A 142,285-nucleotide genomic window follows, 5' to 3' on the forward strand; every position below is an offset into this window, starting at 1 on the left:
AACTTTGCTTTGGTAACAAGACCTAGAACATGCTCGCTCTGAGGATGACTGTCGTGGAGTCGATCAATACCCAAGTGAGACTGGAGGGACCCTATAGAGGAATACACTTACAGGACTCTGTGGATATAGAGAGGAATGAGTCTGACTAGATTCATCTACAGAGTCAGCATTGAGCCCAGTATTCTCCTGTCCTGTAACGGGTATGACTGGAAATACATGACATGTTGTGGTTCTGTTCGCCGAACTGGGAGTTTGTATTGCAGACGCTTCGTCCCCTGTCTAGGTGACATCCTCAGTGCTTGGGAGCCTCCTGTGAAGCGCTTCTGTGATCTTTCCTCCGGCATTTATAGTGGTTTGTCTCTGCCCGCTTCCGGTTGTCAGTTCCAGCTGTCCGCTGCAGTGGTCGGTATATTGGGTCCAGGCCGATGTGCTTAGTGATTGAATCTGTGGATGAGTGCCATGCCTCTAGGAATTCCCTGGCTGTTCTCGGTTTGGCTTGTCCTATAATAGTAGTGTTGTCCCAGTCATATACATGTTGCTTGTCATCTGCATGTATGGCTACCAAGGATAGCTGGTCGTGTCGTTTCGTGGCTAGTTGGTGTTCATGGATGTGGATCGTTAGCTGTCTTCCTGTTTGTCCTATGTAGTGTTTTGTGCAGGCCTTGCATGGGATTTTGTACACAATAAGGACTGCACAAAACACTACATAGGACAAACAGGAAGACAGCTAATGATCCGCATCCATAACACTACTGAGGAGCAGGAGGTTTGACGTTTTGGGCATAACCCCTTGATTAGGAATGTGGGGTGGTCCCAAAGGGACTGAGAGATAAATGGGAGGGAGGTGGGACTGGGGGAAGGGAGCTGAGAATGCTATGGGTAGATGAAAGCGGGGGAAGAAGGTGACAGGTCAGAGAGGAGGGTGGAGCAGATAGATGGGAAGGCAGATGGACAGGTGGGACACTTCAAGTTCGAGGGTTGTATCTGGGAGTGGGGGGGGGGGGGGGTGTCGGAATGAGGAAACTGGTGAAATGAATATTGATCCCGTATGGTTGGAGGCTCCCAATGCAGAGGCATTCTTCCTCCAGGTATCAGGTGGCCTAGGACCCTGCAACCACATGGCATCAACATCGATTTCACCAGTTTTCTCACATTCCCTCCCCCCTCCCACCCCAGCTCCAACCCTCCAACTCAGCACCATCCTCTTGAACTGTCCCACCTGTCCATCTTCCTTCCCACCGATCTGCTCCACCCTGTCGCCATCACCTCCCACCCAACCTGCATCTACCTTACCCCCAGCCCCACTCCCACCTTCCTATTTATCTCTCAGCACCCTTTCCACCCCCCCAACCCCTCCGCAATTCCTGATGAAGGACACGAGAGAGACACACAAACACAGAGGGACAGAGACAGCGATCTAGACCAATGCATCCAGCATATGCACCTTTCCTGAGTTCACCTCCTTTCACTTCACTTCCTTCAAACCAACAGTTTAATCCCAAAATGAGAAAAGAAATGGAAGAGAGGGTGCTGTACTCACAGAGGTTGGTGCAGTCTGGGGTAACACTCAATCTTCATTCAGAGAGAGAGAGAGAGCAGCAGGAGCTCATGATCCAACTTCCGCATTCAGACAATGACGGGATGCTCTGATTGGTAGGACGACCAGCCTTCCTTCCGGTCCTCCAAGGCTCCCCATTGGTCATGCCTCCCCGTGTCGAGGTGAAGGAATGGGCGGGCGGGGGGGAGGAGAGAGGTCACGTGGGCGTCACAAAGACAAGCGGTAGACCAATGGGAAAGGCTGGAACGCCGCACGGGCGGGCGCTACGTCCAATCAACACGCGGCCTTTGTGACGACGGTGGTCACTCCATTCACGTGACCGGATGCTCCTGCACATGCGCCGTTGCGGGGGGGCGGTTAAGGGGAGCTGATGTTGTGTTGGTCTGGAGGGTCCCTGTGTCCAGGAAGAGGTGAGTGTGGCTCAGTCAATGAGCATCAGTCTGACCCTGCTGGAGCATGGGGGGGGTTGGTGGGATATTAGGTACAGCAAGAGTTAAAGAGTGTGTGGGATGGAGATTTACAGCTTTTTTAGGTAATAAGTCACTTTCTGGACAATACTGGGGGATGGGTAATATCAGAAACAGCAGAGTGAGAATTGAAGAAATGTGTGTGTGTGTGTGTGTGTGTGTGTGTGTGTGTGTGTGTGTGTGTGGGGTGTGTGTGTGGTGGGTGGTGGGGGGGGGGGGGGTGGAGATTTGCAACACTTTTTAAAGTTAAAAATCACACAACTCTAGGTTATAGGAGAAAATGAGGTCTGTAGATGCTGGAGATCAGAGCTGAAAATGTGTTGCTGGAAAAGCTCAGCAGGTCAGGCAGCATCCAAGGAACAGGAGATTCGACGTTTCGGGCCAGAGCCCTTCTTCAGGGCTTATGCCTGAAACGTCGAATCTTCTGTTCCTTGGATGCTGCCTGACCTGCTGAGCTTTTCCAGCAGCACCTTTTCAACTCTAGGTTATAGTCCAACAGGTTTAATTGGAAGCACTGGCTTTCAGAGAGACACTACTTCATCAGGCAACTTGTTAATATTTCAGATAATGGAAATGTATTGCTGGAAAAGCGCAGCAGGTCAGGCAGCATCCGAGGAGCAGGAGAACCGAGGTTTCGGGCATGAGCCCTTCTTCAGGAATGAGGAAAGTGTCCTCATTCTTTCCTCATTCCTGATGAAGGGCTTTTGCCCGAAACGTCGATTTTTTTTTTTCCCTGCTCCTCGGATGCTGCCTGACCTGCTGTGCTTTTCCAGCATCACTCTGATCTCCAGCATCTGCTGTCTTTTTCGCCTGGAGGTTTTACTAGTGTTAGGTAGGATAGAGATGTAGTTACTTCTTAGGACATTGGGGGGCACTGTGAACCTATAGTTTAAAATGATGATCAAAGTAATTTTAATTCTGGGCTTGTTGCCATGACAACTAACAAAGCTGATGTTCAAATGAAAGAACATCAGCAAGGTCAATTTTGCCTGCTAAACTATGTGATAATAAGACTAGGAAAAATGTCTCGATCATAGTAATTCTTTGTGTCTATGATACAGAATGTCTCAAATATATGTAAAGCCTTTGTAAAAATGTTTCCAGAATACATAGAACCTTTGTTTGCAAATTATACCATTTTGAAGAAGGCTTTTGTTTGTGAAAGATCACGTTGCATGAATTGAGATTAGAAAATAGTATAACTAACGGAGCTTATCGATAGATTTTCAGAACTTGTACATTTTCTCCAGCGAACCATTCGATCTTTCGTGCTTCGCTGTAACAGCTAGGTTTCTGCAGCTAAATAAATGTACCTCCAATTATATCAAATAATTGGGTAAGTGTGGTCTCTCCTTAAAAGAACACGCTTGGACGTTATTTCGTCCCAACACTAGCTACCTGATGAAGGTGCAGAGCTCTGAAAGCTCGAACTTCTAAACAAATCTAATGGACTACAACCTGGTGATGTGATTTTTTTTTACCTTTGTACACCCCAGCCCAACACTGGCATCTGCATATTGTAACTTGATTCTTTTAGGGAAGTTCTACAGAAACTAGAATGATCTGTTCTGAATTCCTGTCATGTGCAGGCAGCAATGACTTTTGTAATCCCCTTTTCACAGGATATGAGAAGAGCAGCTTTGCTGGTAGAGCTCCCCAACTGAGTACCATGTGAAGGTCTGACAGAGCCCCTTGATTCGTGGGACAGGAGAGACGTCCCTCTTTCAGTCCAGAAGGGGCAAATTCTTTGAACGTTTTTGTCTACTTCAGTAGGCTCTTAAAGTATCATCTTTACCTGAACCACAGGGGCACGTGCCTGAGCCAGTTTGCCCACTGTGGGGAAAGGAAGTCTCAGGAGGCATTCCGCGCGCCATGGAGAAACCGTGGAAGTGTGGGGATTGCGGGAAAGGATTCCGCTACCCGTCCGATCTGGAGATCCACCGCCGTTTCCACACTGGGGAGCGGCCCTTCACCTGTTCCGGGTGCGGGAAGGACTTCAGCGACTCGGCCAACCTGCTGGCCCACCAGCGGGTCCACACCGGGGAGCGGCCCTTCACCTGCTCCGTCTGCGCCAAGGGCTTCTCTCACTCGTCCAACCTGCTCAAGCACCGGCGGGTCCACACCGGGGAGCGGCCCTTCACCTGCTCCGTCTGCGGCAAGGGCTTCACCCAGTCGTCCCACCTGATCTCACACCAGCGGGTCCACACCGGGGAGAGGCCATTCAGCTGCTCGGTCTGTGACAAGGGCTTCACCCGCTCGTCCCACCTGCTGTCCCACCAGCGGCTCCACAACGGCAAGAGGCCGTACGTCTGCTCCGAGTGCGGGAAGGCCTTCACTAAGTCGTTGAAGCTGAAGTCCCACCAGCGGGTCCACGCCGGGGAGCGGCCCTTCACCTGCTCCGTCTGCGGCAGGGCTTTACCCAGTCGTCGCACCTGCTGGCCCACCAGTGGGTCCACACTGGGGAGCGGCCCTTCACCTGCTCGGTGTGCGGCAAGGGCTTCCCTCACTCGTCCACCCTGCTGCGGCACCAGCGGGTCCACACCGGGGAGAGGCCCTTCACCTGTCCCGTCTGCGGCAAGGGCTTCCCTCACTTGTCCACCCTGCGGTCCCACCAGCTGGTCCACACTGGGGAGCGGCCCTTCACCTGCTCGGTGTGCGGCAAGGGCTTCTCTCACTCATCCACCCTGCTGCGGCACCAGCGGGTCCACACCGGGGAGAGGCCCTTCGCCTGCACCGTCTGCGGCAAGGGCTTTACCCAGTCGTCCACCCTGCAGTCCCACCAGCTGCTCCACACCGGGGAGCGGCCCTTCACCTGCTCCGTCTGCGGCAAGGGCTTCCCTCGCTCGTCCACCCTGCTGCGGCACCAGCGGGTCCACACGGGGGAGAGGCCATTCACCTGCTCCGTCTGCGGGAGGGGCTTCGCTCGGTCCCAGCACCTGCTGCGGCACCAGCGGGTCCACACAGGGGAGAGGCCATTCACCTGCTCTGTCTGCGGGAGGGGCTTCGCTCAGTCCCAGCACCTGCTGCAGCACCAGCGGGGGCACAAGTGACGGGGCCAGCCGCTGTGAGTCACCGCCCAGGGCTGAACCCTGGGTGGGAGGGGGAGGGTCACTGCAGTTGCTGTGCTCTCATCTCCTTGGCATCCAGTGGCTCTGCGAGCCTGCGACTGCGCATTTCCTCCTGAAGTAGAGATGTACAACACAGAAACAACTCCAACTCCAACTCCTCCATATCCTCAACTAATCAAGTCCTATTTGCCAGCAATTGGCCCTATCCCTCCAAACCCCTCCTTACACAAATACCCAAGTGGATGCCTTTTAAATGTTGCAATTGTACCAGCCTCCACCACTTCATCTGGCAGCTCATTCCACACGCACACACCACCCTCTGTGTGAAAAATGTTGCCCCTTAGGACCCTTTTTAAATCTTTCCCCTCTCACCCTAAACCTATGCCCTCTAGTTCTGGCAAAAGACTTTGTCTATCCCTATCCATGCCCCTCATGATTTTCTAAACCTCTCTTAAAGTCAAACCTCAGCCTCCGACGTTCCAGGGAAGACAACCCCAGCCTGTTCAGCCTCTCCCTGTAGCTCAAACCCTCCAACCCTGGCAACATCCTTGTCAATCTTTCTGAACCCTTTCAAGTTTTGCAACATCCTTCCGATAGACCAGAAGTGCACATAATACAGAGGAGCTTCGATTATCCAGAATTAGATGAACCAGCACGGTGGCTCAGTGGTTAGCGCTGCTACCTCACAGTACCAGGGACCCGGGTTTCATTCCTGCCTCAGGCGACAGACTGTGTGGAGTTTGCACATTCTCCCCGCGTCTGCGTGGGTTTCCTCCTAGTGCTCCGGTTCCGTCCCACAGTCCAAAGATGTGCAGGTCAGGGTGAATTGGCCATGCTAAATTGCCCGTAGTGTTAGGTACATTAGTCAGAGGGAAACGGGTCTGGGTGGGTTACTCTTCGGAGGGTCAGTGTGGACTGGTTGGTCCTGTTTCCACACTGTAGGGGATCTATTCGTCAGGCGACTGAAATACACCCTGCATGTGTCCTTTGGATAATCGAGGTTCCTGTGTATTCCAAAAGTGGCCTAAGCAACGTCCTGTCCAGACCCCAACCCCTATACTCAGTGCTCCGGCCAATAAAGTGATCCACAGAATCTGCGGGACTTGCTTAATCCTGGGAGGTGTTGTGATGAATATAGGTCTAGGGAGGGTAGAACTGTAGTTGTTGCTTGGGGAATCGGGGGCGCTGCGAAGCTGTTGTTTGGACCGCTGACTGAAACTGTCTCGTAAACAGCTGCCAGGGCCGAGTGAGCTCAATAACAGGCTCTGCTCGGCGCAGCTGCCAAGGCCAAACGAGCTCAAAAACAGGCGGCTGGACTGTTGTTTACGAGACTGAAACCGTCTCGTGGGCAGCTGCCAAGGCCAAACGAGCTCTGTGACAGGAAACGCTTTGTGTGCGAGAGATCACGTAGCTTTGCTTAGCAAAAGTATATCAAGAGCGATTTTGTAGGGGGAAGGCAGAACGCGCGCCTTCTCCAGTGAATACATGTATCAGCTACGATTCTGCAATAAAGCCTGCTTGAGCCAAACGATTGAGCGTCTATGGTCTCTCCTCCTAAACGAACACGCGAGGACGGGACTCCCGTCTTAACATTCTGGTGACCCCGACTCAGGGAGGGAAGAGACAACAAGTTGGCAGATCGGTTGGCAGACAACTTTCGGCCGAAACTTTCTAAGGTAAGGAAGCGCCTGTTACATCTAAAGCTTCCAGTAGTTAACGTTTGAGTTAGTTCTTGTCTGCTTTCCGATCCTCGCAGGCCAGGCAGCATCTCAGGAATAGAGAATTCGACGTTTCGAGCGTAAGCCCTTCATCAGGAATAAGAGAGACAGAGCCAAGCAGGCTAAGATAAAAGGTAGGGAGGAGGGACTCGGGGAGGGGCGATGGAGGTGGGATAGGTGGAAGGAGGTCAAGGTGAGGGTGATAGGCCGGAGTGGGGTGGGGGCGGAGAGGTCAGGAAGAGGATTGCAGGTTAGGAGGGCGGTGCTGAGTTGAGGGAACTGACTGAGACAAGGTGGGGGGAGGGGAAATGAGGAAACTGGAGAAATCTGAATTCATACCTTGTGGTTGGAGGGTTCCCAGGCGGAAGATGAGGCGCTCCTCCTCCAGCCGTCGTGTAGTTGTGTTCTGCCGGTGGAGGAGTCCAAGGACCTGCATGTCCTCGGTGGAGTGGGAGGGAGAGTTAAAGTGTTGAGCCACGGGGTGATTGGGTTGGTTGGTTCGGGCGGCCCGGAGGTGTTCTCTGAAGCGTTCCGCAAGTAAGCGGCCTGTCTCACCAATATAGAGGAGGCCACATCGGGTGCAGCGGATGCAATAGATGATGTGTGTGGAGGTACAGGTGAACTTGTGGCGGATATGGAAGGATCCCTTGGGGCCTTGGAGGGAAGTGAGTGTGGAGGTGTGGGCGCAAGTTTTACATTTCCTGCGGTTGCAGGGGAAGGTGCCGGGAGTGGAGGTTGGGTTGGTGGGGGTGTGGATCTGACGAGGGAGTCACGAAGGGAGTGGTCCTTGCGGAACGCTGATAGGGGAGGGGAGGGAATTCTCTATTCCTGAGATGCTGCCTGGCCTGCTGTGCTTTGACCAGCAACACATTTGCAGCTGTGATCTCCAGCATCTGCAGACCTCATTTTTTACTGCTTTCCGATTCTCTCCAACCCAAATGAATTTGATTTGGCCACAGAAGGTGGTTGAGTCTAAAACATTGAATGTTTTTCAAGAAGGACTTAGGGCTAAAGGATCAAAATGTATTAGAAGAAAGTGAGTCCAGCTATTGGAATGTTATTCCTTATTGTGAGGGGAGTTAAATCCCATAAGTTAAGAGACTATGCTTCAGTAAAAGAGGGCATTTATGGAGACCATATCTGGAACACGGCACAATGTTAGGCACCTCTATTTAAGAACGGGTGTATGTGTTCAGAGAGCATTTGGAAGGGATGGGTTGTCTTTTGAGAACAGGCTTTGTTTGTATCTGCAGGAGCTTTGCAGAGTGAGTGGTTATTAATCGAAACTTAAGATGTTGAGTGGTTTGAAGTTTCATCTGGTGGGATAATCTTAAATTAGGAGTCTCTGTTTCAGAGGCCACAGATTAGAACAATTTTTTCTTCCTTATGGAGAATTGGGAATCTTTGGAACTGTTCTGCAAAAATGTGGTGTTAAATATAGATTCTTGATCAGCAAGGAGGGAAATCTTCTGTGCTGTACTCTTCTATCTGTGTCCTAAAATACATGGGATTACAGAGTAAATGGATCATCCATAGCTGGAATAGCTGAGCATTTGGAAACCATTAGCAGAATTGGAGACAGTCAGCATAGATTTATGAAAGGGAAGTCAAGCTTGACAAATTTACTGGAATGTTTTGAGGATGTAAATAATAGAGTTACTGAAAGGGAGCCAGTGGAGGTGGTTTATTTGGAATTTCAGAAGACTTTGTTAAAAGTCTCAATAAGGGATTAATGCGTAAAGTTCAAGAATGTAGGAATAGATCTAGTTTGAGGTGGATATAAAACTGGTTGGCAAGTGGGAAAAGAGTAAGAAGAAACAGGTCTTTTTCTGAATGGGAGGCTGGAAATGAGGGGCAGTAGCTGGATCCTGATGTGGATAGGTTTTTGCCCTGTTGTAAGATTCTCCATACAGGTATCAAAGGACCCATGCGGAGCGACGGTGGTATTGGACTCCGACCCCACACAAGATCGCTTACCTGAGGATATCAAGTTGGTACAATTGACAAAGCCAGCTGCAACAGAACCCGTTTCCTCACGAAGAGTGAAGCAGCCGAATTAACGGTGAGCCGAGCGGACCTGTGGTGGTACTGCGGAGGTAGGATCCTGTACAATTGGTTGCCTCTAAATTGGCAAGGGAGTTGTGTCCTAGTAACTCTGAATCCCCGCTCTTTATGTCCCCACGAGCCCCTGGTGATTACACCTTCCAGAAGCCGCCCCGGGGACTCGATCCCCATGCCCGACATAGGCAAAACATCAACCCAATAGTGGATTTAAAGAACCCTCATGGGGTCTGGATCGATGTAATCGGTCAGGCCAGAAACATCCCTGATGAGTATAAACTAATAGACGAGGTGGCCTTCGGCTTTGACAGCTTTCCCCTTTTTGTGGCCATCTTCCCCGTCACGATAAATAAGCACACAAATAGAATCGATCTCATCCATTATAATGTCCAAAGGCTTGCCAACTTAACCCGAGATGCGGTTGACGCGATCCACGAGCAACTTGCTCAGACTTCCCTTATGACCCTGCAGAATAGGATGGCCCTGGACATGTTACTGGCCGAGAAAAGGGGGGTCTGTGCTCTGTTTGGAGAAACGTGCTGTACCGCGATAACAAACAACACAGGCCCGGATGGCAAGCTCACCAAGACCTTGATAAAACTCCGAGCCCTAGCCACTGAACTGAAGCAACAGTCGGGGTTAAAAACCCAGTCATAGATGGGCTGAATAGCACATTCGGTAGATGGGGAACTGTGCTGGGACAGCTGGCCCTTGGTTTATGCATCTCTGTTGCTATCTTTATTACCTGTGGTTGTTGTTGTATACCATGTATCAGGACGCTTGTGACACGAAAGATTGACCGTGCCCTGACGGGAAAGGATGACCCCCCCGCCCGCATACCAGGCAGCGGTGCTGGAGGAGCCTGTGATGGGGGCACCCCAAGGAAAGATTACGGGATCGAAACCAGAGGGAATGGAGGAGCTATGCCTGAGAGAGAAACGTGGGACAATATATGATTTTGCTTTATAACTGTGTTTCTCATTTCTAATCCTTCTCCTTCAGGGCCTCAGAATGTGAGGGCTGTGGTCCAAGGACCCCCTAGTTGTATATTTTTTCCCGTTCAAATTGGCAACAGGTAAATTTGTGCTTTTTATGCTGCAGTTAGAGATTGTGAAGTGCTATATGCCTCAAGACTCAAGAAACTATTGTTTACCCAAAAGATTCCGAGCCAACATCTTGTATTCCTAAAATGTTTTGATTGGTCTCAAAAGCCACTGATCACAGTAATAAGCCAGTAGCTGTGAAGTGGATGTGGGTTTTTGTTGGTCAGTAAAGATAACTGGTTAGCCAGTGACGGGTAAGATTCCTCGAGCGAGGAACAACCTAAGATAGGCACAGTCATGCATTGGCCCTCAGAACAGTGGCCTGTGGCTTTAGCAGATCCCTGGCTTTTGCATCCGTACCGAGAATCTGGTCAAGTTTCTGGCTGGCAAAGCAGCTTGATAGAAGGAAAATCGTGCACTCAGTACATTGTATTCACAGTATTTTTGACAAAGGAAAATGCCAGTTTTGTGGCATCTTCCAGAACCGACTTAACAACAAACCTTTGGGAAGGAGGGAAAGCTCATTGAATCCTATTACAAAAGATTTGACACGATGTCAGTAGTTTGAAAATTTATTTCAAGATGTCATGGTATAATACGACCGATTTTAATGAGTAGTTGTATAATTAGGTGTTCTTTGGACAACAGACCTTCATTCTACACTCATCCTAACTTTTGTTAATCTTGAGATCTACTTATGAGACCTTTCTTGTAGTTTTTTTTAAAAAAAAATCTAGAATTGCCTACCAATTGTTAATTTTTGTTTGTTACTTGTTTTGTAACAGTATGCTGCTTAGTGACCACTTCACCCTGACCCAATGTTTCCCTAGAACCGGTCAGTCGGGTCAACATAATGTGTTCGGAGAAGCCAAAGGGATATTTGGTGGGGCATCCGCCGACACACCTGGCGCCGGTTGCCGCGCGACATTGCGTTTGTAGCGGTATGGGTTGATGTGGCCTCAGTAGAGGCCAAGGGAGGGAATGTTGGGATGGATATAGGCCTAGGGAGGGTAGAACTGTAGTTGCTGCTTGGGGAATCGGGGGGCGCTGCGGAGCTGTTGTTTGGACTGCTGACCGAAACTGCCTGTGCAGCTGGACTGCTGTTTACGAGACTGAAACTACCAAGGCCAGGCGAGCGCAATGGCAGGCTCTGCTCAGCGCAGCTGCCAAGGCCATACGAACTCAATAACAGGCGGCTGGACTGTTGTTTACGAGACTGAGACCGTCTCGTGGATAGCTGCCAAGGCCAAACGGGCCCTGTCACAAGAAACGCTTTGTGTGCGAGAGATCACGTAGCTTTGCTTAGAAAAGTATATCAAGGGCGATTTTGTAAGGGGATGGCAGAACGCGCGCCTTCTCCAGTGAATGCATGGTGATTCACTATCAGCTACGATTCTGCATTAAAGCCTGTTTGAGCCAAACAATTGAGCGTCTGTGGTCTCTCCTCCTAAACGAACACGCAAGGACAGGACCCCCGTCCTAACAGTATCCACACCGGGGAGAGACCATACACCTGCTCTCAGTGCGGGAAGGCCTTCAGCACATCCTCCCACCTGCGGAGCCACCAGCGGATCCACACCGGGGAGAGGCCGTTCATCTGCTCTCAGTGCGGGAAGGGCTTCACCTACTCCACCAACCTGCGGAGCCACCAGCGAGTTCACGTGCCGTTGCAAGGGGATTGAAGGAGTGACGGCCGAGTACCATTATCGATTGGACTATCAACCCGGTTCCGGGGACTCCCGGGTTTGAATCCCCCCATGACAGATGCAGAATTGGTATTCGGTCAGAAATGTGGAGTTCGGAATCTAACGATGAGACTGTTTCAGGGAGGGGGTGGTGCGGGGGGAGAAAACCCCCATCTGATTCCCTCTCTCTTGTGTTAGGGAAGGGAATCGCCATTGTGGGAAAGGATACACTCAGTCGTTCCAGCTGCATCCTTTACCTGGTCTGGCCTACACGTGACTCCAGACCCACAGCAGTCTGGTTGACTCTACACTGCCCTCCCCCCACTGGCAAAGGAGCGGGGAGAAACTTACTTGGAGACAGGGTATGGGTTGAAATTGCTGAGTGAGGCAATACTTCCTCCGGGTTACGGCTGTACTAAGGATCCAGTTACAAAGGGACAACTTGGTGCTGACCAATAGTAAAGACAGTGAGGTGGGGGGGTGGGTGAGGAAACAGGGGAGATGTGGTGTGTGCACTTTCACCTTGAGCTGTTCAAGAAACAACTACTTTTTCTCTGCCTTTTTGCTGGGGAGATCGGAAACTGTAAGAAAGTTGGGTTGCAATAAAGGTTATCTGAACTTACCACTGGGCTCAGACTCTCATTGAAAGCTTTGAGCTCCAAGAGGTTTTTGTTTTAAAGCTGCTCATTTCTTTCAGCCTCCTGCACTAGGTTTAGAACACAGAACAATCCAGCTCAGAACAGGCCTTTCGGCCCTTGATGTTGCGCCAACCTGTGAACTATTCTCAGCTCGTTCCTCTACACTATCCCAAAATCATCCATGCGCTTATCTAAGGATTGTTTAAATCTCTCTAATGTGGCTGAGTTGACTACCTTAGCAGGTAGGGCATTCCACTCCCTTACCACGCTCTGTGTGAAGAACTTGCATCTGACATCTGTCTTAAAGCTATCACCCCTCAATTTGTAGTTATGCCCTCTCTTGAATCAGGGCACAACATTTGCAATCCTCCAGTCCTCAGGTACTAAACCCGTCGACAATGACGACTCAAATATCAAAGCCAAAGGCTCTGCTATCTCCTCCCTAGCTTCCCAGAGAATCCTCGGATAAATCCCATCCAGCCCAGGGAACTTGTCTACTTTCACTCCTTCTCGAATTGATAACACCTGTGTGTAACTAACCTCGATCCTTTCGAGTCTAATATCTCGTACCTCATTCTTTTCCTGAGTGAACACCGATGAGAAATGTTCATTTAGCACCTCTCCGATCTCTACAGGGTCTACACTCCACTTCCCACTTCTGTCTTTGACTGGCCCTATTCCTACCCTAATCATCCTTTTATTCCTCACATGCCAATGGGAAGCTTTAGGGTTCTCCTTTATTCGATTTGCTAAAGACTGCTTGTGTCCTCTCTTTGCTCTTCTTAACTCTCTCTTTCAATCCTTCCTCGGTGATCTGAAATTCTCTATCATCTCATCTGTACCATCTTGCCTCATCAACACATACGCCTCATGGAACAGCATCATAAGACACAGAACTTATATCAAAAGATCAGTGTCATGCAATTAATAGAATATATTGAACAAACTGAGATAGTCTTCATCTCTTAGAATGGGTGCGGGTTTTGGTTCATTAATATGTAACAATGTTCTTGAGTTGACTTAAGGTTTTATAAAAAAAAAGACATCTCCGCTCAGACAATGCATTAAAGGTGTGAGATTTGAACCTGTCAGTATTCCAATCTTGAATCAGACTGGTTCTGTTTCCAAAGTCGGAATTTGTAAAATATTAGATGCATTGACTGCCTGAAGATTGTGTGCTTTTTGAACAAAATTGAATGTATCTGCAAATATAATTCTGCCAGTAGTGTGTGTGTGTGTGTGCATGAGAGAGTGAGAGTGTGTGCATGTGAGTTTGTGTGTGTGTGCGCAGAAGTGTGCGTGTGCATGCTTGGGAAAGGGAAGTGTGATGGAGTATGAGGCTGCGAGTGTGAGAGTGTGTTGAGGGTGTGTGTGTGTGTGTGTGTCTGTCTGAGAGATAGAGTATGTGTGTGAGAGAGAGCCTTAATCAAAGCAAGGGGTTGCATTTTTGCTAAAACAAGGACTTGTACAGATAATGATCGGGCCATGAATCGTGTTAGAGAACAGACAGACATGGGGGAGGTGGAGGGTCGTGATGTTCAGAAATAAGGCTCTATTTGTATTTGCAGATACTGTGTATTTTTTGAGCAAAATACAATATCAGTAAGCAGTCAATCCATGTAATATTTTGTAAATTACACTTTGGAAATAGAACCAGTCTGACTCAAGACTGGGACACAGACAGACTCTGACCTCACACCTTTTAATGCATTATGTGAACTGAGATGTCACATTTTGCTATAAAACCTCGAGTTATCTTGATAAGGTGCCTTGCAAGAAGGTCTGGGATTTACATGTGAATGATAGCTGCAATCCAGTCTAAAAGATAAAAGACTTGACAGTCCAGGTTTGTTCAATATATCATTTCGGTGGCAGAACGCGATAATGTTTTTCTATAAGTTATGTCTTAAGATCTTATTCTCCACAACCACCTGAAGGATCAGCGCTCTGAAAGCGAGTCATTCCAAATAAACCTGTTGAACACTCACCTGGTGGTGTGATTTTTAACTTTGTCCAGGTTAGGATGGATTGACAGTGCCCAGAGGTGTGCAGGTTAGGTGCATTAATCAGGGAGTAAAAGTTGAGCAATAGGTGTGGGTCTGTTACCCTTTAGAGGGTCGGTATGGATTTGTGGGGCTGAGTGGCCTGCTTTCACACTCTGGGGATTCTGTGAAGGGAAGGGATTGGCACAAACTCATTATTTTTTTTTGCTTCCCAAAATCAGACCTCCTCACCTCTCAGCAGTATCCCAATGTTGTGAAAGATATTAACTTTCAGGTGGAGTTATCCAAAATTCAGAGAGATGTCAGTCTTGACGTTTTTGCTTTTCTGCCCCTGGAAGATCCTGAATCAGCATCTTCAGGGGAATTAGTTAGATCAGAGTGAGAACAGAGGGGGAGAGAGAGTGGGATGGTGCTTTCAATTTTGTGAAATAACAAAAGAAAAGAACTTTCCGCAGAAAGTAGAATTGCTTGTTCAGAATTTCTACCCTGCACTGACAGTGATGACTTTTGTAATCTCTTTTTACATTTCAGGATCTAAAGATGGAAGTTTCAAAATCAACAGATGAAGGCCTAATGCCCAAAACGTTGACTCTCCTGCTCCTCGGATGCTGCCTGACCTGCTGTGCTTTTCCAGCGCCGCACTTTCTGACTCTGACTCTCCAGCGTCTGCAGTCCTTACTTTGACCTCCATGTCTGACAGTCATTCAATCCAATCCATCGGGACCGCAACAGTTTGCAACTATGATTTTGGGAGGAGCAAAGCTGTTTGGGTACGTTTTCAGCATCAGTGGGACTGGATGAGAGACCCGACCATTGCAGTGCACTGAGTGAGGAGCGTGTAACAGCTCTACGGTTTGGAAAGAGGAATTCACGGTGGAGAGAAGCTCCACATGCGTTTGTGCGGCTGAAGCTTCGGCCATGGAGAAACCCGAGGAATCCCGCCCCGTGGAGAAACCATGGAAGTATGGCAACTGTGGGAAAGGCTTGTTTCCCGTCTGCCCTGGAGACTCATTGGTGCAGTCACACTGGGGAGAGGCCATTCCCCTGCCCTGACTGCAGGAAGGACTTCAGCGATTCCTCCAACCTCCAGACCCACCAGTGGATCCACATGGGGGAGAGGCCCTTAAGCTGCCCCGAGTGCGGGAAGGCCTTTACCCAGGCCGCCTCCTTGCTGACCTCCCAGCGGGATCACGTGGCATTGCAGGAGGATTGAAAGAAAGACGGCCGAGTGCCTTTACCAACTGGACTATCAACCCAGTTCCAGTGGCTCCCGAGTTCGATTCCCACAACAGATGGCGGAATTGGAATTTGGTCAGAAATCTGGAGTTCAGAATCTAACGGTGAAACTATTGTCGGTGGGGTGGGGGTGGGAAAAAAAACCCCTTCTGATTCACTCAGTTCTTTTTTAGGGAAGACTTGAGCAGTTATTAGAGCAGTCATCCCAGCTGCATCCTTTACCCGCTCTGGCCTACACGTGACTCCAGACCCACAATAGTCTGGTTGACTCTATGCTGCTCATCCAACTTACTTGGATACAGGTTGAAAATGCTGAGTGAGGCAATACTTCCTCCAGATTAAGGCTACACCAAGGATCCAATTACAAAGGGACAACTCAGTGGTGACCAATAATGAAGAAAGTGAGGAGTTGCACTTTGACCTTGAGCTGTTTTTAAAAAATTGCTACTTTTTCTACACCTTTCTGCTGGGAGATTCTGAAGCTGTAACAAAGTTGGGTCACAATAAAGATTACCTGAACTTCACACTGAGCTCATACTCTCAATGAGAGCTTTAAACTGCAACAGGTTTTTGGTTTAAAACTGCTGATTTCTTACAGGAGAAAGTTAGAACTGCAGATGCTGGAGATCAGGGTCAAGATTATAGTGCTGGCAAAGTACTGCAGGTCAGGCAGCGTCCGAGGAGCAGGAAAATCGACATTTCGGGTTTGCTCCAGACTCCACCCTCCTTACTGTGTCAACCATCTGTGAGTAGGGTACTCTCTTCACAACTCCTTTTCCATTTATTTCATTCTGAGCTTCAATTTATGACTTGCAGCAACTGAAAGGAAAGAGAATGAATCCATGGAATGGACAGAATTGGGAAAAGTTTGTTTATAACAGAGTGTTTCATGTATTGAGTGAATGTAAAGAGGAAGTGGTGGATACATGTTCAGAGGCAACGTTTAAAAGACATGTGGATAAGTACATGAATAGGGAAGGTGTGGAGGTATATGGGCCAAACACTGGCAAGTGGCACTAGTTTAGTTCGAGAACATAGTCAGCAAGGAATAGTTGGACTGAAGGGTCTGTTTCTGTGCTGTCTGACCATAACTGTTCTGACGTGGTCTTAAAACCATTTTCTTGCCTTCCACTTTAAAAATATCTACTCTTCCTGTATCCAAAACATAAACCACAAAAAAACACACCTCATCCACACAATATAAAAATCCACACTTTGTTCAAAAATCAGATGAACTCAGCCTTGAATAAATTCAATGACTCCCTAACTGCAGGAAGACATCCCCACTTCTAATCTCAGTTCAGCCTGCTAATATACCACTTGCCTTGCTGCACCTGTCTGACAACTGGAATTGACTGATGTAGAAGGATGCCTCTAATCAAAGCACTGATCACAGGGTGGTCTGGTTTCAGGACCTGATTTCTCTATCCTCTGTTGATCTCCCTGTTCCCACAGACTAAGATGTCGGTCTGTTCTCAGCTCTGCTGGATTTCTGCTAAAGCTTTGACCCCGCCTTTTATAACTTCTGGAACGATAAAATATTCAATCAAGACCCAAGCCACAATCTCCCAGCCGGTCAACTATCCTAATACAAGGTGTAGTCATAGCAGGGAATCAAACAAGAAAAATAAAACAAAATCGTAAATAAATAGGTACACGTGCTTAATGTTTGTTCATGAGGAAGTAAACCAGAAATAGGGGTCTCCCAGGAATCTTCCAGTGCCCTACTTGAGGAATTCTGTCACCCTTACACCTATGAGGATCCAGCTATGAATTACAACAACATTTACACCAACAGAAATAAAGCAACGGTTATCAAATAGAGATAAACAGCATGGAAATAGACTGTTTCTCTATCTCATGCACACACGAGATAGATCATCCATGGGGGTGGGTTTGTATTTGCAGCATGATGTTTGCAAATACATTCTACTTTGCAAGGTTTGTAGCTCAGGTTGAGGATTAGGGTGTAGGTTTGCTCGCTGAGCTGTAGGTTTGATATCCAGACGTTTCATTACCTGGCTCGGGAACGTCATCAGTGGCGACCTCCAAATGAAGCGAAGCTGTTGTCTCCTGCTTTCGATTTATATGTTTGGCCTGGATAGGGTTCCTGGGGTTTGTGGTGATGTCATTTCCTGTTCATTTTCTGAGGGGTTGATAGATGGTATCTAGATCTATGTGTTTGTTTATGGTGTTGTGACTGGAGTGCCAGGCCTCTAAGAATTCTCTGGCATGTCTTTGCTTAGCCTGTCCCAGGATAGATGTTGTTCCAGTCGAAGTGGTGGTTTTTTTTTCATCCGTATGTTGGGATACGAGGGATAGAAGGTCGTGTCTTTTTGTGGCTAGCTGGTGTTCGTGTATCCTGGTGGCTAACTTTCTTCCTGTTTGTCCTACGTAGTGTTTGTGGCAGTCCTTGCAAACCCCGGAGTATGGGTCTGGGTGATATACGCGTCGGCAGGTCGGTGTGGACTTGTTGGGCCGAAGGGCCTGTTTCCACACTAAGTAATCTAATCTAAAAAGATTTACAAGGATGTCGCCAAGACTGGAGGATTTGAGCTATAGGGAGAGACAAAACAGGCTGGGGCTATTTTCCCTGGAGCGTCAGAGGCTGTGGGGTGACCTTATAGAGGTTTATAAAATCATGAGGGGCATGGATAGGATAGATAGACAAAGTCTTTTCTATGGGATGGGAGAGTCCAGAACTACAGGGCATAGGTTTAGGGTGAGAGGGGAAAGATATGAAAGAGACCTAAGGGGCAACCTTCTCATTTAGAGGGTGGTACGTGTATGGAATGAGCTGCCAGAGGAAGTGGTGGAGGCTGACACAATTGCAACATTTAAAAGGCAACTGGGGGGATATGGGCCCCGTGCTGGCAGGTGGGACTAGATTGGGTTGGGATATCTGGTTGGCATATACGAGTTGTCCAGGTTCAGGTGGATTGACAGTACTGAAATACCCATAGTGCCCAGGGATGTGCAGGTTAGGTGCATTAGTTGGGGTAAATGTTGAGCAATAGGGGTAGGGGAATTGCATGGTGGGTTACCCTTTGGAGGATCGGTGTGTAGTCTTTCGGTCGAGTGGCCAGCTTCCACACTGTGGGGAGTCTCTGAAGGGGGAAGGGATTTTTGTAAACTGTGCAGGCAACGCAGGCGTAGTGCGGGGGCCTGCTGTTGGCCTTGCCCTGCCCCTTGCACCTCCCCCTGTTGTTGAGCTGTCTAAAACACAGCTACTCTTTCTCTGCCCTTTTGCTGGGGGCATCTGCAGCTGTAACAATGTTGGGCCACAATAAAGGTAACCAGAACGTACTGCTGGGCTCAGGCTCTCATTGAAAGCTCCAAGTGGTTTTTGTTTTAAAGCTGCTCATTTCTTGCAGCCTCCTGCACTAAGTTTCCAAAGTCGTGTATCAGATGGAGCAGTGAATGAGTAGCTGGTTTCGTTAGAAATTATAAACTTTTCAGGAGTGCAGGCACTGCGTCATTTCATCAGCAGTTTACTGGCAGCACCGGGAGGTATGGGCTGTGTTCATTAGAAAGGAGGTGGAGGTGCTGCTGTTGGACTAGGTGGGACAAGGTTGAAAAATCACAACAGTGGGTTATAGTCCAACAGATTTATTTGGAAGCACTAGCTTTCGGTGCGCTGCTCCTTCATCGGGTAGCTGTAGAGCAGGATCATAAGACGCAGAGTTAAGAGCAAAAGGTCACAGTGTCATGCAACTGATATGATATATTGACAAATGTAGATTGATGTTAAACATTCAGCACACTTACCTTAATTGTTCACACCATTGAATAAAGGAGTTGGGACATCATGTTGAAGGTGTACAGGATGTTGGTGAAGTCACTTGTAGAGTACTGAGAAGGCTTCTGGTGGCCCTGTAATAGGAAGAATACTATTACAGAGAGTTCAGTAAAGATTTACCAGGATGTTGCCAGGACTGGAGGGTTTGAGTTATAAGGAGAAGCTGAGACTGTCTTCACTGGAGCACAGGAGGTTGAGGGGTGACCTCATTGAGATTGATATGATCATGAGGGTTCTAAGTAACATGAACATCAAATAGCGAGGAGCCTGCACGGTTATGTCAAGTGAGTGGGGGAGAAATTGTGGCATTTGGACACTTTAAATCCATCAAAAACAGCATCTCCATAGAGCATACTGTGCATGTCAGGTGAGGTGCCAGAAGACTGGAGGTTGGCTAACGTGGTGCCACTGTTTAAGAAGGGTGGTAAGGACAAGCCAGGGAACTATAGATCAGTGTGCCTGACATCAGTGGTGGGCACATTGTTGGAGGGAATCCTGAGGGACAGGATGCTACCTTCATCTAGGTGGATGGGCTGGGACTTTATCACTGGAGCATTGGAAGTGGAGATGTGACCTTATCAACGTTTATAAAATCATGAGGGGAGAGATGAGGTGAACAAAGGGTGTCCTTCCCCTAGGGTTGGGGTTTCAAGATTAGGGAGCAAATTTTTACGGTGACAGGAGAAGGATTTTAAAAAGACTTCAAGGGCACAATTTTTTTTTTTACACACAGAGTAGTTCACGTGAGGACTAAATGTCTAGAGGATGTGGTGGATGCAGGTACAGTAACGTCATGAATAGGAAAGGTTTGGAGGGATATGGGCCAAAACACTGTCAGGTGGGACTGGTTTAGTTTGAGAACACAGTCAGCATTGACTAGTTGTACTAAAGGGTCTGTTTCTGTGTTGTCTAACTCTGGAACTGTCTTAAAACTGGATACTGGTCTTACAACCATTTTTTTGCCTTCCCCCCCCCCCCCAAGCATCCACATAAAAATCACATGAACTCAGCCTTGAATATATTCTATGACCTCCTAACTGCTGGAAGACATTCCCACTTCTGAACTTAATTCCTCTTGCTAATATGCCACTTGCCATGCTCATTGCCTGCTGCACCTGTCTGACAACTGGCACAGAAGGACGCTGATGCCCCTCTGAACATCCACGCATCATTCCTGATGAAGAGCTTGTGCCTCAAACGACGACTGTCCTACTGCTCGATCCACTGTGCTTTGCGAGTTGTGGTCTTCTCTACGTCAGGAAGACCGAGCGTAAACTTGGGGAATGGTTTGCCGAGCATCACAGCCGGGTCCGCAGAGGCTTTGCGGACTTCCCAGTCTCCACCCATTTTAATGCCCCTTCCCACTCCCCTTCTGACAAATTGGAGGAACAAAACCTCATCTTGTCTGAGCAGTCCACAGCCCGGAGGACTCGACACGGAGTTCTCCAATTTCAAATAATCTCCCATCCCATCCCCCAACTCACTTCCCAGCCCTTTCCACTCTTCCCTGCCAACTGGATTCCTTCCTCCCATTCACCAACCAGGTTATGGGGATAAGGCAGGAACAGGATACTGATTGAGGATGATCAGCCACGATCATAATGAATGGTGGTGCTGGCTCAAAGGGCAGAAGAGCTGACTCCTGCACCTATTGTCTATTGTACCTTCTACCTGTCTCCACCTATCCTCACTTCATCCCCCTGCCCCCAGCACACCCTTGTTCCACAGCTCTCCCTATACCCACCCCCAATCCTGAACAAGGGTTCCACCAGATACCTCAACTCTTCCACCTCCTGATACTGCCTGGCTTGCTGCATTCTTCCAGTCTCCTGCCTGTCTATTTTGTCAATTGAGACAAAGGCTTGGACTAATTTTTCCAGAGTCTGTCTGTCCCCTCACTGGATTCACTCCCATTCCTTTCAGTTGCTCCAAGTCAACAATTGAACCCCAGAATGAAACGTAAATGGAAAAGGGGGTGAGAAAAGAGAATGCGGTACACACAGATGTTGGACAGAGGAAGGAAGCTGCAGTCTGAGTGAAGCTCAATCTTCATTGAGAGAGGGGAGGGGCAGGAACTTCAGAACCTCATGGCCCAACTTCCGCGTTCACCAATAGGGGAGCTCCGAATGGCAGGAGGACAAGTCTCCTTCTGGTCCTCCAGTGAGCCTTTTTGTCCATCAAAAGTAGGTTTCGCCCCTTTTCTGCTGACAGCGAGGAACACGCCCAATGTTTTGGTGACACTGGCAAACATGTGCCCTGCTTGTTGACACCAAGGAGTGTACACAATATGCTCTGTAGCAATGCTGGTGTTATTGACAGATTTTCAGTTTCCAAATGCCTATCGGAGATCAAAAAGGGCAGAGCGATATTTTTTCCCCCATGTGGCTCAATATTTGATTGCTTTTGCATTTGTTTGGCTGCTCAATGTTTTTAAGTTTTTCCTCCGTGTTGGGGTGACCTTCACAACTAGAGGACATAGGTTTAGGGTGAGGCCACAAAGATATAAAAGATACCTGAAGGGCAATGTTTCCCTGCAGAGGGTGGTGTGTGTATGGAATGAGCTGCCAGAGGAAGTGGTGGAGGCCGGTATAATTACAGCCTTTAAAAAGTATCTGGATGGGGATATGAATAGGAATGGTGTAGAGGGATATAGTGCTGGCAATGGGGACTAGATTAATGTAGGATATCTGGTTGACGTGCACAGGTTGGACTGAGGGGATCTGTTTCCGTGCTGAAAATCTCTACGACTCTAAATAATAAAAAGTCAACTTTTCCAATGAACATATCCATGTTAACAAGGCTTAGTGCACAACCTGCTTTACTAACCATTCTCAACAGGTCCTGCCCCTTCAATGACTGAGGAACATATACATGCTGGTGCATAGTATCCTTCATTAGTATTTACACACTACCCTCAGCAATTGCACAAGTAACAGTGAGGGGTAAACAGCACAAGGATTAAAAAACAGTGAGGGGTAAACAGCACAAGCGCCAGTAAAAGCAGATGGAAAGTGAGTGTAAAATGTGACTATGACAGGACAGGCCCCACATTCCTTCCCCTCCGTCCCCCCCACAACCTGCCTCACCTTTCACCTCCCGGGCCCAGTACCTTCCAGGTGGCCCCATAGTTGACACAGGGGCCGCCCCACGACCAGTAGAACTCCACCACCCAGGCGGCCGACCAGTTCCCAAACAGGCCCTTAACCCCATCCGCCTCCAGAATGGTCACCGGCTCCTGCCTGCTGTACAGCCGGCCGGTGTGGCCGTGACACAGCAGCTGCACCAGGAAGGCGGCGGTGACCAGTGACGGGGGTCTGCCCCGGGCCGCACGGCGCCATTTTCCTAACGGCCGCCGCTTCCCCGCTCGAGCGACTTCTCCTCCCAACCGCCTTCGCCCCCGCGTGACGTCTGCACGGGGGGATGGGCGGGGCCGGGGGAGCCTCACCGTCACCAAGCAACAGCCACCTCGCGCTACAACTGCTCATTCACAAAAACAAACTCTCCTGTCTCGCTCTGCAGCTGCAGGGGGGACACTGCCACGTTTCGAGGAGCCCTGTCTACATTGGGAAAGCTCACGGCTCCATTTAAACAGATATTCCGACATCTAATACAACGATGTTAACTTTCAACTACTTTCAGGGAACATGTATTTTGCTCTGAGTAAGTCTATTGAGTTTAACTGCAGCATGGCTGTAGTTTTAAACTTGTTTGCTTTCCTGAACAGCTAGGTTTAAATGTTTTATTCGTTAGAAGAACCAAAATTAGTGATAGTTCACATATCCACCCTGAAATGGGGTGGGTAACTGGATTGAGTGGGTAGGCGCCATACTAAGTTTAACTTTGGGGACAGCCTTTGAGCTGCATATGAACAAACTGCTGACATGTTGCACTTATCGACTGCTAAATATCGGCTCTTGTTATGTTAACACTTCGCCTTCTGATTGGATATTGCAAAGGTTCACCTCCCGCCCACACCCCGCCAGCACCCTTCCCAAGGGTCAGACCCTCCCTCTCTCCAGGCACAGTCTGAATAATTGACGAAGCAAAATTCACTGTCAAATCCCATCAACATGGAAGATCCCAGCCCACCCTACCTCCCACTCTGTACCCAACCCATCCAAAAACCACAAAACATCATCTCATCTTTAAAAAACAAAAGAAAAACTGGACCGCATCAAAACGTTCAACAACGGTCAACGCTATGACTGTTACACAACACTTTACGGAGCTACATTTCAACTTGAGTTCGTTTGCACTCCCTCATGAGAGTTCACATTAAAAGCTCATTGTACCAAATCAACGGCATGCCACAGCTCTCTGGAATTCAGCGGAATTCTTCCTGGTATCCCTCATGTTTTCTGGTTTTTTTGAGAAAGGAGACCCTCCCGTTAGCTTCGCCTTCAGATCTCCTTGGCTACGCCCAAAGTTTCAGCTGATCAGTTCAAGCACAGGGTCGCAGCCTTTTCTTGCTAAGCTCAGCTGGCTTAAACGTTAGCAACGCCTCTGGTTCCCGTTGGGATTTACGCTCCCGAGCGCAGACCTGGCCCGCAGCCTCTAGTCCCACAGTTCCTGCTGACTGCAAACTGCCCTTCTGTCAGCAAAAATACAAACACGACAGGGACAGTGTTCATTTCGCTATTCTCAATGTCAACTCTGACCCCACGAAAGGTTCTCTTTTCAGGGGCGGGCATGTCAATTGCCGACTTGGGGTTTGGTGAAATGTCTCAACAAGTGTTTTGGTTTGTCTATATTTACAAGAATTCTAACCCCAACTAGACATTTACATGTAAAATCTAAGAATTATGCAACATGACACATGAAAGCATGATGAGGAGCATCTCCTGTGTCCTCTCTCAGCTCAGAAAAGACTTAAACCCCGCTCCCCCCTGTAACATTCCTCCAGGTGACAAAACGAACTTAACGCAGGCTGATTATAAGGGGTTGCTCAGTGGTCACAGCGCCAAGGGACCCGGGATCAATTCCAGCCTCAGGGGTGACTGTCCGTGTGGAGTTTGCACATTTCCAGCCTGCGCCTGCGAGGGTTTTCTCCGGGTGCTCCGGCTTCCTCCCACAATCCAAAGATGCGTAGGTGAGGGTGAATTGGCTATGCTAAATTACCCATAGTACTGTTAGGATGGAATTTTCCTTGCATGTTCGTTTTAGGAGGAGAGACAACAGACGCTCAATTGTTTGGCACAAACAGGCTTTATTGCAGAATCGTAGCTGATACAGTGAATCACCATGCATTCACTGGAGAAGGCGCGTTCTGCCTTCCCCTCCCAAATCTGCTCCTGATATACTCTTTGCTAAGCAGAGCTTCGCGGAGCTACTAAGCATTGCCTTATTAGGACATTTCGCGTTTGCTAGGCGTTTCCTGTTATTGAGCTCATTTGGGCGTTGGCAGCTGAGCTGGCCACGTAAGCAACAGTTTCAATTTCCCAAGCAGCAGCTACAGCTACAGTTTCGATTCCCCAAACAGCAGCTATAGCTCCACCCTCCCTTGACCTATTTTATCCTAACAGTACCCAGGGATATGTAGGATTGGGTAATTTAGCATGGCCAATCCACCCATGGTGTAGGATTGGCCAGGCTAAATTGTCCTATAGTATCCAGGGATGTGCAGGTTTGGGTGGATTGGTCAGGCTAAATTACCCATAGTGCCCAGGGATGTGTAGGCTAGGTGGGTTAGCCAATGGGAATTGCAGGGTTACAGGCAGAGGTCTGGGTGAGGTGTGCGTTGGATGGGCTGAAGGGCCTACTCCTACACTGCAGGGGTTCTAAGCGTGAGATGAGGTGCTTGACGGAAATGATGGGGAAGAGGCAGTGAAAACACAACGAGACCGTTTGAAAGTGGGAGCATGACAGGAGGGGGTGGGTAAATGGGATGTGGTGAGGGAGGGGGCTTAGGAGAGAAAGAGACACAGAAAGAGAGGGTCACACACAGATACAACTGGTGAAAGTGGGGAAGATTGTGACAGGTTCAGATAAGGTGGAGGAAGAAAAGCTGTTCCCCATTCACTGATAATGACAAGGTCAGGGGCGGCCTGAAGTTCAGGGGTTTGAGCAGGAGAGAGAGAGGGGGAAAACACAGGAAAAACAGGTTTACCCAGCAAGCAGCAATACGCTGGAATCCGCTGTCACCTCAGAGAGACAGACAGACGCAGAGGCAGATGCAGAGAGAGAGACACAGAGAGACAGAGAGCCAGAGACAGAGCCAGAGAGACAGAGACAGAGATGGGGAGGTAATCAGATGAAAGGCCTCCCTGTGCTGTGAGATCCAAAAGGAGCATGCGAGCAGCTGCCCCAGTGTTTCTGGTGGTCTGAGGCATCTCCCCCTCGCCCCATTACCGGTACCGCTCTCCCGTCCCATTGGCACCTTCCCGGTGAACGGCCCACTCTCCCAATACACTCAAGCTGCCCCCCCCCCCCGGGGGCTGGAAGAGGACGGAACAGCCCGTTCCGGAGCGGGGCTCGGGAACGCTGCCCATGTCCGCGACGTCCTTTCCGAGAAAGGAAACAAAAAGGACAACAGACAGGGGACCACCCACATCAACGGGAATGACAACATTTCACCCTCAGACAAGGCTTTGTCAAGAGATGTACAGCACGGAAACAGACCCTTCGGTCTAACCCGTCCGTACCAACCAAATATCCCAACCCAAACTAGTCCCACCTGCCAGCACCCGGCCCATATCCCTCCAAACCCTTCCTATTCATATACCCATCCAAATGCCTCTTGAATGTTGCAATTGTACCAGCCTCCACCACATCCTCTGGCAGCTCATTCCGTACACACACCACCTTCTGTATGAAAACGTTGCCCTGTAGGTCTCTTTTATATCGTCCCCTCTCACCCTAAACCTATGCCCTCTAGTTCTGGATTCCCCAACCCCAGGGAAAAGACTTTGCCTATTTATCCTATCCATGCCGGTCATAATTTTGTAAACCTCTATAAGGTCATCCCTCAGCCTCCGACGCTCCCGGGAAAACAGCCCCAGCCTGTTCAGCCTCTCCCTGTAGCTCAGATCCTCCAACCCTGGCAACATCCTTGTAAATCTTTTCTGAACCATTCCAAGTTTCGCAACAGCGGGGAGACCCAGAAATGGAAAAGACTGAAGGGGGAAGTCAGCGGTAAATCTTTTGAAGAGGTTACAAAGGAGAGACCTCTGTCTGCAGCGGGAATGACCCCCACAGTAGCAGGTCGAGGTGGACGGCATTTAAGGAGAAGCTGGATACAGACGTCAGGGAGAAAGGAACTGAAGGGAATGTTGCTGTAAGGGAAATCAAATGTGAGCGAGTGAAGGGGAGGTGCGTAGAGGCTCACATGGGTCAGAAATACTGAGAGAGACCAGTTGAGCTGAAGGACCTGACTGGAGACTCAATGGGACAGAGAGTGAAATCTTGGATCCACCTGCAAGAGAAGGAGAAACACGTGATTTACCTTCCAGGATTAAGCAAGTCCCGCAGATTCTGCAGATCACTTTATTGGTCAGAGCACTGAGTATAGGGGTTGGGGTCTGGACAGGACGTTGGTTAGGCCACTTTTGGAATACACAGGAACCTCGATTATCCAAAGGACACATGCAGGGTGTATTTCAGTCGCTTGACGATTAGATCCCTTACAGTGTGGAAACAGGCCCAACCAGTCCACACTGACCCTCCAAAGAGTAACCCACCCAGACCCATTTCCCTCTGACTAATGTACCTAACACGACGGGCAATTTAGCATGGCCAATTCACCCTGACCTGCACATCTTTGGACTGTGGGACGGAACCGGAGCACTAGGAGGAAACCCACGCAGACGCGGGGAGAATGTGCAAACTCCACACAGTCTGTCGCTTGAGGCAGGAATGAAACCCGGGTCCCTGGTACTGTGAGGTAGCAGCGCTAACCACTGAGCCACCGTGCTGGTTCATCTAATTCTGGATAATCGAAGTTCCTCTGTATTATGTGCACTTCTGGTCTATCGGAAGGATGTTCCCCCGTGTGGACCCGCTGGTGGATCTGGAGGCCGGACGAGTGGGGGAAGCCCTTGCCGCAGACCAGGCAGGTGAAGGCCCCCTCGCCGGTGTGGACCTGCTGGTGCCGCAGCAGGTTGGACGAGCGAGTGAAGCCCTTGCCGCACAACGAGCAGGTGAAGGGCCGCTCCCCGGTGTGGACCTGCTGGTGGACCAGCAGGGTGGACGACTGGGTGAAGCCCTTGCCGCAGACGAAGCAGGTGAAGACCCCCTCGCCGGTGTGGACCTGCTGGTGCCGCAGCAGGTGGGACGACTGGGTGAAGCCCTTGCCGCAGACGGAGCAGGTGAAGGGCCGCTCCCCGGTGTGGACTAGCCAGTGCTTGAGCAGGTGGGACGAGTGAGAGAAGCCCTTGCCGCAGTCGGAGCAGGTGAAGGGCCGCTCCCCGGTGTGGACCCGCCAGTGCTTGAGCAGGTGGGACGAGTGAGAGAAGCCCTTGCCGCACACCGAGCAGGTGAACGGCCTCTCCCCGGTGTGGAGCCGCTGGTGGGTCAGCAGGTGGGACGAGTGAGAGAAGCCCTTGCCGCAGACGGAGCAGCTGAACGGCCTCTCCTCGGTGTGGACCCATTGGTGCGAGAACAGGTTGGACGACTTGGTGAAGCCCTTGCCACAGACGGAACAGGTGAAGGGCCGCTCTCCGGTGTGGACACGCTGGTGGGACAGCAGGTGGGACGAGTCAGAGAAGACCTTGCCGCAGACGGAGCAGGTGAAGGGCCTCTCCCCGGTGTGGACCCGCTGGTGGGTCAGTAGGTGGGACGACTGGGTGAAGCCCTTGCCGCAAACGGAGCAGGTGAAGGGCCGCTCCCCAGTGTGGACACGGCGGTGGATCTCCAGCACGGAGGGGGAGCGGAATCCTTTCCCGCAATCCCCACACTTCCACGGTTTCTCCATGGCGCGCGGAATGCCTCCTGAGACTTCCTTTCCCCACAGTGGGCAAACTGGCTCAGGCACGTGCCCCTGTGGTTCAGGTAAAGATGATACTTTAAGAGCCTACTGAAGCAGACAAAAACGTTCAAAGAATTTTCCCCTTCTGGACTGAAAGAGGGACGTCTCTCCTGTCCCACGAATCAAGGGGCTCTGTCAGACCTTCACATGGTACTCAGTTGGGAAGCTCTACCTGCAAAGCTGCTCTTCTCATATCCTGTGAAAAGGGGATTACCAAAGTCATTGCTGCCTGCACATGACAGGAATTCAGAACAGATCATTCTAGTTTCTGTAGAACTTCCCTAAAACAATCAAGTTACAATATGCAGATGCCAGTGTTGGGCTGGGGTGTACAAAGTTAAAAAAAAAATCACACATCACCAGATTGTAGTCCATTAGATTTGTTTAGAAGTTCGAGCTTTCAGAGCTCTGCACCTTCATCAGGTAGCTAGTAAAACCTCCAGGCGAAAAAGACAGCAGATGCTGGAGATCAGAGTGGTGCTGGAAAAGCTCAGCAGGTCAGGCAGCATCCGAGGAGCAGGAACAAAAAAAAATCAACGTTTCGGGCAAAAGCCCTTCATCAGGAATGAGGAAAGAATGAGGACACTTTCCTCATTCCTGAAGAAGGGCTCATGCCCGAAACGTCGAATCTCCTGTTCCTTGGATGCTGCCTGACCTGCTGAGCTTTTCTAGCAACACATTTTCAGTTCTGATCTCCAGCATCTGCAGACCTCATTTTCTCCTATAACCTAGAGTTGTGTGATTTTTAACTTTAAAAAGTGTTGCAAATCTCCACCCCCTCTCTCACACACACACACACACTTTTCTTCAATTCTCACTCTGCTGTCTCTGATATTACCCATCCCCCAGTAGTGTCCAGAAAGGGACTTATTACCTAAAAAAGCTGTAAATCTCCATCCCACACACTCTTTAACTCTTGCTGTACCTAATATCCCACCTCCCCCCATGCTCCAGCAGGGTCTGACTGATGCTCATTGACTGAGCCACACTCACCTCTTCCTGGATACAGGGACCCTCCAGACCAACACAACATCAGCTCCCCTTAACCGCCCCCCAGTAACGGCGCATGTGCAGGAGCATCCGGTCACGTGAATGGAGTGACCACCGTCGTCACAAAGGCCGCGCGTTGATTGGAATAAGTGCCCGCCCGTGCGGCGTTCCAGCCTTTCCCATTGGTCCACCGCGCCGTGCGTCACGCGTCGGCGCTGGTCTTTGTGACGCCCACGTGACCTCTCTCCTCCACTACCACCCCCAACGCGCCCCTCCCTTCACCTTGACACGGGGAGGCATGACCAATGGGGAGCCTTGGAGGACCGGAAGGAAGGTTGGTCCTCCTACCAATCAGAGCATCCCCTCATTGTCTGAATGCGGAAGTTGGAGCATGAGCTCCTGCTGCTCACTCTCTCTCTCTGAATGAAGATTGAGTGTTACCCCAGACTGCACCAACCTCTGTGAGTACAGCACCCTCTCTTCTCACCCCTCCTATTCCATTTCATTTCTCATTTTGGGATTAAACTGTTGGTTTGTAGGAAGTGAAGTGAAAGGAGGTGAACTCAGGGAAGGTGCATATGCTGGATGCATTGGTCTAGATCGCTCTCTCTGTCTCTCTCGTGTCCTTCATCAGGAATTGCGGAGGGGTTGGGGGGGTGGAAAGGGTGCTGAGAGATAAATAGGAAGGTGGGAGTGGGGCTGGGGGTAAGGTAGATGCAGGTTGGGTGGGGGGTGATGGCGACAGGGTGGAGCAGATTGGTGGGAAGGAAGATGGACAGGTGGGACAGTTCAAGAGGATGGTGCTGAGTTGGAGGGTTGGAGCTGGGGTGGGAGGGGGGAGGGAATGTGAGAAAACTGGTGAAATCGATGTTGATGCCATGTGGTTGCAGGGTCCTAGGCCACCTGATACCTGGAGGAAGAATGCCTCTGCATTGGGACCCTCCAACCATACAGGATCAATATTGATTTCACCAGTTTCCTCATTCCCCCCCTCCCCCCAGCCCAATCCCAGATACAACCCTCGAACTTGGGACTGTTCTTTTGAACTGTTCCACCTGTCCATCTGCCTTCCCATCTATCTGCTCCACCCTCCTGTCTGACCTGTCACCACCTTCCCCCGCTTTCATCTCCCCATAGCATTCTCAGCTCCCTTCCCCCAGTCCCACCTCCCTCCCATTTATCTCTCAGTCCCTTTGGGCCCACCCCACATTCCTAATCAAGGGGTTATGCCCAAAACATCAAACCTCCTGCTCCTCAGATGCTGGCTGACCTGCTGTACTCTTGCAGCACCAGACATTTTGGTGCTAATTTGTCTGGATGTTCTGATGTGACCCCTTCCAGATGTGAAGTCACATTCGAGAAAAACTCCTTCATGGAATGTGGGCTTTTTTTTTGGCAAGGCCAACAATGTTTTCGTCCCTAACTGCCCTTCAGACAAGCAGATTGCCAGACTTTATGGGGCATTTTAAAAGTCAAGCATGTGAGCCATCATATGCAGGCAGCACCAAGTTAATGCTAGCGGGTTTCCTTCCCTGAAGAGCGTTATTGAATCAAATGGGTTTTCAGAAAAGTTTCATTCTCTCAATGACTGAGACGAGTTTTCAATTCAGATTTAAAAAAAATAAATTTAATTTCCCCAAGGTTTGTTTTTACTGGTATTTGAACCCATGTGCCCAGATTATTTGCCTGGGGCCTCTGGATTGCTGGTCCAGTGTTGTTGTTATAACATCACTGACTCGCCTGGACAGCATTGAGAGTCATACAGATGTATAGCACACAAAGAGACCCTATGTGCAACTGGTGCATACCGAGCACATAGCCAAAATTGATCTAGTCCGATGTGCCAGCACGTCCCTCCAAACCCTTCCCATTCATATTCCCATCCAGATGCCTTTTAAATGTTGCAATTGTCCCAGCCTCCACCACTTCCTCTGGCAGCTCATTCCATACACGCACCACCCTCTGACTGACAAAGTTGCCCCATAGGTCCTTTTTATGTCTTTTCCCCTCTCACCTCTAGTTCTGGACTCTCCCAACCCAGGGAAAAGACCTTGTCTATTCACCCTATCCATGCCCCTCATCATTTTATAAACCTCAATAAGGTCACTCCTCAGCCTCCAATGCTCCAGGGAAAACAGCCCCAGCTTATTTAGCCACTCCCTATAGCTCAAACCCTGGCAACATCTTTGTAAACATTTTCTGAACCCTTTCAAGTTTCATTTAACTGAACAGTAAAAGTCATACTGGACAGGGATATATCATAGTGTTACTATGCAATATGTATTTATTTACGACTGTATAAATTTGATTTATAATTATTTCTAGTTATATCATAGTGTTGTAGACATGTTATGTATTCAAAGTTTGGGAGAATATTTGTAGCTCGGCTGATCATTGTTGTGGTTCTGTTTGCCGAGCTGGGAATTTGTGTTGCAGACATTTCGTCCCCTGTCTAGGTGACATCCTCCGTGCTTGGGAGTCTCCTGTGACACACTTCTGTGTTGTTTCCTCCGGCATTTATAGTGGTTTGTCTCTGCCGCTTCCGATTGTCAGTTCCAGCTGTCCGCTGCAGTGGCCGGTATATTGGGTCCAAGTCGATGTGTTTATTGATTGAATCTGTGGGTGAGTGCCATGCCTCTAGGAATTCCCTGGCTGTTCTCCGTTTGGCTTGTCCTGTAACAGTAGTGTTATGGATGCAGATCATTAGCTGTCTTCCTGTTTGTCCTATGTAGTGTTTTGTGCAGTCCTTATTGTGTACAAAATCCCATGCAAGGCCTGCACAAAACACTACATAGGACAAACAGGAAGACAGCTAACGACCTGCATCCATGAACACCAACTAGCCACGAAACGACACGACCAGCTATCCTTGGTAGCCATACACGCAAATGACAAGCAACATGAATTCGACTGGGACAACACTACTATTATAGGACAAGCCAAACCGAGAACAGCCAGGGAATTCCTAGAGGCATGGCACTCATCCACAGATTCAATCAATAAGCACATCGACCTGGACCCAATATACCGGCCATTGCAGCGGACAGCTGGAACTGACAACCGGAAGCGGGCAGAGACAAACCACTATAAACGCCGGAGGAAAGATCACAGAAGTGCTTCACAGGAGGCTCCCAAGCACTGAGGATGTCACCTAGACAGGGGACGAAACGTCTGCAATACAAACTCCCAGCTCGGCGAACAGAACCACAACATGTCATGTATTTCCAGTCATACCCGTTACAGGACAGGAGAATACTGGGCTCAATGCTGACTCTGTGGATGAATCTAGTCAGACGCATTCCTCTCTATATCCACAGAGTCCTGTAAGTGTATTCCTCTATAGGGTCCCTCCAGTCTCACTTGGGTATTGATCGACTCCAGTACAGTCATCCTCAGAACGAGCATGTTCTAGGTCTTGTTACCAAAGCAAAGTTCTTGCTCTGATTCTCTTCCCCACCCCCCCCACCCCCATCTTGGTCTGTCAATATGGTAGAAAGAGAGTGGGGGGGCAGATAACTAGGTTAGCAAACTGCATGAGGGTGGCATGGTGGCTCAGTAGGTAGCACCGATGCCTCATAGTGCCAGGGACCTGGGTTCAATTCCAGCCTCGGGCGACTCTCCGTGTGGGTTTCCCCCGAGTGCTCCGGTTTCCTTTATCAGTCCAACCTTGTGCAGGTGAGGGTGGGTTGCCGTGCTAAATTGTTCAGAGTGTTCAGGGATGTGTAGCTTAGGTGCACGTGTCAGGGGTAAATATAGGGGAATGGGTCTGGGTGGGATACTCATCACAGGGTCGGTCTGGACTTGTTGGGTCAGTATGGACTTGTTGGGCCGAAGGGCCTGTTTCCACACTGTAGGGGTTCTAATTCTTAACTTTTCTTGGAGCTAGATCTGCCAAATGTCAGGAATCAGAAAAATTGGGAGGGAGCGTATTAGGTACGGCAGTAGGGAGAGTGTGTGGGATGGAGACTCTCAGGTTTTGGGTTATGGGCATGGAATGAATATTCCGTGAAATCGATCTGTTAAACTCTGAGATTCTACGTGATACTGACAGCGATGACTTTCTAATTGACAGGCTTTCACAGGAGGATTTACCTGCATCTCTTGAACTAATTGCCTCAGCCAGCTTGATTCATTGGGACTGGAATTTTATCGATCTTTTGAGTGGAGAAGGAGGATTGTCCCGCCTGCTTCCAGAGATCTGACTGGTAAAGCACTGAGATGCCGCTGTTCGAGGGTGGAGTGAGCTTTACCGGAGCGGAGAGTTAGCCAGCCGGCCCCCCGCAGCAGAGTGGGACGTCAGAGGGAGCGTCGAACCTGGAGGGAGGCCGCGCCGTGGGGAAACCGTGGAAGTGTGGGGAATGCGGGAAGGGGTTTCGAGTCCCCTCTGAGCTGGAGATCCACCGGCGCGGTCACACCGGGGAGAGGCCGTTCTCCTGCCCCGAGTCCGGCAAGGCCTTCATTGGGTCCTCCAAGCTGCTGAGGCACCGGCGGGTCCACACCGGGGACAGGCCGTACCCCTGCCCCGAGTGTGGCAAGGCCCTTCACCCAGCTGTCCCACCTGCAGACGCACCGGCGCCTCCACACACCAGGGAGAGGCCTCTCACCTGCCCCGGGGGCGGCAAGGCCTTCAATCGATCGCCGACCCTGCGGACGCACAAGCGCCTTCCCAACGTGATCGCACGGAGTTGAAGTCTGCAGCGAATCCCACCCAGGACTGGGGGGGGATCGTGCCCCGTGGGGGGATTGTGCCCCGTTCGAAGACAGTGGGTGAAGCGGGAAGGGAGCGAGGCTTCCTTTCTGCCGGACTGGCCGCTCTCGCTCCCTTTGCTTCCCGTGGGACCGATGCTGTTTGAGGCTGGGACTGCACGTTCCCCGGGCCAAAGATCTGCAGGAGCTGAGGAAGTGCACTCCTTTCACACCGGATGGTAAATCATGTTTGTCCCATCTATTTCAGTCTTAAATACCCTCCGTGACCTGGCCTCCCAGCCTCCTGTGGCAGTGAATTCCCCAGATTCCCCACTCTCTGTCTGAAGAGGTTTCCCCTTATCTCCGTTCTAAAAGGTCTAAGGCTGTGCCCTCGGCTCCTGGTCTCTCCTACCAATGGAAACATCTTCCCAATGGCCACAGATAGATCAAAGTCAAATACAATAGCCTCTATTCCATTGAGTGTCCAGCACACTTTATAGCACTTTGTAAAATCAGGAGGGCCATTGATGAGGTGAGTGGCAGGTGTCTTTTCCCGATAGAATAAAGAATATTCCAGCACAGGAACAGGCCCTTCGGCCCTCCAAGCCTACACCGATCCAGATCCTCTATCTAAACCTGCTGCCTATTTTCTCAGGATCTGTATCCCTCTGCTCCCTGCCCTTTCATGTATCTGTTGAGATACATCTTAAATGACGCCATTGTTCCCGTCCCTACCATCTCCGCTGGCAACACATTCCAGGTACCCAGCACCCTCTGCGTAAAGAACTTTCCATACATATCTTAAATCTTTCCCCTCTCACTTTGAACTCATGACCCCAGGTAACTGAGGCCTCCACTCTGGGGGAAAAACATTTCTTGCTTTCCACCCTGTCTTTACCTCTCATGATTTTGTTGGCCTCAATCTGGTCCCCCCTCAACCTCCGTCTTTCCAATGAAAATAATCCTGATCTATTCAAACTCTCTTCATAGTTAGCATCCTCCATACCAGGTAACATCCTGGTGAACCTCCTGTGCACCCTCTCCAAAGCATCCACATCCATTTGGTAATGTGGCGACCAGAACTGTACGTGGTATTCCAAATCTGGCCGAAACAAAGTCTTGTATAACTGTAACATGACCTGCCAACTCTTGTACTCAATACTCTGTCCGATGAAGGAAAGTGTGCCATATGCTGCCTTGACCACTCTACTGACCTGCATTGCCATCTTCAGGGAACAATGGGCCTGAACACACAGATCTCTCTCTACATCAGTTTTCCCCAGGACTTTTCCATTTACTGTATAGTTTGCTCTAGAATTGGATCTTCCAAAATGCATCACCTCACATTTGTCTGGATTGAACTCCATCTGCCATTTCTCTGCCCAACTCTCCAGTCTATTCTCCATTCTGCTGTATTCTCTGACAGTCCTCTTCACTATCTGCTACTCCACCAATCTTAGTGTCAACTGCAAACTTGCTAATGAGGCAACCTACACCTTCCTCCAAATCATTTAGATATATCACAAACAGCAGTGCTCCCAGCACGGAGCCCTGTGGGACACCACTGGTCACCGTCTCAGTTTTGAGAAACTCCCTTCCAATACTACTCCCTGTCTCCTGTTTCCCAACCAGTTCTCTATCCATCTAGCTAGAATACCCTGGACCCCATGTGATTTCACCTTTTCCATCAGCCTACCATGGGGAACCTTGTCAAATGCCCAAGTAAAGTCCATGTCTATGACATCTGCAGCCCTTCCCTCATCAATCAATTGTCATTTCCTCGTAGAATTCTATTATTTTGCTAAGTCATGACCTTCCCTGAACAAAACCATGCTGCCTATCACTCATAAGCTCATTTTCTTCCAAATGTAAACAGATCTTATCCCTCAGTATCTTCTCCAGCAGCTTCCCTACCACTGACATCCAGCTCTCAGGTCTGTAATTACCTGGATTATCCCTGCGACCCTTCTGAAACAAGGGGAAAACATTATCAATTCTCCAGTCCTCTGGGACCTCACCTGTGTTCAAGGAAGCTGCAAAGGTATCTGTTAAGGCCCAAGCTATTTCCTCTCTTGCTTCCCTCAGTAACCTGGGATAGATCCCATCAGGACCTGGGGACTTTGACCACCTTAATGCCTTTTTAGAATACACATCACTTCCTCCTCCTTATGCCGACTTGCCCTAGAGTATTCAAAGATCTATCCCTAACGTCAACATCCACCATGTCCCTCTCCTCAGTTAAACCTGACACAAAGTACTCATTAAGAATCTTGCCCATTTTCTCTGACTCCACACACATCTTTCCTCCTTCGTCCTTGAGTGGGCCCACCCTTTCTCTAGTTACCCTCTTGCTCCTTATATATGAATAAAGGGCTTTGTGGTTGTCCTTAACCTTGCTCGCTAAGGATATCTCATCGCCCCTTTTAACCCTCTTAATTCCTCATTTCAGATTGGTCCTACTTTCCTGATATTCTTCCAAAGCTTTCTGTCTTCAGTCGCCTAGACCTTATGTATGCTTCCTTTTTCCTCTCAGCAAGTCTCACAATTTCACCTGTCATCCATGGTTCCCTAATCTTGCCAATTCCATCCCTCATTTTCACAGAGACATCTCTCTCCTGAACTCGAATCAATTCTCTTTAAGAGCCTCCCAAATATCGAATATGGATTTTCCTTCAAAAAGCTGCTCCCAATCCACACTTCCCCAGCGCCTGCTGAATTTGGGTATAGTTGGCCTTTCCCCAATAAGCACTTTTCCTTTCGGACCACTCTCGTCTTTGTCCATGAGTATTCTAAACCTTACGGAATTGTGATCCCTACCCCCAACGTAATCCCATATAGGGGCCAAGTGATGGCAAATGTGACTAGATTAATTTAGGATATCTGGTCAGCTTGGACAAGTTGGGCCAAAGGGTCTGTTTCCGTGCTGTATGACTCTAATTGTCTTTGGTGAAAGCAGAAGTGTGGTTGTGAAGACTGGACTTGCAGAGCAGCTTTTAAAGATGTTTTGCCCTGACTGGGAGCAGAAGAGTTTCACTGAAGTGTATTGGTGTTAATGCCTTGATGTCTCAATTTGCTCCCACCTTCCTGGGGGTCGTTAACCATTTTGTTCCACAAATAGCTGCATTGCAGGTTCCCCCATGAATTGACACACTTATATTTGCTTCCCAGATTCAGACTGTTGCTCACTGTCAACTGTATCCCAGTGTTGTGGAGTTATCCAAAATGCAGGGAGATGTTAGTCTTGACGTTTTTGCATTTCTGCCCCTGTAAGATCCTGACTCAGCACCTTCAGTTAGAGTGGAGTGAGGACAGAGGGAGAGAGAGGTGGGATGGTGCTTTCAATTTTGTGGAATAACAAAAGAAAAGAATATTCCACAGAAAGTAGAATTCCTTGTTCAGAATTTCTACCCTGCACTGACAGTGATGACCTTTTGTAATCTCTTTTTATGGAGTATTTGAAGATCTGAAGACGGATTTTTCAAAATCAACAGATGAAGGCCGTTTGCCCGAAATGTTGACTCTCCTGCTCCTCAGATGCTGCCTGACCTCCTGCGCTTTTCCAGCACTGCACATTTCAAATCTGACTCTCCAGCGTCTGCAGTCCTCACTTTGAAAGTCACTCAGTCCATCAGGACCGCAACTATGATTCTGTGAGAAGGAGCAAAGCTTTTTGGTTCCTGTTTCAGTACGTTTTCAGCATCAGTGGGACTGGATGAGAGACCCTACCATTGCAGGGCACTGAGTGTGGAGCCTGAAGCAGTTTTTTGGCCTGGAAAGAGGAATTCACAGTGGAGAGAGTCTCTACGTGCGTTTGTGTGTGGCTGAAGCTCCGGCCATGGAGAAACCAGAGGAATCCCGCCCCGCGGAGAAACTGTGGAAGTGTGGCGACTGCAAAAAAGGCTTCTGTTTCTCATCTGCCCTGGAGACTCATCGGCACAGCCACACGGGGGAGAGGCCATTCCCCTGCCCTGTCTGTGGCCTACCCAGGCCTCCAACCTCCAGACCCACCGGCGGGTCCACACCGGGGAGAGGCCCTTCCGCTGCCCCAAGTGTGGGATGGCCTTCAGGAATTCCTCCCACCAGCGGGTCCACACAGGGGAGAGGCCCTTCAGCTGCCCTGAATGTGGGAAGACCTTCAGCACATCCTCCACCCTGCGGAGCCACCAGCGGGTCCACACCGTGGAGAAGCCCTTCAGCTGCCCCGAGTGCGAGAAGGCCTTCAGTAATTCCTCCGCCCTGCTGAGGCACCAGCAGGTCCACATCGGGAGAGAGGCCCTTCAGCTGCCCTGAGCGCGGGAAGGCCTTCACCAATTCTGCTAACCTGCTAAGCCAACAGCAGGTCCACACTGGGAAGAGGCTGTTCCCTTGCACAGAGTGTGGGAAAGCCTTCAGGCATTCTTCTCACTTGCTGACCCACTGGGGGGTCCACACCGGGGAGAGGCCCTTCAGCTGCCCCCGAGTGTGGGAAGGCCTTCAGCCATTCCACCAACCTGCTGACCCACCAGCGGGTCCACACAGGGGAGAGGCCGTTCCCATGCCACGTGTGTGGGAAGGCCTTCAGCATTTCCTCCCACCTGGTGAGGCACAACGGGTCCACACGGGGGAGAGGCCCTTCAGCTGCCCTGAGTGCGGGAAGGCCTTCACCCGCTCCTCCCACCTGCGGAGGCACCAGCGAGTTCATGTGCCATCGCAGGGGGATTGAAGGAATGATGGCTGAGTGCCGTTATCGACTGGACTATCAACCCGGTTCCGGGGACTCCCAGGTTCGAATCCCACCGCGACAGATGGTGGAATTGGAATTTGGTCAGAAATCTGGAGTTTAGAATCTAACGGTGAAACCATTGTCGGTGGGGTGGGGGTGGAAGAAGTCCCCGTTCTTTTTTAGGGAAACAAACTGTCGTTGTGGGAGAGGATTCACTCAGTCGTCCCAGCTGCATCCTTTACGTGGTCTAGCCTACACATGACTCCAGACCCACAGCAGTATGATCGACTCTGCACTCCCCATCCAACTAACTTGGATACAGGATACGGGTTGAAAATGCTGAGTGAGGCAATACTTTCTCTGGGTTAAGGCTGTACCAAGGATCCAATTCCAAAGGGACAACTTGGTGACCAATAATGAAGAAAGTGAGGGGTTGGAGGGAGTGTGTGCAATTTGACTGTGAGCTGTTTTTAAAACATTGCCACTTTTTCTACGCCTTTCTGCTGGGAGATTCTGAAGCTGTAACAAAGTTGGGTCGCAATAAAGTTTACCTGAACTTCCCACCGAGCTCAGACTCTCATTGAGAGCTTGGAATTGCAACATGTTTTTGTTTTAAAACTGCTCATTTCTTACAGGTGAAAGTGAGAACTGCTGATGCTGGAGATCAGAGTCAAGATTAGAGAGGTGCTGGCAATGCACAGCAGGTCAGGCAGCATCCAAGGAAGCAGGAAAATCGACATTTTTCGGGCAATGTTGATTTTGCTCCTCAGATTGCTGCCTTACCTGTTGTGCTCATTTCTGACGGTCTCCTGTACCATGTTTCCAATGTTGTGTATCAGTTGCAGTAGTGAATGAGTAGCCAGTGTTGTTAGAAATTGTGAATTTTTCAGGAGTGCAGGTACTGCATCATCCCATTGTCATTGTACAGTTTCCTGGCAGCACTGGGAAGTGGTGGCTGTGTCCACTGCAAATGATGTGGAGGTGCCGGTGTTGGACTGGGATGGATAAAGTTAAAAATCACACAACACCAGATTATCTTCCTTCTGGTTTATTTGGAAGCACTGGCTTTTGGAGTGCTGCTCCTTCATCAGGTAGCTGTGGAGCAGAATCATAAGACACAGAATTTATAGCAAAAGCTGATGGTGTCATGCGACTGCTAAGATATTGAATAAATCTAGATTGCGGATTAGTCTTTCATCTTTTACCATGGGTTGCAGGTTTCAGTTCATTAATATGTGAACCCCAGAACTACTTTGAATTCACCTTCGAGATGGTTTAAGGTTTTATAAAAATAGGTGGCATCTCAGCTTAGATCCTGCACAAAAGGTGTGAGGTTCGAGTCTGTATCCCAATCTTGAATCAGATTGGTTCTATTAACTAAAGTGGGAATTTATACAATATTACATGGATTATAAAATATTACATGCAGTTTGTGTGCTTTTTGAACAAAATTTCATCCCATAGACTTATGTGAGACTGTATATGCACGAGAGTGTGCGTGCATGTGAGTTTGTACATGCATGCTAATGAAATGTGTGTTTGGAGTATAAGCTTGTGAGACAGTGTGAGTGTTAGGGTGTGTGTGTGTGAGTGTCCGAGACAGCGTGACAGATGAAGGCAAGGCGTTGCATTTTGCTAAAACAAGGAAGGGCAGAACTCGTCCAGTTAATGGTAGGGCCCCGCATTGTGTTGGAGAACAGAGACACGGTGGGGGAGGGGTTCAGGTACATAAAGTTAAAAATCTTTCAACACCAGGTTATCGTCCAACTGGTTTATTTGGAAGCATGAGCTTTGAGTGCAGCTCCTTCATGGGGTGTTTGTAGAACAGGATCATAAGACACAACCACCTGATGAAGGAGCAGCGCTCCAAAAGCTTATGTTTGCAAATGAGCCTGTTGGAGTATCACCTGGTGTGGTGTGAATTTTAACTTCGTACACCCCAGTCCAACACCAACATCTCCAAATTGGGGACATAGTTCTTTGAAAGTTGCATCATTGGTAGACAGGGTGGTGAAGGAGGCGGTTAGCACACTTTCCTTCATTGTTCACACCGTTCAGTGCAGGAGGTGGGACATCACGTTGAGGTTGTACAGGATATTGGTGAGACCACGTGTAGAGTACTGAGTACACTTCTGGTCGCCCTATCGACGACCACAAGTTGTCAGGTAACCTTATTTCGATTTATAAAGTCATGGGGCGTGTAGGAAAGGTAAATATCACAGGGGGGAGAAACGGTGCATCTCCCCTTTATTTACTTCTCTTGGCATTTGGACACTTCAATTCTGTCAGTAACAGCAGCATCACCAGAGAGCATACTGCGCATGCTCGCCGTTACGAGGATGAAACTGCGCATGCTCCTCGCAAAGCACGCGTCACGGCTTTCTTTTGGTGGACCAATCGGAAGCCCTGGAGGACCGGAAGGATACCAGTCCTCCTGCCAATCAGAGCCTTCCTATTGTCTGAATGCAGAAGTTGGAACACGAGCTTCGGAAGCTGCTGCTCCTCTCTCTGAATGAAGATTGAGTTTGCTCCAGACTGTAACCTCCTTACTCCGTCACCCATCTGTGAGTACGGCACTCTCTTCTCAACTCCTTTTCCTTTTATTTTCATTCTTGGATTCAATCTTTCACTTCCCTTTCTTTTCGGTTGCTGCAAATGAATGCACGGCGTGGACCGATTCGGGACAAGGTTTTCATAAACAGAGAGCGGTTCATGTATGGGATGAATGTCCAGAGGAAGTGGTGGATGCACGGACAGATACAACGTTTAACCGACATTTGGAGAAGTACATGAATAGGGAAGGTGCGGGGGGATACGGGCCAAACACTGGCAAGTGGCACTAGTTTAGTTTGACAACATACTCAGCGTGGAATAGTTGGGCTGAAGGGTCCGTTTCTGTGCTGTCTGACCGTAACTGTTCTGTCGTGGTCTTAAAACCATTTTCTTGCCTTCCACTTTAAACGTGGTTACTGTATCTGCTTCCAACACACAAATCACTCAAAAAAAACCCCACCTCAACCACACAACATAAATATCCACACTTTGTTCAAAAATCAGAGGAACTCAGCCTTGAATATATTCAATAACCCCCCTAACTGCAGGAAGACATCCCCACTTCTAATCCCAGTTCATTTTGTGATTTATACCACTTGCCTTGCTGATTGCTTGCTGCACTTGTCTGACAACTGGCAGTGACTGGTGTAGAAGGACGCTGAGGCCTCTTTGTACATCCACACATCATTCCTGATGAAGGGCTCGGGCCTGAGATGTCAATTCTCCTGGTCCTCAGATGCTGCCTGTCTTGCTGTGCTTTTCCAACCCCAAACGTTTCGACTCTGATTCCAGCAGCTGCAGGTCTCACTTTCTCTACATTGGATGCTGAGGGTTAACCTTATAAATGTTTAAGGGGCATTCCTAGAGGCATGGCACTCACCCACAGATTCAATCAATAAACACATCGACCTGGACCCAATATACCGGCCACTGCAGCGGACAGCTGGAACTGACAATCGGAAGCGGCAGAGACAAACCACTATAAATGCCGGAGGAAACAACACAGAAGTGCTTCACAGGAGACTCCCAAGCACTGAGGATGTCACCTAGACGGGGGACGAAACGTCTGCAACACAAATTCCCAGCTCGGCAAACAGAACCACAACAACGAGCAGCCGAGGTACAAATCTTCTCCCAAACTTGGAATACATAACATGGCTACAACACTATGATATAACTAGAAATAATTATAAATCAAATTTATACAGCCGTAAATAAATACATATTGCACAGTAACACTATGATACATCCCTGTCCAGTATGACTTTTACTGTTCAGTTAAACGAAACTTGAAAGGGCTCAGAAAATGTTTACAAAGATGTTGCCAGGGTTTGAGCTACAGGGAGTGGCTAAATAAGCTGGAGCTGTTTTCCCTGGAGCATCGGAGGCTGAGGGGTGACCTTATTGAGGTTTATAAAATAATGAGGGGCATGGATAGGGTGAATAGACAAGGTCTTTTCCCTGGGGTGGGAGAGTCCAGAACTAGAGGTGAGAGGGGAAAAGACATAAAAAGGACCTAAGGGGCAACTTTGTCAGTCAGAGGGTGGTGCGTGTATGGAATGAGCTGCCAGAGGAAGTGGTGGAGGCTGGGACAATTGCAACATTTGAAAGGCATCTGGATGGGAATATGAATGGGAAGGGTTTGGAGGGACGTGCTGGCACATCGGACTAGATCAATTTTGGCTATGTGCTCGGCATGCACCAGTTGCACATAGGGTCTCTTTGTGTGCTATACATCTGTATGACTCTCAATGCTGTCCAGGCGAGTCAGTGATGTTATAACAACAACACTGGACCAGCAATCCAGAGGCCCCAGGCAAATAATCTGGGCTCATGGGTCCAAATACCAGTAAAAACAAACATTGGGGAATTTAAATTTATTTTTTTAAAATCTGAATTGAAAACTAGTCTCAGTCATTGAGAGAATGAAACTTTTCTGAAAACCCATTTGATTCAATAACGCTCTTCAGGGAAGGAAACCCGCTAGCATTAACTTGGTGCTGCCTGCATATGATGGCTCACGTGCTTGACTTTTAAAATGCCCCCTAAAGTCTGGCAATCCTCTTGTCTGAAGGGCAGTTCGGGACGAAAACATTGTTGGCCTTGCCAAAAAAAAAGCCCACATTCCATGAAGGAGTTTATCTCGAATGTGACTTCACATCTGCGAATGGGTCACATCAGAACATCCAGACAAATAAGCACCAAAATGTCTGGTGCTGCAAGAGTACAGCAGGTCAGCCAGCATCTGAGGAGCAGGAGGTTTGATGTTTTGGGCATAACCCCTTGATTAGGAATGTGGGGTGGGCCCAAAAGGACTGAGAGATAAATGGGAGGGAGGTGGGACTGGGGGAAGGGAGCTGAGAATGCCATGGGGAGATGAAAGCGGGGGAAGGAGGTGACGGGTCAGAGAGGAGGGTGGAGCAGATAGATGGGAAGGCAGATGGACAGGTGGGACAGTCCCAAGTTCGAGGGTTGTATCTGGGAGTGGGCAGCGGGGGGGGGTTGGGGGGGGGGGGTGTAAATGAGGAAACGTGTGTGTGTGTGTGTGTGTGTGTGTGTGTGTGTCGGGTGGAGATTTGCAACACTTTTTAAAGTTAAAAATCACACAACTCTAGGTTATAGGAGAAAATGAGGTCTGCAGATGCTGGAGATCAGAGCTGAAAATGTGTTGCGGGAAAAGCGCAGCAGGTCAGGCAGCATCCGAGGAGCAGGAGAATCGAAGTTTCGGGCATGAGCCCTTCTTCAGGAATGAGGAAAGTGTCCTCATTCTTTCCTCATTCCTGATGAAGAGCTTTTGCCCGAAACGTCGATTTTTTTTTTCCTGCTCCTCGGATGCTGCCTGACCTGCTGTGCTTTTCCAGCACCACTCTGATCTCCAGCATCTGTTGTCTTTTTCGCCTGGAGGTTTTACTAGCTACCTGATGAAGGTGCAGAGCTCTGAAAGCTCGAACTTCTAAACAAATCTAATGGACTACAACCTGGTGATGTGTGATTTTTTTTTATGTTTGTACACCCCAGCCCAACACTGGCATCTGCATATTGTAACTTGGTTGTTTTGGGGAAGTTCTACAGAAACTAGAATGATCTGTTCTGAATTCCTGTCATGTGCAGGCAGCAATGACTTTTGTAATCCCCTTTTCACAGGATATGAGAAGAGCAGCTTTGCAGGTAGAGCTCCCCAACTGAGTACCATGTGAAGGTCTGACAGAGCCCCTTGATTCGTGGGACAGGAGAGACGTCCCTCTTTCAGTCCAGAAGGGGCAAATTCTTTGAACGTTTTTGTCTGCTTCAGTAGGCTCTTAAAGTATCGTCTTTACCTGAACCACAGGGGCACGTGCCTGAGCCAGTTTGCCCACTGTGGGGAAAGGAAGTCTCAGGAGGCATTCCGCGCGCCATGGAGAAACCGTGGAAGTGTGGGGATTGCGGGAAAGGGTTCCGCTCCCCCTCCGTGCTGGAGATCCACCGCCGTGTCCACACTGGGGAGAGGCCGTTCAGCTGCTCGGTGTGCGGCAAGGGCTTCACCCAGCTGTCTATCCTGCTGACCCACCAGCATTTCCACACCGGGGAGCGGTCCTTCACCTGCCCCGTCTGCGGCAAGTTCTTCACCCAGTCGTCCACCCTGCTGACCCACCAGCGGGTCCACACCAGGGAGCGGACCTTCACCTGCTCCGTCTGCGGCAAGGGCTTCACCGACTCCTCCCACCTGCTGACCCACCAGCGGGTCCACACCGGGGAGAGGCCGTTCAGCTGCTCGGTCTGTGGCAAGAGCTTTACCCAGTCGTCCAACCTGCTGCGGCACCAGCGGCTCCACACCGGGGAGCGGCCCTTCACCTGCTCCGTCTGCGGCAAGGGCTTCACCGACTCCTCCCACCTGCTGACCCACCAGCGGGTCCACACCGGGGAGAGTCCGTTCAGCTGCTCGGTCTGCGGCAAGAGCTTTACCCAGTCGTCGAACCTGCTGCAGCACCAGCAGGTCCACACCAGGGAGCGGCCGTTCAGCTGCTCGGTCTGCGGCAAGAGCTTCACCCGCTCGTCCACCCTGCTGCAGCACCAGCGGCTTCACACCGGGGAGCGGCCCTTCACCTGCTCCGTCTGCGGCAAGAGCTTCTCTCACTTGTCCAACCTGCTGACCCACCAGCGGCTCCACACCAGGGAGTGGCCCTTCACCTGCTCTGTCTGCGGCAAGGGCTTCACCCGCTCGTCCAACCTGCTAACCCACCAGCGGCTCCACACCGGGGAGCGGCCGTTCAGCTGCTCGGTCTGCGGCAAGAGCTTCACCCGCTCGTCCACCCTGCTGCAGCACCAGCGGCTTCACACTGGGGAGCGGCCCTTCACCTGCTCCGTCTGCGGCAAGAGCTTCTCTCGCTCGTCCAACCTGCTGATCCACCGCCGGGTCCACACTAGGGAGCGGCCCTTCACCTGCTCCGTCTGCGGCAAGGGCTTCACCCGCTCGTCCGACCTGCTAACCCACCAGCAGGTCCACACCGGGGAGTGGCCCTTCACCTGCTCCGTCTGCGGCAAGGGCTTCACCCGCTCGTCCAACCTGCTGACCCACCAGCAGGTCCACACCAGGGAGCGGCCCTTCACCTGCTCTGTCTGCGGCAAGGGCTTCACCCGCTCGTCCGACCTGCTAACCCACCAGCGGGTCCACACCGGGGAGAGGCCGTTCAGCTGCTCGGTCTGCGGCAAGAGCTTTACCCAGTCGTCCAACCTGCTGCGGCACCAGCGGCTTCACACCGGGGAGCGGCCCTTCACCTGCCCTGTCTGCGGGAGGGGCTTCGCTCAGTCCCAGCACCTGCTGCGGCACCAGCGGGGGCACAAGTGACGGGGCCAGCCGCTGTGAGTCACCGCCCAGGGCTGAACCCTGGGTGGGATGGGGGAGGGTCACTGCAGTTGCTGTGCTCTCATCCCCTTGGCATCCAGTGGCTCTGCGAGCCTGCGACTGCGCATTTCCTCCTGAAGTGGAGATGTACAACACAGAAACAGACCCTTCGCTCCAACTCCTCCATATCCTCAACTAATCAAGTCCCATTTGCCAGCAATTGGCCCTATCCCTCCAAACCTCTCCTTATGCAGATACCCAAGTGGATGCCTTTTAAATGTTGCAATTGTACCAGCCTCCACCACTTCCTCTGGCAGCTCATTCCACACGCACACACACCACCCTCTGTGTGAAAAATGTTGCCCCTTAGGACCCTTTTTAAATCTTTCCCCTCTCACCCTAAACCTATGCCCTCTAGTTCTGGCAAAAGACTTTGTCTATCCCTATCCATGCCCCTCATGATTTTATAAACCTCTCTTAAAGTCAACCCTCAGCCTCTGACGTTCCAGGGAAGACAACCCCAGCCTGTTCAGCCTCTCCCTGTAGCTCAAACCCTCCAACCCTGGCAACATCCTTGTCAATCTTTCTGAACCCTTTCAAGTTTTGCAACATCCTTCCGATAGACCAGAAGTGCACATAATACAGAGGAACTTCGATTATCCAGAATTAGATGAACCAGCACGGTGGCTCAGTGGTTAGCGCTGCTACCTCACAGTACCAGGGACCCGGGTTTCATTCCTGCCTCAGGCGACAGACTGTGTGGAGTTTGCACATTCTCCCCGCGTCTGCGTGGGTTTCCTCCTAGTGCTCCGGTTCCGTCCCACAGTCCAAAGATGTGCAGGTCAGGGTGAATTGGCCATGCTAAATTGCCCGTAGTGTTAGGTACATTAGTCAGAGGGAAATGGGTCTGGGTGGGTTACTCTTCGGAGGCTCAGTGTGGACTGGTTGGGCCTGTTTCCACACTGTAAGGGATCTCATCGTCAAGCGACTGAAATACACCCTGCATGTGTCCTTTGGATAATCGAGGTTCCTGTGTATTCCAAAAGTGGCCTAACCAACGTCCTGTCCAGACCCCAACCCCTATACTCAGTGCTCTGACCAATAAAGTGATCTGCAGAATCTGCGGGACTTGCTTAATCCTGGAAGGTAAATCACGTGTTTCTCCTTCTCTTGCAGGTGGATCCAAGATTTCACTCTCTGTCCCATTGAGTCTCCAGTCAGGTCCTTCAGCTCAACTGGTCTCTCTCAGTATTTCTGACCCATGTGAGCCTCTACGCACCTCCCCTTCACTTGCTCACACTTGATTTCCCTTACAGCAGCATTCCCTTCAGTTCCTTTCTCCCTGACGTCTGTATCCAGCTTCTCCTTAAATGCCGTCCACCTCAACCTGCTACTGTGGGGGTCATTCCCGCTGCAGACAGAGGTCTCTCCTTGTAACCTCTTCAAAAGATTTACTGCTGACTTCCCCCATCAGTCTTTTCCATTTCTGGGTCTCCCCGCTGTTGCGAAACTTGGAATGGTTCAGAAAAGATTGACAAGGATGTTGCTAGGGTTGGAGGATCTGAGCTACAGGGAGAGGCTGAACAGGCTGGGGCTGTTTTCCCTGGAGCGTCGGAGGCTGAGGGATGACCTTAGAGGTTTACAAAATTATGACTGGCATGGATAGGATAAATAGGCAAAGTCTTTTCCCTGGGGTTGGGGAATCCAGAACTAGAGGGCATAGGTTTAGGGTGAGAAGGGAAGATATAAAAGAGACCTACAGGGCAACTTTTTCATACAGAAGGTGGTGTGTGTATGGAATGAGCTGCCAGAGGATGTGGTGGAGGCTGGTACAATTGCAACATTTAAGAGGCATTTGGATGGGTATATGAATAGGAAGGGTTTGGAGGGATATGGGCCGGGTGCTGGCAGGTGGGACTAGTTTGAGTTGGGATATTTGGTCGGTATGGACGGGTTAGACCGAAGGGTCTGTTTCCGTGCTGTACATCTCTTGACAAGGCCTTGTCTGAGGGTGAAATGTTGTCATTCCCGTTGATGCGGGTGGTCCCCTGTCTGTTGTCCTTTTTGTTTCCTTTCTCGGAAAGGACGTCGCGGACATGGGCAGCGTTCCCGAGCCCCGCTCCGGAACGGGCTGTTCCGTCCTCTTCCAGGCCCCGGGGTGGGGGGAAGGGGCAGCTTGAGTGCAGTGGGAGAGTGGGCCGTTCACCGGGAGGGTGCCAATGGGACGGGAGAGTGGTACCGGTAATGGGGCGAGGGGGAGATGCCTCAGACCGCCAGAAACACTGGGGCAGCTGCTCGCGTGCTCCTTTTGGATCTCACAGCACAGGGAGGCCATTCATCTGATTACCTCCCCGTCTCTGTCTCTCTGGCTCTCTCTGTCTGTGTCTCTGCGTCTGCCTCTGCGTCTGTCTGTCTCTCTGAGGTGACAGCGGATTCCAGCATATTGCTGCTTGCTGGGTAAACCTGTTTTTCCTCTGTTTTCCCCCTCTCTCTCCTGCTCAAACCCCTGACCTTCAGGCCGCCCCTGACCTTGTCACTATCAGTGAATAGGGAACAGCTTTTCTTCCTCCACCTTATCTGAACCTATCACAATCTTCCCCACTTTCACCAGTTGTATCTGTGTGTGACCCTCTCTTTCTGTGTCTCTTTCTCTCCTAAGCCCCCTCCCTCACCACATCCCATTTACCCACCCCCTCCTGTCATGCTCCCACTTTCAAACGGTCTCGTTGTGTTTTCACTGCCTCTTCCCCATCGTTTCCGTCAAGCACCTCATCTCACGCTTAGAACCCCTGCAGTGTAGGAGCAGGCCCTTCAGCCCATCCAACCCACACCAACCCTCCCTCACCCAGACCTCTGCCCGTAACCCTGCAATTCCCATTGACTAACCCACCTAGCCTACACATCCCTGGGCACTATGGGTAATTTAGCACGGCCAATGCCCCCTAACCTGCACAGCCCTAGGCACTATGGGTAATTTAGCATGGCCAATGCCCCCTAACCTGCACATCCCCAAACACTATGTAATTTAGCATGGCCAGTCCACCCAAACCTGCACATTCCCTGGATACTATAGGACAATTTAGTATGGCCAATCCACCCTCACCTACACATCCCTGGACACTATGGGTAGTTTAGCCTGACCAATCCACCCAAACCTGCACATCCCTGGATACTATAGGACAATTTAGCCTGGCCAATCCTACACTAAGGGTGGATTGGCCATGCTAAATTACCCATAGTACCCAGGGATGTGTAGGTTAGGGTCGATTGGCCATGCTAAATTACCCAATCCTACACATCCCTGGGTACTGTTAGGATAAAATAGGTCAAGGGAGGGTGGAGCTATAGCTGCTGTTTGGGGAATTGAAACTGTAGCTGTAGCTGCTACTTGGGAAATCGAAACTGTTGCTTACGTGGCCAGCTCAGCTGCCAACGCCCAAATGAGCTCAATAACAGGAAACGCCTAGCAAACGCGAAATGTCCTAATAAGGCAATGCTTAGTAGCTCTGCGAAGCTCTGCTTAGCAAAGAGTATATCAGGAGCAGATTTGGGAGGGGAAGGCAGAACGCGCCTTCTCCAGTGAATGCATGGTGATTCACTGTATCAGCTACGATTCTGCAATAAAGCCTGCTTGTGCCAAACAATTGAGCATCTGTTGTCTCTCCTCCTAAAACGAACATGCAAGGACAAATTCCGTCCTAACATTTGGTGACTCCCAACATGGGGAGGAAAGAGATAACAGTTGGCAGACCGGTTAGCAGACAACCTTCGGCGCCGAATCTTATTAAGGTATGGAAGTGCCTGTTACATCTAAAACTTCCAGTAGTTAATTTTTGAGTTAGTTCTTGTCTGCTTTCTGATCCTCACCAACCCAAATTGATTTAACCGGGCCACAGAGGCACAGAATCTTGGCTGGTAAGTCATTTTTTTTTAATCTAAAGTAGTGTAAAACTTGGAAGTAATGAGAGCCTTTGACATTAAAATTCTCCACGTATTTTTAAAATTCTCCTGCGTGGAGGGGTGGGGGTATCACGTGGAACTTGGAATTAATAAACGCGGGAGACGTGTGGAACTCGGTGGTAACGAGGACCCCGTAGCACAGACTTTAAAATTCCTAGAAGTGAGGGGCATTGGGTAAGGAGAGAGACAGAGGACAGGGGACAGAGACAGACAGAAACAGAGATACAGAGAGACCGACACAGGAAGAGAGTGAGAGAGAGAGAGAAAAAGAGAGAAAGAGGGAGATAGATAAAGAGAGACAGAAGGTAATAAAGACAAAGGGGAGAGAAACAGAGAAAAGGGAAGAGAAAGCAAGAGAGAAGGATAGAGAAAAAGGATTGCGAGAAATAAGGGTTAGGGGTAAGGAGACTCGCAGCAGCCAGCGAAGAGAGAGAGAGCGAGCCGATCTGTCCCAGCAGCCTGAGGAGAGAGAGAGTGAAAAGAGCTGTACAACTGACAAGGTTTAACCCTTTGATTTGGTTTGAATGCACATTTTTTTTTTGTTGGTGATTGAATGTGTAAGTTTTATTCCCTGGAGCTTGAGTTCCAGGACTGTTTTAAATGTGATTTTTATGGAAACTTAACATGATTTTTTTTTAAGGTTGATGACTTCTGTTCTTTTAAAAGTCATGACTGCCTTACTATCCGATTCTAACTAATCTCTTTTATCTTTACATAAAAGCAATGTATGGAGGACAGTTGAAGTTTCAGTTCAACAGTAGGTTGTCGTAAAAACGAAAACTTCCATGGTTATTATCTGTGACCTTGGATTCGGCAATTGTTCATGCATTAGAAGTTTTTTTTTAACTTGAATTGGCAAATTCTTGTAAGACAGCTCTGATTATTTTACGACCTATAGTATTGTAATTGAGTAATGATTGGTCAGGAGTACTTAAGAAAACTAATTTTGGATCTAAATTAGGGTACTAAAACTGGGTGATTACAGTGGATTTCAAAATTGGGAACTGTATGAATTTTACATTTTAAATATTGAATACTGAATAAATGGACGTAAATATATAAATATGTTTACAAGTTAGGAACAGGCTTTAAAGTTAGTCAAGCATGAATTGATAAATTGGTGTTTGAAGTTATGGGAAGCTAGGAACATTGCAATATTTCTTAAAAGAAAGAAAAAGGGAAGAACGTAACGACTTGTCCCCTTTGGGAAGTACCAATAGGGGACAAGGAGATTGGGTTTGTGTGTGTCCCCCTCACCAGTGGGGAGGTCGGAACATCTAAAAGGAAATGACGGTCCTGGTTGAGAATCCGGTAGGATTGTCAGAACAAATTGATCTATTTTTGAGGCCCAGTCTGTATATGTGGGCTGAGTTAATGACTATTTTGAATATACTATTTACTGGGGAAGAGAGGGGACTTATATGGGGATGCTGGACAGGGAAAGATACAGAAGATAGAAGGGTGGAGTGGGAAAAACCCATTGGATGAATTGTTAGGAGAGGCACAGAAAGTGTTTGTAAAGAGAGAGGACGAGAGACAGAAGCAGAAGGCGAAAATGACGGTCGCTGCGGTTGATGAGGTAATTAGGAGAAGAATGGAACCAAGAGTGAGCAACCGGAGCAGCGGGTGACAGCATGGAGGGCAGAGAGGAAAGGGGATAGGGAGAGACAAGGAGGAGCATTTGGTAGAGGGTTTGAGCGACAGGGGCAGAGATGAAGGTCTCCACAGGCAGGATGCCATTATTGTGGAAAGATAGGGCATTTTAGGCGGGAGTGTCCTGATCTATAAAGGGAAGAAAGAGCCATTCCGCTTATGATTTTGATAACGACGGGGAGGGGGACAACAACTGGCATCATTTCTGAGCAGTCAGGGGTTAACAACCCAGTCATAGATTGGCTGAATAGCACATTCGGTAGATAGGGAACTGTGCTGGGACAGCTGGCCCTTGGTTTATGCATCTCTGTTGCTATCTTTATTACCTGTGGTGGTTGTTGTATACCATGTATCAGGAAGCTTGTGACACGACCGATTGACCGTGCCCTGACGGGAAAGGATGACCCCCACCCGCATACCAGGCAGCGGTGCTGGTGGAGCCTGTGATGGGGGCACCCCAAGGAAAGATTACGGGATCGAAACCAGAGGGAATGGAGGAGCTATGCCTGAGAGAGAAACGCGGGACAATATATGATTTTGCTTTATAACTGTGTCACTCATTTCTAATCCTTCTCCTTTAGGGCCTCAGAATGTGAGGGCTGTGGTCCAAGGACCCCCTAGTTATATATTTTTCCTGTTTAAATTTGCAACAGATAAATTTGTGCTTTTATGCTGCAGTTAGAGATTGTGAAGTGCTATATGCCTGAAGACTCAAGAAACTATTGTTCACCCAAGAGATTCCTAGCCATCATCTGGTATTCCTAAATGGCTTCGATTGGTCTCGAAAGCCACTGATCACAGTAATAAGCCAGTTACCACTGCCCGTGTCCATCCTTAACGTCTGTGAAATGGATGTGGGTTTTTGTTGGTCAGTGAAGAAGACTGGTTAGCCAGTAATGGGTAAGATTTCTCGAGCGAGGAACAACCTAAGACAGGCACAGTCGTGCATTGGCCTTCAGAATAGTGGCCTGTGGTCATGTGGCTTTAGCAGATCCCTGGCCTTTGCATCCGTGTCGGGAATCTGATTAAGTTTCTGGCTGGCAAAGCAGCTTGATAGAAGGAAAATCGTGCACTCAGTACATTGTATTCACAGTATTTTGGACAGATGAAAATGCCAGTTTTGTGGCAGCTTCCAGAACCGACTTAACAACAAACCTTTGGGAAGGAAGGAAAGCACATTGAATCCTATTACAAAAGATTTGACACGATTTCAGTAGTTTAAAATTATTTTAGGATGTCATGATATAATATGACCGATTTTAATGAGTCGTTGTACAATTAGATGTTCTTTGGAAAACAGACCTTCATTCTGCAGGCATCCTAACTCATCCACTTTGTGTTTTCCCTGGTTCTCTTCCTTTTGTTATCATGCTCAGTTTCACTGTGTTTTTTATCGTTTTGTTAGTTTTGAGATAGCTTTTTTTTATTTGTTTTCTTTAAAAGAAATAACCTAGAATTGCCTACTAATTGTTAATTTTCGCTTGTTGCTTGTTTTGTAGCGGTATGCTGCTTAGGGACCCCTTCACCCTGAACTAATGTGTCCCTAGAACCGGTCGGCCTGGTTGAGATAACGTGTTCGGAGAAGCCAAAGGGACGTTTGAGGGGCGTCCACCGACACACCCGGCCCCGGTTGCCGTGCGACATTGCGTTTGTAGCGGTATGGGTTGATGTGGCCTCAGTAGAGGCCAAGGGAGGGAATGTTGGGATGTATATCTAATAGGCCTAGGGAGGGTAGAGTTGTAGTTACTGCTTGGGGAATCGGGGGGCGCTGCGGAGCGGTTGTTTGGACTGCTGACCGAAACTGCCTGTGCAGCTGGGCTGCTGTTTACGAGACTGAAACTGTCTCGTAGACAGCTACCAAGGTCAGGCAGCACAATGGCAGGCTCTTCTCAGCGTAGCTGCCAAGGCCATAACAGGTGGCTGAGCTGTTGTTTACCAGACTGGAACCGTCTCGTGGATATTTGCCAAGGCCGAATGAGCTCTGTCACAGGAGACGCTTTGTGTGCGAGAGATCACGTGTGCGAGTAGTTACGTAGCTTAGCAAAAAATATATCAAGTGTGGATTTCTGGGGGAAAAACAGAATGTGCACCTTCTCCAGTGAAAGCATGTATTTCACTGTAATCAGCTACGGTTCTGCGAAATAAAGAACCTGCTTGTGCCAACTAATTGAGAGTCTGTGGTCTCTCCTCTAAATGAACACGCAAGTACAAATTTCTGTCCTAACAATATGAACAGGGCTGTATGTCAAAGGACAGCATTATTTCATCCTCTTCTACCTTGTGTGTTTGGTGTTCAGGAATTCTTGGGTGGAGTGAATGGAGTGGCGTGAATCTTCTACTCAGTGTTTTAGTCTTCACTGGAGTTCTTTGACTAGTCTGTATAGTGGTGTTCCAGGTAGTGAGACTGTGGGCCTGAGGGGAGCTCCTGGTTTGAAGAGGAGAACAACAAAGTGCCATTCCTAGATGTCACAGTAGAGCAAACAGTTAAGGGGAACTTCAAACTAGCGTCTACAGGAAACAATACACACGGATCAAATACTTAACTACAGAAGCAATCATCCCAACACCCACAAACGAAGCTGCATCAGGAGATTAATTCAACAAGGCACCACACATTGCAGCACAGAGGAACTGCGATGGGCAGAAGAGAAATACGTATACGTACTCAAGAACGGGTAACAATAAACCCAGTGCGCCATTTTCTCATTGATGCTTCCAAACTGACCCTCAAATTTGGTTTGTCCCTGCATTCTTTCCTGGTTGTCTTTTTGTGGGTTTTGAAAACTTTCCCAATCCTCTGACTGAGGATAAGAGTTGGGAAGTTATGTTGTGGCTGATAGGACATTGGGTAGACCACTTGGAATATTGTGTGTAATTCTGGTCTCGCTCCTATCAGAATGATATTGTGAAACTTCAAAGGGTTCAGAACACATTTAAAACAATGTTGTCAGGGTTTGAGCTGAATGGGCTGGGCTGTTTTTCCTTGTGCACCAGAGGCTGAGGGGTGACTGAGAGTCATTAATAAAATCATGAGAGGCATGGATAGGGTAAATAGACAAGGACATTTCCCTGGGTGAGAGAGTCCAGAACCAAAGGGCAAAAGGTTTAGAGTGGAGGAGGGCAAGATTTGAAAGGGTCTTAAGGAGTAACCTTTTCATGCAGAGAGTGGTGTGTGGAAGGAATGAGCTGCCAGAGGAAGTGGAGGATGTTGATACAGCTATGACATTTAAAAGGCATCTGGATAGGTATATGAATAGGAAAGGTTTAGAGGGATACGGGTAAGTGCTGGCAAATGGGACTAGATTAGGCCAGGATATCTGGATGGCCCGAAGGGGCTGTTCTGTGCTGTAAATCTGACTCTGGCTTGCCACGAACATTTGCCATGTCCGTATGTTTAGTTTCTCTCTGGTTGTCAGTGTCAATGTCTTGATGTCTCATTCCACCCACCACATACCACCACCACCCCACCACCCACCACAGGGACGATAACCAATTCATGTCTGTTTTTTATCAAGAAGCTGTATTGCAGGTTCAACCTGAATTTACACTTCTTTTGCTTCCCAAAATCAGACTTGCTCACTCTCAGCAATATCCTGAAAGATATTAACTTTCACGTGGTGTTATCCAAAATTCGCAGATGTCAGTCCTGATGTTTTTGCTTTTTCTGTCCCTGTAAGATCCTGAATCAGCAACTTCAGGAGAATTAATTTGAGCGGAGTGAGAATAGAGGAGGAGGAGAGAGAGTGGGATGCTTTCAATTTTGTGGAACAGCAAAAGAAAAAAATGTTCTGCAGAAAGTGGAGGAGCTTGTTCTGAATTTCTACCCTGGACTGACCGTGATGACTTTTGTAATCTCTTTTTCCAGAGTATTTGAAGATCTGAAGACTGAAGTTTAAAAATCAACAGATGAAGGGCCTATGCCTGAATCGTCGATTCTCCTGCTGTTTGGATGCTGCCTGACCTGCTGTGCTGTTCCAGCACCGCACTTTTCAACTCCTCTCCAGCCTCTGCAGTCCCCACTTTCACATCAATGTCTATCGGGACCTCAACGATTTTCAACTATGATTCTGTGAGAAGGAGCAAAACATTTTGGTTCCTGTTTCAGACCATTTTCAGCATCAGCGGGACTGGATGAGAGTCTCTACTGTTACAGCGCACTGTGTGTAAAGCCTGAAACAGTTATACGGCCAGGAAAGAGGAATTTACTGTGGGCAGGGGCCGTACACGAGGCTGTAGCTGCGGCCATGGTTAAACCAGAGGACTCCCACACCGTGGAGAAACCGTGGAAGTGTTGCGACTGCGGGAGAGGCTTCCATGCCCCATCTGTCCTGGAGATTCATCGGCGAAGTCACACCGGGGAGAGACCATTCTCCTGCCCCGAGTGTGGGAAAGGCTTTACGTGCTCCTCCCACCTGCTGGACCACCGCCGAGTCCACACTGGGAAGAAGCCATTCTCCTGCCCTGAGTGTGGGAAGGGCTTCACCTACTCCTCCCACCTGCTGGCCCACCAGCGCGTCCACGCTGGGGAAAGGCCCTTCCCCTGCTCTGAGTGTGGGAAGGCCTTCAGCAAATCCTCGGACCTGCTGAAGCACCAACGGGTCCACAGAGGGGAGAGGCCATTCAGCTGCCCTGAGTGCGGGAAGGCCTTCAGTGATTCCTCTATTCTGCTGAGACACCAGTGGATCCACATCGGGAAAAGGCCGTTCTCGTGCCCTGAGTGCAGGAAGGGCTTCACCCGCTCTTCCGCTCTGCTGACCCATCTGCGGGTCCACACGGGTGAGAAGCCCTTTAGCTGCCCTGAGTGCAGGATGGCCTTCAGTAGGTCTTCCCACCTGCTGAGGCACCAGCGAGTCCACACTGGGGAGAGGCCGTACTCCTGCCTCCAGTGCGGAAAGTGCTTTACCCAGCCCTCCAACCTGCTGACCCACCAGCGGATCCACACCCGCGAGAGACCGTTCTCCTGCCCCGAGTGCGGGAAGGGTTTTGCTGTTTCCTCCCACCTCGTGGCCCACCGGCGGGTCCACACGGGGGAGAGGCCATTCAGCTGCCCCGAGTGCGGGAAGGCCTTCAGCAATTCCTCTGCCCTGCTTAGGCACCAGCGTGTCCACACCAGAGAGAAGCCGTTCGCCTGCCCAGAGTGCGGGAAGGGCTTTACCCGCTCCTGCACACTGCTGACCCACCAGCGGGTCCACACAGGGGAGAGGCCCTTCAGCTGCCCTGAGTGCGGGAAGAGGTTTACATTTTCCCGCAACTTGCGGAAGCACCAGCGGGGGCACCAGCGCTCACAGCAATCAGATTCCACCACTGACACTGCTGAGAGTCCCCCCCCAGGACTGATTCTCCTGACAGTGGGTGCAGTGGGAGAGTTGGTGCACTGTATTTGTTTTCCGTTGGACTGCAACCCCACGGTGGCTCAGAGGTGGCATGGTGACTGAGTGATTAGCACTGCTGCCTCATGGCACCAGGAACCAAGGATCAATTCCACCCTTAGGGCAACTGTCTGTGTGGAGTTTGTGGAGGGTAGGAGAATGGATGAGACAAGACACCGCTGCCTGCCTTGAGACAAGTCTCCCGGAGAGAACTTGCTGACTGATTGATTGTCTGATCTACTGATCCTCACAGTGCCCCATTGCCCTCAGTTAACTGGAGGAGGTCCACACAGATGTACCGAAGCCCCTCTTTGGACTGTGGAAGGAAACCTGTGCAGACAGGGAAAACATGCAAACTCCACACAGACAGTTACCTGAGGCTGGAATTGAACCTGGGTCCCTTATGCTGTGAGGTAGCAGTGCTTAGCAGTGTGCTATCCCAATATGTTATAAAATTTGAATAAACCTACTAAGTTGTAAATGTGTTCATAACAAGAACTTAGTGTAAATGTTTGGAAGCAAAAGTCCATCGGAATTGTCTTTGGGACAGATCCAAAACTTACTTCATTACTGATTGAAAATACTTTGATCTCTGGAACTGTCTGCCAGAGTGTGTTGGAGTCAGATTCAATTACGGTATTCAAAATAAAGGTGGATCATTAAACTGAAAAGGAAAGCAATTGCAGTGTTCAGTGAAGAATAGTACAAGGTACTGTAGTGGACGTCAGAGTATGAGTTTCCTGACCGGGGCTGTTCACTTGCTCCTGTTACCATTTCAGGTTGCTGACTTTTCGTTAGCATCCTGCACATGTTGGGATTTTTTCTCCTTTCTAGTATCTACTTGAGTGACTCAGTGATAAATCTAGTTTATGAATTGGTCCTATGATATTCACAGTGCTATATAAATTGTGGGTCACAATGTGTCCAAGTGAGGAAAAACAAACTGTTCATCTTAAATATTTATTTTTAAACAATGGAAATAAAATTAATGTTTGGAAAACACACAACTTGCTGTGTAGTAAGTAATTGACCATTGAGCTGCTCTGTCTTTCATTTATCTAAATTCTCTTTCCTGTACTTGTTTTTTTCATTACTTCATCTGCTGAAGTGACTACACTCCAAAAGCTTGTGATTTCAACATAAGAACTAGGAGCAAGAGTTGGCCTTCCGGCCCTTCGAGTCTGCTTCACCACTCAATAAAATCATGACTCATCTTTTCGTGGACTATACTCCACTTACCTGCGTTTTCACCTGATCCCTTACGTCTTTGAAAAAAATAAAAGAATTATCTACTGCTTCTAGTGATTGCTGAAGTAATGTCAAATACTTCCCTGGGCAAGGAATTCCATATATTAACAACCCTCTGGGTGAAGAAGTTTCTTTTCAGTTCAGTTTTAAACCTGCTTCCTCTAATCTTGAGGCCACGCGGTCTTATCATAGTCTCACCTTCCAGTGCAACATCCTATTTGTATTTCTTTCAGAATTTAATATATTTCTGTAAGATCTTCCAAACAAACCTGTTGGACTAGAACCTGGTGTCATGTGACTTATGACTAAAAACTTCGTTATCACGCATCCTCATAGCAGTGGGATTTCAGGGCTCGAAGATTGGGACACTACCACTGCGCCATAAAATAAAACCCTCTGCAGCAAATAGGTCCTCTTCTATTGAATGAATGGGGAGAGGTTTCTTCTCAACATGGGATACAAATATTATACCCTCAGAGCCCATTACACTGAATTGAGCCCTCTTCGGTTGAATGAATGGATGTGGAGGTGCCACAGTTGAAATCGTTAAAAATCACATCTTGCCCCTGAATATGTGACACTACCGCTATAGCCCCAGAGCCCGTTGCAGTAAATTGGGTCAGCTGCTGTTGAATGAATGAACGGGAATGAAAAGGGCGGATACACTGAGCCGCTTGTGACATTCCCCACCAATCCCAAAGCTTGTGGTCCGTACCGACCAATCGGAGAGAGAGATTGCAGAGGGTGGGACAACACTTCACGCAAACGCGGCCGCTATTGGTCAGATGAAGTAAGGTGCGTTCTGATTGGTCGGGGCGTGGATGACGCGCGTCACAGAAGGAGACGGAAAGAAGGAAAGCAAAGATGGCGGCGCGAGGCTGCGGTTTCTGACGGAGGGAGGGGGGCAGACAGGCATCGTTTACCTCAGAAAATACCTTTAAAACACATTTCACATTAAAGTCGGAACTTTTCAAACAAGAGGTGACCGTTACCGGGTGAACGGGAAAACAAATTAAAACTGTCGGCGGTGGAGGAGAGAGAGCCGGCGCCCGCGGCTTCTTCGGCGGCGGCCGGAGCCCAGGAGCTCAACAACCCCCCGGAGCTGGAGGAAGGTCCGAGCTCCAAGAAGCGGGGGGTCCGGCTGGAGGCTGGATTTACTCAAGGCTTGTATCTATTAACTTATTTAAATGGTACCTACTGTATGGGGGTATGGTTTACATTAAAACCGGAGGATCATGTCAGAGTGTTTGTTTATATTGAGCAGTTGTAGTTGGTAAAATACACTCCCTGGAGGAACACCTTCTATGATGCTGCATTTCTTACCTTCTGCCCTTCCCCCATCTGTTATCTCTCATCTCAATTTTACATTTTATTTGGTCAAATTTAATTTCATATTAATCAGACTTGGTATTGACTGTGTTATTAATTTGTTTGTTGGATTATTGTAAGAAAAAAATAATGGTGCCATGTCATTTCTGATGTCAGAGTTTGACATTGAATGTGCAGATGTCAATTAAATCAAGAACTTGTGGTTCTAACAAAAAAAAGCAGTTCACTGATGTTAATGGCATTGTCTCATTTGAGGATGATTTGAGTCTGACCAACAAACCATTTCATGTAGTCACCCAATTTAATTAAAATTTTCTTTAACTTAATTAAATAAAATAACTCTGGCAGGCTAAGATTTGTACAATTTGTTTATAAGATTTATTGATACGTCCATTGCTCTTGATGTGGTCTCTGCCACATTGGGGAGACTGGACACCAACTTGCAGAACATTTCAGGGTACAGCTCTGGAATGCCAAAACTAAACGACCCCACCGCCTTGTGGCTGAATGCTTTAACTCCCCCTCCCAATATGTCAAGAACATGCAAGTACTCTGCTGCCACCCCCTCCAAGCTCTAGCTACCTTACGCTAGTAGAAAGAACACTTAGATTAGATTACTTACAGTGTGGAAACAGGCCCTTCGGCTCACAAGTCCACACCGACCCGCCGAAGTGCAACCCTTACCTAACACTACGGGCAATTTAGCATAGCCAATCACCTGACCCGCACATCTTTGGACTGTGGGAGGAAACCGGAGCACCCGGAGGAAACCCACACAGACACGGGGAGAACGTGTAAACTCCACACAGTCAGTCGCCTGAGTCGGGAACTGAATCCGGGTCTCAGGCACTGTGAGATAGCAGTGCTAACCACCGTGCCACCCACAATCTTGTCTTCTGCCTTGGGACCCACTAACTACATAGGATCAATGTAGATTTCACCAGTTTCCTTATTTCCCCTCCCCTCCACCTACCTCCACACCACACACCTTTTCCCAGATCCAGAGTTGAAAAATGTGGTGCTGGAAAAATGCTTAGAGGCCATACCTCTAGGAATTCCCTGGCTGTTCTCTGGCATGGCACTCACCCACAGATTCTATCAACAAACACATTGACCTGGACCCAATATACCGGCACTGCAGCGGACAGTTGGAACTGACAACCAGAAGCGGCAGAGACAAACCACTATAAATGCCGGATGAAACATCACAGAAGCGCTTCACAGGAGGCTCCCAAGCACTGAGGATGTCACCTAGACAGGGGATGAAACGTCTGCAACACAAATTCAGCTCGACGAACAGAACCACAACAACAAGCACCCGAGCTACAAATCTTCTCACAAACTTTGAATTGAGCATAGGAGTTGGGACATCCTGTTGCAACTGTCACACATGCCACACAACACAAGGTGTGGTCCTTCTCTGACTTACCATCCCTTTGAGTATTAGGGGGAAGACATCCCTTTAATTGTAACATTCAGGAAAGATGCCTTACTTCAACAAAAATGTGCTGTGCTTAGAGGGTGAAGCTCAGTCTTCATTCAGAGCAAGAGGGGAGCAGCAGTAGCTTTAGAAGCTCATGGTCCAACTTGTGCATTCAGACAATTCTGGGCAAAATCTGGGAGTGAAGCAATGTCTCCCCCTTTCCATTCCTTATCCTGGGAGGGAGAGAGAAGGGGGGGAAGCACTGTTCACTTGCAACAACGGGAGGCAGAGAGTATGAATCCAAGCAGGGAGCAGACTCTGCAAAAGTCAGTTTCAGTCGGCTTCTTCTAGAATATTGTGTGCAATTCTGGTCTCCCTCCTATAGATAGGATGTTGTGAAACTTGAAAGGATTCAGAAAAGATTCACAAGGCTGTTGCCAGGGTAAGAGGGTTTGAACCACAAGGAGAGGCTGAATAAGGTGGGGCTGTTTTCCATAGAGCATCACAGGCTGAATGTGTGTTTTTTAAAGAGGTTTATAAAAACTTGAGGGGTGTGGATGGGGTGAATAGACAAGGTCTTTTCCCTGGGATAGGGGGAGTGCAGAACTAGAGGGCATAGGTTGAGAGCAAGAGGAGAAAAATTTAAAAGGGACCTTGCAGTCAACCTTTTTTTGCACAGGGTGATGCATGTATGGAATGAGCTGCCAGAGGAAGTGGTGGAGACATCTGGATGGGTATGTGAAAAGGAAGGGTTTAGAGGGATATGGACTAAGTGATGGTAAATGGAACTAGACTAATTTTGGATATCCGGTCGGCATGGACAAGTTCGATTGAAGGATCTGTTTCTGTGTTTTATGTCTCTGACTCTATGACTGGTGAAAAGCATTAGCATTCGTCAAAACATTTATGCAACAGAAAATTATAAGAGGGTAAAGATAAGCCTCACGTCATTGATCCATGAATCCTGGTGTAATATGGATGTATTCCCAGTAATAGAGTCAGTATGGTATGGAAGGAGTCCAAAAGACGGCTTCTTTTACAAAAAGTCACACTTAAAACATAAATCTGGGAGATCCAAGATGGCGGCGACTCAGCAAGCCTGAGTTTACAGTGCTCTTCCCAAAACCTGGGTAAAGTGAGTTACTCACCCCCACCACACTTACCAAACCACCCAAAAAAATTTTCTAACCTCAATTAGCTGCTTACTATTATATTTAAGCAGTTTGATATTAAGTGGATAGTGAGTAAACCAAAGGGATCCCGCAGCTCTCAGAAAACAAAGACCCCTCCCCCACCCTCCTCTCCTCCTCCGGCTGCAGCTGATGTAAAAACAGGCCTTGAAGAGATGATTGCCAGGCTGGAAACGACACTCGTCAATTTCATTGTAGAATCCAGACAGAGATGGAACTCATTCGAAGAAAAGCTACAAAAGCACAGCCAGGCTATTGAGGAACTGCAGGGCCGAGTGGAGGGGGCGGAGCTAAAGGCCACGACCTCCGAGACTGCAGCACAAACAGCTGCAGAACAGGTGCGAGCTCTGGAGCAAAGAGTCCGGGCCTTTGAAATCTACATGGATGACCTGGATAATAGAAATCGGAGAAAGAATATCCGTCTTCTGGGCCTCCCTGAACAAGAAGAGAAGGGACAGTTAGCAGTATTTCTGGAGCGATGGCTGCCCCAGCTTTTAAACCTGGGGGCTGAAACTGATCGGGTAAGGGTGGAGTGGGCCTACCGGGTCACAGTACGCGGATCTGGCCCAAACCAGCGCCCACGCCCGGTCCTGTTCCGGCTGCAGAGTTATAGGGAGAGGCAGATACTCCTGGATCCCTCCAGAAATCTTGGAAAGGATCCTAAAGCCATGATCCATGAAGGATCCAAGATTGTTATTTCAGGACTTCTCCCCGGCTTTGGCACGAAGGAGGAAGGCGTTTGATGAGGTGAAGAAATGTCTAAGGAACTTAAATATTCAATACACCTTACGCTACCCAGCGACGTTATGCTTTAACCACGAAGGATCCGAGTATAATTTTAGATCACCAGAAGAGGCTAAGGAACTTTTAGTCTCGTTTAAATAAATCGTAAGAGACAATTTATGTTGGCTTGCCTCTTCCACACTCCGTGGGGAGAAATGGATACTTTACTCTACTTTACTTTTGCTTCTGGGAGCAGGGTTGTCTTCCCTTGCTATTTTATGTTATTATACTTAACTGTAATTTGTTGGAGTTGTAATTTTATAGTTATGTGTGTGTGTACGTGGCATTGATGCTATCAGATATACTCAGGTATGGGTGGGGAGGGGTGGGGGTGGGGCGCTCACTGTTAACTCTCGCTCAGTATTATATCTAAATCCTATTAAGGAGCGCCCGGGTCAAGGGTGGGACACTGTTTGGGAGAGGATATGGTGGACCTTTAGAAAGGAAGTAAGGCCCCCTGAGAACAAGGGGGAGGATCTCCATTCAAACATGTTTTTTTTTGTTCTTATTGTTTGGAAATAGTTTCCTTTTTATTATACTGTTATGAGTGTATTGGAGAACATTTTCTCTTGTTTGAAGGATGTAAGTGACTCAACTATACACTCTGGGTAATTGTGGATTAGATTAGTAGTTAACTGAGTTTCATTGTTTTTCTTTCTTCTTTAGTATCATTCCTTTGAATTTTGATGATTATATATTTAAGATCTATTTTTATATTAATGTTTGTGCTTGAAAGTTCTGTTTATTTTTGTAAATCTGTCAAAATATTAAATTTCTAATAAAAATATCTTTAAAAAAACTTAAATCTGAGTCTTCTGGAAATGTAAGACAACCGTGCGTTAATATAAGACAGATAAGTCTGGGGTATATGTTACATATTTGATGGAATGTTTATGGCTCTAAAAGCCTGATTTGCAGTTGTTTCAGGGCTCATAATATTGTATATCTTCACTTTTTAAAAGTTCACTTTACACTACTTCACTTTTACAAATGACCTACATTAATACCTGTTCTCACAAACCGAAAGAAATCCGAAGAGGATTGTCGCTTTTACAAAGAAAGGCATAATATAAATTAATTCATGGTAATTGCTTCTTCGCTTTAGGCCATTTCGGCTTATGAAAGGAACACTCTACTTTCAAATAGTGAGTGAAAGCTGTATCAATACAATACAGCACAGTCACAGGCCCTTCTCACTTGGTTTAGGCGCACACACACCCTCAAGCCAGTGCTCATTCTTAATCCTTACTTATTTATTGCCCATGTGTGGTTTCTATTCCTCTGTTCACCTCCCCTTCATGTGTCTATCAAGATACACCTTAAACGTTGTTCAGGTGCCTGCTTCCACTGCCTCCACTGGCAGTGCGTTTCAGAAACCCATCATCCCTCTGTGTAAATTCCCCACCCCCACCACTTCTCCCCCAAACAGGCCCCCCATCACCTTGAACTTGTGCCCTCTTTTAGTTGACCTTTCCACTTTGGAGGGAAAAAAAACGCCTCTGACTATCATAGAATCCCTCCAGCATGAAAACAGACCATTCAGCCCAACAAGTCAACATGAGCCCTCTAAAGATTAACACATAGAGAGCCGTTCCCTTACCCCGATTATCTACATTTACTCCTGACTAATGCACCGAACTTACACATCCCTGAACATTGAGGCAATTTACACACAGACAATCCAACTTAACCTGCCTCTCCCTGGACACGATGGGTAATTTAGCATTGCTAATCCAGCCCAACCTATACATGTTTGCATTGTAGGAGGAAGCCGGAGAACCCAGAGGAAGCCCACACAGACACGGGAGGTTGGGTGCAGGGACAATGTGCCAACTCCACACAGATAGTTGTCTGAGACTAAAATTGAACGCAGGTCCCTGGCACAGTGAGGCGTCAGCGCGAACCACTGAGCTACCCTGCCACCCCTGTCCAACCCATCTGTGTGTCTCATCATTTTGCCGAGGTCTCTTCTCAGCCACTGTTTTTCCAAAGAAAACAATCCAGGTTTATGCCTCCTCTGCTCGTAACGAGAGCCCTCCAGACTAGGCAATGTCCTGGTGAACCTTGTCTGTACCTCCTGCCAGAGCACCCACATCCTTCCAGTAGCACAGTGACCAGACCTGCACACAATATTCTGAATGTGGTCAGAATAAACAGCTGTAACGGAACTCTTACACTCCAGGAAGCGTGCTGTGTATTTTCTTGACCACCGTGTCCACCTGCATTACCACTTCCAAAGATCGAAATGCCCAGATCCCTCTGTATGCCAGTGCTCCTATGTGTTCTGCCATTTATCATACAATTCTTATATTTCCTTCGTCTCTATCGAGCTTCACCTTAACTGTCTTTCTCTCTTCTTTTTTTCCCCCTCCTCACCCCTCCACACATCAGCACACCATAAGACCATAGGAGCAGAAATTAGGCCATTCAGCCCATTGAGTCTACTTCGCCATTCAATCATGGCTGATACGTTTCTCAAACCCATTCTTCCCGTAATCCTTGATCCCCTTGATACTCAAGAACCTATCTACCTCAGTCTAAAATATACTCAGTAACTTGGCCTCTGCAGCCTTCTGTGGCGGTGAATTCCATAGATTCACCACACTCTGGCTGAAGAAGTTTCTCTCCCCTCTGTTCTAAAGGGTCTTCCCTTGATGCGAAAGCTGAGCCCTCAGGTTCTAGTCTCTCCGACCAATGGAAACATCTTCCCAACATCCACACCGTTCATTATTCTGTAGGTTTCAATTAGATCCCCTCTCATCCTTCTGAACTCCATGAAGTATAAACCTAGAGTCCTCTAATGTTCTTCATATCTTAAATTTTTCATTCCTGGACAATTCTTGTGAACCTCCTCTGAACATGTTCCAGGGCAACTACATCCTTCCTGAGATATGGGGCCCAAATCTACATTCAGTACTACAATTGTGGCCTGACCAGAGCCTTACAGAGCCTCAGAAGTACATCCCTGCTTTTATATTCCAGTCTGATCAAAATAAATGCCTTCATTGCATTTGCCTTCCTAACGACTGACTCAACCTGCAAGTTTACCTTGAGAGAATCCTGGAGTAGAACTCCGTAGTCTCTTTGCACATCAGATTTCTGAATTTTCTCCCCATAATCCTTCTGTTCCAGAGTAGCAGCAGAGATTTTCAGACACCTCGATTGTTTTCAGGGATACCAAAGGATCTTGGGAATTGCCAGTATCTCAGGAGGAGGCAGAGGGGAATGTGGTGTGGTCCTTTAAACTGCAGAACTTTCCAAACTCCCTGAGTCAGCAGGAACTTTTTCTGTACCAAGAAACAAAAGGGCCACTGAGAAACTGCTACATCAGAAGACCTCAGAGGCAGAAATTAGGCCATTCAGCTCATTGAGTCTGCTCCACCATTCAATCATTCTTACGTATCAAGAGTTACATGGGAGGATTGGGTTGAGAAACGTATCAGCCATGATTAAATAGTGGAGCAGACTCAATGGGCTGAATGACCTAATTTCTGCTAGTCAACCATCCCTGGGAAGAAGGACGCAAAACAACAAGATGTTTCCTGGGACAGATGAGCTAAGTGTTTAATAACCTCATGACAAAAGGACAATTAAGTTTGTCTGTGGAAGGAAGGCCCTGACGTAAAAGGGTTTTTTGGAGGAAAGGCTGTATCAAACAAACCACTAAACCTCGAGGATAAGAAGGTAAGCTACAGACCGTAGATCTCCAGAAGTTTGGGGAGGTGGTGTTAGAATCGAAAGAAGCATCACACCACAGATTTGAAAGTGAAGAATCTCCACCACAATTCAACTCCAGAATGATGCAGCAGTAGTACATGGAAGAAGAATGCTGCATTGAATCTCTGGACACTTCCAGAGTCATAAATTGTTGGTGGAAACTCAGTTAAATTCTGCCATCAATTGGGTGATAGCCAAGTTGTGAGTGAGGTTGAACTTGGTTACTTGAGGAATTTTATTTTTGGTTGCTACATACAGTAAAGTGTAAATCATTATTTCAGCAGTCAATTGTCTGCCGTTTCTGAGTTAAGAGCCAAATTAAGGTGATTCACCCACAACCACAGTGAGAGGCTGGGATTCATGTTGACTCCATTGCATTCAGCAGTACATCACGTCAATACCCTTATAAAGCAAAGGCTGACAGCACCACCTTTCTCAAACAGAAACACCCAGAGGAGCGTGTCACCCAATAATCTGTAAAATTAGCATGAAAAGTGGTGTAACCTGCTCTAGTGATAAGAATAAATACCCAACACTTTAAAATCAACAATCAGCAATTTATTTATCCAACTCTCATGATGAACAAAACTATTAACAAACTCGATACAGGCCAGGAGCAGATGGGTGGCACTAATTTAGCTGGGAATCATGGGCTAGTTGGTCTGACGGGTCTGTTTCCAGGCTGCATGACTCCAGAGCACTGAATGAATGGGGATCCATCCCAAAGATGATAAAGGTTTCAAGCACCACCTTAGGCAAATGTGTGGACTCCTTCCAGATAACTGAGGGCAGAGGGACACTGTGAGGTTCAGTAGATCAGTCAGCCAGACAGTTCTCTCCAGGAGACTTGTCTCTCAAGAAAGGAAGTGGTTTTGTGTCCCATCAGCCAGATTATCCTGTTTGGATTAGGTCCTATATTTCCAACAAAATAGGTAGACAGGGCAGTTATTAAACTTGGAAGAGTGCTGAAGACATATACAAGGATGTTACCAGGACTCAAGGGTCTGTGTAAAAGGGAGAGGTTGGACAAGCTAAGTTATTTTTATTTAGAGCATTAAAGACTGAGAGAGAGGCCCTTAGAGAAGTGAAGAGATCGAGAGAGGGTGAATGCACTCACAACTTTTACCCCAGCGTTGGGGAAGTGAGGGCTAGAGGGAATCAGTTTAAGATTAGAGGAAAAAGAATAAAAGTGCATGTGAGGGGCAACTTTTGTTTTTACGCAGACGGTGGTACACATATGGAACGACATGCCTGCGGAAGTGGTTGAGGTGGGTACATTAACAACATTTAAAAGGCATTTGGACAAATACGTGGATTGGAAAGGTATGGAAGGAAATGGGCCAAGTGCAGGGAAATGGGCTTAGTGTTGATGGACAGTTTGGTCAGCATGGACCATGTTGGGCAGAAGGGCCTGTCTCCTGCCGGAGGACTCTATGATTCGCGTCTCTTTGCCAGTCCGACAGTTTTGAGTTTCCAAATGAACATCTCACTAAATCAGGCCGAATAAAATCCAATCTCATTTGTCAACTCTGATGCAGAGGTGCTGGTGTTGAATTGGGATGGACAAGGTCAGAAGTCACACGGCACCTGATGAAGGAGCAGCACTCCTGAAAGAGCAATGCTCCTAAAGCTTGTGATTTCAAATAAACTTGTTGCACTGTAACATGGTGTTGTGTGACTTCCGACTTCTTCACCTCTGGGTTTGTCTCAAACTTGATGGGATACTTTGTCCAACTCGGCATATTTTATCAGTATCGCTTGGAGGAATTTTTAAGATTAGATTCCCTACATTATGGAAACAGGTCCTTTGGCCACACAAGTCCACACTGGCCCTCCGCAGAGTAACCCAGCCAGACCCATTCCCCTATCCCTATTCTTCTACCATTTACCCCAACTAATGCACTACACCTACACATCCCTGAACACTATGGGACAATTTAGATGGGCCAATCCATCCTAACCTGCACACCTTTAGACCAGGGGAAGGAAACCAGAGAACTCAGAGGTAACCCATACAGATGTGAGGGGGGTATCGTGAAAGCTACACACAAACTGTCAACCTGAGGATAGAATTGAACCCAGGTCAACATCATGAGGCAGTGGTACTAACCACTGAGTCACCAAGCCATCCCTGAGCCACGTAGGTGGGCTTGGTGAGTGGGTGGGGGGGGGAAAAAGAGGGTGAGTCCAGCACAAACCAACAAAAGCCCACTGCACCCACTGTCAGAATAGGCAGGAGATTCAGCTCTGGGGGTGACCCACTGCAGCATCACTGGTGGAATCTGATTGTTGGATGCACTTGTGCCCCTGCTGGTGCCTCCGCAAGTTGCAGGACAATGTGAACCTCCGCCCGCAGTCGGGGCAGGCAAACGGCCTCTCCCCGGTGTGGACCCATTGGTGGGCCAGCAGTTTGGAGGAGCGGGTGAACCCCTTCCCGCACTCGGGGCAACTGAATGGCCTTTCCCTGGTGTGGACCCGCCGGTGGGACAACAGGTCAGAGGAATTGCTGAAGGCCTTACCACACTCTGGGCAGGCGAAAGGCCTCTCCCCCATGTGGATTCGCCGATGTCTCAGCAGGTCGGAGGAATTGCTGAAGGCCTTCCCACACTCTGGACAGCTGAAGGGCCTCTCACCCGTGTGAACCCGCTGGTGGGTCAGCAGGTTGGAGGATTTACTGAAGGCCTTCCCGCACTCTGGGCAGCTGAAGGGCCTCTCCCCCGTGTGGACCTGCTGATGGGCCAGCAGGTTGGAGGAATTGCTGAAGGCCTTCCCACACTCTGGGCAGCTGAATGGCCTCTCCCCCGTGTGGACCCGCCGGTGCCTCAGCAGGTTGGAGGAGTCACTGAAGGCCTTCCCGCATTCGGGGCAGCTGAATGGCCTCTCCCCTGTGTGGACTCGCCGGTGCTTCAGCAGGTCGGAGGAATTGTTGAAGGCTTTCCCGCACTCATGGCAACTGAAGAGCCTCTCCCCTGTGTGGAATCGCTGATGGGTCTGGAGGTTGTCCATCGAAGTGAACCCTTTCCCGCACATGGAGCAGTAAAACGTCCTCTCACCAGTCTGTATATGCTGGTGGGCCAGCAGGACACAGGAGCAAGTAAAGCCCTTCGCCTGCTCGGGACAGGAGAACGGCCTCTTCCCAGTGTGATTGCACTGATGAGTCGCTAGGACAGGTGGGACACGGAAGCCCTTCCCGCAGTCACCACACTTCCATGGTTTCTCAACGGGGCGTGTTTCCTCGGGCTTCTCCATGGCTGAAGCTTCAGCTGCACACATACACACACACACACGTATACAACCCCGCAGTGAATTCCTCTTTCCACGCAGTAGAGTTGTTTCAGGCTCCACACACAGTGCGCTGCAACAGTAGGGTCTTTCAACCAGTCCCCCCTACTCAAATAGGAACCAAAAAGAAAGCTTTGCTCCTTCTCACAGAATCATAGTTGAAAATTGTTGCGGTCCTGATGGATTGAGTGACTGTTGGACATTGATGTGAAAGTGAGGACTGGAGACACTGGAGAGTCAGAGTCAAAAAATGCGTCGCTGGAAAAGTGCAGCACGGCAAGCAGCATCAGAGAAGCAGGAGAATTAACATTTTAGACATAAGCCCTTTATCTGTTGACTTTGAAACTTTTGTCTTCAGATAGTCTGTAAGAAAAGATTACAAAAGTCATTACTGCCAGTCCGGTTAAGAATGAGACATCAAGGCATTTACACTGACACCAGAGAGAAACTGAACATATAAATGTGGCAAGTGTGAGTGGCAAGCCAGAGTGATAGAGATATGTAGCACAGAAACAGACCCTTCGGTCTAATTCATCCGTGCCAACTAGATAACCAAACCTAATCTCGGCCGATTTGCCAGCATTTGGCCCATATCATCTAAACCTTTCCTAATCGTATACCCATCCAGATGCCTTTTCATGTCATAATTGTGCCAGCACTCACCACCTACTCTGACAGCTCTTCCCTTAAACACGCCACTTTCTGCATGAAAGACTTATCCCTTAGGTTCCTTTGTTAAGTTCTTTTGCTTGAGCTTCTTACACTGCAATACGTCAACTTCTGTGAACAACCAAACTTTACTTAATAAAGTACAAGCTGTGAAGAAACTCTGAACACTCTTCGTAATGCTTGTACACAACAGCACCAAAAAAACACCCTTAAACAAAGTAAAACTGAAACAGAGGCTCACAGTTGAAGTTAGAAGGGCAGAAGGAGACAGTGCTAGCAGCCTTTCTCCACACAGTCCACTGCTTAACTCACCCAAACGAGACTTCAGCTTTCAGGACTGACCACTCCCCTTTCATTGTACAGGTCACTTCTAAAACATAAAAGTTTTGGCCTCAAGTCTCATCTGTTCATATCTGACCAAAAATGCCTCCCAATACCGTTTTTCATCTCTGTACTAAACCAGTCACTTCGGAGCCTGGGTCTTTTTACCACCCCTCTGAAAAAAAACCAAGGACACAGCATCCTCGAGAAGGACCAGCTTTGTGACAGAGGGATATAGGCCAAACACTGGCAGGTGGGATTAGATTAGTTTGAGAACATAGCATGGAGTAGTTGGACTGAAGGGACTGTTTCTGTGCTGTTTGACTCGGTGACTGTTCTGAAATGGCCTGAAAACTATTTTCTTACCTTCCCCCATAAATATCCACTTCTTTGTTGTTCCAAAATCAGATGAACTCAGCCTTGAATATATTCAATGATCCTATAACTGCAGGAAGACTCCCCACTTCTGAACTCAATTCTTCTTGCTAATATACCACTTGCCTTGCTCATTGCTTGCTGCACCTATCTGACAACTGGCATTGACTGGTGTGGAAGGACGCTGAGGCCCTTTTATACACATTCCTGATGAAGGGCTCAAGCCTGTAACGCTGACTCTCCTGCTCCTCGGATGCTGCCTCATCTGCTGTGCTTTTCGAGCACCACACTTTTTGACTCTGATCTCCAACATTCGCAGTCCTCACTTTCTCCACATCCCAATAAATCACCATTTAAACGATGCATCTCCTTTCTGCTTCCACCCTCCAAGGGAATGCTATCACTTCACATCGTGGCCCTGCATTTTCCATGAGTTTGCCAACCGACACAAAGACTGGCCCAACTTTTCCAGAATCTGTCCCCTCCATAAATTGTGATTGAGCGCGAGAGATAGACACAATAGGGGGATCTCTGATTAGCGGGAGGACCACGCTCTTTCCGGTCCTCCAGGACTTCCTATTGGCCCAACAAAAAAAGACCACGCGCAGTTTCCGCGGACAGTGCGGAGCACGCACAGGTTTTGCTGACACCGGCGAACATGCGCAGTGTGTGTTGTCACCGAGGAGCACGCGCAACGTACTGTGTGAAGTTGCTGGTGTTCCTGACAGATTTTGTACCCAAATGACAATCAGAGACAAGAAAGGCTGGAGCGACGTTTTATATTTATCCTGCGGCTTGACATTTTATTCCTTTTGCATTTTATTTGACTATCCATCTTTTCCTCAGGGTAGGGGACTCCCAAACTGGAGGGCATAGGTTGAAGGTGAGAGGGGAAAGATTTAAAAGGGACCTAAGGAGTAGAAAAAAAGTGAAAGTTAATTCCCCTCAAGAAATACTCTCTCCAAACCTGCACATCTTTGGATTGTGGGAAGAAACTGGAGCACCCAAAGGAATCCCACGCAGAGAAGGTGCAAACTCCACTCAGACAGTTACCAGAGACTGGGATCAAACCCGGGTCCCTAGCGTTATAAGGCAGCAGTGCTAACCACTGAGCCTGTTCAGAAAAAGCAGTAATTGATTTATATTAGGGTGACAGGGGAAAGGATTAAAAGGGACCTAAAGGGCAACTATTTCACTCAGCAGGTGGTGCGTGGATTGAATGAGCTCCCAGAGGAAGTGGTGGAGGCTGGTACAATTACAATATTCAACAGGCATCTGGATGAGTATATGAACAGGAAGGTTTGGAGGGATATGGGTCAAGAGCTGGCAAATATGTCCTGATTAATTTAGGATATCCGATTGGCACGGAACAAACAGTTTGTTTCCATGATCCACTCCTCCATGATTCTATTTCTACATAGTCAGAACTGTTATGACACGGACTGCACTCCCCCCACTAATTTAAAACCAAAAAAAGATTTACCCCATGTGCTAATATGAAAATTCAAGAGGTAAGGAACTGTTTCCAAGTCACTATTTAAAGTTTTATTTAATGATCTAGGACACTAACTTGCAAGTGTTTAAATCTGCTGGGATTTTTCGTACTCCCAAATCTATTCAAATCTGTCTGAACCAGTTCAAATCTCGGGTGAAAGCCCCCAAATTTTACAACACTGGGTGCAATCTCCCCCACCTAATTTAAACCAGCAACATAGAGAAGGTTTAACCCTTGCAGTAATCTGTGAAAATTCAAGAACCAAGAAACTATTCCCAAAGGTCAGTATTTAAAGTTAAAATTAACAACTTTATTTCTTAAAGTCTAATGGAGAATAATTAATTAACAACTATTTACAACTCCTTTCTCTAACCTATATTCTACCTTCCCCTGTATGATACCAGTCCAATGAAAACCCCTGATTAAGATTTAGCGAAAGATTCAAACTTCAAAACCAGCCAGCTGTTAAATCTTCTCTTTGTAGATTTGCTTTCCAGGTCGGTGTCGATGTTTTTTTTCTGTGCAAACTCCTTCTCTGGACAGGTACCTCTCAGAGAGTTCTCACTAGCAGCCTACATTTGTTGGTCTTTTGGCAGTTCTCCTGCAACTGTTAAATTATTTTTTTGATTTTATACTCCAAAGCGTCAAATCATTTCATTGGTGTTAATATTAGATTAGATTAAATTCCCTACAGTGCGGAACCAGACTCTTCGGCCCAACCCTCCGAAGAGTAACCCACCCAGACCCATTTCCCTCTGACTAATGCACCTAACACTATGGGCAATTTAGCATAGCCAATTCACCTTACCTGCACATCTTTGGGCTGTGGGAGGAAACTGGAGCACCCGGAGGAAACCCATGCAGACACGAGGATTGGAATTCAGTATTTTGGGGCAAGATTTAAATCTATTAGCCAAAATTGAGTATGTTTTTGTCTCCAGGCAACCCAGCTACCTAGCTGTTCGACCAAATGTTAAATTGTTACCTTGTTCAGAACGCTTGGTGCGATTTCAGAGTTGGTGCTACTCGCTTTTCAACTCTCTTAAAAGGTAGAATACACCTCTACACCTTCCAACAGAACCAACTTTTCAAGACTAGGAATCGGCCATTCACCCCTAACAGGTGAAAGTGAGTACTGCAGATGCTGGAGATTAGAGTCAAGAGTGTGGTGCTGGAAAAGCGCAGCAGGTCAGGCAGCATCCGAGGAGCAGGAAAATTGACATTTCGGGCAAAAGCCTCATTCACCCCGAACAGCCTGTCCTCAACTGCGCATAGTTCAAAGCAAGTTTGAGAAAGAAGGCTGCAGCTTTGTCTTAATATAAAATTGAAGGTGCGTTCAAACCTTAATGCTGTTTCTGAATATATTATTTTAGCTATTCCCAATTTGAAAGATCAGTCATTTCTCATGCACACCCATCTCCCAGGCAGTGACATCACCAACCATTTTCTCTCTCTCTCTCTCTTCTGAGAAGAGCTTGATACAGCGATCAGAGAGAGCTCGAGGCATGAGAAAGTTTAGTGGGGGTTGGAAGAGAGACAGAATGGACAGGGTGACAGAGTGTGGGGGCCATTGAGAGACTGGGGGGAACAGAGGGTGGTGGGGGCAGAAAGGAAAGACTCGGGGGTCAAAGGATGGAGGAAGAGAATGAGGGAGAGAGAGAAAAAATGAGGGGCAGAGAGTTGCAGGGTGAGAGAGAATGGATGGGTGCAGTGAGTGGGGAGAGAGACAGCAGCTGCAAATGTGTTGCTGGTCAAAGCACAGCAGGTTAGGCAGCATCTCAGGAATAGAGAATTCGACGTTTCGAGCATAAGCCCTTCATCAGGAATAAGAGAGAGAGAGCCAAGCCGGCTAAGATAAAAGGTAGGGAGGAGGGACTAGGGGGAGGGGCGATGGAGGTGGGATAGGTGGAAGGAGGTCAAGGTGAGGGTGATAGGCCGGAGTGGGGTGGGGGCGGAGAGGTCAGGAAGAGGATTGCAGGTTAGGAGGGCGGTGCTGAGTTGAGGGAACCGACTGAGACAAGGTGGGGGGAGGGGAAATGAGGAAGCTGGAGAAATCTGAATTCATACCTTGTGGTTGGAGGGTTCCCAGGCGGAAGATGAGGCGCTCCTCCTCCAGCCGTCGTGTAGTTGTGTTCTGCCGGTGGAGGAGTCCAAGGACCTGCATGTCCTCGGTGGAGTGGGAGGGGGAGTTAAAGTGTTGAGCCACGGGGTGATTGGGTTGGTTGGTTCGGGCGGCCCAGAGGTGTTCTCTGAAGCGTTCCGCAAGTAAGCGGCCTGTCTCACCAATATAGAGGAGGCCACATCGGGTGCAGCGGATGCAATAGATGATGTGTGTGGAGGTACAGGTGAACTTGTGGCGGATATGGAAGGATCCCTCCACACACATCATCTATTGCAACCTCCACACACATCATCTATTGCATCCGCTGCACCCGATGTGGCCTCCTCTATATTGGTGAGACAGGCCGCTTACTTGCGGAACGCTTCAGAGAACACCTCTGGGCCGCCCGAACCAACCAACCCAATCACCCCGTGGCTCAACACTTTAACTCCCCCTCCCACTCCACCGAGGACATGCAGGTCCTTGGACTCCTCCACCGGCAGAACACAACTACACGACGGCTGGAGGAGGAGCGCCTCATCTTCCGCCTGGGAACCCTCCAACCACAAGGTATGAATTCAGATTTCTCCAGCTTCCTCATTTCCCCTCCCCCCACCTTGTCTCAGTCGGTTCCCTCAACTCAGCACCGCCCTCCTAACCTGCAATCCTCTTCCTGACCTCTCCGCCCCCACCCCACTCCGGCCTATCACCCTCACCTTGACCTCCATCCACCTATCCCACCTCCATCGCCCCTCCCCCTAGTCCCTCCTCCCTACCTTTTATCTTAGCCGGCTTGGCTCTCTCTCTCTTATTCCTGATGAAGGGCTTATGCTCGAAACGTCGAATTCTCTATTCCTGAGATGCTGCCTAACCTGCTGTGCTTTGACCAGCAACACATTTGCAGCTGTGATCTCCAGCATCTGCAGACCTCATTTTTTACTGGGAGAGAGACAGCACAATTCCCACCTTCCCCAGGACTGGGACAGTGTCCCATGAACTGGAACCTACTCCTCCCACAGCAGTCATTTCTCAATCTACATATGGCTGAAGCAGAAGAATTATATAATACCTGCAGAGCCCATTTCACCTATCAAATTCACAACGACCTTCCACACAGCATCCCACCCAGACTCATCCACTTACCCGATAGCCCTGCAGTTTCCCATGGCTAACCCACTCTAACCTGCACATCCCTGGACACTTTAGCACAGCCGATCCATCCGAACGTGCAGATCTTTGGACTGTGGGAGGAAACCGGAGCACCCAGAGGTACCCCATGCAGACAGAAGGGGGAGAACATACCAAAGTTCACACAGACAGTGACGAGAAGGTGGAATCAAATCACTTCTAACAATTCTCCCAACCTGCAAAACCCTGAACACTGTGGGTAATTTAGCAGGGCCAATCCACCCTAACCTGGGCAAAGATAAAAATCACATGACACCAGTCCAACAGGTGTATTTGGAAGCACTAGTCTTCGGAGCTCTGCTCCTTCATCAGGTGGTTGTGGAGTATAAGATCATAAGACACTGAGTTTACTGCGAAACACTACAGAGTCATGCCGCTGAAATGATACATTGAAGAAACCTGGATTCTAAAGTCTTTCATCTTTTAGAATGAGTTGCCGGTGTCATTAATATGTAAATCCCAGAACTTCTTAAAAGACACCTACTCGAGATAATTTAAGGTTTTATAAGAAAAGGTGACAACTCAACTCAGACAATGCATTAACGGTGTGAGGCCAGATTCTGTATGTATCCCAGTTTTTGAGTCAGACTGGTTCTATTTCCAAAGTGGAATTTATAAAATATTCCATGTATTGTCTGCCTGCAGATTGCATTTTGCTCAAAAAATGCACAATGTATCTACAAATACAAATTCACCCCATAGACGTGTGTGTGTGTGTGTGTGTGTGTGTGTGTGTGTGTGTGTGTATGCGCGCACACATGAGAGAGAGATAAAAAGTTTAGTTCCATACTGTATATCTCTATGTCTATTGCATAACAGATGCTTTTATTTCTGTTGATGAAAATATTGTTATAAATCATAGCTGGGTACTAATACTCAAATGTAAGGGAGAGAGAATTCTTCAATTAGGGCACTACAAGAATCCTAGCAGACCCCTATTTCTAGTTTACTTGCCAATGAACAGACACAAACACCTATTTAATTCTAATTTTTCGCCTTTTTTGTTATATTTTCTGGTATTATGATACTCAGTGTCGGGATGGTTTACAGGCTGGGAGACTGTAGGTTGGACTTTGATTGAGTGAATGTTTTATTGTTCCGGAAGGTGTCGAAGGAGGTTAAAGCTTCAGCAGAAATGAAGCACAGCTGAGAACAGACAACAACTGTGTGGGAACAGGAAGATCAACCAAGGGCAAAGAAACTAGGACCTGAAATCCGAGCTGACACCAGACTGCCCTGTGGTCAGTTCTTTGATTAGCAGTATCAACCCTCTACCTTTACCTAGCTTCCCATTTGACTTGAATGCCACATCTCCCCTCAATATTTAGGATCCAATCCTTGTCATCCTGAAGCTATGTCTCTGTAAGGAGTCTCAGATCATAATTATTCTCTTCAATGTGTGCAGTCAATTCATTCACTTTTGTTACGTTGCAGCGCTATTACGACACGGGGTAACCCCCTCTGCTAAATTAAACCAGCAATATAGAGATGATTCAGAGACGTGGGTAGAACAGGGACAAGAATGGCTGTTGCACGTTCCAGGGTTCAAATGTTTTAGTAGGATCAGACATGGGGGTAAAAAAGGGGAAGGCGTGGCATTACTTGTCAAAGATAGTATCACAGCAGTGGAATGGACGATGGAAGAGGACTTGCCATCTGAGGTAGTTTGGGCTGAGGTTAGAAATAGGAAAGGTGAGGTCACCCTGTTAGGTGTTTTCTACAGGCCTCCTAATAGTCCTAGAGAAGTAGAGGATAATATTGCGAGGATGATTCAGGAAAAGAGTGAAGGTAGCAGGGTGGTTGTTATGGGGGACTTTAACTTCCCAGATATTGACTGGGAGAGCTATAGCTCGAGTTCATTAGATGGGTCGGTGTTTGTACAATGTGTGCAGGAGGGTTTCCTGACACAATATGTCGACAGGCCAACAAGAGGGGAGGCTATATTGGATTTGGTTCTAGGTAATGAACCAGGCCAGGTGTTAGACTTGGAGGTAGGTGAGCACTTCGGGGACAGTGACCACAACTCGGTGACTTTTACTTTAGTGATGGAGAGGGATAATCGTGCGCCGCAGGGCAAGAGTTATAGCTGGGGGCAGGGAAATTATGATGCAGTGAGGCATGACTTAGGATGTGTGGATTGGAAAAACAGGCTTCAAGAGAAGAACACTAATGAGATGTGGGGATTGTTCAAGGAGCAGCTACTGCGTGTCCTTGATAGGTATGTACCAGTCAGGCATGGTGTAAAGGGCCTTGTGAGGCAGCCGTGGTTTAGTAAGGAATTGGAGTCCCTTGCGAAAAGGAAGAAGGCGGCATATGTAAAGATGAGGCGTGAAGGGTCAGTAGGGGCGATTGAGAGTTATAAGGTAGCCAGGAAGGAGCTAAAGAGGGAGCTAAGAGAAGCGAGAAGGGGACATGAAAAGTCTTTAGCTGGTAGGATTAGGGAAAACCCAAAGGCTTTCTATAGGTATGTCAAGAATAAAAGGATGACTAGGGTAGGTATCGGTCCAGTCAAGGATAGTAGTGGGAAGTTGTGTGTGGAGGCGGAGGAGATTGGAGAGACATTAAATCAGTACTTTTCATCAGTATTCACTCAGGAACAGGACACTGTTGCTGATGTGAATATGGAATCACAAATAATTAGAATGGATGCCCTGGAAATATGCAGGGAAGAGGTTTTGGGAATATTGGAAAGGATGAATATAGATAACTCTCCTGGGCCTGATGGCATTTACCCCAGGATCCTATGGGAAGCTAGGGAGGAGATAGCAGAGCCATTGGCCTGGATTTTTATGTCGTCATTGTCAACGGGAATAGTACCAGAGGACTGGAGGATAGCGAATGTGGTCCCATTGTTCAAGAAAGGGAGTAGGGATAGCCCTAGTAACTATAGGCCAGTGAGTCTGACTTCAGTGGTGGGCAAAGTCTTAGAGAGATTGGTAAGGGATAAGATTTATGAACATCTGGGTAGGAATAACGTGATCAGGGATAGCCAGCATGGTTTTGTGAAGGGCAGGTCGTGCCTCACAAACCTTATTGAGTTCTTTGAGAAGGTGACTAAGGAAGTGGACAAGGGTAAAGCAGTAGATGTTGTGTATATGGATTTTAGTAAGGCGTTCGATAAGGGTCCCCATGGTAGGCTAATGCTAAAACTACGGAGGTATGGCATTGAGGATACATTAGAGGTTTGGATTAGGAATTGGCTGGCTGGAAGGAGACAGAGGGTAGTAGTTGATGGATTATGTTCATCTTGGAGCGCAGTTACTAGCGGTGTACCACAAGGATCTGTTTTGGGACCATTGCTTTTTGTTATCTTTATAAATGATCTAGAGGAAGGACTTGAAAGCTGGGTAAGCAAGTTTGCGGATGACACAAAAGTCGGTGGAGTTGTGGATAGTGAGGAAGGAAGTGGTAGGTTACAGCGGGATATAGATACGTTGCAGAGCTGGGCGGAAATGTGGCAAATGGAATTCAATGTAGCTAAGTGCGAAGTCGTTCACTTTGGTAGGAATAACAAGATGATGGATTACTGGGCTAATGGTAGGCTACTTGGTAGTGTGGATGAGCAGAGGGATCTTGGTGTCTATGTACACAGATCTCTGAAAGTTGCCACCCAGGTAAATAGTGCTGTGAGGAAGGCATATGGTGTACTGGGCTTTATTGGCAGAGGAATTGAGTTCCGGAGTCCTGAGGTCATGTTGCAGTTGTATAAGACTCTGGTGAGGCCTCATCTGGAGTATTGTGTGCAGTTTTGGTCGCCATACTATAGGAAGGATGTGGAAGCTTTAGAACGAGTGCAGAGGAAGTTTACCAGGATGTTGCCTGGAATGGTAGGAAAATCTTATGAGGAAAGGCTGAGGCACTTGGGGCTGTTCTCATTGGAGAAGAGAAGGTTTAGGGGAGATCTGATAGAAGTGTATAAGATGATTAGGGGTTTAGATAGGGTAGATACTAAGAACCCTTTACCGCTAATGGAGTCAGGTGTTACTAGGGGACATAGCTTTAAATTAAGGGGTGGTAGGTATAGGACAGATGTTAGGGGTAGATTCTTCACACAGCGGGTTGTGAGTTCATGGAATGCCCTGCCCGTCTCAGTGGTGAACTCTCCTTCTTTATGGTCATTTAAGCGGGCATTGGATAGGCATTTGGAAGTTATTGGGCTAGTATAGGTTAGGTAGGATTCGGTCGGCGCAACATCGAGGGCCGAAGGGCCTGTACTGCGCTGTATCCTTCTATGTTCTATGATTCACCCCATGCAGTAATATGTAAAAGTTCGAGGGGCAAATAACTATCCCAAAGGTAAATATTTAAATTAAAAATTAACAACTTTATTCTTTGTGTCCAACAGAGAATATTAGAACTCACAAAAATGCCCGGTTTTATAGTCCAAAACATTGGATCATTTTATTGGTGTTAATATTATCAAAATACTTAATTCAAACTTGACTGGACTTTGGTATTTTGGGGCAAACTTTAAACGGATTGGTCGAATTTAAATTTGTTTGTGCCTCATGTCAACCCAGTTGCTCTATTTGTGTTGACCAAATATTACATTCTCATCTTGCTTAGAACATTTTATTCTGCTCAATTTTTTTACTCTCTTAAAGTTACAGTACCTCTACCCCTTCATAACAAGCACACATACAGATACTGACCTTTTAGTTTTATTGTTAGTAATCTTTTGAATCCAGTTTTAATTGCTGGTACGTTTATTCTCCTTGTTCCTTTCTATTGTTCTCTGATGTCCATTTTCCACATCACTACATTGCTTAGCTACCTTGATTTGGATTGGCCTTGCTAAATTGCCCTTGGTGCCCAGGGATGTACAGGTTAGGTGTCTTAGCCAATGGGAAATGCAGGGTTATAGTTCTGTAGTAATAGAAGCAGGAGTAGGCCATTGGGCCTGTTGAGCCTGCTTTACCATTTATTAAAATCGTGGCTGATCTATCCATCATCTCAGCTCTTCTTACTTGCATTATCCCGACCACCCTTGATTCCCTGAGGGGTGGGGGCGGGAGCAGGATGCTCTTTGGAGGGGTCAGAATGGACTTGATGGGCTGATTGGCCTGCTTCCACACTGTAGGACTTCTATGATTTACCGCAGTTGGGTTTGCCTCAGATCACAGCTCCCAGAATCTCCAACCGTCTGCAAATTGAAAGACAAGTCTCCCCCCCGCCCTCTCGTATATATATTATCTAAATGCTTAATCATTTCTAGTGAATACAGCCCACGCCTCCCGCTGCTGCCAGTAACCTTTACAATGCTGATGTAACAATGCCATTCCTGCAGTACTGTAAACCGTAAGGCTTCTAACAATACCAGTTACTCATTCACCGCTCCTGATGGACAGCATTGGAAACAAAACATCGGAGGCTGACAGAAATGAGCAGTTTAACTCAAAATTCCACCTCGCCCTTCACTGGGCACCCCAATCAGCACACTGTCCTTACTGCTGGTCAGCCTTAAAGCTCTTCACCCCCACAGTGCAATGAATTCCCACATTCCACCAAAATCCTAGAAGTACTCATGTACTCAGTTGCTGTCTCACCAATTAAATATTTCATTGTAACTTTTGCTTCCAGTAAAGGCAAAACATCTTTGAAAGTTGCTCTGAAAGTCCACTCTTCACAACAACACTTCTGCTTTCACGCAAGATGATTAAAGTCATACAGCACAGAAACACAGCCTTCGGTCCAACTCATCCTTGCTGACCAGATATCCTAAACTCATCTAATCCCATTTGCCAGCATTTGGCCTGTATCCCTCTAAATCCTTCTTATTCACATACCTACCCAGATGCCTTTTAAACGTTGTAATTGTCGCAGCCTCCGGCAGCTCACTTCAAACATGCACTACCCCGTGTGAAAAAGTTGCCCCATAGGTCCGTTTTAAATCTTTTCCCCTTTCACGTGAAACCTGTGCCCTCTAGGTTTGGAGTCGCCTACCATGGTGAAAAGATTTTGGCTATCCAACCTATCCATACCCCTTATAAACTTCTGTAAGGCCACCCATCAGCTTCCAATGCTCCAGGGAAATTATCCCTGGCGTATTCAGCATCTTCCTATCGCTCAAACCCTCCAACTCTGCCTACATCTTTGTGAATCTTTTCTGAACCCTTTTAAGTTTCACAACATTCTTTCAGAGGGCGGCAACTGGAAATGCACACAGTTTTCCAAAGTGGCCTAACATGACCTCCCAACCCCTGTAATTTTTTTTTAAATTGGGTAATGCTGCGTGATCCCCCAGTTTGTATTTTTTTCTTTTTTTATTTAAAATAAACCCCCACACTACCGCCTAACTGCGGTAGTGCTTATTTAGTGCCCAGCACCCATGGTGTGTGTGTGTGTGTGCAGGTGAGAGACACAAGGTGCACAAATCTTTATTCAATTTCCACCACCAGGAAGATAGGAAAACCCCCAGGTGACAAGTGACAAGCACTGCCCTTCAAATCAAAGGACAATGATGTGTGCAGTCTCCTGTTTATTTTTTTTTTCTTTTACTTTGGTCCAGTGACAAGCAGTGCCCTTCACAAAGGGAATCTCCTGCTTTTTTTTTCCCTTACCCCCGCACTATCACCTAACTGCGGTGTGCTTATTTTTTCAAATTTCAGATTACTACTTCCAAATTTCATCAAGGCTCATACTATGAGCCAGGTGTGAGGAGAATGTGCAAACTTCACGCAGTCAGCAACCTGAGGCGGGAATTGAACGCGGGCCTCTGGCACTGTGAGACAGCAGTGATAACCACTGTGCCACCATGCCGCCCAACCCCTGTACTCATTGCTCTGACCAATAAAGGAAAGTGTACCAAATGCCTTCTTCATTATCCTGTCTCCCTGCAATTCCACTTTCAAGGAATTATGAACCTGCGAGGACACTTTGTTAAGCAAAACTCCCCATTAACTATGTAAGTCGTGCCCTGATTTGCCTTACAAAATGTAACACCTCACATTTATCTAAATTAAACTCATTCTGCCACTCCTTCGCCCATCAGCCCATCCGATCAATTCGAATTTATATTGAACTTCGTTTCCTCTCTCATCCCCTAAAAGCTGAGACTCTCCATCCCACACACACTTCCTCCATTCTGTCTTTGCTGAACCTAATTCCTGCTGTAACTCATCCTGAAGGGTGTGGTTCATGCTGATTAACAGTCCCACACTCGGGGGAGGTGGAGATCTAATTGAAACAGACAGAATTCTGACTGGCCTGGACAGAGTTCAGGGGAAGATGTTCCTATTGGTAGGAGAGTCTAGGACCTGAGGGCACCGCATCAGAGTAAAAGGAATATCTTTTAGAACAAAGATAAGGTGAAACATTTTCAGCCGGTGAGTGGTGAATATGTGGAATTCATTGCTACAGAAGGCTGTGGAGGCCAGGTCACGGAGTAGATTTAAGATGGAGGTAGATGGTTCTTGAGTATCAAGGGGGTCGAGGGTTACAGGGAGAAAGTGGGAGAATGGGATTGAGAAACTTATCAGCCAGAACTTAATAGTGGAGCAGCCCTGATGGGCTGAGAGGCCTAATTTCTGCTCCTGTGTTTTATGGTCTCTTGCTGTCCTGGACGAGGAGTGTGCAAATTGGGAGCAGGAATAGGCCATTTAGCCTGTCGGGTTTGCACCAGCATTGAACAGATCATAAGTAGATATGATCTAAAGGGTAAAAACAAGGACTGCACATGCTGGAAACCAGAGTCTAGATTAGAGTGGTGCTGGAAAAGCACAGCAGGTCAGGCAGCTCCTCGGATGCTGCCTGACCTGCCATGAAAATACCTACATTCAGGTTAATAGGATGGATTTTTTTCCACTCGAGCAGAGGAGGATTATAAAATCGTGAGGGGTATAGATGAGGTGAATGGCCAAAATCCTTTCTCTAGGCTGGGGGTTCAAGACTATGCAGCAAATCTTGAAAGAAAGAGAGGAGAAAGATTATAAAAGGACATGAGGGTTGCCATTTATTCCCCCCCCACCCCCACCAAGAGAGTGGTTTGTGTGTGGAATGAATTTCCAGACAAAGGGGTGGATACAGATACAGTTAGAACATTTAAAGACATTTGGATTAGTACATGAATGATGAAGTTGATTTTAAATAAATGTAAAGCACTGGATTTTGGAAAAGCAAATCAGAGCAGGACTTATACACTTTATGGTAAGGTCCTGGGGAGTGTTGCTGAACAAAGAGACCTTGGAGTGCAGGTTCATAGTTCCTTGAAGGTATGCTTTCCTTTATCGGTTACAGCACTGAGTAAAGGATTTGGGAGGTAGGTCAACCTCTCAGGGGAGCCTTTTCACACAGAGTAGTGCATATATGAAATGACCAGCCAGAGGAAGTGGTGGAGACTGGTATAATTACAGAATTTAAAAAGGCATTTGGATTGGTCTATAATAAAACGGATATGGGCCCGGGGCTGGCAAATAGACTACATTAGGATAACTGGTAGGCATGGACAAATTGAACCGAAGGGTCTGTTTCTGTGCTGTACATCTCTATGACTCCAATATAAAAGATTCAGAGGGATATAGGTTAAACACAGGCAGGTGGGTCCAGTTTAGTTTGAGAACATAGTCAGCGTGGATTAGTTGGACTGAAGGGTGTGTTTCTGTAACTGATTTGTACTGGTCTTGCCTCCCCCATAACCATCACTTCTTTGTTGTTCAAAAATCAGATGAACTCAGCCTTGGATATATTCAGTTACTCCCAAACTGCAGGAAGGCGTCCCCACTTCTCAACTCAATTCTTCTTGCTAATATACCACTTGCCTTGCTCACTACTTGCTGCACTTGTCTGACAACTTACACTGTCTGGATTTGAAGGACGCAGAGGCTCCTTTGTACATCCACACATCATTTCTGATGAAAGGCTCGAACCTGAAATGTCAATTCTCCTGTATTTTCCATTGAAAAAAGACCTGGACTCACTTTCCCAGAGTCTCTCCCCTCCCTGGATTCACTCCGTTTCCCTTCAGTTCCTGCAAGTCAACAGGTGAACCCCGGAATGGAAAAGGGGTTGAGAAAAGAGCGTGCTGTACTCACAGATGTTGGAGAGAGGAAGGAAGTTGCAGTCTGGGGTGAAGCTCAATCTTCTTTCAGAGAGAGAGGAGCAGCAGCAGCAACTTCAGAAGTTCATGGTCCTACTTCCGCATCCAGACAATGGGTTTGCTGCGATTGGCAGGAGGACCAGTCTTCATCCGGTCCTCCAGAGCTTCTCATTGGTCCATCAACACAAGATCACGGAGTGTTTCCGCTTTTTGCGTGAGTATGCGTAATATTTTGCTGACACCGTGGAACATGCGCACTGGGTTGCTGACGCCGAGTAGCATGCGCAGTACGGAGATGTTGGCATTACTGACAGATTTTCAAAGATAAAAATCACACAATGCCACGTAGTCGCCCAACGGGTTTATTTGGAATCACTAGTTTTCTAAGCGCTGCTTCTTCATCGGTTGGTTGTGGAGCAGAATCATAACACACAGACTTTATAGCAACAGGATTGCAGTGTCATGGGATGGAATATTAAACAACTTCAGCTGACCTCTACCACCTTTTAGAATGACCATGTTAGTTTTGATTCCTACGTATGTAAATCCCAGAACTTTTCAAAAGTTATGTTCTCAAGATAGCTTTTAACAAAAGGTATCATCTCAATCAGATAATGCATTGAAGGTGTTAAGTTAAAGTCTGTTTGTGTCCCAATGTTAGGTCAGACGGATTCTATTTCTATCGTGGTATTACAGAATCTTACGTGTATGCGTTTTTGTGCAAAATAAAATGCGATTCTGCAAGTACAAATTCAACCCACAAACTTGCATGTGTGTGTGTGTGTGTGCAGGGGAAACCGAGTGATCATGTGTGTGTGAGAGAGTATAATGGATTATAAGTCTATGAGAGGGTGTGTGTGCTTGCGTGCGTGTGTGTGTTTGTGTGTGTGTGAGAGAGAGAGTGTGTGTGTAATGGGGTCACCTGCAGTGTGACATGAACCCAATGTCCTGGTTGAGGCCATCTCCATGGGTATTGAACTTGGCTATCAGCCTCTGCTCAGCCACTTTCCTTTTTTTGACTATCCCGAAGTCTACCTTGAAGGATGGTCACCTGAAGGTCCAAAGCTGAATGTTTCGGACTGCTGTAGTGTTCCCCGACTGGGAGGGAACACTCCTGGCTGGTGATTGTTGTGCAGTGTCCATTCATCTGTTGCTGTAGCCTCTGCTCGGTCTCACCAATATACCAAGACTCAGGGCATCGTTGCCTGCAGCGTATGAGATAAACAATGCTGGCTGAGTCACATGAGTACCTGCTGCACTCATTGTAGGTGGTGTCCCCATGTGTAATGGTGGTAATCGTGTCAACACTCTGATACGTCTTTCATCATCTGCCGTGACAGAGTTGTATCGTGTTGTCCTGAAAGCCAGGTGGTTTTCTGCAAACAATTATCTGTTTAAAGTTTGGTGGTTGTTTGAATGCGAGAAGTGGAGGCGTGGGGAAGGTGTTGGTGAGGTGCTCATCCTCATCAATAATGTGTTGCAGGCTGCGAAGAACGTGGCGTAGTGTTTCGGCTCCTGAGAAGTACTGGACAACAAAGGGTACCATTTTGGTTGCAGCTCGTGTCTGTCTCCTAAAGGAAGTCATTACAGTTTCTTGCTGTGACACATTGGAACTGGTAGTTGATGAGTTGAGCATTGTACCCCGTTCTTATGAGAGCACGTTTGTGTACTTCCAAGTGTCTGTCACGTTCCTCTTCACCTGAACAGATCCTGTGTATGTGAAGGGCTTGTCCAGAATGGATGGCTGTTTTAATATGTTTCACTAGAGAAGTGTAGCACCGTCAGGTTATCCGTGGGTTTGCGGTATAGAGAAGTGCTGAGATACCCATCCTTGATAGAGCTGCATATATTAAAAAATGAGTCAGATACTAAATAGTGTGGCGAGTGTGATGGTGGGATGAAACTTGTTAATACCACAGTATCGTTGTTTCAGTGACTCCTCACTTTGGGTCCAGAGGAAGAAATGTCATCAATATATCTGGTGTATAGTGTTGGTTGGAGGTCCTGTGCAGAAAAGAAGCCTTGTTCGAACCTGTGCATGAAAGCGTTGGCATACTGGAGTGCAAATTTGGTCCCCATGGCTGTTCCATGTGTCTGGATGAAGAACTGGTTGTTAAAGGTGAAAATGTTGTGGTTGAGAATGAAGTGGATGAGTTGTAGGACAGTGCTCAGAGATTGGAAATTGTTGGTATTGAGTACTGAGGCTGTTACCGTGATGCCATCATCGTGAGGAATGCTGGTGTAGAATACTGACACGTCCACGGATTCAACTAGTCTGTGGATGCTGAGCTTCTGGAAGGATTGGATCAGAAGTCTTGATGAATGCTGTCAGTTCATGGTTGTATTCTTTGGTTAGATCAGCTGGTAGTTGCCTGTCGTGTTCCTATTCAGTTGTTTGTACACTTCCTTGCAGAACTGAAAATGTGTTGCTGGAAAGCGCAGCCGGTCAGGCAGCATCCAAAGAGCAGGAAAATCGACGTTTCTGGCATGAGCCCTTCTTCAGGAATGAGGAAAGTGTGTCCAGCAGGCTAAGATAAAAGGTAGGGTGGACGGACTTGGGGGAGGGGCATTGGAAATGTGATAGGTGGAAGGAGGTCAAGGTGAGGGTGATAGGCCGGAGAGGGGGTGGGGACGGAGATGTCAGGAAGAAGATTGCAGGTTAGGAAGGCGGTGCCGAGTTCGAGGGATTTGACTGAGACAAGGTGGGGGAGGGGAAATGAGGAAACTGGAGAAATCTAGGTTCATTCCTTGTGGTTGGAGGGTTCCTAGGCGGAAGATGAGGCGCTCTTCCTCCAGCAGTCGTGTTGCTATGGTCTGGCAATGGAGGAGTCCAAGGACCTGCATGTCCTTGGCGGAGTGGGAGGAGGAGTTGAAGTGTTGAGCCACGGGGTGGTTAATCCGGGTGTAGGTTGGTGGGGTGATAGGTGGTAGGGTTCTGTCCTGGTGGCGATCGTAGGGGCGGGGATCAAGGGCGGAAGAGCGGGAAGTGGAGGAGATACGGTGGAGGGCATCATCGATCACGTCTGGGGGGAAATTGCGGTCTTTGAAGAAGGAGGCCATTTGGGTTTTACTGTATTGGAACTGGTTCTCCTGGGAGCAGATGCGGCGGAGACGAAGAAACTGGGAGTATGGGATGGCATTTTAAAAAGACATGAGAGCCACCTTTTTATTTTAAGATAGAGAATGGTTCTCATGTGGTATCAATGTCCAGGGGAGGTGGTGGATGCTGGTACATTTACAGTGTTTAAAAGACATTTGGATAAGTACATAGAGTCATAGAGATGTACAGCATGGAAACAGACCCTTCCGTCCAACCCGTGCCTGCTGACCAGATATCCCAACCCAATCTAGTCCCACCTGCCAGCATCCGGCCAATATCCCTCCAAACCCTTCCTATTCATACACCCATCCAAATGCCTCTTAAATGTTGCAATTGTAATAGGAAAGGTTCAGAGAGTCTGGGCCAAACACTGGCAGGTGGGACTAGTTTAGTTTCAGAACACAGTCAGCATGGACTAGTTGGACTTAATGGTCTGTTCCTGTGCTGTATGACTGTAACTGTTCTATACTGGTCTTAAAACCAGTTTCTTACCTTCCCCAATACTCATCCACTTCTTTGTTCTTCAAAGTCAAATGAACTCAGCGTTGAATACATTCAATGACTGACCTAACTGCAGGAAGACATCCCTGCTTGTGAACCCAACTTCTCTTGCTAATATATCACTTGCACTGCTTGCTGCTCCTGTCTGACAACAGACAGTGACTGGTGTAGAAGGACGCTGAGGCCCCTCTGTCCATCCACACATCATTCCTGATGAAGGGCTCGTGCCCAAAACATTGACTCTCCTCCTCCGCAGTTGCTGACTGACCTCCTGTGCTTTTCCAGCGCCACACTTTTCAACTCTGATCTCCATCATCTCACTTTCATCACATCTCAACATATCACCATTTAAACAATGCAACTCCTTTCTGCGTTTTTTTTAAACATCAAAGGCTATAGATTGTGTTACTGCATTTGCCATGTGTTTGCAAATTGAGACACAGACCTGGATCAACTTTTCCAGAGTCTGTCCGCATCCCCTCAACCACGATTCACTCTTTCCTTTCAGTTGCTGCAAGTTAACAATTGAACCCCAGAATGAAACAAAAAATGGAAAAAGTGGTGATAAACAGACTGTTGTACTCACAAAAGTTAGACAGAGGAAGGAAGTTACAGTCTGGGGTGAAGTTCACAGAGGAAGGAGCGGCAGCAGCTTCAGAGCTCACGGTCCAACCTCCACATTTCGACAATGGCCGGCTTTGATTGGCAGGAGGACCAGACTCCTTCTGCAGTTTCTGCAGGCACCAAGGAATATGCGCAGTGCTTTGCTGACACCGGCGGTTATGCGCAGTGCTTGCTGACACCGCGGAGCATGCTCAGTATGTCGGAATTTGTTACAATTTTAAAGTTAAAAATCACAAAACACCTGGTTAGAGTCGAACAGACTGATTTGGAAGCACTAGCTTTCAGAGCGCTGCTCCTTCACCAAGTGACTGTGGAGTATAACATCGTAAGACAGAATTTATGATCTTATACTCCACCACCGCCTGATGAAGGAGCGGCGCTCCGAAAGCTAGTGCTTCCAAACAAGCCGATTGGACTGTAACCTGCTGTTGCGTGATTTTTAACTTGGTACACCCCAGTCCATCACGGGCACCTCCACATCATGACAAATTTTAAGTATCCAAATGCGAATACAAGAGAAAAATACCAAAGCAATGTTTTGTCGAAATGTTTTTCCCCTGTGCCTCGACATGTTATTCCTTTTGCATTTTGTCTGGCTGCTCAATGTTTCTGTCTTTTCCCCAGGGTAGAGGTATTCCAAAACTACAGGGCATAGGTTTAGGGTGAGAGGAAAAGATTTTAAAAGATTTAAGAAACTAGGAATATAACATTCATCCCTTACAGGGCGAAAGTGAGGACTGCAGATGCTGGAGATTAGGGTCGAGACTGTGTGCTGGAAAAGCACAGCAGGTCAGGCAGTATCTGAGGAGCAGGAGAATCGATGTTTTCGGCAAAACTCTTCATCAGAAAATAGCCATGGGGAACTGCAGAGCTGCAGCGTAATCGAGTGGGTCTGGGTGGGATGCTGTTGGGAAGGTCGGTGTGAATGGCCTGCAGGGATGATATGCCTTAGCCATGCTTATGTTGAGAAATGATTTCCCCAAATCTGCTGTGGGACGAGTGGGTTCCAGTTCGTGGGACACTGACACCAGTCCTGGGGAAGGTGGGATTTGTGCTGTCTCTCGCTTCACATTCTGCCCCTTGTCCATTTTCTCCCCACCCACTGCCCCCTGCCCTTTCTCCCCTTTTCACACTGCACCCCGATTCTCTCCCCAACCCTCTGAACCCCGGTCATTCTCTACTCCCCAACCTCTGCCCCTCTCCATTTCGCTCCCTTCTCCACCACCACCAGTGCCCCCGCCCGTCCTTTCTCGTGCCTCAGCCCTCTTTGATCTAGTGGCCGAGCAGAGGCTGATAGCCAAGTTTAGAACACATGAGGATGGCCTCAGCCGAGACCCTGGGATCATGTCACACTACAGGAGACCCACCTACACAATACACTCTCACATACACAAGCACACTCTCTTACATACTCACACGCTCGTGCAGACCCTCTCTGATAGACATGCTCTCTCTCTCAGACACACAGTAATACATCCCCACACACCATCTCACATGCTTATACACCATCTCACACATACACACACATACACACACACACACTGTACCCAGCATGCACACGCACACACACACGCTCTCCTTCATGCATGCACTCACATACAGAAGTTTTGGGGAGAACTGCGTTTGCAGGATTGTATATTTGGAAATAGAACCAGTCTCACTCAAGATTAGGATACAGATAGACCCTATTCATGCATTGTCTGACCTGAGGTGTCACCATCTTTTATTGAACTTTAGGGTTACCTGGAGAATGTGACTTTTAAAAGGTTCTGGGGTTTACAAATTAATGAACCGAAATCTACAACCCGTTTTAAAAGATGAAAGACTCAACAGCAATCTAGGTTTCTTCAATATATCATTTATGTTGCATAACACTATAATCTTTTATTCTATTTTCTGTGTCTTATGATCCTCCTCCACAGAAACACAGATCCAAGGAGATCTGTCCCAACTTTCCAATCTACCTTCATTGTTGACACTCCTCAGGCACGGCACCATTCACGTCAACCTGTTCATACCCTGAGACCAACGAGCCACATGCCATGGGTGCAGCCAGCTCCAGAAGCAGCTGAGACTTGCTCAGTATGAAATACATTGTACATTCCTCCCAGAATTTCAAGCAGCAACGAGTTTCAAGAACATCTGCTTCTCAGTCTGTCTCCCTGTTCCCAGAACACTGCTGTTTGTCCCGTCCCCAGGGGCCGGGCTCTCTCCACTAGCGGATAATTGATCCATTTTGTTTCTACTTACAAGCTGTGCTGGTGGAAGGCAGAGCCCATTCGCTCTTCTGCTCTCTCTCACTATCACATGGGGTAGGAGACGTCATTGACACGAATGCATCAAATGGCAACTTTGAACTTGTTCCAAAGGTCTGTTATCGGAGAAATGGCAAGGTGATGTGTTATCGGGACAGACAGAAATGGAGACCGGAGAGTCTTCCCTCAGGTAAATTGATACGAGTGCCTTCTTGTGCAGCCTGTTTGGTGTTCAGAATTTGCCTTGACACTGCAATCCTGCAGAAAGTATTTTATTACACAGGCGTCTGTTTCTTTACCGCAGGAAATGGACAAAAACAGCAAGTCATGTGTTTCAACTTCACCAGTTCATTACCATCTGAGAGAAGAGGTTTCACACTTGAGGTCATAACACACCGACAGAAGAGCACAAGACAACTCAGAGCTCCACAAGGGTGCCAGCGCAACTGTGTAAATCTGACCCGAACCACTCTCTGCACGAAAACGTCCTTCATAATGTAATTTTACCTTCCTTTCCCCAAGACTCTGCCTAATTGTTAGCGATCCTTTCAGGCGTGGTACCATTTTCACTATATTATTTTCTCTGTCTCGACCCCTCATGTCTTGGAAAACTTCAAATGGGCCAGATTTCGAACTTCTGTTCTTAACATAGGATACAGGGAACAGGAGAAGACCACGCAGAACTGCACGACTGTATCAACTCGACTGTGCACATTGGGCCAGTATATCACTGTGAAATATTTATGCCCAAGCTTTTTTCGGAAGCAGATGAGAAGGCTAGGTGCAGAACAGAGAGCTTTTATACGGGAAAGCTGCTAAAGACGTCATTGAGTGAATAGGAGAGAATGGGTTATGGTCCCAACAAGCACTAACCACTCCCTGTACGAAAGATGCTGTGCTGGCAGGACAGAAAGAAATGGACACCGAGGACTCTTCGCCCAGGTCAATTCACATTGTTGTGCAGCCTTCTTGGTGTTCAGAAATCGTCCTTCACGCAGCAATCTTACGGAAAGTCTATTGCAAAGTGGGCATCGCTTTCTTTGTTGCTACCGCGCAGCAGTTAACATCTGAGCCCCAAGTGTCCCAGATGAAGAGACTCCGAGTGAAACCTTCACTCACTGAAAGTCCTCCCCACGGCCCTGAGCTGAGGTACTTCAGTCAGTCCAACACAGAAGGGACGGTTAAAAATGAACCAGTTTTGCTCCCTCAGCCTCTCTGTCCCAGAGACAGGCAGTGGGACGGCATAAACGCGGAGCACCGTTCTGGCGCAGACAGAAGCCGTTCAGCCCATCGAGTCCACGGCGACTGCATGTCTCTCTCTCTCTGAGGATATTCACAATCAGTGGTATACGTCCTAATAGTGGGGGAACTGTGTCTGAGTCGTGATGCGGTTTTTGACATGCTTGTCATTCACGTCTTGTCATGCAGCGAATGGACGAAAATGCGACTTGACCAGCTCATTGGCATCGCAGAGAACTGCTTTTGCCATTCAGTTCAGAAGAACACGGTGCCACTGAGACTTCTAAAACCACGCCCCTTGAATGGAGTGGAGTTGGTGAGTGCACAGATAGGCTACGTGTCATTCAGAATGAGAACAATAGCAGAGGATGGTTTCGATCCATCGACCTCTGGGTTACGGGCCCAGCACGCTCCCGCTGCGCCACTCTGCTGCCACGCTCTGACCTCTGTACACAGAGCACTTCAGCTTTTCATCTGGCACGCGGCATGCACGTTCGAGACTGATGTCAAAGACCTCCGCTGCTGTCGTGTAATATGCTGTTTCGCAGACGTATGGAGGCTGTGTAAATAGAAACGTTTTTACTAAATTCCCACATTCTGTTGGTCGAACTGTGATTTCACACTGAATCACAACACGTGTCGGCCCACCTTCGCTCTGCTGGTTCTATCCTTAAGTCAACGTGTGTTTCATTCTCTCGCCTTCTCAGCGTAAATCTGCACATCTGAACGTGACCACCGAATTCCCTTTAGTAACCATTGAATCTTCCTCTTTGTCAATGTCAGACAGGGACTTACTTACCCTCACCACTCCCTGTACGAAAACGTTCTTCCTCCTGTCACTTGTACTTTTATTTTCCTGTTGACTTTAAAATTCTGCCGAATCGTTGTGGATCCTTTTAGGTGTGGGAGCATTTTCACAACATTATTTCCTGTTTCTAGGTCCCTCACGACTTGGAAAATTTCGGTTCTCCGAGGAGAGCTGTCCCAATTTTCCAATTTACCTTCATTGCTGACATTCCCCGAACACCGCACAGCTCACGTCAACCTGATCGACACTACCTCCAACCATTTCACTTCCCTGTTTTCTGCCTTGTCCGTACTCCAGACAGCCCAACCTCGTTTCACCAAGGTGCTTTTTGCGAAAATTAATCAGGCAGTTTTGCAAAAGTCAAGTTAAAAAAGATGACGTCGGGCTCGTCCGGGATTTGAACCCGGGACCTCTCGCAAGTCATCACAGTAAAGCACCCAAAGCGAGAATCATACGCCTAGACCAACGAGCCAGAGAGCCGGTGCGCGACAACGGCCCCACACCGCTTGAGTGATCTGAGACGTGCTCACTATGAAATACCTTTGAGATTGCTCGATGAATTGCAAGCTGCAAAGAGTTTCTCGAACAGCTGTTTCTCATTCAGTCTCCCTGCTGCTGTTTGTCACGTCCCCAGGAATCGGGCTCTCTCTACTGGCAGATAATTCAACCATTTTGTTTTGAAACTCTTCTATGACACCCGAGCGGCCAGTGACAAGCATTGCCCTCCTCACTATACGATACAGAGAACAGGAGAAGACCACGCAGAACTCCACGAGTGTATCAACTCGACTGTGCGCATTGGGCCAGTATATCACTGTGAAATATTTATGCCCAAGCTCTTTTCGGAAGCAGATGAGAAGGCGAGGTGCAGAACAGAGCGTTGTTATACGGGAAAGCTGCTAAAGACGACATTGAGTGAATAGGAGAGAATGGGCTATGGTTCCAACACGCACCCGTTGCGCCAGGGGTTACACTTCGGGTCCACTCTTCCTTCACTCGCAACACCCCACACCCACCTCCCATAGTGCCAAGTCGCTTTCGCCTGCAACCGCCGAATGTGTAACACCTGCCCATTTACCTGCTCCCTCCTGAATATCCAAGGGCTCAAACATACCTGCCCAGGTGAAGCAGCACTTTTGCCACAACCTATTCCACTGCATTCGCTGCTCACAGTGTCGTTTCCCCAATGTAGCATGAAGCATAAACTGGGTGACTGCTTCGCAGAACATCTGCCCGCAGGAAAAAGGCCCTGACCTGGCGGTTGCCTGCCACTTTAACACATCACCCTGTTCCCTGGCCAACATCTCTGTCTCAGGCTTGCAGCAGTGTTCTAGCTCCAGATGAAAGAACAACACCTCATTTTCCACTTGGAGACCTCACAGCCCTCCGGTCTTCAATATCGAGTTCCATAACTTTAGGGCCTGAACTCCCCCATATCCTTGACCTCGACCACACAAACGACTCCTTGTTATCACCTCGTCTGCTATGACACACTACGTATTGTTAGCCACTAACAGTCTCCATGAACAGTTATTCGCCCTCTCACGCGGATCGTTATTCACTCCTTCGTCCTTCCTATTGTTCTCTCCCTGAGCTTGCGGCAAACGCAGCAATGTACATTGGAGACTCTGAGCCAGCTGAAACTTGCTCAGTGTGAAGTACATTCCACATTGCTCCAAGAATTGCAAGCAGCAAAGCGTTTCCAGAACTTCTGCTTGTCATTCTGTCCCCGGGGCAATGATGTTTGTCTCATCCCCAGGAACTGGACTATCTCCACTGCTCGATAATTAAACCAGTTTATTTCTACTTGCACGTTGTTCTGGGGGGGGGGGGGGGGCGGGGTGTAGGGTGGGGGCGCGTAGAGTCCATTCGCTCTTCTGCTCTCTCTCTCTCTCTCTCTCTGAAACCCTTGGGGTGAGAGGTGTCAGTTGCATTAACGCGGGGAACATGAACAACTTTGATCGTGAACTTTCTCCAAAGGTCTGTTATCGGAGAGATAGAAAGATGCTGTGCTGGCAGGACAGAAAGAAATGGACACCGAGGACTCTTCGCCCAGGTCAATTCACATTGTTGTGCAGCCTTCTTGGTGTTCAGAAATCGTCCTTCACGCAGCAATCTTACGGAAAGTCTATTGCAAAGTGGGCATCGCTTTCTTTGTTGCTACCGCGCAGCAGTTAACATCTGAGCCCCAAGTGTCCCAGATGAAGAGACTCCGAGTGAAACCTTCACTCACTGAAAGTCCTCCCCACGGCCCTGAGCTGAGGTACTTCAGTCAGTCCAACACAGAAGGGACGGTTAAAAATGAACCAGTTTTGCTCCCTCAGCCTCTCTGTCCCAGAGACAGGCAGTGGGACGGCATAAACGCGGAGCACCGTTCTGGCGCAGACAGAAGCCGTTCAGCCCATCGAGTCCACGGCGACTGCATGTCTCTCTCTCTCTCTGAGGATATTCACAATCAGTGGTATACGTCCTAATAGTGGGGGAACTGTGTCTGAGTCGTGATGCGGTTTTTGACATGCTTGTCATTCACGTCTTGTCATGCAGCGAATGGACGAAAATGCGACTTGACCAGCTCATTGGCATCGCAGAGAACTGCTTTTGCCATTCAGTTCAGAAGAACACGGTGCCACTGAGACTTCTAAAACCACGCCCCTTGAATGGAGTGGAGTTGGTGAGTGCACAGATACGCTACGTGTCATTCAGAATGAGAACAATAGCAGAGGATGGTTTCGATCCATCGACCTCTGGGTTATGGGCCCAGCACGCTCCCGCTGCGCCACTCTGCTGCCACGCTCTGACCTCTGTACACAGAGCACTTCAGCTTTTCATCTGGCACGCGGCATGCACGTTCGAGACTGATGTCAAAGACCTTCGCTGCTGTCGTGTAATATGCTGTTTCGCAGACGTATGGAGGCCGTGTAAATAGAAACGTTTTTACTAAATTCCCACATTCTGTTGGTCGAACTGTGATTTCACACTGAATCACAACACGTGTCGGCCCACCTTCGCTCTGCTGGTTCTATCCTTAAGTCAACGTGTGTCTCTATTCGTTTCATTCTCTCGCCTTCTCAGCGTAAATCTGCACATCTGAACGTGACCACCGAATTCCCTTTAGTAACCATTGAATCTTCCTCTTTGTCAATGTCAGACAGGGACTTACTTACCCTCACCACTCCCTGTACGAAAACGTTCTTCCTCCTGTCACTTGTACTTTTATTTTCCTGTTGACTTTAAAATTCTGCCGAATCGTTGTGGATCCTTTTAGGTGTGGGAGCATTTTCACAACATTATTTCCTGTTTCTAGGTCCCTCACGACTTGGAAAATTTCGGTTCTCCGAGGAGAGCTGTCCCAATTTTCCAATTTACCTTCATTGCTGACATTCCCCGAACACCGCACAGCTCACGTCAACCTGATCGACACTACCTCCAACCATTTCACTTCCCTGTTTTCTGCCTTGTCCGTACTCCAGACAGCCCAACCTCGTTTCACCAAGGTGATTTTTGCGAAAATTAATCAGGCAGTTTTGCAAAAGTCAAGTTAAAAAAGATGACGTCGGGCTTGTCCGGGATTTGAACCCGGGACCTCTCGCAAGTCATCACAGTAAAGCACCCAAAGCGAGAATCATACGCCTAGACCAACGAGCCAGAGAGCCGGTGCACAACAAAGGCCCCACACCGCTTGAGTGATCTGAGACGTGCTCACTATGAAATACCTTTGAGATTGCTCTATGAATTGCAAGCTGCAAAGAGTTTCTCGAACAGCTGTTTCTCATTCAGTCTCCCTGCTGCTGTTTGTCACGTCCCCAGGAATCGGGCTCTCTCTACTGGCAGATAATTCAACCATTTTGTTTTGAAACTCTTCTATGACACCCGAGCGGCCAGTGACAAGCATTGCCCTCCTCACTATACGATACAGAGAACAGGAGAAGACCACGCAGAACTCCACGAGTGTATCAACTCGACTGTGCGCATTGGGCCAGTATATCACTGTGAAATATTTATGCTGCAAATGTGTTGCTGGTCGAAGCACAGCAGGTTAGGCAGCATCTCAGGAATAGAGAATTCGACGTTTCGAGCATAAGCCCTTCATCAGGAATAAGAGAGAGAGAGCCAAGCCGGCTGAGATAAAAGGTAGGGAGGAGGGACTAGGGGGAGGGGCGATGGAGGTGGGATAGGTGGAAGGAGGTCAAGGTGAGGGTGATAGGCCGGAGTGGGGTGGGGGCGGAGAGGTCAGGAAGAGGATTGCAGGTTAGGAGGGCGGTGCTGAGTTGAGGGAACTGACTGAGACAAGGTGGGGGGAGGGGAAATGAGGAAGCTGGAGAAATCTGAATTCATACCTTGTGGTTGGAGGGTTCCCAGGCGGAAGATGAGGCGCTCCTCCTCCAGCCGTCGTGTAGTTGTGTTCTGCCGGTGGAGGAGTCCAAGGACCTGCATGTCCTCGGTGGAGTGGGAGGGGGAGTTAAAGTGTTGAGCCACGGGGTGATTGGGTTGGTTGGTTCGGGCGGCCCAGAGGTGTTCTCTGAAGCGTTCCGCAAGTAAGCGGCCTGTCTCACCAATATAGAGGAGGCCACATCGGGTGCAGCGGATGCAATAGATGATGTGTGTGGAGGTACAGGTGAACTTGTGGCGGATATGGAAGGATCCCTTGGGGCCTTGGAGGGAAGTGAGTGTGGAGGTGTGGGCGCAAGTTTTACATTTCCTGCGGTTGCAGGTGAAGGTGCCGGGGGTGGAGGTTGGGTTGGTGGGGGGTGTGGATCTGACAAGGGAGTCACGAAGGGAGTGGTCCTTGCGGAACACTGATAGGGGAGGGGAGGGAAATATATCCTTGGTGGTGGGGTCCGTTTGGAGGTGGCGGAAATGGCGGCGGATAATACGTTGTATGCGCAGGTTGGTGGGGTGGTAGGTGAGAACCAGTGGGGTTCTGTCTTGGTGGCGGTTGGAGGAGCGGGGCTCAAGGGCGGAGGAGCGGGAAGTGGAGGAGATGCGGTGGAGGGCATCGTCGATCACGTCTGGGGGGAATCTGCGGTCCTTGAAGAAGGAGGCCATCTGGGTTGTGCGGTGTTGGAATTGGTCCTCCTGGGAGCAGATGCGGCGGAGACGAAGGAATTGGGAATATGGGATGGCGTTTTTACAGGGGGCAGGGTGGGAGGAGGTGTAGTCCAGGTAGCTGTGGGAGTCAGTCGGTTTATAATAGATGTCTGTGTTGAGTCGGTCGCCCGAGATAGAAATGGAAAGGTCTAGGAAGGGGAGGGAGGAGTCTGAGACAGTCCAGGTGAATTTCAGGTCGGGATGGAAGGTGTTAGTAAAGTTGATGAACTGTTCAACCTCCTCGTGGGAGCACGAGGCAGCGCCGATACAGTCATCGATGTAGCGGAGGAAAAGGTGGGGGGTGGTGCCAGTGTAGTTGCGGAAGATGGACTGTTCCACATATCCTACGAAGAGGCAGGCATAGCTGGGGCCCATGCGGGTGCCCATGGCAACTCCTTTAGTTTGGAGGAAGTGGGAGGATTGAAAAGAGAAGTTATTCAGGGTGAGGACCAGTTCAGTCAGTCGAAGGAGGGTGTCAGTGGAAGGGTACTGGTTAGTGCGGCGGGAAAGGAAGAAGCGGAGGGCTTTGAGTCCTTCGTGATGGGGGATGGAGGTGTACAGGGACTGGATGTCCATAGTGAAAATAAGGCATTGGGGACCGGGGAAGCGAAAATCCTGGAGGAGGTGGAGGGCGTGGGTGGTGTCCCGAACGTAGGTGGGGAGTTCTTGGACTAAAGGGGACAGGACCGTGTCGAGGTATTGGGAGATGAGTTCGGTGGGGCAGGAGCAGGCTGAGACAATGGGTCGGCCGGGGCAGGCAGGTTTGTGGATTTTGGGCAGGAGGTAGAAACGGGCGGTGCGGGGTTGTGGGACTATGAGGTTGGAGGCGGTGGATGGGAGATCCCCTGAGGTGATGAGGTCCTGGATGGTCTGGGAGATGATGGTTTGGTGGTGGGAGGTGGGGTCGTGGTCAAGGGGGCGATAAGAAGAGGCGTCCGCGAGCTGGCGTTTGGCTTCAGCGGTGTACAGGTCAGTGCGCCAAACTACCACCGCGCCTCCCTTGTCTGCGGGTTTGATGGTGAGGTTGGGATTGGAGCGGAGGGAGTGGAGGGCTGCACGTTCTGAGGGTGAGAGGTTGGAGTGGGTGAGAGGGGTGGACAGGTTGAGTCGGTTGATGTCACGGCGGCAGTTGGCTATAAAGAGGTCGAGGGCGGGTAGGAGGCCTGCACGGGGTGTCCAGGTGGATGGGGTGTGTTGGAGGCGGGAGAAGGGGTCGTCAGAGGGTGGGCGGGAGTCTTGGTTGTGAAAGTAGGCACGGAGGCGAAGGCGGCGGAAGAATTGTTCAATATCTCGCCGCGTGTTGAACTCATTAATCCGAGGGCGTAGGGGAACGAAGGTGAGGCCCCTGCTGAGGACTGATCTTTCATCCTCAGAGAGGGGGAGATCTGGAGGGATGGTGAAAATCCGGCAAGGCTGGGAGCTAGGACCTGGTGTGGGACTGGAGCTGGAGCTGGGGGCGGGGTTAGGGGCGGGGACAGAGATCGAAGTAGGGGCGGAGTTAGACGTGGTGACGTTTCTCGACGTGGGGGCGGGGTCATGCGTCGTGACGGAAATAAGCGTGGGGGCGGGGTTACGTGAAGCGACGGGAGATGGCGTGGGGGCGGGGTTATGGGCGGGGTTATGCGTAGTGACGAAAGACGGCGTGGGGGCGGGGAAACCTGAGGATTTGTGCTCCTGCAGGTTAGTGATGTCAGTGGGGGCGGAAGTGGCTGCGTCGACGGCAACCGGAGGGGCGGAAATGGTTGCGGCGACGGAGGAGTGGTGGTCATTCCCGGTGGCCGCGTGGGTCGCGGGTCCGTCGGCGATTGTGGAAGCGGTTGTGTGTGTGGTGGTCACCGGGGCAGTTGTAGGGGCGGCGATCGCGGGGGCTCCGAGGTCGGTGGGGGCGGAAGTGACGTCACGGTCGGCGGCGGCCTTTGGTGCCGCGGGCGCTGTGGAGGCCACATGTGTAATGGCGTCCGACAGGCCGATAGAAGATTCTGGAATAGTTGAGGAGCCACAAGTGTGGGGGTAAGTACATGAAAGTTTTTGGTACTTACTGTCTTTAATCTCTGATAGGGCTAGGAAGAACTGTTTGTTGAGTTTGTGGATTCTTCTGTAGATGAAGAACAGCAGGGGTCCTTTGCAGGTCTGTGAGAGTGTTGTCCTGAGCTGGGGTAGGGCTGATTGCAGGGAGTGTAAGTAGCGACGCATGGCTGCAAGGGTGGAGCGGAGGATCCGGAGGGAGGTCTGTTGCTGGAGGCTTCGGATTTGTTGTAGGTACAGGTTGTCCTGGTTGGGTCCAAATTTTGTGGGTTGGAATGTAGTTCGGAGTCCGTGTGGGATCAGTCGGTTCCTTAGGCAGGTGCTGAGGAAGGAGATGTGGCTGTGGTAACGGGTCTGTTTGAGAACGTGGCTGAAGAGCTTCTGTGCAGAGGAGATGACCTGGGGGGTGCAGTGAGAGAGGGACTCACTGAAATCCTTGTAGAGGGAGGAAGAGAGCTTCTTCAAGGAAGGCATCCTTGTAAGAGGATTCGCAGTAGGTTAAAATCTTCGAGTAAAAAATGAGGTCTGCAGATGCTGGAGATCACAGCTGCAAATGTGTTGCTGGTCAAAGCACAGCAGGTTAGGCAGCATCTCAGGAATAGAGAATTCGACGTTTCGAGCATAAGCCCTTCATCAGGAATAAGAGAGAGAGAGCCAAGCCGGCTGAGATAAAAGGTAGGGAGGAGGGACTAGGGGGAGGGGCGATGGAGGTGGGATAGGTGGAAGGAGGTCAAGGTGAGGGTGATAGGCCGGAGTGGGGTGGGGGCGGAGAGGTCAGGAAGAGGATTGCAGGTTAGGAGGGTGGTGCTGAGTTGAGGGAACCGACTGAGACAAGGTGGGGGGAGGGGAAATGAGGAAGCTGGAGAAATCTGAATTCATACCTTGTGGTTGGAGGGTTCCCAGGCGGAAGATCAGGCGCCCAAGCTCTTTTCGGAAGCAGATGAGAAGGCGAGGTGCAGAACAGAGCGTTGTTATACAGGAAAGCTGCTAAAGACGACATTGAGTGAATAGGAGAGAATGGGCTATGGTTCCAACACGCACCCGTTGCGCCAGGGGTTACACTTCGGGTCCACTCTTCCTTCACTCGCAACACCCCACACCCACCTCCCATAGTGCCAAGTCGCTTTCGCCTGCAACCGCCGAATGTGTAACACCTGCCCATTTACCTGCTCCCTCCTGAATATCCAAGGGCTCAAACATACCTGCCCAGGTGAAGCAGCACTTTTGCCACAACCTATTCCACTGCATTCGCTGCTCACAGTGTCGTTTCCCCAATGTAGCATGAAGCATAAACTGGGTGACTGCTTCGCAGAACATCTGCCCGCAGGAAAAAGGCCCTGACCTGGCGGTTGCCTGCCACTTTAACACATCACCCTGTTCCCTGGCCAACATCTCTGTCTCAGGCTTGCAGCAGTGTTCTAGCTCCAGATGAAAGAACAACACCTCATTTTCCACTTGGAGACCTCACAGCCCTCCGGTCTTCAATATCGAGTTCCATAACTTTAGGGCCTGAACTCCCCCATATCCTTGACCTCGACCACACAAACGACTCCTTGTTATCACCTCGTCTGCTATGACACACTACGTATTGTTAGCCACTAACAGTCTCCATGAACAGTTATTCGCCCTCTCACGCGGATCGTTATTCACTCCTTCGTCCTTCCTATTGTTCTCTCCCTGAGCTTGCGGCAAACACAGCAATGTGCATTGGAGACTCAGAGCCAGCTGAAACTTGCTCAGTGTGAAGTACATTCCACATTGCTCCAAGAATTGCAAGCAGCAAAGCGTTTCCAGAACTTCTGCTTGTCATTCTGTCCCCGGGGCAATGATGTTTGTCTCATCCCCAGGAACTGGACTATCTCCACTGCTCGATAATTAAACCAGTTTATTTCTACTTGCACGTTGTTCTGGGGGTGGGGGTGGGGCGGGGTGTAGGGTGGGGGCGCGTAGAGTCCATTCGCTCTTCTGCTCTCTCTCTCTCTCTCTCTCTCTGAAACCCTTGGGGTGAGAGGTGTCAGTTGCATTAACGCGGGGAACATGAACAACTTTGATTGTGAACTTTCTCCAAAGGTCTGTTATCGGAGAGATAGAAAGATGCTGTGCTGGCAGGACAGAAAGAAATGGACACCGAGGACTCTTCGCCCAGGTCAATTCACATTGTTGTGCAGCCTTCTTGGTGTTCAGAAATCGTCCTTCACGCAGCAATCTTACGGAAAGTCTATTGCAAAGTGGGCATCGCTTTCTTTGTTGCTACCGCGCAGCAGTTAACATCTGAGCCCCAAGTGTCCCAGATGCAGAGACTCCGAGTGAAACCTTCACTCACTGAAAGTCCTCCCCACGGCCCTGAGCTGAGGTACTTCAGTCAGTCCAACACAGAAGGGACGGTTAAAAATGAACCAGTTTTGCTCCCTCAGCCTCTCTGTCCCAGAGACAGGCAGTGGGACGGCATAAACGCGGAGCACCGTTCTGGCGCAGACAGAAGCCGTTCAGCCCATCGAGTCCACGGCGACTCTGAGGATATTCACAATCAGTGGTATACGTCCTAATAGTGGGGGAACTGTGTCTGAGTCGTGATGCGGTTTTTGACATGCTTGTCATTCACGTCTTGTCATGCAGCGAATGGACGAAAATGCGACTTGACCAGCTCATTGGCATCGCAGAGAACTGTTTTGCCATTCAGTTCAGAAGAACACGGTGCCACTGAGACTTCTAAAACCACGCCCCTTGAATGGAGTGGAGTTGGTGAGTGCACAGATACGCTACGTGTCATTCAGAATGAGAACAATAGCAGAGGATGGTTTCGATCCATCGACCTCTGGGTTATGGGCCCAGCACGCTCCCGCTGCGCCACTCTGCTGCCACGCTCTGACCTCTGTACACAGAGCACTTCAGCTTTTCATCTGGCACGCGGCATGCACGTTCGAGACTGATGTCAAAGACCTTCGCTGCTGTCGTGTAATATGCTGTTTCGCAGACGTATGGAGGCCGTGTAAATAGAAACGTTTTTACTAAATTCCCACATTCTGTTGGTCGAACTGTGATTTCACACTGAATCACAACACGTGTCGGCCCACCTTCGCTCTGCTGGTTCTATCCTTAAGTCAACGTGTGTCTCTATTCGTTTCATTCTCTCGCCTTCTCAGCGTAAATCTGCACATCTGAACGTGACCACCGAATTCCCTTTAGTAACCATTGAATCTTCCTCTTTGTCAATGTCAGACAGGGACTTACTTACCCTCACCACTCCCTGTACGAAAACGTTCTTCCTCCTGTCACTTGTACTTTTATTTTCCTGTTGACTTTAAAATTCTGCCGAATCGTTGTGGATCCTTTTAGGTGTGGGAGCATTTTCACAACATTATTTCCTGTTTCTAGGTCCCTCACGACTTGGAAAATTTCGGTTCTCCGAGGAGAGCTGTCCCAATTTTCCAATTTACCTTCATTGCTGACATTCCCCGAACACCGCACAGCTCACGTCAACCTGATCGACACTACCTCCAACCATTTCACTTCCCTGTTTTCTGCCTTGTCCGTACTCCAGACAGCCCAACCTCGTTTCACCAAGGTGCTTTTTGCGAAAATTAATCAGGCAGTTTTGCAAAAGTCAAGTTAAAAAAGATGACGTCGGGCTCGTCCGGGATTTGAACCCGGGACCTCTCGCAAGTCATCACAGTAAAGCACCCAAAGCGAGAATCATACGCCTAGACCAACGAGCCAGAGAGCCGATGCGCGACAACGGCCCCACACCGCTTGAGTGATCTGAGACGTGCTCACTATGAAATACATTTGAGATTGCTCTATGAATTGCAAGCTGCAAAGAGTTTCTCGAACAGCTGTTTCTCATTCAGTCTCCCTGCTGCTGTTTGTCACGTCCCCAGGAATCGGGCTCTCTCTACTGGCAGATAATTCAACCATTTTGTTTTGAAACTCTTCTATGACACCCGAGCGGCCAGTGACAAGCATTGCCCTCCTCACTATACGATACAGAGAACAGGAGAAGACCACGCAGAACTCCACGAGTGTATCAACTCGACTGTGCGCATTGGGCCAGTATATCACTGTGAAATATTTATGCCCAAGCTCTTTTCGGAAGCAGATGAGAAGGCGAGGTGCAGAACAGAGCGTTGTTATACGGGAAAGCTGCTAAAGACGACATTGAGTGAATAGGAGAGAATGGGCTATGGTTCCAACACGCACCCGTTGCGCCAGGGGTTACACTTCGGGTCCACTCTTCCTTCACTCGCAACACCCCACACCCACCTCCCATAGTGCCAAGTCGCTTTCGCCTGCAACCGCCGAATGTGTAACACCTGCCCATTTACCTGCTCCCTCCTGAATATCCAAGGGCTCAAACATACCTGCCCAGGTGAAGCAGCACTTTTGCCACAACCTATTCCACTGCATTCGCTGCTCACAGTGTCGTTTCCCCAATGTAGCATGAAGCATAAACTGGGTGACTGCTTCGCGGAACATCTGCCCGCAGGAAAAAGGCCCTGACCTGGCGGTTGCCTGCCACTTTAACACATCACCCTGTTCCCTGGCCAACATCTCTGTCTCAGGCTTGCAGCAGTGTTCTAGCTCCAGATGAAAGAACAACACCTCATTTTCCACTTGGAGACCTCACAGCCCTCCGGTCTTCAATATCGAGTTCCATAACTTTAGGGCCTGAACTCCCCCATATCCTTGACCTCGACCACACAAACGACTCCTTGTTATCACCTCGTCTGCTATGACACACTACGTATTGTTAGCCACTAACAGTCTCCATGAACAGTTATTCGCCCTCTCACGCGGATCGTTATTCACTCCTTCGTCCTTCCTATTGTTCTCTCCCTGAGCTTGCGGCAAACACAGCAATGTGCATTGGAGACTCTGAGCCAGCTGAAACTTGCTCAGTGTGAAGTACATTCCACATTGCTCCAAGAATTGCAAGCAGCAAAGCGTTTCCAGAACTTCTGCTTGTCATTCTGTCCCCGGGGCAATGATGTTTGTCTCATCCCCAGGAACTGGACTATCTCCACTGCTCGATAATTAAACCAGTTTATTTCTACTTGCACGTTGTTCTGGGGGTGGGGGTGGGGCGGGGTGTAGGGTGGGGGCGCGTAGAGTCCATTCGCTCTTCTGCTCTCTCTCTCTCTCTCTCTCTCTGAAACCCTTGGGGTGAGAGGTGTCAGTTGCATTAACGCGGGGAACATGAACAACTTTGATTGTGAACTTTCTCCAAAGGTCTGTTATCGGAGAGATAGAAAGATGCTGTGCTGGCAGGACAGAAAGAAATGGACACCGAGGACTCTTCGCCCAGGTCAATTCACATTGTTGTGCAGCCTTCTTGGTGTTCAGAAATCGTCCTTCACGCAGCAATCTTACGGAAAGTCTATTGCAAAGTGGGCATCGCTTTCTTTGTTGCTACCGCGCAGCAGTTAACATCTGAGCCCCAAGTGTCCCAGATGCAGAGACTCCGAGTGAAACCTTCACTCACTGAAAGTCCTCCCCACGGCCCTGAGCTGAGGTACTTCAGTCAGTCCAACACAGAAGGGACGGTTAAAAATGAACCAGTTTTGCTCCCTCAGCCTCTCTGTCCCAGAGACAGGCAGTGGGACGGCATAAACGCGGAGCACCGTTCTGGCGCAGACAGAAGCCGTTCAGCCCATCGAGTCCACGGCGACTGCATGTCTCTCTCTCTCTCTGAGGATATTCACAATCAGTGGTATACGTCCTAATAGTGGGGGAACTGTGTCTGAGTCGTGATGCGGTTTTTGACATGCTTGTCATTCACGTCTTGTCATGCAGCGAATGGACGAAAATGCGACTTGACCAGCTCATTGGCATCGCAGAGAACTGCTTTTGCCATTCAGTTCAGAAGAACACGGTGCCACTGAGACTTCTAAAACCACGCCCCTTGAATGGAGTGGAGTTGGTGAGTGCACAGATACGCTACGTGTCATTCAGAATGAGAACAATAGAGGATGGTTTCGATCCATCGACCTCTGGGTTATGGGCCCAGCACGCTCCCGCTGCGCCACTCTGCTGCCACGCTCTGACCTCTGTACACAGAGCACTTCAGCTTTTCATCTGGCACGCGGCTCGCACGTTCGAGACTGATGTCAAAGACCTTCGCTGCTGTCGTGTAATATGCTGTTTCGCAGACGTATGGAGGCCGTGTAAATAGAAACGTTTTTACTAAATTCCCACATTCTGTTGGTCGAACTGTGATTTCACACTGAATCACAACACGTGTCGGCCCACCTTCGCTCTGCTGGTTCTATCCTTAAGTCAACGTGTGTCTCTATTCGTTTCATTCTCTCGCCTTCTCAGCGTAAATCTGCACATCTGAACGTGACCACCGAATTCCCTTTAGTAACCATTGAATCTTCCTCTTTGTCAATGTCAGACAGGGACTTACTTACCCTCACCACTCCCTGTACGAAAACGTTCTTCCTCCTGTCACTTGTACTTTTATTTTCCTGTTGACTTTAAAATTCTGCCGAATCGTTGTGGATCCTTTTAGGTGTGGGAGCATTTTCACAACATTATTTCCTGTTTCTAGGTCCCTCACGACTTGGAAAATTTCGGTTCTCCGAGGAGAGCTGTCCCAATTTTCCAATTTACCTTCATTGCTGACATTCCCCGAACACCGCACAGCTCACGTCAACCTGATCGACACTACCTCCAACCATTTCACTTCCCTGTTTTCTGCCTTGTCCGTACTCCAGACAGCCCAACCTCGTTTCACCAAGGTGCTTTTTGCGAAAATTAATCAGGCAGTTTTGCAAAAGTCAAGTTAAAAAAGATGACGTCGGGCTCGTCCGGGATTTGAACCCGGGACCTCTCGCAAGTCATCACAGTAAAGCACCCAAAGCGAGAATCATACGCCTAGACCAACGAGCCAGAGAGCCGGTGCGCGACAAAGGCCCCACACCGCTTGAGTGATCTGAGACGTGCTCACTATGAAATACCTTTGAGATTGCTCGATGAATTGCAAGCTGCAAAGAGTTTCTCGAACAGCTGTTTCTCATTCAGTCTCCCTGCTGCTGTTTGTCACGTCCCCAGGAATCGGGCTCTCTCTACTGGCAGATAATTCAACCATTTTGTTTTGAAACTCTTCTATGACACCCGAGCGGCCAGTGACAAGCATTGCCCTCCTCACTATACGATACAGAGAACAGGAGAAGACCACGCAGAACTCCACGAGTGTATCAACTCGACTGTGCGCATTGGGCCAGTATATCACTGTGAAATATTTATGCCCAAGCTCTTTTCGGAAGCAGATGAGAAGGCGAGGTGCAGAACAGAGCGTTGTTATACGGGAAAGCTGCTAAAGACGACATTGAGTGAATAGGAGAGAATGGGCTATGGTTCCAACACGCACCCGTTGCGCCAGGGGTTACACTTCGGGTCCACTCTTCCTTCACTCGCAACACCCCACACCCACCTCCCATAGTGCCAAGTCGCTTTCGCCTGCAACCGCCGAATGTGTAACACCTGCCCATTTACCTGCTCCCTCCTGAATATCCAAGGGCTCAAACATACCTGCCCAGGTGAAGCAGCACTTTTGCCACAACCTATTCCACTGCATTCGCTGCTCACAGTGTCGTTTCCCCAATGTAGCATGAAGCATAAACTGGGTGACTGCTTCGCGGAACATCTGCCCGCAGGAAAAAGGCCCTGACCTGGCGGTTGCCTGCCACTTTAACACATCACCCTGTTCCCTGGCCAACATCTCTGTCTCAGGCTTGCAGCAGTGTTCTAGCTCCAGATGAAAGAACAACACCTCATTTTCCACTTGGAGACCTCACAGCCCTCCGGTCTTCAATATCGAGTTCCATAACTTTAGGGCCTGAACTCCCCCATATCCTTGACCTCGACCACACAAACGACTCCTTGTTATCACCTCGTCTGCTATGACACACTACGTATTGTTAGCCACTAACAGTCTCCATGAACAGTTATTCGCCCTCTCACGCGGATCGTTATTCACTCCTTCGTCCTTCCTATTGTTCTCTCCCTGAGCTTGCGGCAAACGCAGCAATGTACATTGGAGACTCTGAGCCAGCTGAAACTTGCTCAGTGTGAAGTACATTCCACATTGCTCCAAGAATTGCAAGCAGCAAAGCGTTTCCAGAACTTCTGCTTGTCATTCTGTCCCCGGGGCAATGATGTTTGTCTCATCCCCAGGAACTGGACTATCTCCACTGCTCGATAATTAAACCAGTTTATTTCTACTTGCACGTTGTTCTGGGGGTGGGGGTGGGGCGGGGTGTAGGGTGGGGGCGCGTAGAGTCCATTCGCTCTTCTGCTCTCTCTCTCTCTCTCTCTCTCTCTGAAACCCTTGGGGTGAGAGGTGTCAGTTGCATTAACGCGGGGAACATGAACAACTTTGATCGTGAACTTTCTCCAAAGGTCTGTTATCGGAGAGATAGAAAGATGCTGTGCTGGCAGGACAGAAAGAAATGGACACCGAGGACTCTTCGCCCAGGTCAATTCACATTGTTGTGCAGCCTTCTTGGTGTTCAGAAATCGTCCTTCACGCAGCAATCTTACGGAAAGTCTATTGCAAAGTGGGCATCGCTTTCTTTGTTGCTACCGCGCAGCAGTTAACATCTGAGCCCCAAGTGTCCCAGATGAAGAGACTCCGAGTGAAACCTTCACTCACTGAAAGTCCTCCCCACGGCCCTGAGCTGAGGTACTTCAGTCAGTCCAACACAGAAGGGACGGTTAAAAATGAACCAGTTTTGCTCCCTCAGCCTCTCTGTCCCAGAGACAGGCAGTGGGACGGCATAAACGCGGAGCACCGTTCTGGCGCAGACAGAAGCCGTTCAGCCCATCGAGTCCACGGCGACTGCATGTCTCTCTCTCTCTCTGAGGATATTCACAATCAGTGGTATACGTCCTAATAGTGGGGGAACTGTGTCTGAGTCGTGATGCGGTTTTTGACATGCTTGTCATTCACGTCTTGTCATGCAGCGAATGGACGAAAATGCGACTTGACCAGCTCATTGGCATCGCAGAGAACTGCTTTTGCCATTCAGTTCAGAAGAACACGGTGCCACTGAGACTTCTAAAACCACGCCCCTTGAATGGAGTGGAGTTGGTGAGTGCACAGATACGCTACGTGTCATTCAGAATGAGAACAATAGCAGAGGATGGTTTCGATCCATCGACCTCTGGGTTATGGGCCCAGCACGCTCCCGCTGCGCCACTCTGCTGCCACGCTCTGACCTCTGTACACAGAGCACTTCAGCTTTTCATCTGGCACGCGGCATGCACGTTCGAGACTGATGTCAAAGACCTTCGCTGCTGTCGTGTAATATGCTGTTTCGCAGACGTATGGAGGCCGTGTAAATAGAAACGTTTTTACTAAATTCCCACATTCTGTTGGTCGAACTGTGATTTCACACTGAATCACAACACGTGTCGGCCCACCTTCGCTCTGCTGGTTCTATCCTTAAGTCAACGTGTGTCTCTATTCGTTTCATTCTCTCGCCTTCTCAGCGTAAATCTGCACATCTGAACGTGACCACCGAATTCCCTTTAGTAACCATTGAATCTTCCTCTTTGTCAATGTCAGACAGGGACTTACTTACCCTCACCACTCCCTGTACGAAAACGTTCTTCCTCCTGTCACTTGTACTTTTATTTTCCTGTTGACTTTAAAATTCTGCCGAATCGTTGTGGATCCTTTTAGGTGTGGGAGCATTTTCACAACATTATTTCCTGTTTCTAGGTCCCTCACGACTTGGAAAATTTCGGTTCTCCGAGGAGAGCTGTCCCAATTTTCCAATTTACCTTCATTGCTGACATTCCCCGAACACCGCACAGCTCACGTCAACCTGATCGACACTACCTCCAACCATTTCACTTCCCTGTTTTCTGCCTTGTCCGTACTCCAGACAGCCCAACCTCGTTTCACCAAGGTGCTTTTTGCGAAAATTAATCAGGCAGTTTTGCAAAAGTCAAGTTAAAAAAGATGACGTCGGGCTCGTCCGGGATTTGAACCCGGGACCTCTCGCAAGTCATCACAGTAAAGCACCCAAAGCGAGAATCATACGCCTAGACCAACGAGCCAGAGAGCCGGTGCGCGACAACGGCCCCACACCGCTTGAGTGATCTGAGACGTGCTCACTATGAAATACCTTTGAGATTGCTCGATGAATTGCAAGCTGCAAAGAGTTTCTCGAACAGCTGTTTCTCATTCAGTCTCCCTGCTGCTGTTTGTCACGTCCCCAGGAATCGGGCTCTCTCTACTGGCAGATAATTCAACCATTTTGTTTTGAAACTCTTCTATGACACCCGAGCGGCCAGTGACAAGCATTGCCCTCCTCACTATACGATACAGAGAACAGGAGAAGACCACGCAGAACTCCACGAGTGTATCAACTCGACTGTGCGCATTGGGCCAGTATATCACTGTGAAATATTTATGCCCAAGCTCTTTTCGGAAGCAGATGAGAAGGCGAGGTGCAGAACAGAGCGTTGTTATACGGGAAAGCTGCTAAAGACGACATTGAGTGAATAGGAGAGAATGGGCTATGGTTCCAACACGCACCCGTTGCGCCAGGGGTTACACTTCGGGTCCACTCTTCCTTCACTCGCAACACCCCACACCCACCTCCCATAGTGCCAAGTCGCTTTCGCCTGCAACCGCCGAATGTGTAACACCTGCCCATTTACCTGCTCCCTCCTGAATATCCAAGGGCTCAAACATACCTGCCCAGGTGAAGCAGCACTTTTGCCACAACCTATTCCACTGCATTCGCTGCTCACAGTGTCGTTTCCCCAATGTAGCATGAAGCATAAACTGGGTGACTGCTTCGCAGAACATCTGCCCGCAGGAAAAAGGCCCTGACCTGGCGGTTGCCTGCCACTTTAACACATCACCCTGTTCCCTGGCCAACATCTCTGTCTCAGGCTTGCAGCAGTGTTCTAGCTCCAGATGAAAGAACAACACCTCATTTTCCACTTGGAGACCTCACAGCCCTCCGGTCTTCAATATCGAGTTCCATAACTTTAGGGCCTGAACTCCCCCATATCCTTGACCTCGACCACACAAACGACTCCTTGTTATCACCTCGTCTGCTATGACACACTACGTATTGTTAGCCACTAACAGTCTCCATGAACAGTTATTCGCCCTCTCACGCGGATCGTTATTCACTCCTTCGTCCTTCCTATTGTTCTCTCCCTGAGCTTGCGGCAAACGCAGCAATGTACATTGGAGACTCTGAGCCAGCTGAAACTTGCTCAGTGTGAAGTACATTCCACATTGCTCCAAGAATTGCAAGCAGCAAAGCGTTTCCAGAACTTCTGCTTGTCATTCTGTCCCCGGGGCAATGATGTTTGTCTCATCCCCAGGAACTGGACTATCTCCACTGCTCGATAATTAAACCAGTTTATTTCTACTTGCACGTTGTTCTGGGGGTGGGGGTGGGGCGGGGTGTAGGGTGGGGGCGCGTAGAGTCCATTCGCTCTTCTGCTCTCTCTCTCTCTCTCTCTCTCTCTGAAACCCTTGGGGTGAGAGGTGTCAGTTGCATTAACGCGGGGAACATGAACAACTTTGATCGTGAACTTTCTCCAAAGGTCTGTTATCGGAGAGATAGAAAGATGCTGTGCTGGCAGGACAGAAAGAAATGGACACCGAGGACTCTTCGCCCAGGTCAATTCACATTGTTGTGCAGCCTTCTTGGTGTTCAGAAATCGTCCTTCACGCAGCAATCTTACGGAAAGTCTATTGCAAAGTGGGCATCGCTTTCTTTGTTGCTACCGCGCAGCAGTTAACATCTGAGCCCCAAGTGTCCCAGATGAAGAGACTCCGAGTGAAACCTTCACTCACTGAAAGTCCTCCCCACGGCCCTGAGCTGAGGTACTTCAGTCAGTCCAACACAGAAGGGACGGTTAAAAATGAACCAGTTTTGCTCCCTCAGCCTCTCTGTCCCAGAGACAGGCAGTGGGACGGCATAAACGCGGAGCACCGTTCTGGCGCAGACAGAAGCCGTTCAGCCCATCGAGTCCACGGCGACTGCATGTCTCTCTCTCTCTCTGAGGATATTCACAATCAGTGGTATACGTCCTAATAGTGGGGGAACTGTGTCTGAGTCGTGATGCGGTTTTTGACATGCTTGTCATTCACGTCTTGTCATGCAGCGAATGGACGAAAATGCGACTTGACCAGCTCATTGGCATCGCAGAGAACTGCTTTTGCCATTCAGTTCAGAAGAACACGGTGCCACTGAGACTTCTAAAACCACGCCCCTTGAATGGAGTGGAGTTGGTGAGTGCACAGATACGCTACGTGTCATTCAGAATGAGAACAATAGCAGAGGATGGTTTCGATCCATCGACCTCTGGGTTATGGGCCCAGCACGCTCCCGCTGCGCCACTCTGCTGCCACGCTCTGACCTCTGTACACAGAGCACTTCAGCTTTTCATCTGGCACGCGGCATGCACGTTCGAGACTGATGTCAAAGACCTTCGCTGCTGTCGTGTAATATGCTGTTTCGCAGACGTATGGAGGCCGTGTAAATAGAAACGTTTTTACTAAATTCCCACATTCTGTTGGTCGAACTGTGATTTCACACTGAATCACAACACGTGTCGGCCCACCTTCGCTCTGCTGGTTCTATCCTTAAGTCAACGTGTGTCTCTATTCGTTTCATTCTCTCGCCTTCTCAGCGTAAATCTGCACATCTGAACGTGACCACCGAATTCCCTTTAGTAACCATTGAATCTTCCTCTTTGTCAATGTCAGACAGGGACTTACTTACCCTCACCACTCCCTGTACGAAAACGTTCTTCCTCCTGTCACTTGTACTTTTATTTTCCTGTTGACTTTAAAATTCTGCCGAATCGTTGTGGATCCTTTTAGGTGTGGGAGCATTTTCACAACATTATTTCCTGTTTCTAGGTCCCTCACGACTTGGAAAATTTCGGTTCTCCGAGGAGAGCTGTCCCAATTTTCCAATTTACCTTCATTGCTGACATTCCCCGAACACCGCACAGCTCACGTCAACCTGATCGACACTACCTCCAACCATTTCACTTCCCTGTTTTCTGCCTTGTCCGTACTCCAGACAGCCCAACCTCGTTTCACCAAGGTGCTTTTTGCGAAAATTAATCAGGCAGTTTTGCAAAAGTCAAGTTAAAAAAGATGACGTCGGGCTCCTCCGGGATTTGAACCCGGGACCTCTCGCAAGTCATCACAGTAAAGCACCCAAAGCGAGAATCATACGCCTAGACCAACGAGCCAGAGAGCCGGTGCGCGACAAAGGCCCCACACCGCTTGAGTGATCTGAGACGTGCTCACTATGAAATACCTTTGAGATTGCTCGATGAATTGCAAGCTGCAAAGAGTTTCTCGAACAGCTGTTTCTCATTCAGTCTCCCTGCTGCTGTTTGTCACGTCCCCAGGAATCGGGCTCTCTCTACTGGCAGATAATTCAACCATTTTGTTTTGAAACTCTTCTATGACACCCGAGCGGCCAGTGACAAGCATTGCCCTCCTCACTATACGATACAGAGAACAGGAGAAGACCACGCAGAACTCCACGAGTGTATCAACTCGACTGTGCGCATTGGGCCAGTATATCACTGTGAAATATTTATGCCCAAGCTCTTTTCGGAAGCAGATGAGAAGGCGAGGTGCAGAACAGAGCGTTGTTATACGGGAAAGCTGCTAAAGACGACATTGAGTGAATAGGAGAGAATGGGCTATGGTTCCAACACGCACCCGTTGCGCCAGGGGTTACACTTCGGGTCCACTCTTCCTTCACTCGCAACACCCCACACCCACCTCCCATAGTGCCAAGTCGCTTTCGCCTGCAACCGCCGAATGTGTAACACCTGCCCATTTACCTGCTCCCTCCTGAATATCCAAGGGCTCAAACATACCTGCCCAGGTGAAGCAGCACTTTTGCCACAACCTATTCCACTGCATTCGCTGCTCACAGTGTCGTTTCCCCAATGTAGCATGAAGCATAAACTGGGTGACTGCTTCGCGGAACATCTGCCCGCAGGAAAAAGGCCCTGACCTGGCGGTTGCCTGCCACTTTAACACATCACCCTGTTCCCTGGCCAACATCTCTGTCTCAGGCTTGCAGCAGTGTTCTAGCTCCAGATGAAAGAACAACACCTCATTTTCCACTTGGAGACCTCACAGCCCTCCGGTCTTCAATATCGAGTTCCATAACTTTAGGGCCTGAACTCCCCCATATCCTTGACCTCGACCACACAAACGACTCCTTGTTATCACCTCGTCTGCTATGACACACTACGTATTGTTAGCCACTAACAGTCTCCATGAACAGTTATTCGCCCTCTCACGCGGATCGTTATTCACTCCTTCGTCCTTCCTATTGTTCTCTCCCTGAGCTTGCGGCAAACGCAGCAATGTACATTGGAGACTCTGAGCCAGCTGAAACTTGCTCAGTGTGAAGTACATTCCACATTGCTCCAAGAATTGCAAGCAGCAAAGCGTTTCCAGAACTTCTGCTTGTCATTCTGTCCCCGGGGCAATGATGTTTGTCTCATCCCCAGGAACTGGACTATCTCCACTGCTCGATAATTAAACCAGTTTATTTCTACTTGCACGTTGTTCTGGGGGTGGGGGTGGGGCGGGGTGTAGGGTGGGGGCGCGTAGAGTCCATTCGCTCTTCTGCTCTCTCTCTCTCTCTCTCTCTCTGAAACCCTTGGGGTGAGAGGTGTCAGTTGCATTAACGCGGGGAACATGAACAACTTTGATCGTGAACTTTCTCCAAAGGTCTGTTATCGGAGAGATAGAAAGATGCTGTGCTGGCAGGACAGAAAGAAATGGACACCGAGGACTCTTCGCCCAGGTCAATTCACATTGTTGTGCAGCCTTCTTGGTGTTCAGAAATCGTCCTTCACGCAGCAATCTTACGGAAAGTCTATTGCAAAGTGGGCATCGCTTTCTTTGTTGCTACCGCGCAGCAGTTAACATCTGAGCCCCAAGTGTCCCAGATGAAGAGACTCCGAGTGAAACCTTCACTCACTGAAAGTCCTCCCCACGGCCCTGAGCTGAGGTACTTCAGTCAGTCCAACACAGAAGGGACGGTTAAAAATGAACCAGTTTTGCTCCCTCAGCCTCTCTGTCCCAGAGACAGGCAGTGGGACGGCATAAACGCGGAGCACCGTTCTGGCGCAGACAGAAGCCGTTCAGCCCATCGAGTCCACGGCGACTGCATGTCTCTCTCTCTCTCTGAGGATATTCACAATCAGTGGTATACGTCCTAATAGTGGGGGAACTGTGTCTGAGTCGTGATGCGGTTTTTGACATGCTTGTCATTCACGTCTTGTCATGCAGCGAATGGACGAAAATGCGACTTGACCAGCTCATTGGCATCGCAGAGAACTGCTTTTGCCATTCAGTTCAGAAGAACACGGTGCCACTGAGACTTCTAAAACCACGCCCCTTGAATGGAGTGGAGTTGGTGAGTGCACAGATACGCTACGTGTCATTCAGAATGAGAACAATAGCAGAGGATGGTTTCGATCCATCGACCTCTGGGTTATGGGCCCAGCACGCTCCCGCTGCGCCACTCTGCTGCCACGCTCTGACCTCTGTACACAGAGCACTTCAGCTTTTCATCTGGCACGCGGCATGCACGTTCGAGACTGATGTCAAAGACCTTCGCTGCTGTCGTGTAATATGCTGTTTCGCAGACGTATGGAGGCCGTGTAAATAGAAACGTTTTTACTAAATTCCCACATTCTGTTGGTCGAACTGTGATTTCACACTGAATCACAACACGTGTCGGCCCACCTTCGCTCTGCTGGTTCTATCCTTAAGTCAACGTGTGTCTCTATTCGTTTCATTCTCTCGCCTTCTCAGCGTAAATCTGCACATCTGAACGTGACCACCGAATTCCCTTTAGTAACCATTGAATCTTCCTCTTTGTCAATGTCAGACAGGGACTTACTTACCCTCACCACTCCCTGTACGAAAACGTTCTTCCTCCTGTCACTTGTACTTTTATTTTCCTGTTGACTTTAAAATTCTGCCGAATCGTTGTGGATCCTTTTAGGTGTGGGAGCATTTTCACAACATTATTTCCTGTTTCTAGGTCCCTCACGACTTGGAAAATTTCGGTTCTCCGAGGAGAGCTGTCCCAATTTTCCAATTTACCTTCATTGCTGACATTCCCCGAACACCGCACAGCTCACGTCAACCTGATCGACACTACCTCCAACCATTTCACTTCCCTGTTTTCTGCCTTGTCCGTACTCCAGACAGCCCAACCTCGTTTCACCAAGGTGCTTTTTGCGAAAATTAATCAGGCAGTTTTGCAAAAGTCAAGTTAAAAAAGATGACGTCGGGCTCGTCCGGGATTTGAACCCGGGACCTCTCGCAAGTCATCACAGTAAAGCACCCAAAGCGAGAATCATACGCCTAGACCAACGAGCCAGAGAGCCGGTGCGCGACAAAGGCCCCACACCGCTTGAGTGATCTGAGACGTGCTCACTATGAAATACATTTGAGATTGCTCTATGAATTGCAAGCTGCAAAGAGTTTCTCGAACAGCTGTTTCTCATTCAGTCTCCCTGCTGCTGTTTGTCACGTCCCCAGGAATCGGGCTCTCTCTACTGGCAGATAATTCAACCATTTTGTTTTGAAACTCTTCTATGACACCCGAGCGGCCAGTGACAAGCATTGCCCTCCTCACTATACGATACAGAGAACAGGAGAAGACCACGCAGAACTCCACGAGTGTATCAACTCGACTGTGCGCATTGGGCCAGTATATCACTGTGAAATATTTATGCCCAAGCTCTTTTCGGAAGCAGATGAGAAGGCGAGGTGCAGAACAGAGCGTTGTTATACGGGAAAGCTGCTAAAGACGACATTGAGTGAATAGGAGAGAATGGGCTATGGTTCCAACACGCACCCGTTGCGCCAGGGGTTACACTTCGGGTCCACTCTTCCTTCACTCGCAACACCCCACACCCACCTCCCATAGTGCCAAGTCGCTTTCGCCTGCAACCGCCGAATGTGTAACACCTGCCCATTTACCTGCTCCCTCCTGAATATCCAAGGGCTCAAACATACCTGCCCAGGTGAAGCAGCACTTTTGCCACAACCTATTCCACTGCATTCGCTGCTCACAGTGTCGTTTCCCCAATGTAGCATGAAGCATAAACTGGGTGACTGCTTCGCAGAACATCTGCCCGCAGGAAAAAGGCCCTGACCTGGCGGTTGCCTGCCACTTTAACACATCACCCTGTTCCCTGGCCAACATCTCTGTCTCAGGCTTGCAGCAGTGTTCTAGCTCCAGATGAAAGAACAACACCTCATTTTCCACTTGGAGACCTCACAGCCCTCCGGTCTTCAATATCGAGTTCCATAACTTTAGGGCCTGAACTCCCCCATATCCTTGACCTCGACCACACTAACGACTCCTTGTTATCACCTCGTCTGCTATGACACACTACGTATTGTTAGCCACTAACAGTCTCCATGAACAGTTATTCGCCCTCTCACGCGGATCGTTATTCACTCCTTCGTCCTTCCTATTGTTCTCTCCCTGAGCTTGCGGCAAACGCAGCAATGTACATTGGAGACTCTGAGCCAGCTGAAACTTGCTCAGTGTGAAGTACATTCCACATTGCTCCAAGAATTGCAAGCAGCAAAGCGTTTCCAGAACTTCTGCTTGTCATTCTGTCCCCGGGGCAATGATGTTTGTCTCATCCCCAGGAACTGGACTATCTCCACTGCTCGATAATTAAACCAGTTTATTTCTACTTGCACGTTGTTCTGGGGGTGGGGGTGGGGCGGGGTGTAGGGTGGGGGCGCGTAGAGTCCATTCGCTCTTCTGCTCTCTCTCTCTCTCTCTCTCTCTGAAACCCTTGGGGTGAGAGGTGTCAGTTGCATTAACGCGGGGAACATGAACAACTTTGATCGTGAACTTTCTCCAAAGGTCTGTTATCGGAGAGATAGAAAGATGCTGTGCTGGCAGGACAGAAAGAAATGGACACCGAGGACTCTTCGCCCAGGTCAATTCACATTGTTGTGCAGCCTTCTTGGTGTTCAGAAATCGTCCTTCACGCAGCAATCTTACGGAAAGTCTATTGCAAAGTGGGCATCGCTTTCTTTGTTGCTACCGCGCAGCAGTTAACATCTGAGCCCCAAGTGTCCCAGATGAAGAGACTCCGAGTGAAACCTTCACTCACTGAAAGTCCTCCCCACGGCCCTGAGCTGAGGTACTTCAGTCAGTCCAACACAGAAGGGACGGTTAAAAATGAACCAGTTTTGCTCCCTCAGCCTCTCTGTCCCAGAGACAGGCAGTGGGACGGCATAAACGCGGAGCACCGTTCTGGCGCAGACAGAAGCCGTTCAGCCCATCGAGTCCACGGCGACTCTGAGGATATTCACAATCAGTGGTATACGTCCTAATAGTGGGGGAACTGTGTCTGAGTCGTGATGCGGTTTTTGACATGCTTGTCATTCACGTCTTGTCATGCAGCGAATGGACGAAAATGCGACTTGACCAGCTCATTGGCATCGCAGAGAACTGCTTTTGCCATTCAGTTCAGAAGAACACGGTGCCACTGAGACTTCTAAAACCACGCCCCTTGAATGGAGTGGAGTTGGTGAGTGCACAGATACGCTACGTGTCATTCAGAATGAGAACAATAGCAGAGGATGGTTTCGATCCATCGACCTCTGGGTTATGGGCCCAGCACGCTCCCGCTGCGCCACTCTGCTGCCACGCTCTGACCTCTGTACACAGAGCACTTCAGCTTTTCATCTGGCACGCGGCATGCACGTTCGAGACTGATGTCAAAGACCTTCGCTGCTGTCGTGTAATATGCTGTTTCGCAGACGTATGGAGGCCGTGTAAATAGAAACGTTTTTACTAAATTCCCACATTCTGTTGGTCGAACTGTGATTTCACACTGAATCACAACACGTGTCGGCCCACCTTCGCTCTGCTGGTTCTATCCTTAAGTCAACGTGTGTCTCTATTCGTTTCATTCTCTCGCCTTCTCAGCGTAAATCTGCACATCTGAACGTGACCACCGAATTCCCTTTAGTAACCATTGAATCTTCCTCTTTGTCAATGTCAGACAGGGACTTACTTACCCTCACCACTCCCTGTACGAAAACGTTCTTCCTCCTGTCACTTGTACTTTTATTTTCCTGTTGACTTTAAAATTCTGCCGAATCGTTGTGGATCCTTTTAGGTGTGGGAGCATTTTCACAACATTATTTCCTGTTTCTAGGTCCCTCACGACTTGGAAAATTTCGGTTCTCCGAGGAGAGCTGTCCCAATTTTCCAATTTACCTTCATTGCTGACATTCCCCGAACACCGCACAGCTCACGTCAACCTGATCGACACTACCTCCAACCATTTCACTTCCCTGTTTTCTGCCTTGTCCGTACTCCAGACAGCCCAACCTCGTTTCACCAAGGTGCTTTTTGCGAAAATTAATCAGGCAGTTTTGCAAAAGTCAAGTTAAAAAAGATGACGTCGGGCTCGTCCGGGATTTGAACCCGGGACCTCTCGCAAGTCATCACAGTAAAGCACCCAAAGCGAGAATCATACGCCTAGACCAACGAGCCAGAGAGCCGGTGCGCGACAAAGGCCCCACACCGCTTGAGTGATCTGAGACGTGCTCACTATGAAATACCTTTGAGATTGCTCGATGAATTGCAAGCTGCAAAGAGTTTCTCGAACAGCTGTTTCTCATTCAGTCTCCCTGCTGCTGTTTGTCACGTCCCCAGGAATCGGGCTCTCTCTACTGGCAGATAATTCAACCATTTTGTTTTGAAACTCTTCTATGACACCCGAGCGGCCAGTGACAAGCATTGCCCTCCTCACTATACGATACAGAGAACAGGAGAAGACCACGCAGAACTCCACGAGTGTATCAACTCGACTGTGCGCATTGGGCCAGTATATCACTGTGAAATATTTATGCCCAAGCTCTTTTCGGAAGCAGATGAGAAGGCGAGGTGCAGAACAGAGCGTTGTTATACGGGAAAGCTGCTAAAGACGACATTGAGTGAATAGGAGAGAATGGGCTATGGTTCCAACACGCACCCGTTGCGCCAGGGGTTACACTTCGGGTCCACTCTTCCTTCACTCGCAACACCCCACACCCACCTCCCATAGTGCCAAGTCGCTTTCGCCTGCAACCGCCGAATGTGTAACACCTGCCCATTTACCTGCTCCCTCCTGAATATCCAAGGGCTCAAACATACCTGCCCAGGTGAAGCAGCACTTTTGCCACAACCTATTCCACTGCATTCGCTGCTCACAGTGTCGTTTCCCCAATGTAGCATGAAGCATAAACTGGGTGACTGCTTCGCGGAACATCTGCCCGCAGGAAAAAGGCCCTGACCTGGCGGTTGCCTGCCACTTTAACACATCACCCTGTTCCCTGGCCAACATCTCTGTCTCAGGCTTGCAGCAGTGTTCTAGCTCCAGATGAAAGAACAACACCTCATTTTCCACTTGGAGACCTCACAGCCCTCCGGTCTTCAATATCGAGTTCCATAACTTTAGGGCCTGAACTCCCCCATATCCTTGACCTCGACCACACAAACGACTCCTTGTTATCACCTCGTCTGCTATGACACACTACGTATTGTTAGCCACTAACAGTCGCAAATGTGTTGCTGGTCAAAGCACAGCAGGTTAGGCAGCATCTCAGGAATAGAGAATTCGACGTTTCGAGCATGAGCCCTTCATCAGGAATAACATTTATTCGCCCTCTCACGCGGATCGTTATTCACTCCTTCGTCCTTCCTATTGTTCTCTCCCTGAGCTTGCGGCAAACGCAGCAATGTACATTGGAGACTCTGAGCCAGCTGAAACTTGCTCAGTGTGAAGTACATTCCACATTGCTCCAAGAATTGCAAGCAGCAAAGCGTTTCCAGAACTTCTGCTTGTCATTCTGTCCCCGGGGCAATGATGTTTGTCTCATCCCCAGGAACTGGACTATCTCCACTGCTCGATAATTAAACCAGTTTATTTCTACTTGCACGTTGTTCTGGGGGTGGGGGTGGGGCGGGGTGTAGGGTGGGGGCGCGTAGAGTCCATTCGCTCTTCTGCTCTCTCTCTCTCTCTCTCTCTCTGAAACCCTTGGGGTGAGAGGTGTCAGTTGCATTAACGCGGGGAACATGAACAACTTTGATCGTGAACTTTCTCCAAAGGTCTGTTATCGGAGAGATAGAAAGATGCTGTGCTGGCAGGACAGAAAGAAATGGACACCGAGGACTCTTCGCCCAGGTCAATTCACATTGTTGTGCAGCCTTCTTGGTGTTCAGAAATCGTCCTTCACGCAGCAATCTTACGGAAAGTCTATTGCAAAGTGGGCATCGCTTTCTTTGTTGCTACCGCGCAGCAGTTAACATCTGAGCCCCAAGTGTCCCAGATGCAGAGACTCCGAGTGAAACCTTCACTCACTGAAAGTCCTCCCCACGGCCCTGAGCTGAGGTACTTCAGTCAGTCCAACACAGAAGGGACGGTTAAAAATGAACCAGTTTTGCTCCCTCAGCCTCTCTGTCCCAGAGACAGGCAGTGGGACGGCATAAACGCGGAGCACCGTTCTGGCGCAGACAGAAGCCGTTCAGCCCATCGAGTCCACGGCGACTGCATGTCTCTCTCTCTCTCTGAGGATATTCACAATCAGTGGTATACGTCCTAATAGTGGGGGAACTGTGTCTGAGTCGTGATGCGGTTTTTGACATGCTTGTCATTCACGTCTTGTCATGCAGCGAATGGACGAAAATGCGACTTGACCAGCTCATTGGCATCGCAGAGAACTGCTTTTGCCATTCAGTTCAGAAGAACACGGTGCCACTGAGACTTCTAAAACCACGCCCCTTGAATGGAGTGGAGTTGGTGAGTGCACAGATACGCTACGTGTCATTCAGAATGAGAACAATAGCAGAGGATGGTTTCGATCCATCGACCTCTGGGTTATGGGCCCAGCACGCTCCCGCTGCGCCACTCTGCTGCCACGCTCTGACCTCTGTACACAGAGCACTTCAGCTTTTCATCTGGCACGCGGCATGCACGTTCGAGACTGATGTCAAAGACCTTCGCTGCTGTCGTGTAATATGCTGTTTCGCAGACGTATGGAGGCCGTGTAAATAGAAACGTTTTTACTAAATTCCCACATTCTGTTGGTCGAACTGTGATTTCACACTGAATCACAACACGTGTCGGCCCACCTTCGCTCTGCTGGTTCTATCCTTAAGTCAACGTGTGTCTCTATTCGTTTCATTCTCTCGCCTTCTCAGCGTAAATCTGCACATCTGAACGTGACCACCGAATTCCCTTTAGTAACCATTGAATCTTCCTCTTTGTCAATGTCAGACAGGGACTTACTTACCCTCACCACTCCCTGTACGAAAACGTTCTTCCTCCTGTCACTTGTACTTTTATTTTCCTGTTGACTTTAAAATTCTGCCGAATCGTTGTGGATCCTTTTAGGTGTGGGAGCATTTTCACAACATTATTTCCTGTTTCTAGGTCCCTCACGACTTGGAAAATTTCGGTTCTCCGAGGAGAGCTGTCCCAATTTTCCAATTTACCTTCATTGCTGACATTCCCCGAACACCGCACAGCTCACGTCAACCTGATCGACACTACCTCCAACCATTTCACTTCCCTGTTTTCTGCCTTGTCCGTACTCCAGACAGCCCAACCTCGTTTCACCAAGGTGCTTTTTGCGAAAATTAATCAGGCAGTTTTGCAAAAGTCAAGTTAAAAAAGATGACGTCGGGCTCCTCCGGGATTTGAACCCGGGACCTCTCGCAAGTCATCACAGTAAAGCACCCAAAGCGAGAATCATACGCCTAGACCAACGAGCCAGAGAGCCGGTGCGCGACAAAGGCCCCACACCGCTTGAGTGATCTGAGACGTGCTCACTATGAAATACCTTTGAGATTGCTCGATGAATTGCAAGCTGCAAAGAGTTTCTCGAACAGCTGTTTCTCATTCAGTCTCCCTGCTGCTGTTTGTCACGTCCCCAGGAATCGGGCTCTCTCTACTGGCAGATAATTCAACCATTTTGTTTTGAAACTCTTCTATGACACCCGAGCGGCCAGTGACAAGCATTGCCCTCCTCACTATACGATACAGAGAACAGGAGAAGACCACGCAGAACTCCACGAGTGTATCAACTCGACTGTGCGCATTGGGCCAGTATATCACTGTGAAATATTTATGCCCAAGCTCTTTTCGGAAGCAGATGAGAAGGCGAGGTGCAGAACAGAGCGTTGTTATACGGGAAAGCTGCTAAAGACGACATTGAGTGAATAGGAGAGAATGGGCTATGGTTCCAACACGCACCCGTTGCGCCAGGGGTTACACTTCGGGTCCACTCTTCCTTCACTCGCAACACCCCACACCCACCTCCCATAGTGCCAAGTCGCTTTCGCCTGCAACCGCCGAATGTGTAACACCTGCCCATTTACCTGCTCCCTCCTGAATATCCAAGGGCTCAAACATACCTGCCCAGGTGAAGCAGCACTTTTGCCACAACCTATTCCACTGCATTCGCTGCTCACAGTGTCGTTTCCCCAATGTAGCATGAAGCATAAACTGGGTGACTGCTTCGCGGAACATCTGCCCGCAGGAAAAAGGCCCTGACCTGGCGGTTGCCTGCCACTTTAACACATCACCCTGTTCCCTGGCCAACATCTCTGTCTCAGGCTTGCAGCAGTGTTCTAGCTCCAGATGAAAGAACAACACCTCATTTTCCACTTGGAGACCTCACAGCCCTCCGGTCTTCAATATCGAGTTCCATAACTTTAGGGCCTGAACTCCCCCATATCCTTGACCTCGACCACACAAACGACTCCTTGTTATCACCTCGTCTGCTATGACACACTACGTATTGTTAGCCACTAACAGTCTCCATGAACAGTTATTCGCCCTCTCACGCGGATCGTTATTCACTCCTTCGTCCTTCCTATTGTTCTCTCCCTGAGCTTGCGGCAAACGCAGCAATGTACATTGGAGACTCTGAGCCAGCTGAAACTTGCTCAGTGTGAAGTACATTCCACATTGCTCCAAGAATTGCAAGCAGCAAAGCGTTTCCAGAACTTCTGCTTGTCATTCTGTCCCCGGGGCAATGATGTTTGTCTCATCCCCAGGAACTGGACTATCTCCACTGCTCGATAATTAAACCAGTTTATTTCTACTTGCACGTTGTTCTGGGGGTGGGGGTGGGGCGGGGTGTAGGGTGGGGGCGCGTAGAGTCCATTCGCTCTTCTGCTCTCTCTCTCTCTCTCTCTCTCTGAAACCCTTGGGGTGAGAGGTGTCAGTTGCATTAACGCGGGGAACATGAACAACTTTGATCGTGAACTTTCTCCAAAGGTCTGTTATCGGAGAGATAGAAAGATGCTGTGCTGGCAGGACAGAAAGAAATGGACACCGAGGACTCTTCGCCCAGGTCAATTCACATTGTTGTGCAGCCTTCTTGGTGTTCAGAAATCGTCCTTCACGCAGCAATCTTACGGAAAGTCTATTGCAAAGTGGGCATCGCTTTCTTTGTTGCTACCGCGCAGCAGTTAACATCTGAGCCCCAAGTGTCCCAGATGAAGAGACTCCGAGTGAAACCTTCACTCACTGAAAGTCCTCCCCACGGCCCTGAGCTGAGGTACTTCAGTCAGTCCAACACAGAAGGGACGGTTAAAAATGAACCAGTTTTGCTCCCTCAGCCTCTCTGTCCCAGAGACAGGCAGTGGGACGGCATAAACGCGGAGCACCGTTCTGGCGCAGACAGAAGCCGTTCAGCCCATCGAGTCCACGGCGACTCTGAGGATATTCACAATCAGTGGTATACGTCCTAATAGTGGGGGAACTGTGTCTGAGTCGTGATGCGGTTTTTGACATGCTTGTCATTCACGTCTTGTCATGCAGCGAATGGACGAAAATGCGACTTGACCAGCTCATTGGCATCGCAGAGAACTGCTTTTGCCATTCAGTTCAGAAGAACACGGTGCCACTGAGACTTCTAAAACCACGCCCCTTGAATGGAGTGGAGTTGGTGAGTGCACAGATACGCTACGTGTCATTCAGAATGAGAACAATAGCAGAGGATGGTTTCGATCCATCGACCTCTGGGTTATGGGCCCAGCACGCTCCCGCTGCGCCACTCTGCTGCCACGCTCTGACCTCTGTACACAGAGCACTTCAGCTTTTCATCTGGCACGCGGCATGCACGTTCGAGACTGATGTCAAAGACCTTCGCTGCTGTCGTGTAATATGCTGTTTCGCAGACGTATGGAGGCCGTGTAAATAGAAACGTTTTTACTAAATTCCCACATTCTGTTGGTCGAACTGTGATTTCACACTGAATCACAACACGTGTCGGCCCACCTTCGCTCTGCTGGTTCTATCCTTAAGTCAACGTGTGTCTCTATTCGTTTCATTCTCTCGCCTTCTCAGCGTAAATCTGCACATCTGAACGTGACCACCGAATTCCCTTTAGTAACCATTGAATCTTCCTCTTTGTCAATGTCAGACAGGGACTTACTTACCCTCACCACTCCCTGTACGAAAACGTTCTTCCTCCTGTCACTTGTACTTTTATTTTCCTGTTGACTTTAAAATTCTGCCGAATCGTTGTGGATCCTTTTAGGTGTGGGAGCATTTTCACAACATTATTTCCTGTTTCTAGGTCCCTCACGACTTGGAAAATTTCGGTTCTCCGAGGAGAGCTGTCCCAATTTTCCAATTTACCTTCATTGCTGACATTCCCCGAACACCGCACAGCTCACGTCAACCTGATCGACACTACCTCCAACCATTTCACTTCCCTGTTTTCTGCCTTGTCCGTACTCCAGACAGCCCAACCTCGTTTCACCAAGGTGCTTTTTGCGAAAATTAATCAGGCAGTTTTGCAAAAGTCAAGTTAAAAAAGATGACGTCGGGCTCGTCCGGGATTTGAACCCGGGACCTCTCGCAAGTCATCACAGTAAAGCACCCAAAGCGAGAATCATACGCCTAGACCAACGAGCCAGAGAGCCGGTGCGCGACAAAGGCCCCACACCGCTTGAGTGATCTGAGACGTGCTCACTATGAAATACCTTTGAGATTGCTCGATGAATTGCAAGCTGCAAAGAGTTTCTCGAACAGCTGTTTCTCATTCAGTCTCCCTGCTGCTGTTTGTCACGTCCCCAGGAATCGGGCTCTCTCTACTGGCAGATAATTCAACCATTTTGTTTTGAAACTCTTCTATGACACCCGAGCGGCCAGTGACAAGCATTGCCCTCCTCACTATACGATACAGAGAACAGGAGAAGACCACGCAGAACTCCACGAGTGTATCAACTCGACTGTGCGCATTGGGCCAGTATATCACTGTGAAATATTTATGCCCAAGCTCTTTTCGGAAGCAGATGAGAAGGCGAGGTGCAGAACAGAGCGTTGTTATACGGGAAAGCTGCTAAAGACGACATTGAGTGAATAGGAGAGAATGGGCTATGGTTCCAACACGCACCCGTTGCGCCAGGGGTTACACTTCGGGTCCACTCTTCCTTCACTCGCAACACCCCACACCCACCTCCCATAGTGCCAAGTCGCTTTCGCCTGCAACCGCCGAATGTGTAACACCTGCCCATTTACCTGCTCCCTCCTGAATATCCAAGGGCTCAAACATACCTGCCCAGGTGAAGCAGCACTTTTGCCACAACCTATTCCACTGCATTCGCTGCTCACAGTGTCGTTTCCCCAATGTAGCATGAAGCATAAACTGGGTGACTGCTTCGCGGAACATCTGCCCGCAGGAAAAAGGCCCTGACCTGGCGGTTGCCTGCCACTTTAACACATCACCCTGTTCCCTGGCCAACATCTCTGTCTCAGGCTTGCAGCAGTGTTCTAGCTCCAGATGAAAGAACAACACCTCATTTTCCACTTGGAGACCTCACAGCCCTCCGGTCTTCAATATCGAGTTCCATAACTTTAGGGCCTGAACTCCCCCATATCCTTGACCTCGACCACACAAACGACTCCTTGTTATCACCTCGTCTGCTATGACACACTACGTATTGTTAGCCACTAACAGTCGCAAATGTGTTGCTGGTCAAAGCACAGCAGGTTAGGCAGCATCTCAGGAATAGAGAATTCGACGTTTCGAGCATGAGCCCTTCATCAGGAATAACATTTATTCGCCCTCTCACGCGGATCGTTATTCACTCCTTCGTCCTTCCTATTGTTCTCTCCCTGAGCTTGCGGCAAACGCAGCAATGTACATTGGAGACTCTGAGCCAGCTGAAACTTGCTCAGTGTGAAGTACATTCCACATTGCTCCAAGAATTGCAAGCAGCAAAGCGTTTCCAGAACTTCTGCTTGTCATTCTGTCCCCGGGGCAATGATGTTTGTCTCATCCCCAGGAACTGGACTATCTCCACTGCTCGATAATTAAACCAGTTTATTTCTACTTGCACGTTGTTCTGGGGGTGGGGGTGGGGCGGGGTGTAGGGTGGGGGCGCGTAGAGTCCATTCGCTCTTCTGCTCTCTCTCTCTCTCTCTCTCTCTGAAACCCTTGGGGTGAGAGGTGTCAGTTGCATTAACGCGGGGAACATGAACAACTTTGATCGTGAACTTTCTCCAAAGGTCTGTTATCGGAGAGATAGAAAGATGCTGTGCTGGCAGGACAGAAAGAAATGGACACCGAGGACTCTTCGCCCAGGTCAATTCACATTGTTGTGCAGCCTTCTTGGTGTTCAGAAATCGTCCTTCACGCAGCAATCTTACGGAAAGTCTATTGCAAAGTGGGCATCGCTTTCTTTGTTGCTACCGCGCAGCAGTTAACATCTGAGCCCCAAGTGTCCCAGATGCAGAGACTCCGAGTGAAACCTTCACTCACTGAAAGTCCTCCCCACGGCCCTGAGCTGAGGTACTTCAGTCAGTCCAACACAGAAGGGACGGTTAAAAATGAACCAGTTTTGCTCCCTCAGCCTCTCTGTCCCAGAGACAGGCAGTGGGACGGCATAAACGCGGAGCACCGTTCTGGCGCAGACAGAAGCCGTTCAGCCCATCGAGTCCACGGCGACTGCATGTCTCTCTCTCTCTCTGAGGATATTCACAATCAGTGGTATACGTCCTAATAGTGGGGGAACTGTGTCTGAGTCGTGATGCGGTTTTTGACATGCTTGTCATTCACGTCTTGTCATGCAGCGAATGGACGAAAATGCGACTTGACCAGCTCATTGGCATCGCAGAGAACTGCTTTTGCCATTCAGTTCAGAAGAACACGGTGCCACTGAGACTTCTAAAACCACGCCCCTTGAATGGAGTGGAGTTGGTGAGTGCACAGATACGCTACGTGTCATTCAGAATGAGAACAATAGCAGAGGATGGTTTCGATCCATCGACCTCTGGGTTATGGGCCCAGCACGCTCCCGCTGCGCCACTCTGCTGCCACGCTCTGACCTCTGTACACAGAGCACTTCAGCTTTTCATCTGGCACGCGGCATGCACGTTCGAGACTGATGTCAAAGACCTTCGCTGCTGTCGTGTAATATGCTGTTTCGCAGACGTATGGAGGCCGTGTAAATAGAAACGTTTTTACTAAATTCCCACATTCTGTTGGTCGAACTGTGATTTCACACTGAATCACAACACGTGTCGGCCCACCTTCGCTCTGCTGGTTCTATCCTTAAGTCAACGTGTGTCTCTATTCGTTTCATTCTCTCGCCTTCTCAGCGTAAATCTGCACATCTGAACGTGACCACCGAATTCCCTTTAGTAACCATTGAATCTTCCTCTTTGTCAATGTCAGACAGGGACTTACTTACCCTCACCACTCCCTGTACGAAAACGTTCTTCCTCCTGTCACTTGTACTTTTATTTTCCTGTTGACTTTAAAATTCTGCCGAATCGTTGTGGATCCTTTTAGGTGTGGGAGCATTTTCACAACATTATTTCCTGTTTCTAGGTCCCTCACGACTTGGAAAATTTCGGTTCTCCGAGGAGAGCTGTCCCAATTTTCCAATTTACCTTCATTGCTGACATTCCCCGAACACCGCACAGCTCACGTCAACCTGATCGACACTACCTCCAACCATTTCACTTCCCTGTTTTCTGCCTTGTCCGTACTCCAGACAGCCCAACCTCGTTTCACCAAGGTGCTTTTTGCGAAAATTAATCAGGCAGTTTTGCAAAAGTCAAGTTAAAAAAGATGACGTCGGGCTCGTCCGGGATTTGAACCCGGGACCTCTCGCAAGTCATCACAGTAAAGCACCCAAAGCGAGAATCATACGCCTAGACCAACGAGCCAGAGAGCCGGTGCGCGACAAAGGCCCCACACCGCTTGAGTGATCTGAGACGTGCTCACTATGAAATACCTTTGAGATTGCTCGATGAATTGCAAGCTGCAAAGAGTTTCTCGAACAGCTGTTTCTCATTCAGTCTCCCTGCTGCTGTTTGTCACGTCCCCAGGAATCGGGCTCTCTCTACTGGCAGATAATTCAACCATTTTGTTTTGAAACTCTTCTATGACACCCGAGCGGCCAGTGACAAGCATTGCCCTCCTCACTATACGATACAGAGAACAGGAGAAGACCACGCAGAACTCCACGAGTGTATCAACTCGACTGTGCGCATTGGGCCAGTATATCACTGTGAAATATTTATGCCCAAGCTCTTTTCGGAAGCAGATGAGAAGGCGAGGTGCAGAACAGAGCGTTGTTATACGGGAAAGCTGCTAAAGACGACATTGAGTGAATAGGAGAGAATGGGCTATGGTTCCAACACGCACCCGTTGCGCCAGGGGTTACACTTCGGGTCCACTCTTCCTTCACTCGCAACACCCCACACCCACCTCCCATAGTGCCAAGTCGCTTTCGCCTGCAACCGCCGAATGTGTAACACCTGCCCATTTACCTGCTCCCTCCTGAATATCCAAGGGCTCAAACATACCTGCCCAGGTGAAGCAGCACTTTTGCCACAACCTATTCCACTGCATTCGCTGCTCACAGTGTCGTTTCCCCAATGTAGCATGAAGCATAAACTGGGTGACTGCTTCGCGGAACATCTGCCCGCAGGAAAAAGGCCCTGACCTGGCGGTTGCCTGCCACTTTAACACATCACCCTGTTCCCTGGCCAACATCTCTGTCTCAGGCTTGCAGCAGTGTTCTAGCTCCAGATGAAAGAACAACACCTCATTTTCCACTTGGAGACCTCACAGCCCTCCGGTCTTCAATATCGAGTTCCATAACTTTAGGGCCTGAACTCCCCCATATCCTTGACCTCGACCACACAAACGACTCCTTGTTATCACCTCGTCTGCTATGACACACTACGTATTGTTAGCCACTAACAGTCTCCATGAACAGTTATTCGCCCTCTCACGCGGATCGTTATTCACTCCTTCGTCCTTCCTATTGTTCTCTCCCTGAGCTTGCGGCAAACGCAGCAATGTACATTGGAGACTCTGAGCCAGCTGAAACTTGCTCAGTGTGAAGTACATTCCACATTGCTCCAAGAATTGCAAGCAGCAAAGCGTTTCCAGAACTTCTGCTTGTCATTCTGTCCCCGGGGCAATGATGTTTGTCTCATCCCCAGGAACTGGACTATCTCCACTGCTCGATAATTAAACCAGTTTATTTCTACTTGCACGTTGTTCTGGGGGTGGGGGTGGGGCGGGGTGTAGGGTGGGGGCGCGTAGAGTCCATTCGCTCTTCTGCTCTCTCTCTCTCTCTCTCTCTCTCTGAAACCCTTGGGGTGAGAGGTGTCAGTTGCATTAACGCGGGGAACATGAACAACTTTGATCGTGAACTTTCTCCAAAGGTCTGTTATCGGAGAGATAGAAAGATGCTGTGCTGGCAGGACAGAAAGAAATGGACACCGAGGACTCTTCGCCCAGGTCAATTCACATTGTTGTGCAGCCTTCTTGGTGTTCAGAAATCGTCCTTCACGCAGCAATCTTACGGAAAGTCTATTGCAAAGTGGGCATCGCTTTCTTTGTTGCTACCGCGCAGCAGTTAACATCTGAGCCCCAAGTGTCCCAGATGAAGAGACTCCGAGTGAAACCTTCACTCACTGAAAGTCCTCCCCACGGCCCTGAGCTGAGGTACTTCAGTCAGTCCAACACAGAAGGGACGGTTAAAAATGAACCAGTTTTGCTCCCTCAGCCTCTCTGTCCCAGAGACAGGCAGTGGGACGGCATAAACGCGGAGCACCGTTCTGGCGCAGACAGAAGCCGTTCAGCCCATCGAGTCCACGGCGACTGCATGTCTCTCTCTCTCTCTGAGGATATTCACAATCAGTGGTATACGTCCTAATAGTGGGGGAACTGTGTCTGAGTCGTGATGCGGTTTTTGACATGCTTGTCATTCACGTCTTGTCATGCAGCGAATGGACGAAAATGCGACTTGACCAGCTCATTGGCATCGCAGAGAACTGCTTTTGCCATTCAGTTCAGAAGAACACGGTGCCACTGAGACTTCTAAAACCACGCCCCTTGAATGGAGTGGAGTTGGTGAGTGCACAGATACGCTACGTGTCATTCAGAATGAGAACAATAGCAGAGGATGGTTTCGATCCATCGACCTCTGGGTTATGGGCCCAGCACGCTCCCGCTGCGCCACTCTGCTGCCACGCTCTGACCTCTGTACACAGAGCACTTCAGCTTTTCATCTGGCACGCGGCATGCACGTTCGAGACTGATGTCAAAGACCTTCGCTGCTGTCGTGTAATATGCTGTTTCGCAGACGTATGGAGGCCGTGTAAATAGAAACGTTTTTACTAAATTCCCACATTCTGTTGGTCGAACTGTGATTTCACACTGAATCACAACACGTGTCGGCCCACCTTCGCTCTGCTGGTTCTATCCTTAAGTCAACGTGTGTCTCTATTCGTTTCATTCTCTCGCCTTCTCAGCGTAAATCTGCACATCTGAACGTGACCACCGAATTCCCTTTAGTAACCATTGAATCTTCCTCTTTGTCAATGTCAGACAGGGACTTACTTACCCTCACCACTCCCTGTACGAAAACGTTCTTCCTCCTGTCACTTGTACTTTTATTTTCCTGTTGACTTTAAAATTCTGCCGAATCGTTGTGGATCCTTTTAGGTGTGGGAGCATTTTCACAACATTATTTCCTGTTTCTAGGTCCCTCACGACTTGGAAAATTTCGGTTCTCCGAGGAGAGCTGTCCCAATTTTCCAATTTACCTTCATTGCTGACATTCCCCGAACACCGCACAGCTCACGTCAACCTGATCGACACTACCTCCAACCATTTCACTTCCCTGTTTTCTGCCTTGTCCGTACTCCAGACAGCCCAACCTCGTTTCACCAAGGTGCTTTTTGCGAAAATTAATCAGGCAGTTTTGCAAAAGTCAAGTTAAAAAAGATGACGTCGGGCTCGTCCGGGATTTGAACCCGGGACCTCTCGCAAGTCATCACAGTAAAGCACCCAAAGCGAGAATCATACGCCTAGACCAACGAGCCAGAGAGCCGGTGCGCGACAAAGGCCCCACACCGCTTGAGTGATCTGAGACGTGCTCACTATGAAATACCTTTGAGATTGCTCTATGAATTGCAAGCTGCAAAGAGTTTCTCGAACAGCTGTTTCTCATTCAGTCTCCCTGCTGCTGTTTGTCACGTCCCCAGGAATCGGGCTCTCTCTACTGGCAGATAATTCAACCATTTTGTTTTGAAACTCTTCTATGACACCCGAGCGGCCAGTGACAAGCATTGCCCTCCTCACTATACGATACAGAGAACAGGAGAAGACCACGCAGAACTCCACGAGTGTATCAACTCGACTGTGCGCATTGGGCCAGTATATCACTGTGAAATATTTATGCCCAAGCTCTTTTCGGAAGCAGATGAGAAGGCGAGGTGCAGAACAGAGCGTTGTTATACGGGAAAGCTGCTAAAGACGACATTGAGTGAATAGGAGAGAATGGGCTATGGTTCCAACACGCACCCGTTGCGCCAGGGGTTACACTTCGGGTCCACTCTTCCTTCACTCGCAACACCCCACAGCCACCTCCCATAGTGCCAAGTCGCTTTCGCCTGCAACCGCCGAATGTGTAACACCTGCCCATTTACCTGCTCCCTCCTGAATATCCAAGGGCTCAAACATACCTGCCCAGGTGAAGCAGCACTTTTGCCACAACCTATTCCACTGCATTCGCTGCTCACAGTGTCGTTTCCCCAATGTAGCATGAAGCATAAACTGGGTGACTGCTTCGCGGAACATCTGCCCGCAGGAAAAAGGCCCTGACCTGGCGGTTGCCTGCCACTTTAACACATCACCCTGTTCCCTGGCCAACATCTCTGTCTCAGGCTTGCAGCAGTGTTCTAGCTCCAGATGAAAGAACAACACCTCATTTTCCACTTGGAGACCTCACAGCCCTCCGGTCTTCAATATCGAGTTCCATAACTTTAGGGCCTGAACTCCCCCATATCCTTGACCTCGACCACACAAACGACTCCTTGTTATCACCTCGTCTGCTATGACACACTACGTATTGTTAGCCACTAACAGTCTCCATGAACAGTTATTCGCCCTCTCACGCGGATCGTTATTCACTCCTTCGTCCTTCCTATTGTTCTCTCCCTGAGCTTGCGGCAAACGCAGCAATGTACATTGGAGACTCTGAGCCAGCTGAAACTTGCTCAGTGTGAAGTACATTCCACATTGCTCCAAGAATTGCAAGCAGCAAAGCGTTTCCAGAACTTCTGCTTGTCATTCTGTCCCCGGGGCAATGATGTTTGTCTCATCCCCAGGAACTGGACTATCTCCACTGCTCGATAATTAAACCAGTTTATTTCTACTTGCACGTTGTTCTGGGGGTGGGGGTGGGGCGGGGTGTAGGGTGGGGGCGCGTAGAGTCCATTCGCTCTTCTGCTCTCTCTCTCTCTCTCTCTCTCTGAAACCCTTGGGGTGAGAGGTGTCAGTTGCATTAACGCGGGGAACATGAACAACTTTGATCGTGAACTTTCTCCAAAGGTCTGTTATCGGAGAGATAGAAAGATGCTGTGCTGGCAGGACAGAAAGAAATGGACACCGAGGACTCTTCGCCCAGGTCAATTCACATTGTTGTGCAGCCTTCTTGGTGTTCAGAAATCGTCCTTCACGCAGCAATCTTACGGAAAGTCTATTGCAAAGTGGGCATCGCTTTCTTTGTTGCTACCGCGCAGCAGTTAACATCTGAGCCCCAAGTGTCCCAGATGAAGAGACTCCGAGTGAAACCTTCACTCACTGAAAGTCCTCCCCACGGCCCTGAGCTGAGGTACTTCAGTCAGTCCAACACAGAAGGGACGGTTAAAAATGAACCAGTTTTGCTCCCTCAGCCTCTCTGTCCCAGAGACAGGCAGTGGGACGGCATAAACGCGGAGCACCGTTCTGGCGCAGACAGAAGCCGTTCAGCCCATCGAGTCCACGGCGACTGCATGTCTCTCTCTCTCTCTGAGGATATTCACAATCAGTGGTATACGTCCTAATAGTGGGGGAACTGTGTCTGAGTCGTGATGCGGTTTTTGACATGCTTGTCATTCACGTCTTGTCATGCAGCGAATGGACGAAAATGCGACTTGACCAGCTCATTGGCATCGCAGAGAACTGCTTTTGCCATTCAGTTCAGAAGAACACGGTGCCACTGAGACTTCTAAAACCACGCCCCTTGAATGGAGTGGAGTTGGTGAGTGCACAGATACGCTACGTGTCATTCAGAATGAGAACAATAGCAGAGGATGGTTTCGATCCATCGACCTCTGGGTTATGGGCCCAGCACGCTCCCGCTGCGCCACTCTGCTGCCACGCTCTGACCTCTGTACACAGAGCACTTCAGCTTTTCATCTGGCACGCGGCATGCACGTTCGAGACTGATGTCAAAGACCTTCGCTGCTGTCGTGTAATATGCTGTTTCGCAGACGTATGGAGGCCGTGTAAATAGAAACGTTTTTACTAAATTCCCACATTCTGTTGGTCGAACTGTGATTTCACACTGAATCACAACACGTGTCGGCCCACCTTCGCTCTGCTGGTTCTATCCTTAAGTCAACGTGTGTCTCTATTCGTTTCATTCTCTCGCCTTCTCAGCGTAAATCTGCACATCTGAACGTGACCACCGAATTCCCTTTAGTAACCATTGAATCTTCCTCTTTGTCAATGTCAGACAGGGACTTACTTACCCTCACCACTCCCTGTACGAAAACGTTCTTCCTCCTGTCACTTGTACTTTTATTTTCCTGTTGACTTTAAAATTCTGCCGAATCGTTGTGGATCCTTTTAGGTGTGGGAGCATTTTCACAACATTATTTCCTGTTTCTAGGTCCCTCACGACTTGGAAAATTTCGGTTCTCCGAGGAGAGCTGTCCCAATTTTCCAATTTACCTTCATTGCTGACATTCCCCGAACACCGCACAGCTCACGTCAACCTGATCGACACTACCTCCAACCATTTCACTTCCCTGTTTTCTGCCTTGTCCGTACTCCAGACAGCCCAACCTCGTTTCACCAAGGTGCTTTTTGCGAAAATTAATCAGGCAGTTTTGCAAAAGTCAAGTTAAAAAAGATGACGTCGGGCTCGTCCGGGATTTGAACCCGGGACCTCTCGCAAGTCATCACAGTAAAGCACCCAAAGCGAGAATCATACGCCTAGACCAACGAGCCAGAGAGCCGGTGCGCGACAAAGGCCCCACACCGCTTGAGTGATCTGAGACGTGCTCACTATGAAATACATTTGAGATTGCTCTATGAATTGCAAGCTGCAAAGAGTTTCTCGAACAGCTGTTTCTCATTCAGTCTCCCTGCTGCTGTTTGTCACGTCCCCAGGAATCGGGCTCTCTCTACTGGCAGATAATTCAACCATTTTGTTTTGAAACTCTTCTATGACACCCGAGCGGCCAGTGACAAGCATTGCCCTCCTCACTATACGATACAGAGAACAGGAGAAGACCACGCAGAACTCCACGAGTGTATCAACTCGACTGTGCGCATTGGGCCAGTATATCACTGTGAAATATTTATGCCCAAGCTCTTTTCGGAAGCAGATGAGAAGGCGAGGTGCAGAACAGAGCGTTGTTATACGGGAAAGCTGCTAAAGACGACATTGAGTGAATAGGAGAGAATGGGCTATGGTTCCAACACGCACCCGTTGCGCCAGGGGTTACACTTCGGGTCCACTCTTCCTTCACTCGCAACACCCCACACCCACCTCCCATAGTGCCAAGTCGCTTTCGCCTGCAACCGCCGAATGTGTAACACCTGCCCATTTACCTGCTCCCTCCTGAATATCCAAGGGCTCAAACATACCTGCCCAGGTGAAGCAGCACTTTTGCCACAACCTATTCCACTGCATTCGCTGCTCACAGTGTCGTTTCCCCAATGTAGCATGAAGCATAAACTGGGTGACTGCTTCGCGGAACATCTGCCCGCAGGAAAAAGGCCCTGACCTGGCGGTTGCCTGCCACTTTAACACATCACCCTGTTCCCTGGCCAACATCTCTGTCTCAGGCTTGCAGCAGTGTTCTAGCTCCAGATGAAAGAACAACACCTCATTTTCCACTTGGAGACCTCACAGCCCTCCGGTCTTCAATATCGAGTTCCATAACTTTAGGGCCTGAACTCCCCCATATCCTTGACCTCGACCACACAAACGACTCCTTGTTATCACCTCGTCTGCTATGACACACTACGTATTGTTAGCCACTAACAGTCTCCATGAACAGTTATTCGCCCTCTCACGCGGATCGTTATTCACTCCTTCGTCCTTCCTATTGTTCTCTCCCTGAGCTTGCGGCAAACGCAGCAATGTACATTGGAGACTCTGAGCCAGCTGAAACTTGCTCAGTGTGAAGTACATTCCACATTGCTCCAAGAATTGCAAGCAGCAAAGCGTTTCCAGAACTTCTGCTTGTCATTCTGTCCCCGGGGCAATGATGTTTGTCTCATCCCCAGGAACTGGACTATCTCCACTGCTCGATAATTAAACCAGTTTATTTCTACTTGCACGTTGTTCTGGGGGTGGGGGTGGGGCGGGGTGTAGGGTGGGGGCGCGTAGAGTCCATTCGCTCTTCTGCTCTCTCTCTCTCTCTCTCTCTCTCTGAAACCCTTGGGGTGAGAGGTGTCAGTTGCATTAACGCGGGGAACATGAACAACTTTGATCGTGAACTTTCTCCAAAGGTCTGTTATCGGAGAGATAGAAAGATGCTGTGCTGGCAGGACAGAAAGAAATGGACACCGAGGACTCTTCGCCCAGGTCAATTCACATTGTTGTGCAGCCTTCTTGGTGTTCAGAAATCGTCCTTCACGCAGCAATCTTACGGAAAGTCTATTGCAAAGTGGGCATCGCTTTCTTTGTTGCTACCGCGCAGCAGTTAACATCTGAGCCCCAAGTGTCCCAGATGAAGAGACTCCGAGTGAAACCTTCACTCACTGAAAGTCCTCCCCACGGCCCTGAGCTGAGGTACTTCAGTCAGTCCAACACAGAAGGGACGGTTAAAAATGAACCAGTTTTGCTCCCTCAGCCTCTCTGTCCCAGAGACAGGCAGTGGGACGGCATAAACGCGGAGCACCGTTCTGGCGCAGACAGAAGCCGTTCAGCCCATCGAGTCCACGGCGACTGCATGTCTCTCTCTCTCTCTGAGGATATTCACAATCAGTGGTATACGTCCTAATAGTGGGGGAACTGTGTCTGAGTCGTGATGCGGTTTTTGACATGCTTGTCATTCACGTCTTGTCATGCAGCGAATGGACGAAAATGCGACTTGACCAGCTCATTGGCATCGCAGAGAACTGCTTTTGCCATTCAGTTCAGAAGAACACGGTGCCACTGAGACTTCTAAAACCACGCCCCTTGAATGGAGTGGAGTTGGTGAGTGCACAGATACGCTACGTGTCATTCAGAATGAGAACAATAGCAGAGGATGGTTTCGATCCATCGACCTCTGGGTTATGGGCCCAGCACGCTCCCGCTGCGCCACTCTGCTGCCACGCTCTGACCTCTGTACACAGAGCACTTCAGCTTTTCATCTGGCACGCGGCATGCACGTTCGAGACTGATGTCAAAGACCTTCGCTGCTGTCGTGTAATATGCTGTTTCGCAGACGTATGGAGGCCGTGTAAATAGAAACGTTTTTACTAAATTCCCACATTCTGTTGGTCGAACTGTGATTTCACACTGAATCACAACACGTGTCGGCCCACCTTCGCTCTGCTGGTTCTATCCTTAAGTCAACGTGTGTCTCTATTCGTTTCATTCTCTCGCCTTCTCAGCGTAAATCTGCACATCTGAACGTGACCACCGAATTCCCTTTAGTAACCATTGAATCTTCCTCTTTGTCAATGTCAGACAGGGACTTACTTACCCTCACCACTCCCTGTACGAAAACGTTCTTCCTCCTGTCACTTGTACTTTTATTTTCCTGTTGACTTTAAAATTCTGCCGAATCGTTGTGGATCCTTTTAGGTGTGGGAGCATTTTCACAACATTATTTCCTGTTTCTAGGTCCCTCACGACTTGGAAAATTTCGGTTCTCCGAGGAGAGCTGTCCCAATTTTCCAATTTACCTTCATTGCTGACATTCCCCGAACACCGCACAGCTCACGTCAACCTGATCGACACTACCTCCAACCATTTCACTTCCCTGTTTTCTGCCTTGTCCGTACTCCAGACAGCCCAACCTCGTTTCACCAAGGTGCTTTTTGCGAAAATTAATCAGGCAGTTTTGCAAAAGTCAAGTTAAAAAAGATGACGTCGGGCTCGTCCGGGATTTGAACCCGGGACCTCTCGCAAGTCATCACAGTAAAGCACCCAAAGCGAGAATCATACGCCTAGACCAACGAGCCAGAGAGCCGGTGCGCGACAAAGGCCCCACACCGCTTGAGTGATCTGAGACGTGCTCACTATGAAATACATTTGAGATTGCTCTATGAATTGCAAGCTGCAAAGAGTTTCTCGAACAGCTGTTTCTCATTCAGTCTCCCTGCTGCTGTTTGTCACGTCCCCAGGAATCGGGCTCTCTCTACTGGCAGATAATTCAACCATTTTGTTTTGAAACTCTTCTATGACACCCGAGCGGCCAGTGACAAGCATTGCCCTCCTCACTATACGATACAGAGAACAGGAGAAGACCACGCAGAACTCCACGAGTGTATCAACTCGACTGTGCGCATTGGGCCAGTATATCACTGTGAAATATTTATGCCCAAGCTCTTTTCGGAAGCAGATGAGAAGGCGAGGTGCAGAACAGAGCGTTGTTATACGGGAAAGCTGCTAAAGACGACATTGAGTGAATAGGAGAGAATGGGCTATGGTTCCAACACGCACCCGTTGCGCCAGGGGTTACACTTCGGGTCCACTCTTCCTTCACTCGCAACACCCCACAGCCACCTCCCATAGTGCCAAGTCGCTTTCGCCTGCAACCGCCGAATGTGTAACACCTGCCCATTTACCTGCTCCCTCCTGAATATCCAAGGGCTCAAACATACCTGCCCAGGTGAAGCAGCACTTTTGCCACAACCTATTCCACTGCATTCGCTGCTCACAGTGTCGTTTCCCCAATGTAGCATGAAGCATAAACTGGGTGACTGCTTCGCGGAACATCTGCCCGCAGGAAAAAGGCCCTGACCTGGCGGTTGCCTGCCACTTTAACACATCACCCTGTTCCCTGGCCAACATCTCTGTCTCAGGCTTGCAGCAGTGTTCTAGCTCCAGATGAAAGAACAACACCTCATTTTCCACTTGGAGACCTCACAGCCCTCCGGTCTTCAATATCGAGTTCCATAACTTTAGGGCCTGAACTCCCCCATATCCTTGACCTCGACCACACAAACGACTCCTTGTTATCACCTCGTCTGCTATGACACACTACGTATTGTTAGCCACTAACAGTCTCCATGAACAGTTATTCGCCCTCTCACGCGGATCGTTATTCACTCCTTCGTCCTTCCTATTGTTCTCTCCCTGAGCTTGCGGCAAACGCAGCAATGTACATTGGAGACTCTGAGCCAGCTGAAACTTGCTCAGTGTGAAGTACATTCCACATTGCTCCAAGAATTGCAAGCAGCAAAGCGTTTCCAGAACTTCTGCTTGTCATTCTGTCCCCGGGGCAATGATGTTTGTCTCATCCCCAGGAACTGGACTATCTCCACTGCTCGATAATTAAACCAGTTTATTTCTACTTGCACGTTGTTCTGGGGGTGGGGGTGGGGCGGGGTGTAGGGTGGGGGCGCGTAGAGTCCATTCGCTCTTCTGCTCTCTCTCTCTCTCTCTCTCTCTCTGAAACCCTTGGGGTGAGAGGTGTCAGTTGCATTAACGCGGGGAACATGAACAACTTTGATCGTGAACTTTCTCCAAAGGTCTGTTATCGGAGAGATAGAAAGATGCTGTGCTGGCAGGACAGAAAGAAATGGACACCGAGGACTCTTCGCCCAGGTCAATTCACATTGTTGTGCAGCCTTCTTGGTGTTCAGAAATCGTCCTTCACGCAGCAATCTTACGGAAAGTCTATTGCAAAGTGGGCATCGCTTTCTTTGTTGCTACCGCGCAGCAGTTAACATCTGAGCCCCAAGTGTCCCAGATGAAGAGACTCCGAGTGAAACCTTCACTCACTGAAAGTCCTCCCCACGGCCCTGAGCTGAGGTACTTCAGTCAGTCCAACACAGAAGGGACGGTTAAAAATGAACCAGTTTTGCTCCCTCAGCCTCTCTGTCCCAGAGACAGGCAGTGGGACGGCATAAACGCGGAGCACCGTTCTGGCGCAGACAGAAGCCGTTCAGCCCATCGAGTCCACGGCGACTGCATGTCTCTCTCTCTCTCTGAGGATATTCACAATCAGTGGTATACGTCCTAATAGTGGGGGAACTGTGTCTGAGTCGTGATGCGGTTTTTGACATGCTTGTCATTCACGTCTTGTCATGCAGCGAATGGACGAAAATGCGACTTGACCAGCTCATTGGCATCGCAGAGAACTGCTTTTGCCATTCAGTTCAGAAGAACACGGTGCCACTGAGACTTCTAAAACCACGCCCCTTGAATGGAGTGGAGTTGGTGAGTGCACAGATACGCTACGTGTCATTCAGAATGAGAACAATAGCAGAGGATGGTTTCGATCCATCGACCTCTGGGTTATGGGCCCAGCACGCTCCCGCTGCGCCACTCTGCTGCCACGCTCTGACCTCTGTACACAGAGCACTTCAGCTTTTCATCTGGCACGCGGCATGCACGTTCGAGACTGATGTCAAAGACCTTCGCTGCTGTCGTGTAATATGCTGTTTCGCAGACGTATGGAGGCTGTGTAAATAGAAACGTTTTTACTAAATTCCCACATTCTGTTGGTCGAACTGTGATTTCACACTGAATCACAACACGTGTCGGCCCACCTTCGCTCTGCTGGTTCTATCCTTAAGTCAACGTGTGTCTCTATTCGTTTCATTCTCTCGCCTTCTCAGCGTAAATCTGCACATCTGAACGTGACCACCGAATTCCCTTTAGTAACCATTGAATCTTCCTCTTTGTCAATGTCAGACAGGGACTTACTTACCCTCACCACTCCCTGTACGAAAACGTTCTTCCTCCTGTC

The 142,285-nt window shown here is 48.9% G+C and overlaps 2 protein-coding genes, 2 long non-coding RNA genes, 13 other non-coding genes and 1 pseudogene across 19 annotated transcripts; 3 read left to right on the forward strand and 15 right to left on the reverse strand.

The window, feature by feature from the left end:
- The first annotated feature begins 1,895 nt into the window (after positions 1–1,895).
- Positions 1,896–6,621, forward strand: LOC132808382 (zinc finger protein 229-like; annotated as a pseudogene).
- A 12,449-nt stretch (positions 6,622–19,070) lies between these two features.
- Positions 19,071–21,542, reverse strand: LOC132808367 (uncharacterized). The gene is made up of 3 exons (XR_009642073.1): positions 21,278–21,542; positions 19,246–19,350; positions 19,071–19,133 (listed from the first exon to the last, which is right to left on the reverse strand). It is a non-coding gene; the product is annotated as an uncharacterized LOC132808367 (long non-coding RNA).
- Positions 21,543–24,428: 2,886 nt separating this feature from the next.
- On the reverse strand, positions 24,429–85,221 carry LOC132808365 (gastrula zinc finger protein XlCGF26.1-like). The gene is made up of 3 exons (XM_060822113.1): positions 85,124–85,221; positions 68,975–70,308; positions 24,429–28,113 (listed from the first exon to the last, which is right to left on the reverse strand). The coding sequence occupies exons 2-3, from the start codon at positions 69,934–69,936 to the stop codon at positions 27,165–27,167; spliced, it is 1,911 nt and encodes a 636-aa protein (XP_060678096.1). The 5' UTR covers positions 69,937–70,308; positions 85,124–85,221; the 3' UTR covers positions 24,429–27,164.
- LOC132808366 (uncharacterized) lies at positions 29,613–40,035 on the forward strand. Its single transcript, XR_009642072.1, has 2 exons — positions 29,613–29,689; positions 33,301–40,035. It is a non-coding gene; the product is annotated as an uncharacterized LOC132808366 (long non-coding RNA).
- On the forward strand, positions 41,067–57,841 carry LOC132808364 (zinc finger protein 271-like). 3 transcript variants are annotated; one of them, XM_060822111.1, is made up of 3 exons: positions 41,067–41,180; positions 44,314–46,008; positions 47,168–47,455. In XM_060822111.1, exon 2 carries the CDS (start codon positions 44,564–44,566, stop codon positions 45,992–45,994), a length of 1,431 nt encoding a protein of 476 aa, XP_060678094.1. In that variant the 5' UTR covers positions 41,067–41,180; positions 44,314–44,563; the 3' UTR covers positions 45,995–46,008; positions 47,168–47,455. The 3 variants fall into 3 exon arrangements, with proteins under 3 accessions (XP_060678094.1, XP_060678095.1, XP_060678093.1); XM_060822112.1 differs by lacking the exons at positions 44,314–46,008; positions 47,168–47,455 and adding an exon at positions 55,470–57,841; XM_060822110.1 differs by having other exon boundaries at positions 44,314–47,455.
- An 11,148-nt stretch (positions 85,222–96,369) lies between the features above and the next one.
- On the reverse strand, positions 96,370–96,441 carry trnam-cau (transfer RNA methionine (anticodon CAU)). The gene has a single exon. It is a non-coding gene; the product is annotated as a tRNA-Met (tRNA).
- A 7,112-nt stretch (positions 96,442–103,553) lies between these two features.
- trnam-cau (transfer RNA methionine (anticodon CAU)) lies at positions 103,554–103,625 on the reverse strand. Its single transcript has one exon. It is a non-coding gene; the product is annotated as a tRNA-Met (tRNA).
- Positions 103,626–109,902: 6,277 nt separating this feature from the next.
- Positions 109,903–109,974, reverse strand: trnam-cau (transfer RNA methionine (anticodon CAU)). The gene has a single exon. It is a non-coding gene; the product is annotated as a tRNA-Met (tRNA).
- Positions 109,975–113,079: 3,105 nt separating this feature from the next.
- On the reverse strand, positions 113,080–113,151 carry trnam-cau (transfer RNA methionine (anticodon CAU)). The gene has a single exon. It is a non-coding gene; the product is annotated as a tRNA-Met (tRNA).
- A 3,103-nt stretch (positions 113,152–116,254) lies between these two features.
- On the reverse strand, positions 116,255–116,326 carry trnam-cau (transfer RNA methionine (anticodon CAU)). Its single transcript has one exon. It is a non-coding gene; the product is annotated as a tRNA-Met (tRNA).
- A 3,085-nt stretch (positions 116,327–119,411) lies between these two features.
- On the reverse strand, positions 119,412–119,483 carry trnam-cau (transfer RNA methionine (anticodon CAU)). The gene has a single exon. It is a non-coding gene; the product is annotated as a tRNA-Met (tRNA).
- Positions 119,484–122,672: 3,189 nt separating this feature from the next.
- trnam-cau (transfer RNA methionine (anticodon CAU)) lies at positions 122,673–122,744 on the reverse strand. The gene has a single exon. It is a non-coding gene; the product is annotated as a tRNA-Met (tRNA).
- A 3,085-nt stretch (positions 122,745–125,829) lies between these two features.
- Positions 125,830–125,901, reverse strand: trnam-cau (transfer RNA methionine (anticodon CAU)). Its single transcript has one exon. It is a non-coding gene; the product is annotated as a tRNA-Met (tRNA).
- A 3,189-nt stretch (positions 125,902–129,090) lies between these two features.
- On the reverse strand, positions 129,091–129,162 carry trnam-cau (transfer RNA methionine (anticodon CAU)). Its single transcript has one exon. It is a non-coding gene; the product is annotated as a tRNA-Met (tRNA).
- Positions 129,163–132,267: 3,105 nt separating this feature from the next.
- trnam-cau (transfer RNA methionine (anticodon CAU)) lies at positions 132,268–132,339 on the reverse strand. Its single transcript has one exon. It is a non-coding gene; the product is annotated as a tRNA-Met (tRNA).
- Positions 132,340–135,442: 3,103 nt separating this feature from the next.
- On the reverse strand, positions 135,443–135,514 carry trnam-cau (transfer RNA methionine (anticodon CAU)). The gene has a single exon. It is a non-coding gene; the product is annotated as a tRNA-Met (tRNA).
- Positions 135,515–138,619: 3,105 nt separating this feature from the next.
- On the reverse strand, positions 138,620–138,691 carry trnam-cau (transfer RNA methionine (anticodon CAU)). Its single transcript has one exon. It is a non-coding gene; the product is annotated as a tRNA-Met (tRNA).
- A 3,105-nt stretch (positions 138,692–141,796) lies between these two features.
- trnam-cau (transfer RNA methionine (anticodon CAU)) lies at positions 141,797–141,868 on the reverse strand. Its single transcript has one exon. It is a non-coding gene; the product is annotated as a tRNA-Met (tRNA).
- Positions 141,869–142,285: the final 417 nt, after the last annotated feature.

Source organism: Hemiscyllium ocellatum (assembly GCF_020745735.1).
Source record: "Hemiscyllium ocellatum isolate sHemOce1 chromosome 27 unlocalized genomic scaffold, sHemOce1.pat.X.cur. SUPER_27_unloc_5, whole genome shotgun sequence".
Taxonomy (NCBI): Eukaryota; Metazoa; Chordata; class Chondrichthyes; order Orectolobiformes; family Hemiscylliidae; genus Hemiscyllium; species Hemiscyllium ocellatum.

Coding starts and splice junctions, on each gene's coding strand:
- LOC132808364 (XM_060822110.1), top strand. CDS start 44,564: ATGGAGAAACCGTGGAAGTGTGGGGATTGCGGGAAAGGGTTCCGCTCC.
- LOC132808365 (XM_060822113.1), bottom strand. CDS start 69,936: ATGTGTGCAGCTGAAGCTTCAGCCATGGAGAAGCCCGAGGAAACACGC. Junction 28,114..68,974: donor TGCAACTTGCGGAGGCACCA/GCAGGGGCACAA, acceptor GGAGATCCACCG/CCGTGTCCACACTGGGGAGC.